The sequence below is a fragment of the Microcaecilia unicolor genome, chromosome 8 (assembly GCF_901765095.1).
Source record: "Microcaecilia unicolor chromosome 8, aMicUni1.1, whole genome shotgun sequence".
NCBI classification, from domain to species: Eukaryota; Metazoa; Chordata; class Amphibia; order Gymnophiona; family Siphonopidae; genus Microcaecilia; species Microcaecilia unicolor.
This window is the reverse complement of record NC_044038.1, coordinates 168,731,631-168,875,809: the sequence shown is the minus strand read 5'-3', so window position 1 is coordinate 168,875,809 and position 144,179 is coordinate 168,731,631. Positions and strand designations below refer to the sequence as shown.

At 43.5% G+C, this 144,179-nt stretch overlaps 1 protein-coding gene across 1 annotated transcript; it reads left to right on the top strand.

Annotated features, from left to right (window-relative positions):
• The first annotated feature begins 37,886 nt into the window (after positions 1-37,886).
• On the top strand, positions 37,887-113,302 carry TGFBI (transforming growth factor beta induced). The gene is made up of 17 exons (XM_030212169.1): positions 37,887-38,160; positions 38,844-38,942; positions 78,607-78,671; positions 80,229-80,386; positions 82,752-82,916; positions 84,125-84,271; positions 91,857-91,998; positions 93,055-93,267; positions 96,390-96,527; positions 102,416-102,552; positions 103,688-103,824; positions 105,046-105,176; positions 106,441-106,565; positions 108,365-108,467; positions 109,181-109,233; positions 111,059-111,080; positions 112,634-113,302. Exons 1-17 carry the CDS (start codon positions 38,042-38,044, stop codon positions 112,672-112,674), a joined length of 1,995 nt encoding a protein of 664 aa, XP_030068029.1. The 5' UTR covers positions 37,887-38,041; the 3' UTR covers positions 112,675-113,302.
• Positions 113,303-144,179: the final 30,877 nt, after the last annotated feature.

Below are 144,179 nucleotides of genomic sequence, written 5' to 3'. Positions count from 1 at the left end.
ACACTGTGTCTCACATACGCACTCGCACACATTCTGAAACACACACACTCACAGATACACAAACACCCAGTCTCAATCTCTGTTTGAACACAATCGCATAGTCACTCTCTCTCTCTCTCACACAGTCACTCTAACACACACACTCTCTCAAGCATACACGAGGAAAACCTGGCTAGCGCCCATTTCATTTGCTTCGGAAACGGGCCTTTTTTACTAGTTTATAAAGAAGATGCACTCTTTTGGAAGAATGCATACTTTTCACGAAAACTGTGCACTATTTGTAAAGATCGTGCACTATTTATAAAGTAGATGAACTCTTTTAGAAGAACACACACTTTTTCTGAGAGTTTGCACTCTTAGGGGCCCTTTTACAAAGCTGAAAAAAAAAAGTGGCCTTAGCTTGCCCTTACACAGGTCTTTCCTGCACTCTAAGGCCACTTTTTGCTGTGGCCGGATAACAGCAGACTTTCTATTTTTTGTCATTAATGGCCACGTGCTAATAATCTAAATAATACTTTTAGAGGGAGCAATACCCAAACACCCAATTAAGCACAACATACAATATAGACGGTTCTCTTTTACAACGCGAGCAAGCACAAGGAGTGTTGCAGGAGGAAAAGCTTCGAGAAGCTCCTGGACTTACTTAACAGTCAAACAGGAGCAGGACTTCATCATTATCGGCAAAAACCTCCTTTATTACCAAAACAGCACGCAAATCTTTTGAGAAGGTCTTTTTTCTTCCCTTCTCAAAATCTCTTCAAACCGACTGTGATCAAGGGTGGCCAGTGTTTCGAATAACTGCTTCAGGATCACAGGCCAGAAGAATTTCTGTACCGTTCAAACTAGCCGATGGAGGCTATATTGTATGTTGCACATGCTAATGTTGCCATTAGTGCATGGCCATTAGCATGTGGGCTCTTACTACCAGCTGTTTTGTAGGTGGTAAGGGTTCATGCACTAAGCAGTTAGCATGCAGCAATATGGCTGTGCTGATTAGTGCAAACATGCCCACTCTCCACCCCCCTGGCCAAAAAATAACATTTATTTCTTAGCATATGGGTGGCTGAAGAGACACTAGCCATTGAAGAGCTACTGTCCAACATGATATTATGTTTCAATCATCTACATCAGGGAATGTGATTGCCTGTAAATATTAATAAATTGTCATTAAGCCACAATCCTCATTCTGGCAATTCTAACTTGTCTACTGGCATATGCAAGCATGGTGGTAGCACCTTTCCTAACACTGAGCAACACGTGATAAGTACTTCTCCCAGTCGGTGAATAGACTTAAATTATCTTCCATCCATTCAAATTCCACACTCAGACCTTTTGGATTCAAATCTGAAACCTTTAATTCCCTGTATAACACTGCTGTGAACTGGAATCAGATTAAGGGAGATCTATCCACACGGACTAACAATTGCTCATATCCTGTAATCCATATCACCAGATAGGCCAATATTTTCTGAACCAGACAAATGACTTCCCCTTTTGCCCACCTCAATGACAAAAACTCCCCCACATTGAAAGGGAATGGAACTTGATACACCACCTTTCTGTGTTTTTTTGCAACTACATTCAAAGCGGTTTATATAGTATGTACAGGTACTTATTTGTACCTGCAGCAATGGAGGGTTAAGCGACTTGCCCAGAGTCACACAGAGCTGCAGTGGGAATCGAACCCAGCCCCCAATGATCAAAGTCTGCTGCACTAACCACTAGGCTACTCCTCCACTTCACTTTAAAAATCAGCGCTGTAAAACCATGTGGTTAGTGTGATTCTGTAAACTATGCCTAAAGTTATGCACATTTTATAGAATATGCTCATGCATTGTTCTTGTGACTAAAATTTAGGTGCACCCATTTAGGTCACCTAAAAACAGGCCTAAATACTTGCACCTCAGTTAGGTGCAGATCGGGTGTATTCCACAATAGTACAGGTCATTTTTTGAAATGCCCACAACCCGCCCATGGCCATGCCCCCTTTTTGACTGTGCGCATTAGAATTTATACACACCGCATTATAGAATACAACTAGAAAGTTGTGCACGTAAATTCTAATTACAACCAATTGGTTCTGCTAATTGATTGTTAAATACCAATTATCGGCATTGATTGGCTTGTTAATTAAGTTGTGCGTGCATATTGGACAAGTGGCCAAATTAGTGCATACAACTTAAAGCACCATATATAGAATTTTGGGGATAGCGTGTGGGAAAGTCCCACGTTAAGATGCGCTAAGCCCATTTCATAATGTGGTTTAGTAAAAGGCACCCTTTATGAAGAGATTCAACCAAATTAGTTTTAGCTCTGTAAAATATATTTTACATTAAAAAAAATTCCACCTAATGCAGCTAAAAACAGGAGTTTTACATATTTCTAAATCTATGTAAATGTATTGAAATAATATATTTATAAATTAGATAGATAGATATAGATATAATCTATAAGGGGCCCATTTACTAAGCTGCATAAGCATCTTTGCGCATCCAACACACGCCAAAATGGAGTTACCGAACGGCTACCGCATGGCTCTTATGGTAATTTCATTTTGGCGCGTGTCCGATAGGCATGGCCAAAAATAATTTTTATTTTTGGATGTGCATATTGGACATGCGCCAAGTGGCATTTGGTGTGCGTAGGTCATTAGAGCCTGGTTACCACTTGAGAATTTACTGCTAGGTCAATAACTGGCATAAGGTCACAGACCCCAAATGAATGTGCAGCAGTTTTGATTTTGGCAAAAATTTTAAAAAGGCCTTTTTTACAGGCGCACTGAAAAATGGATTAGTGCATGCCCAAAACCCGCGCCTATACTACCTTAGTAAAAGGACCCCTAAATGTATTATTCATAATACATGTGTAAACCACTCACATATTAACTTGGATGGGATGTATATCGCATCAAGACAAAGTATGAACTATGAACTATTTTGTCCTTAAACTTGAATGGTTTCCTTATTTCCAATGTATGTTGCAGCTATTATAGAAGTAAAACCACATCGCTTTGGCACTTATAGTGCATGACTCTGGGAAAGATATGTGTTCATGGACAAGTTACCATGTCAACAAGTTGTTTAGCAAACACTATAAAGTGGAAAACCACACTGTACAGCTTCCTTTCTGGCAAATTTTACTTCCTTACTAGTCTTTTGCAAAAAAAAAAAAATATTCCAAGAGGTGTTTCTACAATAAAATATGAATGTTGCATTTAGGGGGGAGATTCTATATATGTCGCCTAAAAAAATCAGTGCTGAAATCAGTGCTAACTAAGCGTATTCTATAATCGGTGCCTAGATTTAGGCGCTGATTATAAAATACGTTTTTAGTTGATATTTCAGTGCCTAAATCTATGTGCATCCTTTTACACCAACGAAAATGTGGCAAAAATCCCAGCATGTAGATTTAGGCACACTGGGCCATGTTCTATAACTAGGTGCCTATATTTTGGAAAACCCATGAAATGCCCATAACCATGCCCCTTTTCCCTGCACGATTTAGTTCAGCGCACATTGTTATAGAATACGCTTAGCAACTTGTGTGCCTAAATTCTAATCAGTGCCAATTAGTGCTCATTATTGCTTGTTAAGTGCTCTTATCAATGCTCATTAGCTTGTTAAGTTACACGCATTGTTATAGAATCCGCGCTGATTTTGTTACGGATCTCTAGGCATGCTTATAGAATCTGGGGATTAATGTGGAAGTTATCAAGCTGTGTTAGGGCCTTAAGTCATATTATTTTCCTTTTAATGCTACTTAAAGGGTTTTAGCAAAGCTTGTCTAAACCCACCATAGTGATATTTACTTCATCATGGGTAACATAAAAATGAGATGCAAACATGCATGTAAAGCAGCTCATTACTATATAGAAACCAGAACATGACCCCCAAAACTGAGGGTGTCAGAGTAATGTCCCAGCACCCCTGATCATATCCCTGCCTTCCCATGTAGCATACACACCACATAGCCAGGAAACCCCCTGATGAAAGCCCCCCTGAAAAGAGCTTCCATTACTTCCCCCCATCAGGAACCTCCCAATCAAAGCCAACTCCACATGATGGCACCCCCACCCCAATCAAAACATCTTCCTCCTAATGCAACTCCAACCTTCCAAAGGATCCCTCTCCTAACCCCAGGAGCATACTGGCCCATTCCAAGTGGTCCAGTGGGTTTGAGGGCAGGAGCAATCCCCAGCCACTCCTGCCTTTAAGATGCCTTACACAAAATAGCACCCCAAGTGGTAATCTCACCCATAGCAGTAAGTAACCCCTAGCTGAGGTTATTTTACCCTCCCGGGAGCACTGGGCCTCAAAGTGGCCATAGTGCTACCCCCCTCACCCCCATATGATTATGCCTTAGGACAATTAGGGGTGTTTGATTGTGGCCCCCAAATTACCCAGGAGTAATTATCACACGTATTCCCTTTTCTCGGGCCCAATAGCCCTCCCTGATATGCTGACAACAGAAATTGACACTCACCTCAGGATTATATATAGGTCACCAAAATTTGGGCACCCAAATCCGCATGCAAGCTAATTAGTTAATGAGCCAAAAATTGGTGTTAATTGGCTGTTATTTGGGTCTGTTCTGCATCCTATTCTATAAATCACGTTCCTAAATTTTATAGCATGCAACTCAAAAGGGGGCGTGGACATGGGAGGGGCATGGGTGGATCAGGAGCATTCCCAGAATATAGGTGCAATATTTTAGATTAGGGTCACTTATGTGTCCTACTTAATATGTTACACTTGAAATTCTACCCACTTCTCCAGCAATTAATATGTTAGACTTGCTGCCCACATTCGCCACGAATTAATATGTTGGAAGAAATGAGTTATTTTGGGGAAAATAGCTCTAGAGCAACTCGCCACTGCTTATAATTTAAGAGCAGGTGCTGTATTTATATTGATTTCTCCACCAATCACCAAAGGTGATAATTGCAATAAATTAAATAAATTAAGTATATATATATATTTAGAACACAAAGAGACCATATTTTTAGCTTCAAAAAGATTGATTTAATTTACAATTGCACACGAGAGGTAGGTTTTAAAAGGGATCTTTACAGGTAATCTGTGCTTAAAATAGAACAAAGTAGCAGGTAGATCAAAAGTTGTTACTCACAAGTCCTTGTTACACAGTATGAACAGCATTAGGTAAGCACATGTTTTAGGAGCAAGGCTTCAGCGGAGCGGACCCCAAAGAGAGCAGCAGTTTCCAAGAGAGGCAGGTTTCCAGAGGAGGCAGGTCCCAAGAGCGGCAGGTCCCAAGAGAACGAGCTGGGCTGTTTCCAGGCCTTTTATAATGTTAGCAGAGAAGCATGGTGTGTGCATGTCTTGGATATTTTGCAAGGCATTATGGTTAATGTAGTCTGTTCACATGACCACATTATAAGTCCTTCTTTCTGCAGATGTCCTGGCGTCCATTTGTCTGATAGATGATTGAGCTTCTTTTGTCTGATAGATGGGCTTCTGAGTCTGAGTAATAGGTGGAGTTTCACTGTCTTTTGTTGCTGTAGCCTCTGTGATTGATTCTTTGGATAGGTGTTGATGGGCTTAGGTAACCACCCAGGCTAGTAGTTTTCCAGTGGAGAGGGGGGAAGTAAAGTCTTTGCAGCTGTATATTTTATATGATTTGGATCTGATCCAGCAAAACCAATAACTCTGAGAATTAAACTTATATCATGCTACATATTTCAGTAATAAACTGATACCGTTACATTCCTTCTCTTGGCTCCGAGTGAAAATAAATTTTTAATATATTGGAATGAGGAGCCATAAAATGAACTATAAAAGCTAAAATTAAAAAAAAACAACTCTAACTTAGTACAGTAGCATAATTTCAAAAGAACAATAGCAAAGGTACTGAACTGTTTACATGGGCATGTGTATTGGGAGAGGTGAATCTTTTAATAATGGACATTGAACAGACTGGACCGTGCAGGTATTTTTCCTGCCGTCATCTACTATGTCACATCACTATGAATCTTGGAATATGTCCTTAGCTGGGATATGACTGTTATAAGCAAAAAGACTCATCATTATTACTTTGTTTGCTCATGACTTACATTTAGGTAGCTAGGGTTAAGTTTTCTGTGGTCAGTTTCATTAGACTTCCATTCAGTCAGGTGGCAGAGTATGGCTTTGCTCTGGTTTAAAATAGGATTGCAAGTACACTTTATATGACTTCAGCCACACAAGCGTCATTTTGCTCTATTTCCAGAGACCACCTCTTTTTGTGTCACCTGCTCAGGGGCATAGGCTGCTCCCAAGTTTATGCCACAGGATATCTTACCCAGTATGCTAGCCAAATCAATAGCATGAGAGTGCGCAATTGACCAATTTACCACCGCAATGGGGTGGAACAATCTATTCAGTCATATTTTCAGCGTTTGACATTCCAAGGAAAAATATTCTATGAATGTTTCCTAACACTGTGAATGTTTCCCTATATTCTCTATTTCAGAGGCTAACTGAGGTATTCACAGCAGTGATAAGCAAGAGTGTAAATGTGGAGCTATTATACTACTGTTTCATTAGAAACAAGAAAGACATATGTATGCAATTATAATAATTTCCTAGGCTACTATTACACACAAAACAATTATTCCTATCAATCCTATGCAATAATATTTACTTAATCATTGACCAAATTAAAAAAAAACAGAGTCATGGTATAGTGCCATGAACTACCTTTCAGAGAGAAACTTTTTATTTTTCAGAGAGAAACCTTTTATGGGTAATGAGTGTGGTAAAAGGTTGCCATATTTATCTGCTTTAGCAGTGTTTAATGTAGCACTTTAATAGACAATACTCGTGTGTTTAATGTTGTAAAGAATTTAGAAAAGATATGTTAATTGTGCTTTGCACACAGCCAATATTTCATTCCAGAGAGAGCATTTTGCACGTACTGGCTGTGTACACTAAAAAGGTCAGAAATATTCCCTGTACTGATTGTACCTGATAGATCATGTAAAGAGAAACCTTTGCTCATATTTTCAAATATACACCTGTGAATATATAACCTTAGATAGCAATTGTTAGAACTTAATATATGTCTGTAGCTTGTATGATAATCTTTTCTGTAGCTTTTCTGCCACTGAAAATGGTCTCTTTTTTTTTCTTTCTTGGACAATGTGAACTAATGGAGGGACTGTTAGTAGGGAGGGTCTATGAATGTCTGTGTATAATTTCTTGGTACCCCATAACATAAAACAAACATGTAACATGGAGACCACATGACAAACAAACAAAGAACTCTATTAGGCCTTTAGGTCTCCGATCGTCCATTCCAGATCCAGGATTGAGCTTAACCTGCAAATAAAGCACAAGAACACAAAAGCAACGTACGCGGCATCCATCTTGGATTTGCCAAAGCATTTTCATTCATTTAGAACTAAGCAACAATTAGCAAAATTAATAAAGCACCAAAAGCATCATCTGTGGCATCCATTTGGATTACCACAGCAGTTTCATTTACTATCTCATAAGTAGAACAGGATCGGATCTATTTATTTAGAAATATATCTGAGATAGCCATATATATATTAGTTACTAGCACCATTAAATCTTAGATTTAATCTTAGATTTACACTCGAACTCTGAAAAAGACAGAAAAACACATTATACATTAATTTAGCAGGTCACATGGCTCTCCGGTTCTGGTGGGGGGGGGGGGGGATCCCTCTCTTGTTCACAGTTCCTTCCCATAATCTTATATCATTGTATGCGAGCAGCAGCGTGCAGTGCAGACAGGCTTTACTTTCTTAAGCTTTAGTTTCTTTTCTATAAAAATAAGCATATCTTGTTAATTCACATTAAAGCACAATATTAAGTTTCAGCTCCAGCGGGAGTTACCTATTATAAGGAGGCATTTTTAAAACTTCTTACCCAGTATTTTAGTTTCAACTCCAGTGGGAGTCACTCATCAGAAAAAAAAACATTTCTGAATCCTTAGTCAATATTATATAGGTACATCTATTTCTCAAACATACTATAGTCACAATAGAAGCTACATCTTAAAATCTTACTTATTGCAGAGAAACATAATTAAATCTTACACACTCAAAAGGACAATAGCAGCTACATTTTTAATTAAAAGAACAATAGAAGCTACATTTTAAATTCTTTTCAGTGTTACAAAGGGTTAATAGCAAAACTTTTTCTATTTTCCGGTCCAACATATTTTAAAAATTAGCACCTGGATTTCCCTGCCATCTGCAGAGTGGGTCATGCTGTGGAGAAGTCCAGTCCAGGCTGGATGCATCTCCTCATGTTTCTAGGAATTAATCTGCAGGAAGGGCTGACAGAATGTCAGTTTCTGGTCCAGCAGGACCTGCAGTTATAAGTTTCTGTTTATCTGGTGGCAAATTTCTCTTTTTATTGTTAGCTATCTGCAATATCTGCAAGGCTACATGAGAGTTTAAAATGTCACATGCTTGCTGGCGGTTTTCAGTAACTACATACTGAGGAGCTGATTTCTTTATTAGAGGTTCCCTTCTATGGGAGCTTAGATCAGAATGCAGCCCAGGTGGTGCATCTGTGTGCTGAGGAGCTGAATCATGAGCATTTAAATTAGACTGCAGAACAGGTTGTGCATATATGTGCTGAGGTTTTGGATGCTGTGAGGGGGTCTGAGAACTAATGGTTCTAGTTAAACCTCCTGCTACAGGTGTGGACTGTGATACTGTTACCACAGCTGAAACATGCATGGCTGTAGCTGTATTTGGGTCTGGAGGAGCACATGGAAGACCCATAATGGTTGAGACCTGCATACGAGCATCCTGTAATTTTTGTCTTAAGGTTTCTATCTCCTTGTGACAATGTGCATGCTCTTCACCTAGAGTGGGAGTCTGCAGTGATAACTCTCTGACTAAATGCTTCAAACCAGGAACCTGGCTGGCTTGTATTTCTAAGGCTGAAATTTGGGTCTGCATCTGGTTTTCTTGGACTACCTGCTGTTGGACTTGCTGTTTAAGAGAATCTACTTGATAACTTAAGCAACTAGTCATTGTGATTAAGAACTCCTTTTCATTCTCTATCTGCATACATTCTCTCTCTTTGGCTAGTAACTTCTCATTCAATTCTGCATGCTCTTTTAAGGCTTTCTCACACATGGTCAACATTAACCAAGTGCATGCAGAAATTCTCTTGCTCCCTTCCTTAATTGAATATAAATCACATTTTGTTTCAGTTACATTATGGGTCCAAGGATTAGGGCCAGAGGATTCTACGCATTGCTTAGGCAAAGTGGGGTTATCTATGTCCTTCTCAAAAGAAACTGCAAAATTGTTTTTTATTTTATGCCAGAGCATGCCTAAAGATTTGATTATGCAATACATAAAATACATGAGTGCATAAGTACCTAAATAAGACCAAACATCCATCCAGCACAGCATTCTGAATACCTGAAAACCTTATCAGTTTATCAATCGGAAATTTAATTAATGAAACCTGATACTCAGTTCTCTATAAAGCAGCAAAATACAAAAATAAGTTTTAAGAACAGTGCTATCTCATTCTATTTGCACAGAATACCTGCCCCCGTTCTGCACCAATTAATATGTTACAAGAAATTCTACCCACATTCTCCACAAATTAATATGTTACACTTGAAATTCTACCCACTTCTCCAGCAATTAATATGTTAGACTTGCTGCCCACATTCGCCACGAATTAATATGTTGGAAGAAATGAGTTATTTTGGGGAAAATAGCTCTAGAGCAACTCGCCACTGCTTATAATTTAAGAGCAGGTGCTGTATTTATATTGATTTCTCCACCAATCACCAAAGGTGATAATTGCAATAAATTAAATAAATTAAGTATATATATATATTTAGAACACAAAGAGACCATATTTTTAGCTTCAAAAAGATTGATTTAATTTACAATTGCACACGAGAGGTAGGTTTTAAAAGGGATCTTTACAGGTAATCTGTGCTTAAAATAGAACAAAGTAGCAGGTAGATCAAAAGTTGTTACTCACAAGTCCTTGTTACACAGTATGAACAGCATTAGGTAAGCACATGTTTTAGGAGCAAGGCTTCAGCGGAGCGGACCCCAAAGAGAGCAGCAGTTTCCAAGAGAGGCAGGTTTCCAGAGGAGGCAGGTCCCAAGAGCGGCAGGTCCCAAGAGAACGAGCTGGGCTGTTTCCAGGCCTTTTATAATGTTAGCAGAGAAGCATGGTGTGTGCATGTCTTGGATATTTTGCAAGGCATTATGGTTAATGTAGTCTGTTCACATGACCACATTATAAGTCCTTCTTTCTGCAGATGTCCTGGCGTCCATTTGTCTGATAGATGATTGAGCTTCTTTTGTCTGATAGATGGGCTTCTGAGTCTGAGTAATAGGTGGAGTTTCACTGTCTTTTGTTGCTGTAGCCTCTGTGATTGATTCTTTGGATAGGTGTTGATGGGCTTAGGTAACCACCCAGGCTAGTAGTTTTCCAGTGGAGAGGGGGGAAGTAAAGTCTTTGCAGCTGTATATTTTATATGATTTGGATCTGATCCAGCAAAACCAATAACTCTGAGAATTAAACTTATATCATGCTACATATTTCAGTAATAAACTGATACCGTTACACTACTACCATTAGTTGTATGCCAGCATTTACAGCAGGTTTCAGCAGATGTAAGTGCTTTCTATAAAGAGTGCTCTGTGCAAAACGCCCTTTACAGAATACTAGTTTAAAAATACAATAGTAGTCAATTATCTTCACTAGTAAATGCTAATAACCATGCAGGCTCCTAAAAATGGTTCAATTATAAATCTTATTGCTAACGTCCATGTCATAGATAATCATCAAGAAAAATCCGAATAACAACTATCCTCTAAGTAAGCCCACACTTATGTGAAATCCGGCTGCACATTGCAGTTAGATTCAATTCTAGTTAAATGACAGAATCTCCCCCAGATCTGACACAAAAAATTTCAAGAAACCTCTGATAAACGTAGACCCAGCTTAAATGACATACTTTGAGTTTGACCTCAAAATTTTTGTTCAGCCTTACTGGGATCCTCTTACAGTAGATCAGTCTAAAATTGTAATTACCATACATACAACTTTATTTCAAATAAGTTTGAGATGCATTTTATCCCTTCTGAGTTATGAATTCATTCACTCAGACTCCTTTGTAGCAGCTGTGTCAGAATTTTCAAATGATGCAGGGGAAAGTGAGGAAGCGCTGTTGAAAACTTGAGAGGGTGGTTTCTTTAAATGTCAAAAGAGAAGGTGGTTTCTTTAAATGTCAGAAGCTCAGACCAGATGTGTACAGGCAATTGGTTGAAGATTTGTTACTAGTTCAGGAAAGTATTCTATGAATCCAGGGTTCTGTAAATTCTGACTCATGACAAGCCAGACTAGTGACACATTGTTTTTTCCCCCTAAAAGTCCAAAGATGAGGCTTGCTCCAGCCCTTAAACATGCCTTTTAGTTGCCACATTACTCCATGCATAAAGCATGTTCTAAACCTGCAATCAAACATGAATATTCAAATCCTCATGCAACATCTGTTCTGCATTTTCATTATATAGACCAACATGTAGCACAAAAAAGCAAACAGGATGCTAGGAACTGTTATGAAAGGGATAGAAAATAAGATTGAGAGTCCTACAATGCTTCTGTATTGCTCCATGGTGCGACCTCACCTTGAGTATTGTGTGCAATTCATCTTAAAAAAGATTTAGCGGAATTAGAAAAGGTTCAAAGAAGGGTGACCAAAATGATTAAGGGTATGGAACTCCTTTTGATATGAGGAAAGGCTAAAGAGGTTAGGACTCTTCGGCTTGGAAAAAGATGGCCGAGGGGGGATATGATAGAGGTCTACAAAATCCTGAGTGGTGTAGTATGGGTAAACGTAAATCGATTTTTTACTCTTTCAAAAAGTACAAAGACTAGGGGACACTCAAGGAAGTTATAAGGTACTACTTTTAAAAAGAACATGAGTATTTATTTTTTCACTCAACAAAGAGTTATAATCTGCTATTGAGATAGACATGAGGGAAAGCCACTGCTTGTCCTTGGGGTCAGTAGCATGAATCTTGCCACTATTTGGGATTCTGTCAGGTACTTGTGACCTGAATTGTCCACTGCTGGAATCGGGATACTAGGCTAGATGAACCATTGGTCTGACCCAGTATGGCTATTCTTATGTTCTTAAGTCTCTGTCTTTCTATATCTTATTTATTTATTTATGGGACCCATTCCTGAAAACTTGTGATATAATTTGGCATATGTAAGTTAAACATCTTAGCAGGAAAGTTATCAACCTGGGCCACAGTTAAGACAATTTATTTTACCACAAGTTGTGCTATTTTAGCACAGGTCCCATTTTATGCAATAAGACTCAGTTGAGCACTTTTCCAAAACTCGCTCAGTCCATTTTTTGTCAATTTTGAGCTATGTGATAAATTTAATTCATCAAGGCAAGATTTGTTTACTGGAGCTAATTCCTTTGCAAAAACTCATTTAAGTTCATGAGTTTTGGTACAGAAATAAGTTAAAGTAAACAAATCTTGCCTTGATGAATGAAATTGATTGCATAGCTCAAACCTGACAAAAAATGGATTGAGTGAATTTTGGAAAAGTGCTCTTCAATTACGAATAACTAGGGCTAGCAGTAAAATAATACATCTTAATGGTTGCCCTTGTTGATAATTACACCCTTTAATATGAAGAGTTTCAATTTCTGGTAAGTAACCAGAGCTGATATTGTGATGTCATAATACCTTGTTCCACCAATGCCGAAGACTAAGAGCCAGCCTCATCAGTGATGTCACAATGGCTTGATTGCCTATACTTGGCTCACTTTTATTACATATAGCAGCAAGGGTGTAGCCAGACTTTGGCGGGAGGGGGTCCAGAACCCGAGGTGAGGGGACACATTTTAGCCCCCCCCCCCCCAGCGCTGCCGACCCCCCGCCATTGCCGCCTTTGTCCCACTTTTGCTGGCGGGGGACCCCCACCAGCCGAGGTCCTCTTCTTCTCACAAAAGGCTTCCTTCTGTTTCTGAGATCCTGCACGTACAACAGGACGTCAGACTCACAGAACGAAGCCTTGTACATGCAGGATGTCAGAAACAGAAGGAAGCCTTTTGCGAGAAGAAGAGGACCTCGGCTGGCGGGGGTCCCCCGCCAGCAAAGGCAGGCGATGGCGGGTTGGCGGCAGGAGGGGGGTGGTCAGGCGGGTCGTCGGCAGGGGGGTCCAGGGCCAAATCTACGGGGGCCCAGGCCCCCTGGCCCCACGTAGCTACGCCACTGTATAGCAGTGATTTTGATTTCTAGAGACATTTCTCTTTTCTTTATTTAAAGGAGGAATCAACATGGGTTATGATTAAGATGTGCTGTTTTACTGTTAAACCAAGTTATTAGTAACTAGGTCTCATGCATAAAATGGGACCTGTGCTAAAGTAGCACCAGTTAGTTGTAAAATAACCCATCCTAACGGTAGACCATGTTGATAATTATGCCCCTTAGTGTGAAGAGCTTCAGTCTCTGTAACCTGAGCGTATATTGTGATGTCATAATACCTCATTCCACCAATGGCTAAGAGCCAACTTCATCAATGATGTCACAATGGCTTGATTCTATATAACAGGCATCTGCATTTACATGCCCCTTGCACAAGTAAAAGTCCTGAATACTAGCACTTATGTGTGTAAGTGTACACATACCCACAAAAGTGCCAGCAGGATACTGTAGTGCTATTCTGAAAATATCTACTTAACTTGCAAAGCATTATTTGCAAGAAAGGAGTAAACAGGGATGGGTGGGACATGGGTCGGGCTCCCTGTTAAGTACTTAGAACTAGATTTATTAAATGGTGCTATTTTAAAAACAATGCTCTGAGTTGCTCATCAATTATAGAATAACGCTTAGAGTCAATTTTTGCGCCCAACTTTGGGTATGAGGATGTGCACCAACTGAAACCTGGTTTAAATCCTGGAGCTTAAGCTAACTGCAGATCCCCGGTATTCAGTAATACTGCAGCATCTTTAGTGAATGTTCTCCCATGGACACACCCCCTTTTGAGTTGTGTGCCTAATGATTTGTGCACAGATCTTTCTAGAATAGCACATAGCAACATGCACATGCAAATCCAAATTGTTGCCAATTAAAACCAATAATTGATTGTTAGCACCCGATTATTGGTGCTAATTGACTCATTAGCCAACTTAGTTGTGCACGTATCTCAGGATCGTGTGCAATTTTGTGCACGGGAATTTGAGCACCATTTATAGAATCCATAGAAACCTATGCCTGGTTTTACTGTGGTCACATAAATGTTAGGCAGACCAATACCAGCTTAGGCTAGTAATTCTATAATGGAATCTGTATACCCCAATTCTGTTATAGAATAGGCTTCTACTGCTTATCCTCAGGGCATCTAAATGGTGTTGCCCAGTTGTAGAATTGTCCCTATCCCCTGAATTCTATAAAAAGCACTAAAAATTGCATGTGCAAATTTGGGCCTGCCCCCAATTTGCGCACACAATTTAACTGAATAATGAGCTAATTAGTTCTGATAATTAACTTTTTAACAAGAAATGATTAGCACTAATTAAATATAATTCAAATGTACACACGTAAATTTAGGCACAGGGTGTGGAAATGGGAGGGCCAGAGGTAGATCGGGGTGTTCCTTTAAGTTATGTGCATAGTTAGAGAATAAGGGCATCTGCACCTAAATTTATGTATGGGTATTTGCACCTTGTTTAAGTTGGTGCAAATGGTCACATATAAAGTTAGGTGCAATTCCGTGCATAAGTGCTTTTCTATAAACCAGGCCTAAATTTAAGTGTGTTTTTTAGAATAGTGCTTTTTTTTTTGCTCCGATTTTTATGGCATCATATATAGAATTTACCCCTATATCTGCAGTACTGCTTAATATGCCTGAGAAATTGGTGCTGATTAAAAACACACAGCATCATTTTATAAAGAGCGCACACAACTTAATTGAACAACAAGCTAATCAGCGCTGATAATTGGGTAATAATCTATTATCAGCACTAATTGGCAATAATTAGGATTTAGGCACATATCTGATTCTATAACAGATTGTGCCTAAATCCTATCGCCATAAAAATTTGGCGGCATGGTTAGGGGTGTTCTTGGATTTTATGCGCATTCATACAAAATCATGCCTAAGTGCGCCTAACTAAGGAGCCCTTTTACTAAGCCGCGTAAGCATCTACACGTACCCAGTGTGTGCCAAAATGGAGTTACAGCCTGGCTACCGTGTGGCTCTTGCGGTAATTTCATTTTTGGTGCGCGTCCACGCATATCGGATATGCACCAAGTGGCATTTGACACACATAGGTCATGACCGTCCAGTTACCGTGTGAGTCTTTACCACTAGGTCAATGGCTGGCTGTAAGGACTCAGACCAAAATGGAAGCGCGGCAATTTTGATTTTGTCGCACTTCCATTTTCAGCAAAACATTTTAAAAAAAGGCCTTTTTTACAGGCGCGCTGAAAAATGGATTGGCGTGTGCCCAAAACCTGTGCTTACACTACCATGAGCCATTTTTCAGCACACCTTAGTAAAAGGACCCCTTAGGCACTAGTATTTAGACCTGCTTATAGCAAGCAAATACAGTTTGGTGAAGCTTAGTGCTAACTGCAATTCTATAAAGGGTTTTGGGCAACTGAAAACAGAAGCATGCCTGCTGCACTAAAGATGAAGTTGGAGGGTTGAGAGGAACAGGTATACGAACAGACAGAATGTGGTCCAGGAGGGGGGGAACAGTGAGGGTTCAGGAGTGAACAGAGAGAGAGACGGGACCACGGAGAGGGGTAGGGATTCAGGAGAGCAGGAAAAATTGCTGGTAGAAGGAGGGCAGAGAGAGAGAGAGATTTGAGAGGGACAGATGCTGGAAATAGGGGATGAAAACAACAAGGAAGATTGTGGTCATGGAGTGAAATGGAGAAATGGTGAAAATGGAGGGCAGGGGAGAGCTGATGCCCATGGAGAGGAAGTAAAGGGAAAAGAGGAGAAAACAGGAGTTGCAACCACCACCCCCTCCAAATACAACCAGACAAATTTTAAAAAAACCACACCAAAACACAAGACTACAGGCAAAACCCACTCCACCACCCCCAAAAAATACTGACCACCCACCAAGCCCCCTGTCAGAACCTCTCAAGTCACCCTCACACCGCACTCCACCCTGTCATTGTGAGACACACACACAATATCACAAAACAATACACATCCGCCACCAAACAGACAGAGCGCCCAACCCTCTCTCACCTAAACACACCCACACACAATGGTGTGCTGGAGCAGGCTCTCACAGGCTCGCAAGAGCCGGTTGTTAAGTTTTTAAGAATTTTGGGAGCCGGTTGTTAAAGTAGGGCCCTCCATGGCTACTTTAACAACTGGCTCCCAAAATGTGGGCTTGGGCCCCCTGCTGAATTCTCTTTTACTTTGCTGGTGGGGATGCTGAGCCCTGCCAGCCAAGTAAATAGACTGCTGCTGTTCCCCACTCCTTGTTTCCAGCTCTGAGCAGCAGGCTGGGACTTCTGGAGCATGTGTGAGAAGTTCCAGAATGCTGCTCAGAGCAAGACGTTGGGAGTGGTGGCCTAGCGTGCCCGCACGAAGGGAGGGAGGAGAGAGAGGCAAGTGTTGCTCCCCCCCCCCACCCTCGGCCGCCCCTGGCCCTTCCAACTGCAGAGCTGGTTATGTCCGGAGAAAGAGCCTGTTGTTAAAAATTTACCAGCACACCCCTGCCCACACACTAAATCTCACTGTGAGACACACACAGACACACTCTCTCTCACACACAAACTCGAAGGGAGGGAGGGGGTCGACCCTGGAACTTGGAGGGAGGGAGGGAGGGAGTCGACCCTGGAACTCGGAGGGAGGGGGGTGACCCTGGAACTCGGAGGGAGGGAGGAGACACTGGAACTCGGAGGGAGGGAGGGGACCCTGGAACTCCGAGGGAGGGAGGGGGGACGATGACCCTGGAACTGTGAGGGAGGGGACGGCCCTGGAACTTGGAGGGAGGGAGGGGACTCTGGAACTCGGAGGGAGGGAGGGGGATGACCCTGGAACTCAGAGGGAGGGAGGGAGGGGGGGTGAAACTGGAACTCAGAAGGAGGGAGGGGGGCCCATGGCACACACTCTCATTCTCACACACACAGTGGCGTTCCTGGGGGGGCTGGCACCCGGGGTGGATCGCTGATGCGCCCCACCCCCCGGGTGCAGGGCCCCCCTCCCCTGATGCAGCGCGGACCCCCCCCCCAGCGAAAGGACACCCCGCATAGAAAACTCCCCCCCCTGCCGAGTACACGCCGCTGGGGGGGGCCGCGTGTGCCTGCCCTCTGTTGCTCCATGCTTCTTCTCTGCCCCGGAACAGGAAGTAACCTGTTCCCGGGCAGAGAAGAAGCATGGACCAAAGGAGGACAGGCGCACTCGGCACCCCCCCAGCGGCGTGCCCCCGTGGCGGACTGCCCCCACCGCCCCCCCTAGGAACGCCACTTCACACACACACTCTCTTTCACACAACCAGTCTCTCTGTCACACACTCACACTCACACATTCACTCTCTCTCTCTCACACAGTCAGTCTCACACATACTCTCTCAAACATACACACTCCCAGGACAACCTTGCTAGCTCCCGTTTCATTTGTGTCAGAAACGGGCCTGATTTACTAGTCAGTATATAATTCCCCCCAGCTGTGAGAAGGGGAGAGCAGATTTCCTGGAGGCTCTCAGTCACCAGGAGAGAGGGGAGATGAATGGAGAGAGAGATTCCATGGAGTATATGGAGGAAGGAAGTAGCCTGCCACTAGAGCTGCCAAAGGGAGAGGAGCCAGCTACCATGGAGTGGGAGAACTCAGCTGACCTAATTGTCAGGCCGCCCCTAGGCACTTATATTTGATGCAGTCATGGAATCAAATACTAAAACAGTATGCCAATGGTCTAAAGAGTTGTTTTATTATTGTGGCTACAGTATTGTTACATTAATTATCAATATATGATCAAACTCAACAATTCAACAATATTGCTAACTAATAACATATTACTCACTAATGTCAACCTTATGAAATTAGCAATTAAAATGTATATTAGCAATATTGGAGAAGGTGTCACCCTTAATAATGTCTTCTTTTGGAGTGAAACTTGACCATACAGGGTATTCCATTCTACAATAAGAGAAAACTCTTGAAAACATGGTTCAGTTCAGTGGTTTTTTCAACGCAGTCCTATATCCTTTCCTACCCATTGTTGAATATTTATTTATTTTATTTATTGTGAACATTTATATCCCACATAATCCCACCAAGGCAGGCTCTATGTGGCTTACAACGTTTGATGGAAAGTACAACATAATAATTCTAGTGATGCACTTAGGGTGTAGAAATCCACGGGAGACGTATGTGTTAAGCGGGGAGAGTCTGATAGATATGGATGGGGAGAGGGATCTTGGGGTGATAGTAGCTGAGGATCTGAAGGCGATGAAACAGTATGACAAGGCGGTGGCCATAGCTAGAAGGTTGCTAGGATGTATAGAGAGAGGTGTGACCAGCAGAAGAAAAGAGGTGTTGATGCCCCTGTACAAGTCATTGGTGAGGCCACACCTGGAGTATTGTGTTCAGTTTTGGAGGCCGTACCTTCCTAAGGATGTAAAAAAATTGAAGTGGTGCAAAGAAAAGCTACGAGAATGGTATGGGATTTGCATTACAAGACGTATGAGGAGAGACTTGCGCACCTGAACATGTATACCCTGGAGGAGAGGAGAAACAGAGGTGATATGATACAGAAGTTCAAATATTTGAAAGGTATAAATCCGCAAATGAACCTTTTCCGGAGAGGGGAAGGCAGTAAAATGAGAGGACATGAAATGAGATTGAAGGGGGGCAGACTCAAGAAAAATGTCAGGAAGTATTTTTTCACGGACAGAGTGGTGGATGCTTGGAATGCCCTCCCGCGGGAGGTGGTGGAGATGAAAATGGTAACGGAATTCAAAAATGCGTGGGATAAACATAAAGGAATCCTGTTCAGAAGGAATGGATCCTCAGAAGCAGAGCCGGTGGTGGGAGGCGGGGCTGGTGGTTGGGAGGTGGGCCTTGTTCTGGGCAGACTTCTACAGTCTGTGTCCTGAAAATGGCAGAAACAAATCAAGGTCAGGTATACACATAAAGTAGCACATATGAGTTTAAATTGTTGGGCAGACTAGATAGACCGTGCAGGTCTTTTTCTGCCGTCATCTACTATATTACTATGTTACTATGTAATTCAAAGGTTGATGCCCTGCCCAGCACATGAAGGCAGTGGAGGAGGCCACACCGGGCGTGGTGCTGAGAGGTAGGAGAAACTGCCAACCCTGCTCCTTACAGGGTTCCCTCCGTGCTGTGAAAAGCCAGGTGATTTGTGGTATTAATTTGATGTGCAAAGACTGTCCATGAAGATTTGTTCTGAACTGTTGTGCTATATTGGAAGTGTGCTGAACTCTTACTAAACCCTTCTGAAGGAGGGGGAAGGGAAAGTTAATGCCCTAATAGCAGACCTGAGCGTTTGCTGAGGGATTTTGGGACCTGGACTGTACCTTGTTTTTCTTTTGAAGATTATCTTATTACTACTACCACTACTATTTAGCATTTCTATAGCGCTACAAGGCGTACACAGCACTGCACAAACATAGAAGAAAGACAGTCCCTGCTCAAAGAGCTTACAATCTAATAGACAAAAAATAAAGTAAGCAAATCAAATCAATTAATGTGTACAGGAAGGAGGAGAGGAGGATAGGTGGAGGCGAGTGGTTACAAGTGGTTACGAGTCAAAAGCAATGTTAAAGAGATGGGCTTTCAGTCTAGATTTAAAGGTGGCCAAGGATGGGGCAAGACGTAGGGGCTCAGGAAGTTTATTCCAGGCTTAGGGTGCAGCGAGACAGAAGGCGTGAAGTCTGGAGTTGGCAGTAGTGGAGAAAGGAACACTACCTTTTTCTTTTGAATATTATATTAAGAGGGCTGTACCTTTTTGTTTTGAAGAATATAATTATGATTTTTGGTATGAAATTGCCTTGATAATAAAATACTTTGGCCCTGAGTCCCAGTATCAGCAGCATTCTGTCCTGGAACCCTGGGAGCCTCGCAGGCTTGCTGTCTCCACCCAAGAGGAAGAAGTGGACCCCCCCTTTACAGTGTGCAGTTGGGGACAAGCAGCTATTAGTTGTTATTTTTAGAGGGGAGTTATGTAAATGTTGTTGTATTTGTGATATATGTGTTTTGGTTTAAGCAGGGTGCAAGTTTTATATATAAATAAATACAAATGTCCATCTGCCACTTTGTGCTGCTCTTGGAATGTGTTTCTCTTTTGAAAATGTGTCATAGTGTCAAGAATTTATAATCCTTATAGCTAACCAAACTTTTCAAAACCATATCACAAATTTATAGCTAGATTTACTTAACTGATATTAATGTATTAAAGTGCATTATAGCAAAGCATTCTGTTAGTAAAGATACTCCATTGACAATAACAGGACCTACATTAAGGGGGGAAGTTACCAACTTGGGCTACTGTTCAGATGTGTTATTTTATCACTAAGTTCTGCTATTTTAACACAGATCCCATTTTATGCAATGAGACCTAGCTACTAATTACCTGGATTAACAGTAACATAACCCATTTTAAAGGTAGCCCACGTTGATAACTTTCCCCTTAAATAGCAATAACACATATTAATGCATTAATGCAAGTTAGTAAATCTAGTTTTTAGATTGTAGAAATGCACACAGCCATAAAAGGTTTGGCTTGTTTTGGATTTTTCCAAAATATTCATGATTTTCAAGGTGTTTTTTGTTTGTTTATTGTTTACTAGACTTGATATATCACTTAAGTTAAATCAAAGTGGTTTACAATATAAATGTTTCACGTTGGTTTTAAATGCACATTAGAACTTGCTATCACACTCTGTTTGATTGTATATGGGTTAATTTGTAGCTTTATGCACAAATCATTGATTAATCATGGCCACATTTCCTAAGATGCTCAGGATGAGCTGTTTTAGGTACTAGTCACCAGATGCACAGGAATGGATGCCCCTGGTACCAGCCTGTAGAGCATATTCCTTCCCTTCTTTCCCCAGTCTGCTCTATCTCTTTCCTATCAAATATTGTTGTTCCATTTCTGCTTCCCTACGCTTCCAAATTCTCTTTGTCTACCTTCTTACATTATTTTTAGATTATGTAATCTGCTCCAATGACCCCAATGGGCAATATATTGTCCCTAATAAATGTAAAACTTACTCAAATTTTGCATACACTAATGAGCATTTTTACTAAGCCACATAAGTGTCTACGCACACCCAACACGAGCCAAAATGGAGTCACTGCCAAACTACCATGTGGCTCTTGCGGTAATTTCATTTTTGGCACGCGTCTGATACGCGCATCTGAAATATAGTTTTTATTTTCAGACGCACGTAACAGATGCGCGCCAAGTGGCATTTGACATACATAGGTCATTACTGCCTGAATTCTTTACCGCTAGGTCAATGGCTGGTGGTAAGGTCTGAGACCCAAAATGGATGCACGGCAATTTTGATTTTGCCGCACGTCCTTTTTCGGCAAAAAAAGAGAGGCCTTTTTCACAGGCGCACTGAAAAATGGATTGGCGTGCACCCAAAACCCGTGCCTATACTACCGCAAGCCATTTTTCAGCGCCCCTTTGTAAAAGGACCCCTCAAATTTTTAAGACACCTCATGATCCAAACACACACTAATGAAAGCACATCCCTATCAGCTTGTAAGGGAATGTGTAGGCATGGGTGGGCCCACCTGCTTTGGCTTCTGGCCTATGCAAAATTGAGGCACTCCCTTCAGCCCCTCCCTTCCTGTTTTGCTGGAGGGAAGGGGCTGGAACAGTAAATTAATTGTTATTTTCTGCAGTAGTTTCTTGGTAGACTGGAGTATAGTCTGCCCCAGTGGGAGTTCCTGAGATGATAGGACAAAATAGGAGGCTCCAGCCCAATGTGGAACACATAGCTAGTGGCACAGTAGTTTTGGAAGTTTTTCCATAGACAGGAAAATTGTATCCTTTCAGTATTTTCTACATGTGTGAGCAATGACAGGGAAGCTTTGTTTTCATTTTAAACGCCCCAAGGAAACCAATCATGTAATTTTCAAACTGTCTGCTTTGATATTTTTAAACAATGGACTTTTCACCAAATTTCAAAGGGGAAAAACACATTTGGAAGTTACTAAGGAGACACCCTTTGTGTGTGTGTGTGTGGGGGGGGGGGGGGTAGAATTTTCATATAAAATACCAAACAAAAAAGCCTCTTCATGGACTGGTTCAAAGCTTTAACTTTAGCTCCCTGAAAAGCAACAGATAGGGAGTTATTTACGGTTCAGGAAACAGGTAAAAGCCTGAGGGTGTTTTTTAGTCTCTATGGAAACCCATTGCCCATGTCATAGTTATTGTAATGCTGGTTTTTTTTTTACTGTTTTATGTATTATTTATCAATTATTTTCATCTCTGTATGTTATCTATGTATTATGTTGCCTGTTACTCTTTTGTCAGTTTGAATGGTTTGTTAGGATTTGTGTTTTCCCCATATTTAAGGTGCCACTGGCACACATTAATGTACAGAATACCAGCACTTCTGTGGGTTTGTGTACACTTATGCTCATAAGCAGAAGCAAAGCAACTAAGCACTATTCTATAAATGCAAAAGAGGCATTCACATGGGTGGACCATGGGAGGGGCACAGGCACCGGGCTACATGACTGATCTGATCGACTTACTAATTAGAAACACAACTGAATCAGCAAGAACGTACCTAAACCTTCCCAAGATGCAAGGGACTGAAGTATAAACCAACATACGCATCCAGTTTCTCCTACATATGCACACAGCTCTGGAACGTATTACCAAAAGACCTGAAAACCATGGACAATTACCTAAACTTTCGAAAAAAAACCTAAAGACTCACCTTTTCAGAAAGGAATACCCCACAGAACCAACATAAACACCGAACAATGAAATACAACACCTAAACCAGGGGCGTAGTTAGGTGGGGCCACGGGGGCATGGGCCCCCACAGATTTAGCCCTGGCCCCCTCTACGTTCGACCCCCCCCCCCTGCTTTCAACCTCCCCTCCTGCCGTCGCCGACGACAACCCTCCCCTGCCGCTGCCGCCATGTGCCTTTGCTGGCAGGAGTCCCCAACCCCTGCCAGCCTTAGTCTTCAGCACCGGTCTCCAGCGTGTTCGCTGATCTGTGCTGTGAGTCCTGACTGACGTCCTGCATGCGTGGATAAACGTAAAGGAATCCTGTTCGGAAGGAATGGTTCTGTGGAATCTTAGCGGAGATTGGGTGGTGATGCCAGTAACTGGGAAACAAAACGGGAGCTGGGCAGACTTCTATGGTCTATGCCCTGATCGTGACTGAATAGAAAGGGATGGGCTGAAGTGTAAATTTTAGGGGGCTTCCATGTTAGCTTCAGAACTTAGTACAAGAACAGTACTGGGCAGACTTCTACGGTCTATGCCCTGAGAAAGGCAAGGACAAATCAAACTCGGGTATACATATAAAGTATCACATACCGTGTAAAATGAGTTTATCTTGTTGGGCAGATTGGATGGACCATACAGGTCTTTATCTGCCGTCATTTACTTTGTTACTGTGTTAAAATATGCCCCCCCCCCCCCACACTTTGGTCTCTGGACCCCCCTCCCACCGAGGTCTGGCTACGCCCCTGACCTAAACTAGGAAATGAACAATACTCAATCCCTTGCTGTACGATCCCACCCCTTGCAACCTGCTTGGGACGGACCACATCAGATCTATTTAATTATACTATGCACTCTGTATCTGTATTCACCCCGGAGTCTGTAACCAGCTCTCTGGAATCATGTAAACCACATTGAGCCTACAAATAGGTAGGAAAATGTGGGATACAAATGTAGCAAATAAATAAATAAATAGATAATACTGTAATTTACACACACCCTTACCGCATTTAAGCGCCTACATTTTTCCAGGTCTATGGTTGGTGTGACTGTGGTTGTGTAATGTAAGTTGCACTAATACCGGGTTATGCTACAATTCTGTAATGGAATTTGGACACCAAGATGCCATTGGAGAATAGGCTTTCACTGCACGGCATCGGGGCATCTGCTAGGAGGCACCCACTTATCGAATTGCCTCTTTGTTAACTTATTGGCAAACTGAATGGTTCTACAACAGTTTTACAGTTCTGTTGGGCAAAGATGCAACCTGGAATTATAAGGAGAGGGGGCTTATAATTAAAAGAAGGGAACAGCTTCTTACCGGATTGCATTAAAAGGTTGGAAAAAATTAGCATTAAACAGTATAAATTAGTTGCAATGAATGTTAGTCAAAACCTATTTTGGATGGTAGCCTGTATTGATTTGGCTTGCATTGATGTCTAGTTTTTGAGGTGTTACTTGGCTCTTATTTACTGTCTAGACATTCAAGTTTGACTAACGCCTTCCAAGCTGACACCTTTTCAGACATTTAAGGCATCAATTGTTAATTCTTAATGCAAGCAAGTTCAGATTTGCCCAACTGGCCTGGTGAGCAATAAGCAGAAAGATGGTTAAAGCAATTGACCCATTTAACCTTAGCAATTGTTCTTGCAAGGAGCTCAGGGCAGCCAGATGCTAGGACTGTACCTAAGACACAGGTTGCACCTGTCTAGACTTGAGAACCAAGCTACAAATGAAAACTAAGGGGATGTTTTACTAAATGGTGGTAAGCACTAATGCCTGCTTACCGTACGCTAAAAGACAGTACCATGGGACACGCTCAGGTGCCAATCCCATGCTAAAAATATATATATATTTTTTGCATGGGGGTGTGTTTGGTGGTGGAGAGTATGTGTGCCCTGTGCTCATTGGCAAATCACCAAATGCTGCCGATTAGTGTAGGTTTAGCATGGGAAATTAGGAAATTAGCATGTGGCCATTATTGGAAAAAGAATTGCAACCACGTGACCACCACACTGTGGGTCCTGTTTACTAAGGTGCACTAGCGTTTTTCATGCACACTAAAATTAGCACGCGGTAAATGCTAGAGATACCCATATATTCCTATGGATGTCTCTAGCATTAGTGTGTGCTAAGATTTAGCACGCGCTAAAAATTCTAATGTGCCTGTAGCGCAGCTTAATAAACAGGACCCTAAAAGTGGCCTCAGCTTGTGGGAAATCCATGCACTAAAAATATCGCGGTCCACATTTTAGGGCAGCTTTGTAAAAGGGCCCCTAAGAGATGAATCAAACTTTGGTAAATTGGAATGGTTCCGATCATGCAAAATAAACTGATGCTTCCCAGTTCTGAGGAATTTCATGTTAAGCCTGAATTTCTTCTATTTTATTGCTCTATAAATAGAAAATCCTAGCTACGAACATATGACTCGTTATCCCCCACCAAGACCAAATCAACTCCATTTGCTGTTCTTCATTGTTGCTACATGATGAGGTAAGTTAATTTAGTTGAAAGACAAAACTGTTCCATGAATCACTTCCTATGGCAGTTTATCATCCCAGTAACTATGGGGCTTATTCCTGAACCACAGCAAAATTTGCAGTTACTGCAGCTTAACATGGGATCTTAACACTCAGTAGTTACAAATATAATATGGAAGATATCATAGACGTTCCCACTATTTTTTTTCTTTCTTTTTTTTTTCCGCAGGTCATGATTTAGATTAACATACTGTACCTGCTCTTGGTTAATGCAGAAGCACATACCACCTCATATTAAAGAAGAGGTAAGTGATCCCACCTGTAAATGACCTCTTATAGAATACTAAAAAATAATTGACTCTGGGGTATGTTTACTAAGGCACTCTGTAGGCATGTTGGTGTTTTTAAAGCTCGTTAATAGTTGACATGTGCTAAACGCTAATACACCCATAGGAATGTATTAGCGCATTAGCATTTAATGTGCCTTAACTTTAAAGGCACGTTAAAAATGCTAACATGCCTTAGTAAACATACACCTATTTTTGGAACCATACCATAGTTTAAGATGCATTAAATTTCTTCTGCAGTGTAAAAGTGTGAAGAATTTCATTGCAGACCACTGTCTGATTCCACTCAGCTCCTGCATTTATGCTAAATAAAGCAACAATTGTCTTTGCCCTGCAGTTTATTATGACATAATAGCTGCTCAATTAAAAACAGATTAAAAACAAACAGTATGCTGTTCTATCATTGATGCATTCAAATCAGTCAAAGTCAGACATCCTTAATCCAGTAGATTCACCAAAAAAGCTTTCTATATATGAACTACATTTTAAAAAGCCGAAGTACAGAATGGTCCCACCATTTCCCTGAATGCTGTCCAGTGACCTCAATGCATTTTGATTATAAGGGAGGCAGGAGAAGCAGAAAAGCTTCTGTCCTACCCTTCTTAAAACCAAATCATCTCATTCTGCCAGGAAACAGTAGCTATCATTATGGAGCAAGCAGTAACTCCTCACTCAGCCTGTGACAGACTCTCCAATCCAGACATCTGGAAAGGATTTGGTGGAAGGAGGACTCCCTGAAGTCTACTTCTTGAAATAATGCAGATTTTTTTCACACTTTTTTTATTTCATGGTCCCAGGAGTGACTTTGATAACACATGTATCGTCCCTTGCTCATTCTTCCTTCTACAGAGGAAGGATGCATTGCTTTCCAATATGTTATGAATATGTTATATTATTCTATTGAAAAAGTATCAGCTGCAGCACAACCAACAAGCAACAGTTATGAAAGGGCCTTTGTAAGCAGTGAGATGCAAAATCAGTCAAATTCAGTTTGTGGAATTTCTTTTTGTTATAATTTTTCAGTACCTTTTGAATATATAGTACAGTAAAAAAAAAAGATCACCAACCTAAAAAGCTAGAAATTTATGTTGGTTCATAAAGAAGTGAAGCGGAAAGAAAAATCACAAACAGAAAAAAAATTATTTTAGGGCTCCTTTTATAAAGCTGTTCTACCATCAGCAGCACGCAGAATGCGAAGAAGCTCATGGGAATAGAATTGACTTGTTTGCATTTAGCGTGCCGCTAATCAGTAGCACAGCTTTGCAAAAGGAGTCTTTAATTTGCCTGAATGCATTTTTTTAAAATCAAACTACAGTAGGAAGGTTCCTGAGCCTCCCTTCTTTAAAGGGAGAAAGTACATAAGCACCGCCATACTGGGAAAAGACCAAGGGTCCATCAAGCCCAGCATCCTGTCTTCGACAGTGGCCACTGCAGGCCTCAAGAACCCGGCAAAATCCAAAAACAAAACAAAATTTTAAATTAATAATGTTCAATGGACTTTTCCTTCAGGAATCTGTCCAAACCCCCTTTAAACTCAGCAAGACCAACTGCTGTCACTACATTCTCTAGCAACGAGTTCCAGAGTCTAACTACGTCCTGAGTAAAGAAAATCTTTCTCCTATTTCTTTTAAATCTACCACATTCTAGCTTCATCTTATGTCCCCTGGTTCTATTATTGTTAGAAAGTGTAAACAAACACTTCACATCTGTCCGCTCCATTCCACTCATTATCTTGTAGACTTCTATCATATCACCCCTCAGCCGCCTCTTCTCCAAGCTGAAGAGCCCTAACCGTCTTAGCCTTTCCTCATAAGGAAGTCCTCCCATCCATTTTACCATTTTTGTCGCCCTTCTCTGCACCTTCTCCAATTCCTTTATATCTTTTTTGAGGTGCGGTGACCAGAACTGAACACAATACTCGAGGTGCGGTCTCACCATGGAGCGATACAATGGCATTATAACATCCTCGTGTTTGTTTTCTATCCCTTTCCTAATAATACTCAACATTATGTGAGCCTTCTTAGCCGCCGCAGCATACTGAGCAGTTTTCAACGTCTTATCCACGATGACTCCCAGATCCCTTTCTAGGTCTGTAACTCCTAACGCGGAACCTTGCATGACATAGCAGAGCGCTGTGTACTGAATCCCAGTCAGCCTAGCAATGAACCACTGGCAAAGGAGGAGGGTGAGAGAGGAGGTGATCACTTTTTCACACTTTCAACTTTTCCCTCATTTGTTTTGCTAGTAGTGGAGAAAGGAATAGAAGAGGCAGCACATCTTTTTTTCATCATTTTTTTTTCACTTTTTGGGAGATGTTGGCTATGCAAATGTGCTTGGATAGCAACAATATTTTTTCACGCATACTTCTCGGTGAATAAGGCAAAAGTACCTGTATACAATATGTAAGCCGCATTGAGCCTGCCATGAGTGGGAAAGCGCGGGGTACAAATGTAACAAAAAAAATACCCTCTAATCGAACATACAATGCATTTGACCACACAGGTGAAATATAGGACCAAACGTTTACCTCTTTTGTAAATTAATTTCTAAGAGGGCAATTCTATAATTGGCAATAAAAGTTAAGCGAAAAACATGAGGAGTGGGAACTGAATCAGGGTCTTCTGAAACAGACTCAGGACTCTCAATGTGAAATTAAGGGACCCTTTTACTAAGCCACGTAAGCGTCTATGTGCGCCCAAGGAGCGCCAAAATGGAGTTACCGCTCGGCTACCATGTGGCTCTTGTGGTAATTTTATTTTTGGCGTGCGTCCAAAAAATAATTTTTATTTTCAGACACGCGTATCAGGTAGTCCATGAGGTAGTGGCCATTTTTGTAAGCCAGTTTTAGATCCTTTTCACATGTTAGCCACGTTACAGAACTTAGTTCTTACCTTGAATGTGGCTGAAAGAGGGTATTGTACAGCATTCTGCCAGCTCTGACCTACTGCTCATCTCAGTACCAGGGAGACTCGTTGCCAGTGGGGCACAACCTCTGATCTACAGTTAACTGTGAGTAAGCGTGCTTATTCCAATAAAGGACGTTTTCGTAGAGATTAGTCTTCAGGTGGCATTTGATGTGCGTAAGTCATTACCATCCGGGTACCGTGTGAGACTTTACCGCTAGGTCAATGGCTGGTGGTAAGGTCTCAGACCCAAAATGGACGCGCTGCAATTTTCATTTTGCTGCACGTCCATTTTCGGCAAAACTTTTTAAAAAGGCATGTTTTGAAGGTGCGCTGAAAAATGGATCTGCACATGCCCAAAACACGCGCCTAATCTACCACAGGGCCATTTTTCAAAGCACCTTAGTAAAAGGACCCCTAAAGCTGTTCATTTACATATTTGTTTTGTTTATATATTTTTTAGATTTGTACAGACTCCTGAGGCAGGCATGTAAGTGCCGAAACATACATGTTGAGTCATTTTAAATAAACAGCTTTAACTTCACATTAAGAGTCCTGAGTCTGTTTCAGAAGAGCCTGATCCAGTTCCCGCTCCTTGTGTTTTTTGTTTTGCTCATTTTGTGGAACTTTTGTATTCTTTCCACTTTTTGTGGTATTTTTTTTTTACTAAAAGTTAGGCGCTAAAAAACTGGGCACTAAGCTGGTACTGTTATAGAATACTAGCCTGCATTTACGCACCAAGCGACCCTTCTACTAACACATGCCCAAAAGTGGCCTGCACTGATGTAGGCGCAGGGCCGTGCCTAGGGTCTCTGGCGCCCCCCTGCAGACTATCAGTTGGCGCCCCCCCCACCCGTGAAAATGATCACGCCCCCCCCCCCCCGATGAAAATGATCGCTCACCACTTGCCACACTGACAGGAATTGTCAGCAATATTCTTAGAAACAAATTGCTATACATTGCAAAATAAGATAGCAGATGTAAATTCTCAAAGTGGACATATTCCAAACGCTAAAATGAAAATAAAATGATTTTTTTTCTATCTTTGTTGTCTGGTGACTTCTTTTTCCGATCATGCTGGCCCAGTATCTGAGTCTGCTGCTATCTGTCCTCTTAACTCCATTTCCAGGGCTTCCTTTCCATTTATTTCTTTACTTTCCTCCTTTCTTCTTCATTTCTTGCTCTATATCCATTTCCAGCAATTTCTTCTCTCTCCCTGGGTCCTGACCTCCCATCCACGTCCATCCTTGTCCCTCTCTGCCCTTCCCTCCTCCATCCATAGCCAGCAATCCTCCTCCCCTCCCCTCCATTTCCAGCAATTTGTCCTCTCCCTGGGCCCCCATGTCCATCCTTGTCCGTCTCTGCCCTTCCCTCCTCCATCCATAGCCAGCAATCCTCCTCTCTCCCCTCCCCTCCATTTCCAGCAAATTGTCCTCTCCCTGGGCCCCCATGTCCATCCTTGTCCCTCTCTGCCCTTCCCTGCTGCATCCATAGCTAGCAATCCTCCTCTCTCCCCTCCCCTTTCAGCAATTTGTCCTCTCCCTGGGCCCTGCTGCTGCCCTCCCATCCATGCCTCTCTGCCCTCCCATCCATGTCCTCCCATCCATGGCTGTCTCTCTGCCCTCCCATCCATGCCTCTCTGCTCTTTCCTCCGTGCCCTGGGGCCTTTAAATCTTTTACTTCCGGTCGCAGCAGCGTCAGTGAAAGCGGAGCGCTGCCGACGTCTCCCTTCCCTTCGCGCTCTTGGTTCCCTCAGTATCCACCTTCTTCTGACGTCAGAAGAAGGCGGGACACTGAGGGAACCAATGAGTGCAAGGGAAGGGAGACGTCGGCAGCGCTTTCACTGATGCTGCTGCGACCGAGGTAAAAGATTTAAAGTCCTAGGCGGCGCGGGGCGAGGGTAAGCACCGCGGTGGTGCCCTCCAGAGGTGGGCGCCCCCTGCGGCGCTTACCCCGCTTACCGCATCGGCACGGCCCTGTGTAGGCATGTGTTTTGGATGTGTGCTGGTCCATTTCCCGAGTGCGCCTGGGAAAAAGGGATTTTTTTTAATGTGCCATAAAATGGATGCGCGGCAAAATGAAAACCAGCGCATCCATTTTCGGCCTAAGACCTTAACACTACCCATTGACTTAGCGGTAAGGTGCAGGCGGTAAGTGTCCAGTGTGTGCCAAATGCCGATTACTGCCAGGTAAGCGCTCCACGGTAGAAAATAGAAAATATTTTCTATCGCATCTTTTGGGTACATGTCAAAAATGGAATTACTAACTGGGGCATGCACCTTAGTAAAAGGGCCCCCAAATTTTAGTCCTGACCACTTATGTCTATGGCTAGCGTAAATGCTGGTGCCTAAAATCAGCAGTTGGGTGCGTAAATGCAATTATTCTATAAGGTGCATGCAGGAATAGTCAGAACGCTCCTGACCTGCCCATGTCCCTCCCACATTAATGTCCCCTTGCAGTTGTGCTATAGAACAAAGGCACTCAGTATATGGAATAGGGTCCTGTCAGTTACATGCACAGCTTATATGGTAGTTAAGCCCCACCCATTGCATGCCAGGATGCACCAGGTAAGGCAGGGCACCATCATTTTGAGGAGGTGCACAGAATTAAGAGGGAGGGAGCCCTAGTCCCTACTCCTTTCTCTTCAAGGTAGGAGGGAGGGACCATTGTTAGACCACCAGGGCTAGCCTTCAGGGGGGAGGTCGGGGTCCTGGCTAAGGGTCCCACTGGAACACCAGGGATTTATTGAATTTTTTGGGAGGTTACATGTTAGGGGACTGGGGGACCACTGGATCTCCAGACCCATGTTTGGAAGGTTGGGAGTTCTGGGGGTCCACTGGTTCACCAGGGCTTTTGAGAGGTAAAGGGTTTTCTAACGCAGGAGAAAATCCCAGACCCGTCGAACCCCTTCTGCGGGAGGATTGTGCTTGGTCATGCTCTTGAGCGCATGTCCAGGCACAATCCTCCTCTTAATGCTCCAAAAACTCCCTCACGATCAGTGCTATGACTATACTTATATTTGCATGTCATTAGCGTTGATTATTAAGGAGTTCATTCTCCACGCTGTTCCGGCGGTATTTTTCCCATGCTGTTTAGAACAGCATGGGGGTTCTGAGCATCGGGGCATGGCCGCAGAATTGCACACCTAAGTTTAGGTGCCATTATAGAATTTCGGGTAAGCGTGTAATAATGGCCCCCATGGAGGTTGCCGTGTCATAGGTAATGTGTATCCATAGGACACGCTCATTTTCAAAAGAAAACTACTCACAGTTTGCACTTGAAAACTCTACTGGCATACACTAAAGAGTTTTGTTGGCAGAGAAACTCCTGCACCTTTAAGGGGGCAGACAGGATTTTGATGCTTCAGCTAGGTTACTGCATGCAAATCACTCTCATGAATATTCATTGTGAATATACTAAAAATCTGACTGACTGGTGCCTCCAGGAACAGGTTTGGGGACCACTGAACTAGGTTGTCTTGGCTCTTTTGCACCAATCAGCTCTGCCACTTCTACCCTAGCAGGTGAGCAGCCTATCAGGAGATGCTGGTGGTACCCTTTATTTTGTTCACCCTATCCAAAATCTAGCACTTGTGGTGTGAAGGGGAAGAGGAATTAGAATAATAAGAAAGTGGCAGACAGGTATGAAATCATGTCTGATTGTAGGTTAGAATAAACCCAGGTCTCCATGAATTATTTTCATGTTAGTATTGAAGTGTTTGATCGTTTTATTCCAAATGTCTTACCTTCCTGGATGCTCTGAATTGCATTACTTTATCCATCTCTTGAAAAGAAAACAAGTCTTTATTTTATGACTACCAAGTGGTAGAGAACAGCTGTTTAATGTTCCTGGACCAACAAGGCTTATTTATTCTTTAAATCTTACAAAACATCTGGAAATGATATTCATGGATTACTCAGTAATGCACTTCCTTACCTATGTGAAAAACAATTTAAACATGTTTGCTACTTAAACAATTGATTCATTCTTTAAATGACTACCTAGGAAAAAAACACATTCCTTGCTAAAAATGTCTTGTGTTTCAATCACTAACTCCTCTTGGGATCAATTATTCCTCTGACTTTTTCTAGCGATGCTTCTGGTTTGGCCATTTTAATTTCTTTGGAAAATGCATAAAACACATGTAAGGAGGTAATTTTCACGTGGGTGTTTTGCATGTGCCTTTTGTGCAGGTAGAATGTTTATGGGAAATCACATACATAGGGGCTCTTTTAATAACATGCATTAAATATTTACCCTCTGATTCTATATAGTCTGCTTAGGCATCAATCTTGTTGGACAGACTCGATGGACTGTACTAGTCTTTATCTGCCACCATCTACTATGTTACTGTATATTAGGCACCTAACTTTAGGTGCTCAAAAGGAAGTTAGGCACCCAAATGGGGGTAAACAGCAGCTAGACACCTAACTGCATTAGGCACTATTCCATAAAGTAGTATGTAAGGGGCCATTTTACCAAAGTGGGGTAAAAAGTGGCCTTAGTTTGTGCTTACGTGGGCCATTCCCATACACTAAGGCTATTTTTACTGCATGGGATAAATGGCCGCATTTCTGAGTTTTTCTATTAATGGCCACTAACTAATTTTCAGCCAGTGCATGCTTAACTTCCAGGTCCTGCCCAAACGTGTTGCTAGCCACACTTCCTGGCAGCACACAGTCCCCCTTCCAATCCCCCTCCTTTGCAGTCCCCCCCAGGTACGCATCCAATCCCAACCCTCCCCCCCCTCTCGATAGGCCTTTCCTGGCCTACCTTAAGTCCCTGGGGATCCAGAGAGGGCAATGGTGGCAGGAGTGAACCTTACTCACTCCTGCTCCTAGCGGCTGCCTCTGGAAAATGGCTCCCACAATCCCTCACAGCAGCCTCATAGTATGGGGCAATTAGGAAGCCCTCCCCAGTGCTTGTGCATTGGCCCTCCCCTATAAAATTGTTGTTTGCCGATCAATACTATTATCACCTCTACTAATAATGATGAAGCTTTTTGATATATTGATGACTTTAGCGCTTCAGACTATTCTAGCCAACTGGAAGAACAATGCGGGCCTGGTGGGACGTGTGTGTTCGATTTAAATATGAAGAAATGGCAGCAGTGAAAGGAAGGATTTCAGACATTTTCCATTGAGTGAGGGCTTCTTTAGAGGCGTTTTGCACCTTATCCTACATAAGTACATAAGTATTGTCTTACTGGAACAGACCAAAGGTCCATCAAGCCCAGCATCTTGTTTCCAACAGTGGCCAATCCAGGTTACACATACCTGTCAAGATCCCAGAAAAACTCAATACATTTTATGCTGCTTATCCCAGAAATAAGCAGTAGATTTTCCCCAAGTCCATTTTAATAATGGTGTATGGACTTTTCCTTTAGGAAGCCGTCCAAACCTTTTTTAAACCCCGCTAAGCTAACTGCTTTTACCACATTCTCTGGCAACGAATTCCAGAGTTTAATTACATGTTGAGTGAAGAAAAAGTTTCTCTGATTAGTTTTAAATGTACTACTTTGTAGCTTCATGCTAACTATCTATAACATATTCTTAATAGTTCAAGCTCAGAAAAGTTATCTGTATGTGTTCAGTGAGATTTGTAAACCAGCTGGTGAACTTTGTAAAAAAAAATTGTGTTGTGCTATATTAATTTCCCAATAAAAACTAAAAAAAAAATAATCTAGCTCTCTGCACTATAGCAATAGGACAGCAGCACTCTGCTACTAAACTCTATAAGCATCTTTAAGACTAGAAATAAGACTACATATAAATTTGATGTTAGTATCTTGTGCATTGCACAATAGTTATTCCCAGTGGTTTGGGCAAATTTACTCCAGCAGAACATGACTACAGTCTTCCCTATGTCTATATGTGAATGCCCTGGTTCTTTTATTCTTTAGGTGAGATGTGGATTGAACAGTATGAAGCAAATGTTTGAATACCAGGCTCTGCAGTTCTCTCCAAGTCAGGGGTTCAGTTTTCCCCTTCCTGTGTACTATGACAGTGCAAGTTCAATAAGAGTCTTTACTGAAACTGTGTTGGGAAACCCAGTTCCTTTGTGAGGTCAGCTTTTTCCTGTAAAGAAAGCTCTGGAAGCTAAAACGCATTGGTAATATGAATGGTTACAGCAATTAGTTTGAAACCTTAGATGCTCTAAGAATAACTGAGCTCAAAATGTTGATCTTTTTCGTAACAAGGTGGGGATGGTAGCCAGATGTGAAATGGTAGGCTAGAATTCAATACTGGAGGAAAGGTTTGGGTTTTTTTCTTGACATTTCGGAATTGGAAAGACAGAGCCTGAGTAGATAGCCTCATTAATAGTGGATTTATTGAATCTGCTATCTTGTGATGATAGAAACATAGAAAATGACAGTAGATAAGGACCATATAATCCATTCATAGCAATTTCTAATCTCTGCTATCTCTTCCTCTCCTCTGTGCTTGCACCATGCTTTCTTCACTTCAGATAGCTGGATTGGGATTTTGAAATTAAGGGGTCTATATTCAGTCTTTGGCAGTAAGCGGCTGGCAAGTTGCTTCCAGCTGTGGGTTGAAACTAATCCTGGATATTCAATGCCAAGGCATGCCCAGCTCCCGGGACTGAATATCCAGGTATTACTGCTGACCTGGAAGTTAACCGGGCACAGGTTAATATTCAGACTAGTGCCCAGTTGACTTGTTCCATAAAGTTAAGACAGCTGTGTGACAGCTATTTTGCTTTCCCAATTTTATGTGGTTACTTAGCTGGTTAGCAGGACTGAAAACACCGCCAACTGGATAAGTTTCTGCTCCACTCTAAATCTGCCCCCCCCCCAGACCACCCACAAACTAGCTGGTTTCAGCCTAGGCAGTTATGTTCAGTGGCACTATCCGATTAACTGCCACTGAATATCCCCAGATAACCCTGCACAAGTAATTTAAATAGCCAAGAGCCTCTCCTGGATATTTACATCGTGTTGAAAATCAACCCTTACATTTCTTGCCTTTCCAAATCTGAGTCCAGAATAAGCTGCAAGTTCAGCCACACAGTTATTTCTCTGTCCAAATGCTCTCACTGGCACCTGAGACAGTAGAGGGTCAAGTGAATTGTCCAAGGTCCATCAGTGGGAAAATCAGGTTTTGAACCTAACTTCCCTGGTTGCGGCCTGCTTTTCTAGCCACTAGGCTAGTCCTCCAGTCCCCTTGGGGGTTAGCATGGAGGGCATTATAGTCAAAGAGAGAAGCAGGCATTATCTAGGTGCCTGGAATTTACTTAGGCACCTGCATTTTGGGCCAAAAAAATAAAATCACATAACTTTAGCTGCTTGAAACTGAAGCCCTTATACTTAGGCCTGCTATTTGTTCTCAGCTATTTAGGAACCTAAATTAAGAGCCTAGTGCGGAAAATCAACACTATCCTCCTTATTCTATAACAGTTCACAAAAATTTAAGCTCCTGTTGTATGCTTAAATGTATAGAATACTTCTATTCACGCAGTTAAATATACACTTATGCAAATATGGTAGTAGTGTACTTAACCTCTATTCTGTAATTATGTGTTAAAATGCTATAGTGCATAATTATCAGAGGATCATTCACATGGGTGGAGCATTTTGCGGGCCATAGGTGGAGCTCCCATTTTAGAGGGCCACTGAAATTGATTTTTTTGGTTTTGGCCAAAACCAAATCTGTGACTGAAATGTGCACTCATTTTGACTGAAACCAAAACCTAAACCCACCACTATGGCCCCTAATCAGGGCTATAGCACCATCCCTCCCTCCCCTTGGAGTATCCCCTCCTGGCCCCCTTCCTCCCACCCACCTGTAGGACCCCCCCTCCCCAGGCCTAGCTTACAATCGCTGTTGGTCTAGTGGTGTAGTTGGGGCAGGAGTGATCCCCATTCATTCCTGCTCAAGCTGGCTGTGTTGTCAAAATGGCTGCCACGACCTCTAGCAGGCTGGGGAAAAAGCACAGATGTTTTGGGATCTTGACAGGTACTTGTGACTTGAATTGATCACTGTTGGAAATAGGATACTTTAAATTTAGATGTGTCAAGTCTGACTTTTGCTAGTATTCTATAAGAACACTTATATAAGGGTAAAGGGTAATGCATTTGATATACCGCCTTTCTGGGTACAACCAAAGCTTTTTACCTATTATATATAGGTACAATTTCTATCCATAATGGACTTACATTCTAAGCTTTTTGTACCTGGGGCAATGGAGGGTTAAGTGACTGACTCACCCAGGGTCACAAGGAGCTGTAGTGGGACTTGAACCCAGGGTCAGCGTGACTACAGGGGGCTCCCAAACCCTGCCTCCAGCGAATGAAGGCATAGGCTGAATATCAGCTTTGCCCCTCCCTTCCCAGTTTTTGCCCTGGGCCCCTGAGTGTCTAACACTAACCCTGCTTGAACCTGATTTGCTTGGCTACTTCTCACTCTTCTTATAGAAGACACTCACTGCCCATAGAAATATGTCATCTAAATTCTGTTACTTAATTTGTGCCCCCAACGTGACCTCATCCCTAGCTCCACCCACTATTTGAGAACAAAATTAAGTGGCCTAAATCCTTAAATTATGTGCTTATATCATTGGAAAATTAACTGCAATAAGACTTTCCCATCTGAGATCCTATACAGATATTTCTTCAGTCCTAATTTCCCCAGGCTTGGTTTGAGTGGTTGCCAACTAGAATTAGCTAAGGAAAGAAAGCTATTCTCTTCAAACCCTCTTTAAAGAGTATATATAGAAAACAAGGGACCTGCTGGATGCCCATGGACTTTAGATGAATACATCACAAATAAGAGACACAGATTAAACATTGTTATGAGAGCAATGCTTCATTTCTGAGACAATCAAATTTAGGAACAAAGAGATTTTTCTTTATTTCCAGCATGAAAATCTTCCATCCTACAAAGAATAGAATGCAACAAATAAAACCAAATCTTGAAAAGTTTACTTTCCCAGATTTATTTTAAGTCTAGTTCACAGGTCATAAAGAACATGTTTGTATGAGAACTCCAGGGATGAGAACATTCAGAAATCACAAAACAGTCCTAACAACTTTTTTTTCTTTTGTGGAAGAAATGAGTGAGTGATAGGGAAAACATTGCATGTGTTCTAATAAACCATTTCTCTCTTTCTCATATTAGCTCCCCCAGGCTGGTTTAGGCTCATATCGTTGGGCTGTCTCTCTTCCAAAGGATCAGACTTTGAAGTTAGTTTCAGATTGCCTCCTTGTCTGTCCTCTCCGCCCCTTTCAGCCTCTGTCCCTATTTAACACAGCTCCAGCCTTTTTCACTACTTTGTTCCAAGAGGCTGTACAGAGTTCAGAATCTACACACCCTTCCAAACGTTCCCCCAAAATGAAAACTTTTCTGATATGCACTCTTGCAATTGCTGTTTTAGTGACTTTAACATCTACAGCAAGATCCCCTTACCAGCAGGTCCTGGATCACAGCAGAATTCGAGGCAGACAGCATGGGTAAGTGGCTTCTTTTGTGCATATCTGTGTGGCTTTGCTATCAAACAACTTAATCGACTATTATGCATGTGGATCTCTAACTTGGACAAGAAAATAAACAATAAATCCATTGTGAATTTTAGGCAAACAGGACTTGCCCAGTTCTGTTTAACAAAGGTATGCAGTTCTGTGCAGGTTTTGCTTAAAACCATCTGGTTTTCACAAGTAAACTTGCTACAGTATCCTGCTTGGCACTGTATATAGTTCCATCATTCTTTTAATCAAAGATATATAATTACATCATTCTTTTAATCAAAGGCAAAATGTAAAGGCTGATATTGCATCGATGAAAAAGTCCAAGGCAAAATTTGTTTGCAGGCTATTTTAATTCAGTTTTGAAGTGAAATAGAATACTCAGTACTTTTAAGCCATGGTTTCATTGTACCATGCATTGTTTCACATGTATGGACTCTTATCTATAGAGCACTGAGTCAATACATGGTAATTAATTCAAAGTGATTGAGAAGAACTATGCAGTAATATAACATAATAGCAACAGCATCGGCACTTCAAAGCTTTAAGAAATAGCTGTGAGTCATAATCACAGCAACACTTGTGCAGATGTCTGCACATATAATCAAAGGAAAATGTTTCAAGTGAAAACATGTCCTGTTTTTAATTAATTTTCTTTGGTTTACTCATAGTCCAAATGTATGTGCAGTGCAGAAACTCATTGGATCCAACAAGCAGTACTACACAAACTGTAAGCAGTGGTATCAAAGGAAAATTTGTGGCAAGTCAACGTAAGTACTTGAATGTTGAACAAAGGTGATACTATACTTCGAGAACATAGAGTGAACATGTGGGGGAAGGAGGGGACGACATCTTGCATGCAGATCTTACATAAGCCCCTTCTGGTGCTAGAATCAATAGGCAACGATATGTATTGAACACAAATTCTAGAATAGTCATCTTGAATCCAAAAGCATTTTCACTGTACAGTAACTGGAGTATTTAATGATGTTCAAATAATTATGTAACTCATGATTTTGGAAAAGTATTATTGATTACCTAGTTGCGTTGGGTTGTTTTTGGTTGTAGAGTCTGCTAAGTGTGAGGCTTAAAATGAAATTGTTATGAATTTAAGGAGGCACTTCGATAACTAGGTGTTGGGCTTATGTGTCACTTATTCTGAGAAAATGAGCACCAGTGCATGTACGTGCACTAAGCACTGTTCCATAAGCTTTCACATAACTTGCATTGTGCCTAAGTGCAAGGAGGCATAGAAACGGGTGGAGCATGGGTGGCCAAAAACACAAAACAGGTGGAAACCTCTATGTGTAGGCCAAAGTCCAGTGCAAGAGTAGAGGATTCCACAAAACACAACCAGCCAAAACTAGCACAGCCAAGTAACTCTCAATTGGATGTACGATAGTAAAGTGTCGTATTTTTTGGTAGGCTACAAAAATGTGCCAGCTCCAGCTAAATGATGAGTAAAATGTATGCAGAAGCGCAACAGCATAAGACAGTGTTTCACTTATCACTCGTGATAAAGCTCACGGCTATATAGCAGTGAGCTTCGTCACAAGTGATAAGTGAAATACTGTCATTTTTGTAGCCTACCGAAAATTACGACACTTACTATCGTACATCCAATTGAGATTTTCTTGGCTGTACTAGTGTTTTGCATCAGGTTTCTCTGTTTTTTTTAACCTTTGCTTGGCAAGTTGCATTGTGACCTCTGAAGCAGGTAGTTTTACCGCCGAAACACGGACCGTGTCGAGTCCAGTTACTGGTGCTTTGAATAATGGATTCTTTGACTTCATCCCATTGGCTGGTTGTGTTTTGTGGCATCCTCTACCAGAGCATGGGTGGGCCATGGGTGGGATGCACATTACTTACTATAAGTTACACCCGCCGTTGCTACATTCATGCGCCATCAGTTACACCTGGTTAATGGTAGGTATAACTGATGGCACATAAATGTTTGGCATGCCGATGGTGGATTACACTAGTATTCAACAATGGTATTCTGGTGCCAAGGTGCTATTGTACAACTGGTGCACCACCAGGGCACCTACCCCTGAATTCTATATATGTCACTTAATTTGGGTGCAGATCCTATTCTTTCTCAGAAAATCCAGAAGAGTTTTCAGTCATTTAAAATATTAACCTTGGCCAGAGGATTTTGCATTTAAAACAAACACAAGGGGGTCAAGTCCTCCATCCTCCAACTGCTGCATCCCAGATCTACTTGTAAACTAATTAGTTAATGAGCCATTAACAATCAGAAATTGGTGTTAATTAGCAGTCATTTCGGTTTATGCGTGGAACAGCTGTGCACCCTATTCTATAAAATGCATACCTAAATTTTATAGCGTGCAACTCAAAAGGGGGTGTGGCCATAGGAGGGTCAGTGACGTTCCCAGAAATTAGGCGCAATGTTATAGAATAGGGTCATTTATGCACCCAACTGGCATTAGTTGGGCACCAGCATTTATACCAGCTTTCAGCATGTGTAAATGCCGTTCCCAAAGTTAAGCATGAGATTCGTGCTCAGCTAGCATTTTATAAAGGCATCTGTTGCAGAATTCTAGTGGAGTGCAGATCTTCCTAGTGCCTAAATTTGGGTGCCATTTATAGGAGTTACCTGCTACCATATAACAACCAGTTACAGAATTTACCCCCCCCCCCCCCCTCACAACTGGAGCAGATCCGTAAAACACAGAAGAGCCTCATGTCAGAAACTCAACATGAACTTTAAAACCAAGTGACTCCCTTTCAGGCATGCTTCAGTTTATGCTTTACTTGGCAAGAGCAGCTCAGACTCTTGGAAGCAGCTGAAATAATTTCTGAAGTAAGAGTAAGCTCGTCTGAGGAAGTTATAGACTTCCACTCAACCATTCTCCTTTGGATTCAGACTTCCACCCAGAGATTCTTGTCTAGATTCAAAAATACTTCATAATAGAACATGATCAAGGAGAAAATCCAAAATTCATGTATTCTAGTTGGATATATTTATAGTTCAATTCTGTATAGCACATTCAGCATATTAACAAAAATAAAAAAGAAATACCAGCAAAACTATCATCAGAGCATGAAGAAATATATCTATAAATGGTTACATAAGGAAGTGCCCAAAGTACATGTTCTAAATATCCATGTATTTGATCAGCGGTTTTCTTGCAATTCAGCAAGAAAAATGAGCTTGCAGCATCATTCTTCCTTAAATCATACCAAAAGCTGCTTATAGTGGCTCTGTGCTTCTAAATATATGAGGAACAATTTGGAATTTGTCCTTTTCAATGCAAAAATAAGCAATCTTCAGTGCATACATTTTTTTTGCATGCATTGTTTTCTTTTCCAACTTCTCTACATTAAATCTGAATCTCCTCTCTCTATTGGTGCTAATCTACAGATGCTTGAGTTCTCCAATATCTGATCTTCCTCCTATGCCACCTTGCCAGTCTTCCAGACGTGCAGGAGCTCTCAGGAAGTTCTGAAGAGAAAATGAGAAGGCAGATCAGATATTGGGGATCCTGAAATATAGAAAGCCCTCATGGAACTACCTATTGCGCTCTCTCATTCACCATTGTACTGTGCCTATATGATTTTACTCTTTTCTCATATTGCTGTATTGATTTATTCTATACCGTGGTTCTCAACATTCTCTGAGGTCTACATTAGAACATAGTCATCATGGGAACACAAACAACATTGAAACATACAGTTCAAACCAGTTATTATTATTATTAGCATTTGTATAGCGCTACCAGACGCACGCAGCGCTGAACACCTGACATAAAGAGACAGTCCCTGCTCAAAAGAACTTACAATCTAAATAATACAGACAGACAAGACAGTTATGGATGAGGGAAGTAATGGGTGAGAAGGAAGGAAGGGACAAGGGGAGGGCAATTGAGTATTGGCTAGGAGCTAAAGGCAGCAGTGAAAAGGTGGGTTTTCAGCATAGATTTGAAAACAGGTAGAGATGGAGCTAGATGTATAGGTTCAGGAAGTTTATTCCAGGCATAAGGTGCCGCGAGAGAAAAGGAGCGAAGCCTGGAGTTAGCAGTGGAGGAGAAGGGGGACGACAAGAGAGATTTGTCCAGTGAACGGAATTCACGGGGAGGAATGTAGGGAGAGATGAAAGTGGAGAGGTAATGGGGGGCTGCAGAGTGGATGCATTTAAAGGTTAGTACAAGAAGTTTAAACTGTATGCGGAATCGGACAGGGAGCCAGTGAAGTGACCTGAGGAGTGGGTTAGTGTGGGTAAAACGATTCTGGCGGAAAATAAGTCGTGCCGCAGAATTTTGGACAGATTGGAGAGGAGAGAGATGGCTGAGTGGAAGACCAGTGAGAAGTAAATTGCAATAGTCCAAGCGAGAGGTGACAAAGGTGTGGACAAGGGTTCTGGTAGCGTATTCAGAAAGGAAGGGGCAAATGTTGCTAATGTTGTAGATAAAGAAATGACAGGTTTTGGCGATCTGTTGAATATATGTAGAGAAGGAGAGAGAAGAGTCAAAGATGACTCCAAGGTTACGGGCCGAGGAGACAGGGAGGATGTGAGAGCCATTAACAGAGATAGAGAAGGGGGGAAGAGGGGAGGAGGGTTTAGGGGGGAAAATGAGAAGTTCAGTGTTGGTCATGTTTAGTTTTAGATGGCTAAAGAGGATTCAGTGTCTACATTTGAAGCCAAAAAAATAATCTCCATTGAATCACTAGCTGGGGTAATGCTTTGTAAACAGCAATTTTAAGTTGGTTTCATTTAAAGCCCTGGCCAAAATAAACACTTTTTACACATCTATCCATGCCTTTGAGCTGCTGTAAAATCCAACATGGAAATGTTTGCCACTATATCCTTTATAGAATCAGGAATACATGTGTAGATTTTAGTCCTGCCCAAACCACACCCCCTTGAAACCACTGAGTAGTGTGGATTTCTGCATGTTAATAGTAGCTTTTTTAAATTTATATATATATATATATATATATATATATATATATATATATATATATACATACATGTATAGATTCCACTGTTTATACATGGATACATTTCTAAAATAATAGTCATGTTGCCTAAGACCGACAACAATACTTCGACTATCAATATCATCAGGAAACTGCATGCTTATGCTTGTCTTGGGTTTACTTTGGTATTAACAAGTTCTAAATCATGAAACTTTAGAAATCCATAGAAAGAGTGGCTCTGATCACAACTAAAGATGATTAGGCTCTGGCTTACATACTTTTCTACTCTATAGATTTCCAACTTTAACCTTTGTCATGTGGCATTGCTCATAGCCAGCTGCAAACACCTGTGGGATTGTCTGACATAACAGTCTAATCAAGCACTTGAGGAAACAATTTATGTATTTGTTTTTATTCTATTTCTTCATATTCAACAGCAGAGTTCTGTGCCCCTGATAGCAAGTATTTAAACATAAGTTTAAAGACTGTGGAACAACCTAACATCCTCCTCTGCTGGTTCTCGTCATAGCACATAGCAGCAGGTTCCTGATTCCTGTTATTGGGATAATGCCCGTCTTAGCCCATTACGGTCTCCACTGACTCACCTCTCAGCAGGCCTCTATTCCTTCTGGTAGGATTTCTACACCAAGCATGTCAACTTTCAACCAGTCGCAGTCCTCTCTGTTTTTCTGGAGGATTTCTTCCCCTTTGGCAGCCTCTCCACTTTAGGGATGGGCTGTCATTTGCAACAAATATTGTTCACCAATAATAGTACACATTCTTCTTAAAGAGTGCATACTCTTTCCCAATCTGCACCCTGGTTCACAAAATCATCTACGGCAAAGCCCCGGGATACATGACAGACTTAATTGACTTACCAACTAGAAACACATCCGAATCAACACGTACATTTCTAAATCTGCACTACCCAAGCTGCAAAGGACTTAAATACAAATCAACTTACGCATCCAGTTTCTCCTATATAAGCACACAACTGTGGAATGCACTACCAAAAGCCTTGAAAATGACATACAACCACCTAAACTTCCGGAAATCACTAAAAACTAACCTGTTTAAAAAGGCATATCTTACCGATCCAACTTAAATACCTGATCTCTGCAACACAACAAAACTAAAGTACGTAATGGACATAACTCAACTCTTCCGTTGCACGATTCCCTAATGTGGCTGTGCTATATGAACTTTATCTTACCACAACATCACTTTGTATTTGTTCACACCGGAGTCTGCAAACGCCTCTCCGGTACTATGTAAGCCACATTGAGCCTGCAGATAGGTGGGAAAATGTGGGATACAAATGTAACAAATACATAAATAAATAAATAAATAAAATAGTGTATAACTGTATGATGGTTTGCCAATATCAATATCAATGTAATACATATACCACTATATCGCCCCACGGGTTCACTGTGGTTTACAAGCAAGATTTATAATACAAACATTTAAGAAAAAGAATAGCAAAAATCCAAAAGACAGAAATACTATTGCTACTAATACTTATCATTTCTATAGTACTACTAGACGTATGTTGCACTGTACACTGAACATGTAAGAGACAGTCTTTGCTCGACAGAGCTTATGATCTAATCAAGACAGACAAATAGGACAAATAAAGGATAAGGACAAAGAGTAGCAAGATTCCAGAATCCCAAAGAGTAGCAAGATTCTGTGCAGAATCCCAAACAGTAGCAAGATTCCGGAATCCCAAAGACAACTACTACTATTATTATTATTATTTATTGCATTTGTATCCCACATTTTCCCAGCTATTTGCAGGCTCAATGTGGCTTACATAGTTTTGTTAACAATGTCATTCCAAGATATCAGAAGAAGGAAGGGAGTGATTAGGGTAGTTATAGAGGTGGATTTTCATAACTGAGTGGGTTGGTGAGGTGAATTAGTGAGGTTATCGGTTATCAGTTCTAATTGTAGGCTTTGTTGAAGAAGTATGTCTTCAGAGATTTGCGAAAGATACCGCTTATCATTTCTATACGTATGCAGCACTGTACACTGAACATGTAAGAGACAGTCCCTGCTAAACAGAGCTTACAATCTAATCAAGACAGACAAACAGGACAAACAAGGGATAAGGGAATTACTCATGGTGGGAATTATAAAACCGACATGGGTACTGAACAAGTGAATAGGAGTTAGGAGTTAAAAGCAGCCTCAAAAAGGTGGGCTTTTAGCCTAAATTTGAAGACAGCCAGATTTGGAGCTTGACATACTGATTCAAGAAGTCTATTCCAGGCATATGGTGGAGCAAGATAAAAGTCTTGAGTTGGCAGTGGAGGAGAAGGGTACAGATAAGAGAGATTTGCCCAATAAACGGGCGTTCCCGGGGAGGAGTATAGGGAGAGATAAGAGTGGAGAGGTACTGAGGAGCAACAGGGTGAATGCACTTGTAAGTCAATAGGAGGAGTTTGAACTGTATGTGGAAATAGATAGGAAGCCATTGAAGTGACTTGGGGAGAGGGATAATATGAGCATAGCATCACTGGCAGAATACAAGTCGTGCAGCAGAGTTTTGAATAGACTGAAGGTGAGAGAGGTGGCTTACTGGGAGACCTGTGAGAAGCAAGTTGCAGTAGTTTAAGTGAGAGGTGTGGATAAGGGTTTTGGTAGTGTGCTTGGAAAGGAAGGGACAAATTTTGGTGTTATAGAGAAAGAAACAACAGGTTTTAGCAGTCTGTTGGATATGTGCACAGAAAGAGAGAGAGGCGTCAAAGATGACTCCAAGGTTATGAGTTGAGTCAGGGAGGATGAGAGTGTTATCCACAGAGATAAAGAATGGGGGAAGAGGAGACAGACAAGGGGAAAGACAAGAAGCTCAGTCTTGGCCATGTTTAGTTTCAGATGGCGGTGAGACATCCAGGCAGCAATGTCAGACAGGCAGGCTAATACTTTGGCCTGGATTCCTGCTGAAATTTTTGGTGTGGAGAGGTAGATCTGGGAATCATCAGTATAAAGGTGATACTGAAAGCCATGGGATGAGATCAGAGCATCAAGAGAAGAAGTATAGATGGAGAAAAGAAGAGGTCCCAAGAAAAGAAGAGATCCCTGAGGTACAGCAACTGATAGTGGGATAGAAGTGGAGCTGGATCCACCGGAACATACACTAAAAGTGCGATGGGAGAAATAAGAAGAAAACCAAGAAAGAACAGAGCCCTGAAATCCAAGTGAAAAGATAGATAATTGGTTTCCAATCTAACCAATAAAGGTAGAGAATTCCAAAGGAAATTGCAGCAAAAGAAAAAAAATGAACTAAAACTTCTTAAAACATGGACATCTCTTGAATTTGAGAGTTAAAAAATTAGCGCTGAATGTAGACGAGAAAAATGGCCAAAAAAAGGAAATGCTAAACAGACTACATAATTCAGAGGTGAGACTATAAATCATTTGAAACAGTAAACAAACTGATTAAAAAAAATCTTTTACAAATTGGAAGCTAATGTAGCTCTGCCAGACATGGTGAAACACTATCAAATTGCTCGATCTTATAAATGACAAGCTGTGGTGTTCTGAATTAGTTGTAACTTATTCAGCAGCTTTGAAGATAAGCCCAAATACAACACATTGCAATAGTCTATATGAGACAAGATTAGCATCTGAACCAAGAGAGCGATTGAAACTTGATCAAAATAAGACCTTGTCAGGCGCAATTCTCTAAGCTTTGCCAAAGATGGTGCACTATGTGCATATACCCCAGATTCTATATACGGCACTGAGATTTTGGCGATGAAATATGCTTGTGGATCAAAGATCTGCATGCAAATTAATTGCCCTATTCTATAACCCTGTATGTCTAAATCCCCCAGAGGAGTGGCAGGGGTGTTCCTAAAAGTTGCACATGAGGTTATAGAATAGCCCCATTTCTGCACCAAAATGCCTGGAGATGGGCGTCAGCATTTACACAAGGTTTCAGCTGGCTTAAATATCGGCATCTAACATTTGGCATGGAAATGGGCTCTGTTCTTTAAATGGTGCTCAACCCAGAGTGCCATTTACAGAACAGAGTTTTGTGCTTTCCATAATGCACACTCGTTAAGAAGAGTGCACACTTTGTACCCATATCCCCAGATTCTATATAGGTCACCCAAGGTTGGGCATCCAAATTTGGGAGTGGATTCCAGAAATGCATGCAAGCTAATTAGTCAGGGGGTCTTTTACGAAGCGGTGGTATCCGAAACTATCGCTGGGCTACCGCAGCAGCCCAGCGGTAGTTCCCACTCCCAGCACACGCCACTTCCGTCGCTACAAAAATATTTTTGTTTTTAAAGAGCCAGTGTTTACCCAGCGGTAATTGGGCAGTGCCGCAGACATCCCAGTTGCTGCTGGGTTAACACGGGAGCCCTTACCATCACCTCAGTGGGTGGCGGTAAGTGCTCCCCTTGAAAGGGCCACGTGGCGAGTGTTTCACTCGCCACACGGCCATTTCTTTAAAAATAAAAAAAGACAGCCTTTTACCCACTGCGATAAAAGGGGGCCTCAACACTTGTCAAAAACACGTGCTGACACCAGCGCAGGCCCCCTTTTACCACTGCTTGGTAAAAGGACCCCTCAATTAGGCGCTAACAATCAATTATTGGTGGTAATTGGTGTTATTAGGAACTTAATTGACACCAATTTGGATTTGAGTGCGCATCTTCCCTAGTTGCTTTTCTATAACATCTGCATATAAATTTCATAACGCACAACAACAAAGGGGAAATAGCCATGGGAGGGGCATGGCCAGATCAAGGGCGTTCCCAGAAATTAGGCACAATGTTATAGAATACTTAGATTTGTGCGCCCAACTGCCATCAGCTGGGCGTAAGGATTTACACCAGGTTTTAGTAGGCATAAGTCCTTACACCCAAAGTTGGACACAGGAATCTGCTCTAAGCACTGTTCTATAAAGGTCACTTCGTGCAGTGACCTTTATTGAATTGACGCTTAGCGTGGATCTTAACAACACCTAACTGGGAGAGCCATTTAGTGAATCTAGCCCATAATGTGCACTTTTTAAGAAGAGAACTCACTCTTGACAACATATGTTCTAGGTCAGTGGCTTGCAAACCTGGTCCTGGAGGCACCCCGAACAGTCAGGTGTTCAGGATATCCACAATTAATATTCATGAGAGAGATTTGCATGCACTGCCTCCACTGCCTGCAAATCTCTCTCATGAATATTCATTGTGGATAGCCTGAAAACTTGACTGGCTGGGGTGCCTCCAGGACCAGGTTTGGGAACTACTGTTCTAGATGAAAAATCCTATTTGACAGTCTGCTAACCCAAGACTCTACTCTAAAAAGCCTTGCCTGAATTCCTCAATTGCTATCATGTTCGCCTACAATTAATGCTTTAAATTAAGACTTTCTGAGACGACAGCTCCAAACAGCTTCCAGGTCACTTGGGTTATTGTGAATAGAATTCTCCAGCATTTCCATATCTCTGTTCCTTTCTAAAAATGGCATTAACTGTTTGTGCTTCTTCTCAGTCTATTGGTAGGGGAGTAATACTGGACTTGGTGCTTGTAAACAGGGAGGGTTTTTCTGATGTCATACTTGGTGATCACAGAATGATGTGGTTCGGTATTTGAATACTGACCATGAGAGTTCATTGAAAGACCTCAGGAAAATGAAATCCAAAATGGTGGGGGAGTTGTTAGCTGGATTGGAAGATCTAGGGTACTAGAAGAGCACTGGGCAAAACTGAAAGAAGATATTCCAAGGGCAACAAACTTTCTTGTTAGGATTCGATATAGTGCGCCTAGCATTCCCCGCCAAAACTGAAGTGTATTCTATAACAACACGCGTAACTTAATTGCTTTAACAAGCCAATCAGCATTGTTAACAGCACTTAACAAGAAATAATGAGCACCGATTGGCAACAATTAGAATTTACACACACAACTCCCTATGCGTATGTATACACTGGAGGAAAGGAGAAATAGGGGTGATATGATACAGATGTTCAAATATTTGAAAGGTATTCATTATTATTATTATTATTTGTTGCATTTGTATCCCACATTTTCTCACCAATTTGCAGGCTCAATGTGGCTTACTTTATGCCGTAATGGCAATCGCCATTTCCGGATAGAGAATTACAAGTAGTATTGCATTAAGGCGCATAAATGGTTTAGTAAAATACAACGTGGTATTGCCTTGAAGTTCCTGAGTGAGAGAATGAATTATAAAATAAGTTAGATAATCAACTATCAAAACTTCATTTCTGGCAAGAGAAATAAGGTGGTAGTGCGCATTGCGTAAATTTCATTAGTAGCAACGAAGGTTATCAGTCTAGTGTAAAGAGTTCAGTTTTGTCTAGTTCATTTAAAGTCTAGTTGTCTAGTATTTAGGATGGATCATTATGGTATGCCTTCTTGAACAAGTTGATTTTCAGTAGTTTTCGGAAGATTGTTAGGTCGTGCACAGTTTTTATGGCCTTTGGTAGTGCGTTCCATAGTTGCGCACTTATGTAGGAGAAACTGGATGTATATGTGGATTTATATTTAAGTCCTTTGCAGCTGGGGTAGTGGAGATTCAAGAATGTGCGTGCTGATCTTTTTGTGTTCCTAGTTGGTAGGTCTATGAGGTCTGACATATAGGTCGGGGCTTCACCGTGAACGATTTTGTGGACCAGGGTGCAAACTTTGAACGCAATTCATTCTTTTAGTGGGAGCCAGTGTAGTTTTTCTCTTAGGGGTTTAGCACTTTCGTATTTTGTTTTTCTAAATATGAGTCTGGCTGCTGTGTTTTGGGCAGTTTGAAGTTTCTTAATGATTTGTTCTTTGCATCCGGCATAGATGGCATTGTAGTAGTGTAGGTGGCTTAGCACCATTGATTGTACCAAGCTGCAGAATATTTCCCTTGGGAAGAAAAGTTTTATTCTTTTGAGTTTCCACAGATGGGACATGAAATGAGATTGAAGGGGGGCAGACCAAAGAAAAATGTCAGGAAGTATTTTTTCACGGAGAGAGTGGTGGATACTTGGAATGCCCTCCTGCGGGAGGTGGTGGAGATGAAAACGGTAACGGAATTCAAAAATGGGTGGAATAAACATAAAGGAATCCTGTTCAGAAGGAATGGATCCTCAGAAGCTTAGCGGAGATTGGGTGGCAGAGCTGGTGGTGGGAGGCGGGGCTAGTGGTAGGGAGGCGGGGCTAGTGCTGGGCAGACTTCTACGGTCTGTGCCCTGAAAATGGCAGATGCAAATCAAGGTCAGGTATACACATAAAGTAGCACATATGATTTATCTTGTTGGGCAGACTGGATGGACCGTACAGGTCTTTCTCTGCTGTCATCTACTATGTTACTATCCACCTCATAATCGAAAGTGAAAGACGCCCATATTTCGACCTAAATCGGGAGATGGGCGTCTTTCTCGCATGGGTGCCCAAATCGGTATAATCGAAAGCCGATTTTGGGCGTCTTCAACTGCACTCCGTTGCGGGAACGAATAAAGTTGACGGGGGCGTGTCGGAGGCATGGTGAAGGAGGGACTGGGGTGTGGTTATCGGCCGAACAGAGATGGGCGCGCTCGGCCGATAATGTAAAACAGAAAGGCGTTTTTAGCGAGAATGTAGGTCACTTTTTTTGGACCCTTTTTTATCACGAACAGGTCCCCAAAAAGTGCCCTAAATGACCAGATGACCACCGGAGGGAATCGGGGATGACCTCCCCTGACTCCCCCAGTGGTCACTAACCTCCTCCCACCAAAAAAAAAAAGACGTTGAAAAACATTTTTTCCCAGCCTGTATACCAGCCTCAAATGTCATCCCCAGCTCCATCACAGCAGTATGCAGGTCCCTGGAGCAGTTTTTAGTGGGTGCAGTGGACTTCATGCAGGTGGACCCAGGCCCATCCCCCCACCTCTTACACTTGTGGTGGTAAATGGGAGCCCTCTAACCCCCCCCCCCCAAACCCACTGTACCCACATGTAGGTGCTCCCCTTCACCATTAAGTGCTATTGTAATGGTGTAGAGTTGTGGGGAGTGGGTTTTGGGGGGGATTTGGGGGGCTCAGCACCCAAGGGAAGGGAGCTATGCACCTGGGAGGTAATTTAATGTTTTTTTTCTATTTTTTAAAAGTGCCCCCTAGGGTGCCCGGTTGGTGTCCTGGCATGTGTGGGGGACCAGTGCACTACGAATACTGGCCCCTCCCATGACCCAAAGCCTTGGATTTGGTTGTTTTTGAGCTGGGCCATTTCGGTTTCAATTATCGCTGAAAAACAAAAACGCCCAGCTCAAAAAATGCCCACATCCAATGCATTTGCCTGGCACAAACCGTATTTTCGAAACTAAAGATAGACGCCCATCTTTTTCGAAAATACGGTTCGGCCCTCCCCTTCATGGACCCGTTCTCGGAGATGGACGTCCTTACACATGGGCGTTCGCGTTCGATTATGCCCCTCCACGTATTCTGTAACGCACTATGCCTAAATTTTAACGCATGCAAGCAAAAGGGGCATGGTTATAGGCAGGGAAATGGGTGCTTTGTGGGCATTTCAAAATTTATGCTTGTTGTTATAGAATATAGTCTTCTCCGCCTAAACCTACGCACTGCGATTTACGTCACATTTTCATTGGTGTAAATGGATATGAATAATTTTAGGCGCAAGGGTATCGACTAAGCATGTTTTATATACCACACCTAAATCTAGGTGCCAAGTATAGAAAATGGTTAGGCGGAAATGTTTTCCACACAGATTTTTAAGCACTATATATAGTGGAGGAGTGGCCTAGTGGTTAGGGTGGTGGACTTTGGTCTTCAGGAGCTGAGTTCAATTCCCACTTCAGGCACAGGCAGCTCCTTGTGACTCTGGGCAAGTCACTTAACCCTCCATTGCCCCAGGTACAAATAAGTACCTGTATACAATATGTAAGCCACATTGAGCCTGCCATGAGTGGGAAAGCTCCTTGAGCAGGGACTGTCCTTACATGTTAAATTGTACAGCGCTGTGTAACCCTAGTAGCGCTTTAGAAATGTTAAGTAGTAAATGTAACAAAAAAAAAGTGGCCCATGATGTTGATGTTTGTTTTAAGATTGGCTGTTTTATGTGCTTTATTGCAACCTACTTAGATTTTTTTAGATAATGTGAGCTATAAAATTTTAAATAAGGGAAATAAATAAATAAATAAACAAACAAACAAACAAACATTTAATAGCACCACATCACAAATGAGTAAAAATATTTTGCTGCAATTGCCCATAGCAGATAACATATTTTACAGAAATCTTGTTAATGGCCCAGCTGTTTCTACTTGAGTGACTCACCTCAGGCTGCAGGAAATTGTGGTCAGTGACTAGTTTGCAGTGTCTGAGAAACAAGCTTTGTATGTAGATGTTTTGAAGAAGTTAGTTAACCTGCACTCTGTAGCTAGCTGTTAAATGAGCTTATCCATTCATTCTGTAGCTGAGATCGTTTTCATGCACCTTTTCTGTAGCCATGTGCAATTTTTCCTTAAGTTATTCACTCTTATTTTGTAATTCCTGCTATTTTTTTTAATTTGTCCATTTGTTTGACCTCCATTTATACTCTTATGTTATCTATTAAGGTATTTCAGTATGTACTGTGTTTGTTGTTATGGTAATTCACATTGTCCTGCACGTTTGCAGCAATACTCTGATGTTCTTGTTATCATATGCATTGTAGCAACGGGTTTGTGCCATTTCTTTAAGAAACGATCTCTGAAGCAGGCACATTGTTGCCGAAACACGGGACCGTGTCGAGTCCATTGTATCTGTTTTTTGACAATAAAGATCTTATACTGATCCACCTCTGGAGTCCTACTCAATTAGTTGGCCTACATCCATTCCCTACTTTATTGGATGGACTTTAGTCTGTAGGGTATCCTTCCTTGTTTTTCAAGTCCCATACTATGCCATAATGGGGTAACTTCTATAAATGTCACTGAAATGTAGGCACCAGATGATGCGTGCTGTGCGCAAATTCTGTAATGGCAGTTCTACGTGGAACTGCTGTTATAGAACACTAGCATAAGTTTGGAGTTTCACAGTTAAGTTTAGGTACGAACACTTATGCCTTAACAAAGGCTGGCGTAAGTGCCCACGCCTAGCTGTTGGCAATTAGGTGCATAACCCCTAATATTCTATAACCTGTATGTGTAACTCATAGCCGGCCCCTCATTTGTCCATGTCCCTCTCAGGGCCACACCTTCTTAGGAATTGCATGCATACCCTCTAATTCTATAAAAGTCGCAAAAAATTGCATGCACAAATTAATTGGATAAAAAGCTAATTAGCACCAATAATTGGCCTTTTAACAAGCAATTATTAGCACTAATTAGTTTTAATTGGCATTTACACCTGTAAATTTAGATGTGGGATCCACGCTTAAAAATTTATGTGCAATTTGAAAAAAGAGGTGCGGAAATGGGAGGGTCATGGGTGTAATGGGAGCTAACAACCAATGATTGATTGATTGGGATTTATTAACTATGAAGAGATTCACCCAAGGCAGTGTACAGCAGGTACAGTTTAACATAAAACTTATAATTTTGTTAACAACATAACAATAGTAAAATAGCCAAGAATAAACATAAATAGAATAAATGAGGTAAACTTGAAAACAGCAACTTGAAACCTAATAGGACTACCATGAAACAGAATCAAAATATCAGCGACAGCTGTTTTAACAGTGATGCTGGAGGATACATGGAGCCATCTTGTGGATTCCTTTGTCATATGATTGCAGTCATATGAGTCACAACACATATGTGAAGAGGTATCCAGTTCTCAACATAATTTGCCCCTGAGGCAGGCCATGTGTGGGCGAAACACAGCCTGTGTCGGGCATTGTTGTTTGAATAAATTCATCTTCATATAGATTTCTTCATCTGGTCAGCTTTTTGTGTCGCTGTCTTGGATCTTGCAGATAGACTGCCCTGTTGTTTGACAGGATCAAAAATATACACATTTAACAGCACTGGAATTCAAATAACAGAGATAATATGATCTTATTGATGTTAATTGGCAGTCTTAAAATTTTGTGCACGCAGATTGCTGCATGTTATTCCATAAAGCACAGCATCTAACGTCAGCGTCGGGGCATTCCAATAAGTTGCACCTGGATTTATAGAATTTGCCCGAAATGCACCTAAGTTGGTTGCCGGCATTCACACCTGCTTTTAGCAGGCATAAGTACGATGCTAATTAACTCCAATTATTAGAAACATAAAAAACAGAGAAACATGACAGCAGGTAAGGGCCAAGTGGCCCATCCAGTCTGTCCATCTTCAGTAACCGCTAACTCTTCCTTTTCCTAATGGATCCCACATGCCTGTCTCACGCTTTCTTAAATTCTGACACAGTCTTCATCTCCATGACCTCCACCAGGAGGCCATTCAACGCATCCACCACCCTTTCCATGAACGAGTATTTTCTTAGATTCCTCCTAAGCCTATTTCCTCTTAATTTCATCCTATGACCTCTCATTCCACAGTTTTCCTTCATTTGAAAAAGGCTCACCTCCTGTACATTAAAATCATTGTTAATGGCTCATTAATAAGTTTTTGTGTGGATCTGGGATCTGCGCCCAAATTTGTGTGCTCAACTTTGGATGACCTATGTAGAATCCAGGGGTGAATGAGTAATACAACTTGCAATGAACCTTGCAAGCTGTGTTATTCTGTTCCCCAGGAGGCTTCTTAAAGGGGCAGAACTGAATCAATAATGACAATCTTTACTTACATAATTAGGTAACCTCGCCTGATATTATAGTGTGACCTTTCTTTCCACACATTTCTTTTGAAATCCTGTGAAAAAAAATTGACCCACAGACATGCATTTGATTCAGAAGTTATTTCATTATTAATCTCTATTTACAAAATACAAAATTTTGGCTGAAAGGAAGGCTCTGTTTCTCTGCTTAGATCAGAAGTGGAGATAGCCACAGAAAGGGTGACTGCAGGGTGCTGAGCTGCTTTATTCATGCAGTTTCTCATGTGTAATATGTGATGTCTAGACTGCATCAGTCTGGGTTTGTTTTGTAGGTTTTGTTAGGAAGCCTTGACAGGGAATTTATTTACCTCAGTCACAGCAACACAGCTATTCATTATTCTCCCTTGCTTCCAATTACCCCAAAAGCTGTGCTTTGTTAACCTGAGGCATTTAAAGTGTGACTAAGCAGCATTAAAACATAGATAAATATCTACCTTGTTTCTGCTCTAATCTGTTGCACACAGCAGCTCCCAGTAAGTATTGAAGGTTAAAACTCATAATAAGCTCATTCTTCAGCTGCAGAGGGAAACACATTTCTCTTTGAAACAAAAGAAAGCAGTGGGCAATAGCTTTACATCTGTATGGTTTGAGTTCTAACTAAAAGGAAAAGCTGTAAAAATTAATTAGCAGTTTCTCAATAAAGGTAGAGATAACTGTCCGTTTCTGTTTTGCGCGCTAATACACAGGAGCATTTGCTTATGACAGTGACAGAGGAAGGCTTTTGAGACTGATTTCTTGCTTGTCCAAGTTCCCAGGTAGTTCATGCTTTGTTTTAATTTTAGGGCAACAGGATACCGCTACTCAATGAGTCTGTTCTGTCCCTTAGAATTCCACAGACCATCTCTTCAGGAGAGATGCTTGGGAGTCAGCTATCCATGGCATTTCCTGGGGTTGTCATGGGAACCCACTACAGGAAGGAAGGGGAAGTGAGAAGGGGGAGGGGTTTGTCGACTTCAGCTGAGGGATGCAACAATGGAAGCTTACACAAGTATTCTGTGTTACAAGGTGTGCTAACGTGACTTACAGTTGGCTACAGGACCTCACACAGGCAGATTGAAGGGTAAAGTCAAAGGAAAAGCTTCATTGCTGAGCAAGCAATCAAGCAATACAGTCTATTCCCCTCTGTTCAACCCTAGGCAACAACCACAGTAACAATTACTTCATTCTGTCTCTAGCAGTTCTACCTTCTTCAGCACAATTCCAATTACTCAAACTTAAGTCCAGGCTTGGCTGCAACTAGGACACTCAGGACCTGCGTTGTCACAGATTCATAAAGGCACTCTTACCATTTGCAGTCTTCTGTTCCTTCCCATACAATCCCTGAGCTTCTATAGGGTGCAGACCTCAGAGCTAGGCCACTCCTTACTTCCCTGGGACTACCCCACAGGTACTGCAGCCCAGCCAACATTTTAGGGAGGATTCTTTTACTTGGAGCCTCCCTCCAGGAGATCTCTGCACTTGGAATCTCTCTCCTGGAAACCTCTTGCCTCAGGGCTCTCTGATCCACTCTGCTCCAGGGCATTTAACCACCGGGCCTGAGCCCCATTCCTCTGACTCAACCTCTGACATGTCAGGTTAGTGTCACCTGCCGTAAGGTGGCTATGCTGCAACCTCAGTGAGGGAGTGTTCCTAATGGCGCTATATTACTCACTTCCTCACATGAAAGAAAAGCAGAGCTGGGCCTGGCTTGAACCCAATTGCATCTATGGACTTGAAGGGCTGCTTTTCCTTGAAATTGGCTGTACTACATCAATGCAATGGGTTAAAACTAGGATTGGCTCAAGTTGTCCCTTCTGACATCGTCCCTTGGTTCTCAGACTCCTGTACTAACCATTAGGATATTCAACTCTGTCCTCTATGAATAGGACTTTTAGGTAACCCTGAACATTTTATAATCTGTGATCAGTTTTGTATTACTTATAAATACAGTAACTATACAAGTGAAAAACCAGGAAAAAATCACAGAGATTATTATTTTGTAAATTTGAGCTATACTTAAACTTGCTTTATTTTCCTGGGGTCTGGAGAAGGGATTCCAGGTCTTGGCTCTCATTCTCTCTGCACATGTGACCTGAGCAAGGGATCTCTTGTGTCCCATTGAGCATATGAGAGAGGGACGTGTGGGCCTCTTAAATCAATCATTTTTATAGTGACTTCTGTAGTAACCACCACATGGACTGTTCGGCCCTCATAATTCCATAAGCATATTCACATTTATGTATTTATTTATTAACTGCCTTTATGAAGAGATTCATCCAAGGCGGTGTACAACAGGTACAGTTTAACATAAACTTACAATTTGTTTGTTTTAACAATTGCAGTTCCAGCATGTTCCTTAAGCTAGCTGTCACTTTGCGCTCTGATAATTCAGACCCTCTCCCTCCGATCACAGGAGTCTTGGCAAATGCTTGCTTCAGTGCCCTTAATGACATATTGAGGGGCATAATCAAACGGGGACAACCATCTCTAAGGGCGTCCATCTCTAAGGACATTCCGGCGAAGGGGCGGGGAAACCTGTATTATCGAAACAAGATGGACATCCATCTTTTGTTTCGATAATACGAGCGAGGACGCCCAAATCTCAACATTTAGGTCGACCTTAGAGATGGTCGACCTAAATGTTGAGATGGTCGACCTTAGAGATGGTCATCCCCGGTTTTCGGCCATAATGGAAACCGAGGACACCCATCTCAAAAACGACCAAATCCAAGCCCTTTGGTCGTGGGAGGAGCCAGCATTCGTAGTGCACTGGTGCTCCTCATATGCCAGGACACCAACCAGGCACCATAGGGGGCACTGCAGTGGACTTCAGAAATTGCTCCCAGGTGCATAGCTCCCTTACCTTGAGTGCTGAGCCCCACAACCCCCCCCCCCCAAACCCACTACCCACAATTGTACAACACTACCATAGCCCTTAGGGATGAAGGGGGGCACCTAGATGTAGGTACAATGGGTTTCAGGTGGGTTTTGGAGGGCTCACATTTACCACCACAAGTGTAACAGGTGGGGGGGGGGGATGGGCCTGGATCCGCCTGCCTGAAGTGCTCTGCACCCACTCAAAACTGCTCCAGGGACCTGCATACTGCTGTGATGGAGCTGGGTATGACATTTGAGGCTGGCATAGAGGCTGGGAAAATATTTTAAAAAAAATTTTTTTAGGGTGGGAGGGGGTTGGTGACCACTGGGGAAATAAGGGGAGGTCATCCTCGATTCCCTCCGGTGGTCATCTGGTCAGTTTGGGCACCTTTTCGAGGCTTGGTCATGAAACAAAAGGGACCAAGTAAAGTCAACCAAATGCTCATGAGGGACGCCCTTCTTTTTTCCACTATTGTCCGAGGATGCCCATCTCTTAACCACGCCCCCGTCCCGCCTTCGGTACACTGCCAACATGCCCCCGTGAACTTTGGTCTTCCCTGTGACGGAAAGCAGTTGAGGACGCAAAAAATTGGCTTTTGATTATGCCGATTTGAACAACCTCAGGCGTCCTTCCCTTTCAAAAATAAGCTAGATAGTTTGCCCTTATCTCAGGCACTCAATCACATCCTATTAGCCCTTTTCCTTGCCCGCCAGCCTTGTGGGTCTTCTTGCTCATACCTCCCCTGCAAAGTAGAACTCTCCATTTTGGCTCAGAGCATGCGGCACTGCTCTGTCTTTTTCTCCTCCCTTGGAAAACAGACTCTCTTTTACCAATACCCTTTATGCCTAATTTACATAAGAACATAAGAGTAGCCATGTACTTGGTCAGACAAATGGTCCATCTAGCCCAGCATCCTGATTTCCAAACAGTGGCCAAGCTATGGCAGAAACCCAAATTGTGGCAACATTCCATGTAGAACCCCAAAGAATAGCAAGATTCTGGAATCTTAAAGAGTGACAAGATTCTATGCAGAATCTCAAAGAGTAGCAACATTCTATGTAGAACCCCAAAGAATAGCAAGATTCTGGACTCCTAAAGAGTGACAAGATTCCATGCAGAATCTCAGAGTAGCAACATTCCATGTAGAACCCCAAAGAATAGCAAGATTCTGGAATCCTAAAGAGTGACAAGATTCCATGCGGAATCTCAAAGAGTGGCAACATTCCATGTAGAACCCCAAAGAATAGCAAGATTCTGGAATCCTAAAGAGTGACAAGATTCCATGCAGAATCTCAGAGTAGTAACATTCCATACTACAATAGAAGATTATGGACGTTTCCTCCAGGAATTTGTCCAAACCTTTTTTAAACCCAGATACACTAACCTAATTTCCCAGTTTTATTTTCTACATCTGTAATAAACCCATTCTTTCAAGACACTCCAGATCTACCTCTCTGCAATATTGGAGATAGCCACAGAAAGGGTGACTGCAGGGTGCTGAGCTGCTTTATTCATGCAGTTTCTCATGTGTAATATGTGATGTCTAGACTGCATCAGTCTGGGTTTGTTTTGTAGGTTTTGTTAGGAAGCCTTGACAGGGAATTTATTTACCTCAGTCACAGCAACACAGCTATTCATTATTCTCCCTTGCTTCCAATTACCCCAAAAGCTGTGCTTTGTTAACCTGAGGCATTTAAAGTGTGACTAAGCAGCATTAAAACATAGATAAATATCTACCTTGTTTCTGCTCTAATCTGTTGCACACAGCAGCTCCCAGTAAGTATTGAAGGTTAAAACTCATAATAAGCTCATTCTTCAGCTGCAGAGGGAAACACATTTCTCTTTGAAACAAAAGAAAGCAGTGGGCAATAGCTTTACATCTGTATGGTTTGAGTTCTAACTAAAAGGAAAAGCTGTAAAAATTAATTAGCAGTTTCTCAATAAAGGTAGAGATAACTGTCCGTTTCTGTTTTGCGCGCTAATACACAGGAGCATTTGCTTATGACAGTGACAGAGGAAGGCTTTTGAGACTGATTTCTTGCTTGTCCAAGTTCCCAGGTAGTTCATGCTTTGTTTTAATTTTAGGGCAACAGGATACCGCTACTCAATGAGTCTGTTCTGTCCCTTAGAATTCCACAGACCATCTCTTCAGGAGAGATGCTTGGGAGTCAGCTATCCATGGCATTTCCTGGGGTTGTCATGGGAACCCACTACAGGAAGGAAGGGGAAGTGAGAAGGGGGAGGGGTTTGTCGACTTCAGCTGAGGGATGCAACAATGGAAGCTTACACAAGTATTCTGTGTTACAAGGTGTGCTAACGTGACTTACAGTTGGCTACAGGACCTCACACAGGCAGATTGAAGGGTAAAGTCAAAGGAAAAGCTTCATTGCTGAGCAAGCAATCAAGCAATACAGTCTATTCCCCTCTGTTCAACCCTAGGCAACAACCACAGTAACAATTACTTCATTCTGTCTCTAGCAGTTCTACCTTCTTCAGCACAATTCCAATTACTCAAACTTAAGTCCAGGCTTGGCTGCAACTAGGACACTCAGGACCTGCGTTGTCACAGATTCATAAAGACACTCTTACCATTTGCAGTCTTCTGTTCCTTCCCATACAATCCCTGAGCTTCTATAGGGTGCAGACCTCAGAGCTAGGCCACTCCTTACTTCCCTGGGACTACCCCACAGGTACTGCAGCCCAGCCAACATTTTAGGGAGGATTCTTTTACTTGGAGCCTCCCTCCAGGAGATCTCTGCACTTGGAATCTCTCTCCTGGAAACCTCTTGCCTCAGGGCTCTCTGATCCACTCTGCTCCAGGGCATTTAACCACCGGGCCTGAGCCCCATTCCTCTGACTCAACCTCTGACATGTCAGGTTAGTGTCACCTGCCGTAAGGTGGCTATGCTGCAACCTCAGTGAGGGAGTGTTCCTAATGGCGCTATATTACTCACTTCCTCACATGAAAGAAAAGCAGAGCTGGGCCTGGCTTGAACCCAATTGCATCTATGGACTTGAAGGGCTGCTTTTCCTTGAAATTGGCTGTACTACATCAATGCAATGGGTTAAAACTAGGATTGGCTCAAGTTGTCCCTTCTGACATCGTCCCTTGGTTCTCAGACTCCTGTACTAACCATTAGGATATTCAACTCTGTCCTCTATGAATAGGACTTTTAGGTAACCCTGAACATTTTATAATCTGTGATCAGTTTTGTATTACTTATAAATACAGTAACTATACAAGTGAAAAACCAGGAAAAAATCACAGAGATTATTATTTTGTAAATTTGAGCTATACTTAAACTTGCTTTATTTTCCTGGGGTCTGGAGAAGGGATTCCAGGTCTTGGCTCTCATTCTCTCTGCACATGTGACCTGAGCAAGGGATCTCTTGTGTCCCATTGAGCATATGAGAGAGGGACGTGTGGGCCTCTTAAATCAATCATTTTTATAGTGACTTCTGTAGTAACCACCACATGGACTGTTCGGCCCTCATAATTCCATAAGCATATTCACATTTATGTATTTATTTATTAACTGCCTTTATGAAGAGATTCATCCAAGGCGGTGTACAACAGGTACAGTTTAACATAAAACTTACAATTTGTTTGTTTTAACAATTGCAGTTCCAGCATGTTCCTTAAGCTAGCTGTCACTTTGCGCTCTGATAATTCAGACCCTCTCCCTCCGATCACAGGAGTCTTGGCAAATGCTTGCTTCAGTGCCCTTAATGACATATTGAGGGGCATAATCAAACGGGGACAACCATCTCTAAGGGCGTCCATCTCTAAGGACATTCCGGCGAAGGGGCGGGGAAACCTGTATTATCGAAACAAGATGGACATCCATCTTTTGTTTCGATAATACGATCGAGGACGCCCAAATCTCAACATTTAGGTCGACCTTAGAGATGGTCGACCTAAATGTTGAGATGGTCGACCTTAGAGATGGTCATCCCCGGTTTTCGGCCATAATGGAAACCGAGGACACCCATCTCAAAAACGACCAAATCCAAGCCCTTTGGTCGTGGGAGGAGCCAGCATTCGTAGTGCACTGGTGCTCCTCATATGCCAGGACACCAACCAGGCACCATAGGGGGCACTGCAGTGGACTTCAGAAATTGCTCCCAGGTGCATAGCTCCCTTACCTTGAGTGCTGAGCCCCACAACCCCCCCCCCCAAACCCACTACCCACAATTGTACAACACTACCATAGCCCTTAGGGATGAAGGGGGGCACCTAGATGTAGGTACAATGGGTTTCAGGTGGGTTTTGGAGGGCTCACATTTACCACCACAAGTGTAACAGGTGGGGGGGGGGGATGGGCCTGGATCCGCCTGCCTGAAGTGCTCTGCACCCACTCAAAACTGCTCCAGGGACCTGCATACTGCTGTGATGGAGCTGGGTATGACATTTGAGGCTGGCATAGAGGCTGGGAAAATATTTTAAAAAAAATTTTTTTAGGGTGGGAGGGGGTTGGTGACCACTGGGGAAATAAGGGGAGGTCATCCTCGATTCCCTCCGGTGGTCATCTGGTCAGTTTGGGCACCTTTTCGAGGCTTGGTCATGAAACAAAAGGGACCAAGTAAAGTCAACCAAATGCTCATGAGGGACGCCCTTCTTTTTTCCACTATTGTCCGAGGATGCCCATCTCTTAACCACGCCCCCGTCCCGCCTTCGGTACACTGCCAACATGCCCCCGTGAACTTTGGTCTTCCCTGTGACGGAAAGCAGTTGAGGACGCAAAAAATTGGCTTTTGATTATGCCGATTTGAACAACCTCAGGCGTCCTTCCCTTTCAAAAATAAGCTAGATAGTTTGCCCTTATCTCAGGCACTCAATCACATCCTATTAGCCCTTTTCCTTGCCCGCCAGCCTTGTGGGTCTTCTTGCTCATACCTCCCCTGCAAAGTAGAACTCTCCATTTTGGCTCAGAGCATGCGGCACTGCTCTGTCTTTTTCTCCTCCCTTGGAAAACAGACTCTCTTTTTACCAATACCCTTTATGCCTAATTTACATAAGAACATAAGAGTAGCCATGTACTTGGTCAGACAAATGGTCCATCTAGCCCAGCATCCTGATTTCCAAACAGTGGCCAAGCTATGGCAGAAACCCAAATTGTGGCAACATTCCATGTAGAACCCCAAAGAATAGCAAGATTCTGGAATCTTAAAGAGTGACAAGATTCTATGCAGAATCTCAAAGAGTAGCAACATTCTATGTAGAACCCCAAAGAATAGCAAGATTCTGGACTCCTAAAGAGTGACAAGATTCCATGCAGAATCTCAGAGTAGCAACATTCCATGTAGAACCCCAAAGAATAGCAAGATTCTGGAATCCTAAAGAGTGACAAGATTCCATGCGGAATCTCAAAGAGTGGCAACATTCCATGTAGAACCCCAAAGAATAGCAAGATTCTGGAATCCTAAAGAGTGACAAGATTCCATGCAGAATCTCAGAGTAGTAACATTCCATACTACAATAGAAGATTATGGACGTTTCCTCCAGGAATTTGTCCAAACCTTTTTTAAACCCAGATACACTAACCTAATTTCCCAGTTTTATTTTCTACATCTGTAATAAACCCATTCTTTCAAGACACTCCAGATCTACCTCTCTGCAATATTGTCAGCTTGTCAGCAAATGTTCTGTATCCAGTTCAAAGTTCTTGTCCTGTTTCAGCTTCTGTATGCATTTAGGCCTGATGCTCAGAGGTAAACGCGAGTGCTAGAGGTCATTATTTATTTATTAGGATTGATTTACCGCCTTTTTGAAGGAATTCATTCACGGTGGTGTACAATAAGAATAAATCAAACATGAGCAATAGACAATTACAGCAGTAAAAATATTCGATAACAATACAAAATATGGCATACTAGTACACTACTTACAATGTCAACACAATACGTAATAGAACGTTTTAATTGGTAGTGAAGGGTAAAGCAAAGATGGAACATATAGATAGGTAAGAGAGTAAGAAGAGTTAGAAAGTAAGGTAACTAATTTAAAGAAAGTTGCATCCGCCAGACTAGCACCCACATTTTCCTGCGCTTAATGTTCAAAGCCACAGAATGTGGGAACGAATGAGCATGCAACCTAACAACACAAGTAACATGCTGCATGTATGCTGATGTGCTCTTTTCCCAAAGCTGCCCCGTGCTCAGAATAACAGTGCTCTGTACAAAAGTGCCCTACTGCCTTAAACCCTATGCCAGCTTGAAGTTGGCGTTAGGGCAGGAGGGAAAGCGGACTAGACTGGTGGAACATGTTCCCTAACAGGGAACTTTTGGTTGTGGTTGTATCGAAGCAGGGACGGAGCAGCTGTGCGAGTCTGATCTGTAAAGTGGCAACATAATAAAAAATTGTGCCATGTTAGACTCCCTTGGCTCTGTGAAATCTCAAGAGAAGTGCAGTTTGTTGGGACCATTGGCATTGGTAGTACTGTGCCCACCTCTGAACTCCTGTGAACACTGTTGGCACTTCTTCCTCCTCCTTCCCCCCTCCTCCGGCATTCTGGGCATGTGCTGAAGAGCTGCGCTTGGCACTCATTTCTTCAACGCATGCACCAGGCATCATCCTCCTGCTTTACTTCATCATTCTTGAAGCTAATAGCGTGCATTACATCGAGCAGGAAGAAATAATTCCTCGGTGCTGTTGTGGCAGTAAACCTTGTACAGCGCCAGAGTTTGAAGCATCTGGCTTTAGGTGAATTGTTTAAACTCATTCTTGCAATAAGCAGTTGAAGTTCGAGAAAAACAGTCTTGCATGCAAATAGATCACAACCGATTCATTTTGAAAACTCTGAAAAACAGGCTGGGTTGTGGTCCTGGAGGACTGGATTTGAGGACCCCTGACATAAGGGATCTGTAGGTTTAATCCATGACACCTCCAGCTAGTAATGCGATTTGTTTTAGTATTTCAGATGTTGCCTAGTCATTCATGACTCACACAACTGTGTTTGAAGTTCTTATAAATATTTATGGATTTGAATCACCTCTAAATATACCTCCTTTCCTCAGATATTGAACAATCTACTTCCCTCTCATGGAGTATCATTCATGATACTATATTTATTTTTCCTCTAAAATATTTCCTCCTGATATTTAGCTTATGGTGATTGGTATTTAAAAAAAAAATCCATACACTGTCAAGGAAATTCTATATATGGTGCTGAATGTTAGGCCCTACTTTTGTGCAGAAATTTTGTTGCGGAAAAGTGTTCCAAAGGATATAAAGCACCAAAATGAGGCAGAAACAGCAGATGTGCATGAATATACACTTACATGCCAATTTATAGAACAGCGCCTAAGTGTTTTCAGGCCATGGGAGGGGTGTTCCCTTAAAATACGTGTGGTGTTATAGAATAGCGTGGATCTGTATGTACTCCTGGTTTCAGTTGGGGTAACTCCTAGCGCCCAAAGTTGAACACAGATCCCCGCACTATGCCCTATTCTATAAAGGGTGCTGATTTGGAACGCACGTTATAAAATACCGGTCAACACCAATTTTGTTTTGTGCGGAATTTTGAGCACTCTTGAATCCAGCTTGTGAGTTTTGCCCAGATATTCAGCACTAGGCTGCACCTGGATACCGGCTCTGAATATCCAGATTTAAAGTGGCTGTGGGCAGGGGCAGCCCAAGGCAAGATGCTACCTGAGGCAGGGCCGAGATGCCGCCTCCCCCCAGGTCAAGTTTTGGCATCTTCCCCCTTCCTTCCTCCACTCCGTTCCCTGAGTTTACTTTCTTTCTTCATGTTCCAAAAGCCAGCAGTGGCAGCGATTTCCATACACTGCCTGCTGCCGGCGCCAGCCTCTTTTCTACTGTGGCCGACTCTGAGGAAACAGGAAGTTACATCAGAGAGGCAAGCGGGCCTCAGTAAAGAGAAGAGGTGGGTGCTGGCAGGGCAGCGTATGGGAATCACACCTGCTAACTTTTGGAACATGAAGAAAGAAGGTAAACTCGGAACGGGGGTGGAGGAAGGAAGGGGGAGATTCCAATCCTACTACTACTACTACTATTTAACATTTCTAGAGCGCTACAAAGTGTACGCAGCGCTGTACAAACACAGAAGAAAGACAGTCCCTGCTCAAAGAGCTTACAATCTAATAGACAAAAAGTAAAGCATTTAAATTTAAAATATTTAAGCAGTCAAGCACAAGAGAACAGTCACAGAAGGACAGAAGATGTTGAAGGGTGGTCAGTGTGATTAGGTGTAACTCTGGTTTCACCTAATCCCGGAAGTGTGCTGCTTGAGGCCCCACCTCAGGTGGCCTAATGGTCAGCCTCCTCTGGCTGTGGGTATGAATCCAGATACCAGTGATATTCAGACCAGTACCTGGATATAGGGGTATGTGTACTAAAGGGTGTTAAGCCCTAACGCATTCTTAGCACATGTGAAAATGCTTACTGCAATGCACATTAAGGCATTTTGCAGTAAGTAACTCTTTGTGTGTACTATGCATGCAATACTTTTTTTTTTGTATTTATTTTCTGGAGGCAGCATGTTGGGGTGGCGAATGGGCATGGTCGTGCTATCCAGCTAGCGCGTTCCAAATACCATGTGCTAACTGGTTAGCACATCCATAATGCAGCAGCATAAACAGATGGTGGTAAATACTTCCCCATCAATTTTTTTCAGGTTATGCATGACCTGAAAAAGAAATATTGGAAATTGCCGTATTTTCTGGGTGCACTAAAAACGGGCTTAGTGGAAGTCCCATGTTAGCTCACGTTAAGCCCATTTATTAGCACATATTCCATAGTTAGGGCAGTCTTTTTGCTGTCCTAACTTATCTGGATAGTTACTTGGGGCCCTGTTTACTAGGCCGAGCTAGAGGCGCGTTAGCATTTTTAGCTCGCACTAAGCATGAGCTTGCGCTAACCGTGTAGATGCCCACAATATTCCCATGGGCATCTACACAGTTAGCATAAGCTAAAAACATTAGTGCACCTTAGTAAACAGGGATCTTTTTTTTTATTATTATTTGTACCCCGTGCTTTCCCACTCATGGCAGGCTCAATGTGGCTTAGGTACTTGTTTGTACTTGGGGCAATGGAGGGTTAAGTGACTTGCCCAGAGTCACAAGGAGCTGCCTGTACCTACAGTGGGAATCAAACCCAGTTCCCCAGGACCAAAGTCCACCACTCTAACCACTAGGTCACTCCTCCACTCCTTTCTTTGTTAGCAGACTGAGTATCACCGCTAACCGAGCTACTCTCAGCTTTGCCTTATCTCTTTCCCTGTTAGAGTGGTCAGTTGAGGTTTTCAGCAGTACTTCTACCCCAATAAATGCTGCTGAATATCATTTCATTTTATGCTTTTAATAGAATATATCTATTTCATAAAATGGCAATTATATGAGTATTGAAAAAGTCTTCTCCCTTGGGATCACTTTTCAACTATGTACGGAATATTTCTAATTTCATTTCAGCTAAGTATGATGTTTTTATAATTTGGGACATAGAATAATGATACATAGAAATGTAGAACATGACAGCAGAGAAAGACCATTTGGCCTGTCTCATTTACTCATTCACACCAGCTGCTAAGCTCGACTATTCATTACTTCCAAGACATAGAAGAAAGCCCCACTCTCCTTGCTGTTGGTTATACATTCTTTTTCTGTGTATTAAGTGCTACCCACCTCTCTCTAGCTTGGGCCAGAAAAGTGTGACATCTAGATATTTATTTATTGCATTTTTATCCCACAGTTTCCCACCCTTTGGTAGGTTCAATGTGGCTTACCTATTACAATAGAGATGGTTACAGAATTTTGGTTAGTTGATGAGTATCACTTAATACAAATGATCAGTAGTGGCGTAGAATGCATTTAACTATCGTGTGGGAGGAATAATATTATTAGTGGTTTGCATTGTTATTTTCTGTTTTTTTAGGCTTTTTTACGATATTTTTGTGATTGAAAGGTTATGAAGAGGCAGAGGGGATGAACTTCCTGAAAAGGTGTATTTTTAGGTTTTTCCGTAAGTTTAGGTAGTTGTTCAAGAGTTTCAGGTTTTTTGGTAGAGCGTTCCAGAGTTGGGTACCTATGAAGGAGAAGCTGGAGGCATATGCCGATTTGTATTTGTATTTTATAATATTGTATAAATTAAATGTATGTGAGCAGCATAGGCGTAGACTGGGGGGGGCGAGGGGGGGCAATGCCCCCCCAAACGACGATGACGTGGACTGGCGCTAGAATGAAAAAAAAAAAAAAACCAAGCAGGCACGCGCTCGTCTCCGTCCGCTTCGCTGCTTCCCTGCCCTCTCTGTCTGCGTCCCGCCCGAAAGGAAATGACATCAGAGGAAGGCGGGACGCAGACAGAGAGGGCAGGGAAGCAGCGAAGCAGACGGAGACGAGCGTGTCTATCTACCCCCTCTCTTCCTACCCTCCGGCGCAGGCAGCACCAATCTTCTCTAAGCCTTTCTTGTTCCTGGCAGCGGTAGCGACGTACACGCTGCCTTCAGCTCTGCCCCGAAGCCTTCTCTTCAAGTTCCTGTTCCCACATAGGTGGGAACAGGAACTTGAAGAGAAGGCTTCCGGGGCAGACCGAAGGCAGCGTGTACGTCGCTACCGCTGCCAGGAACACAGAAAGGCTGAAGAAGACTGCTGCCTGCACCGGAGGGAGGGAGGAAGAGAGGGGGTAAACGGAGTCACGATCCTGGACCTCACGGGGGGCAGCAGAGGGAAGATGAATGGGACTGGGAGGGTGGAGAGCAGAGGGAAGGAGTAAGAGATGGATGGGACTGGGAGGGGTGGGTGGGGAGCAGAGGGAAGGACCAGGAATTGGATTGGACTGGACTGGGAAAGGAGGTCAGAGGGAAGGAGCAGGAGATGGATGGGACTGGGAGGGGTGGGAAGGAGCAAGAGATGGATGGGACTGGGAGGGGGGGGGAGCGGAGGGAAGGAGCAGGAGATGGATGGGACGGGGAGGGTGGGAAGCAGAGGGAAGGAGCAGGAGATGGATGGGACTGGGAGGGGTGGTGAGCAGAGGGAAGGAGCAGGAGATGGATGGGACTGGGAGGGTGGGAAGCAGAGGGAAGGAGCAGCAGATGGATGGGACTGGGAGGGTGGGAAGCAGTGGGAAGGAGCAGGAGATGGATGGGACTGGGAGGGGTGGGTGGGGAGCAGAGGGAAGGACCAGGAATTGGATTGGACTGGACTGGGAAAGGAGGTCAGAGGGAAGGAGCAAGAGATGGATGGGACTGGGAGGGGTGGGTGGGGAGCAGAGGGAAGGACCAGGAATTGGATTGGACTGGACTGGACTGGGAAAGGAGGTCAGAGGGAAGGAGCAGGAGATGGATGGGACTGGGAGGGGTGGGAAGCAGAGGGAAGGAGCAAGAGATGGATGGGACTGGGAGGGTGGGAAGCAGAGGGAAGGAGCAGGAGATGGATGGGACGGGGAGGGTGGGAAGGAGCAGGAGATGGATGGGACTGGGAGGGGTGGGTGGGGAGCAGAGGGAAGGACCAGGAATTGGATTGGACTGGACTGGGAAAGGAGGTCAGAGGGAAGGAGCAGGAGATGGATGGGACTGGGAGGGGTGGGAAGCAGAGGGAAGGAGCAAGAGATGGATGGGACTGGGAGGGGTGGGTGGGTGGGTGGGGAGCAGAGGGAAGGAGTAAGAGATGGATGGGACTGGGAGGGGTGGGGGGGGAGCAGAGGGAAGGACCAGGAATTGGATGGGACTGGGAGGGGTGGGAAGCAGAGGGAAGGAGCAAGAGATGAATGGGACTGGGAGGGGTGGGTGGGGAGCAGAGGGAAGGACCAGGAATTGGATTGGACTGGACTGGGAAAGGAGGTCAGAGGGAAGGAGCAGGAGATGGATGGGACTGGGAGGGGTGGGAAGCAGAGGGAAGGAGCAAGAGATGGATGGGACTGGGAGGGGTGGGGGGGGGGGAGGGGAGCAGAGGGAAGGAGCAGGAGATGGATGGGACTGGGAGGGGTGGGAAGCAGAGGGAAGGAGCAAGAGATGGATGGGACTGGGAGGGGTGGGTGGGTGGGTGGGGAGCAGAGGGAAGGAGTAAGAGATGGATGGGACTGCGAGGGGTGGGGAGCAGAGGGATGGACCAGGAGATGGATGGGATTTGGAGAGGTCAGGCACAGCAGAGGGAAGGAGCAAGAGATGGATGGGACGGAGGGATGGTGAGCAGAGGGAAGGAACAGAAGATGGATGGGACTGCGAGGGGTGGGGAGCAGAGGGATGGACCAGGAGATGGATGGGATTTGGAGAGGTCAGGCACAGCAGAGGGAAGGAGCAAGAGATGGATGGGACGGAGGGATGGTGAGCAGAGGGAAGGAACAGAAGATGGATGGGACTGGGAGGGGTGGGGAGCAGCCGGAAGGAGCAAGAGATGGTTGGGACTGGGAGGGGTGGGGAGCAGAGGGAAGGAGCAAGAGATGGATGGGACTGGGAGGGTGGGGAGCAGAGGGAAGCCTAATGGAAAGAAGACACTGCATAAAACAGAAGACACTGGGATCAAAGTGAATAGAAAAACTAAATGATCAGACAAGGGGGCGAGGGGGGGCAATGCCCCCCCAAACGACGATGACGTGGACCGGCGCTAGAATGAAAAAAAAAAAAAACCAAGCAGGCACGCGCTCGTCTCCGTCCGCTTCGCTGCTTCCCTGCCCTCTCTGTCTGCGTCCCGCCCGAAAGGAAATGACATCAGAGGAAGGCGGGACGCAGACAGAGAGGGCAGGGAAGCAGCGAAGCAGACGGAGACGAGCGTGTCTATCTACCCCCTCTCTTCCTACCCTCCGGCGCAGGCAGCACCAATCTTCTCTAAGCCTTTCTTGTTCCTGGCAGCGGTAGCGACGTACACGCTGCCTTCAGCTCTGCCCCGAAGCCTTCTCTTCAAGTTCCTGTTCCCGCATAGGTGGGAACAGGAACTTGAAGAGAAGGCTTCCGGGGCAGACCGAAGGCAGCGTGTACGTCACTACCGCTGCCAGGAACACAGAAAGGCTGAAGAAGACTGCTGCCTGCACCGGAGGGAGGGAGGAAGAGAGGGGGTAACGGAGTCACGATCCTGGACCTCACGGGGGGCAGCAGAGGGAAGATGAATGGGACTGGGAGGGTGGAGAGCAGAGGGAAGGAGTAAGAGATGGATGGGACTGGGAGGGGTGGGTGGGGAGCAGAGGGAAGGACCAGGAATTGGATTGGACTGGACTGGGAAAGGAGGTCAGAGGGAAGGAGCAGGAGATGGATGGGACTGGGAGGGGTGGGAAGGAGCAAGAGATGGATGGGACTGGGAGGGGTGGTGAGCAGAGGGAAGGAGCAGGAGATGGATGGGACTGGGAGGGTGGGAAGCAGAGGGAAGGAGCAGGAGATGGATGGGACTGGGAGGGGTGGTGAGCAGAGGGAAGGAGCAGGAGATGGATGGGACTGGGAGGGTGGGAAGCAGAGGGAAGGAGCAGCAGATGGATGGGACTGGGAGGGTGGGAAGCAGTGGGAAGGAGCAGGAGATGGATGGGACTGGGAGGGGTGGGTGGGGAGCAGAGGGAAGGACCAGGAATTGGATTGGACTGGACTGGGAAAGGAGGTCAGAGGGAAGGAGCAAGAGATGGATGGGACTGGGAGGGGTGGGTGGGGAGCAGAGGGAAGGACCAGGAATTGGATTGGACTGGACTGGACTGGGAAAGGAGGTCAGAGGGAAGGAGCAGGAGATGGATGGGACTGGGAGGGGTGGGAAGCAGAGGGAAGGAGCAAGAGATGGATGGGACTGGGAGGGTGGGAAGCAGAGGGAAGGAGCAGGAGATGGATGGGACTGGGAGGGTGGGAAGGAGCAGGAGATGGATGGGACTGGGAGGGGTGGGTGGGGAGCAGAGGGAAGGACCAGGAATTGGATTGGACTGGACTGGGAAAGGAGGTCAGAGGGAAGGAGCAGGAGATGGATGGGACTGGGAGGGGTGGGAAGCAGAGGGAAGGAGCAAGAGATGGATGGGACTGGGAGGGGTGGGTGGGTGGGTGGGGAGCAGAGGGAAGGAGTAAGAGATGGATGGGACTGGGAGGGGTGGGTGGGGAGCAGAGGGAAGGACCAGGAATTGGATGGGACTGGGAGGGGTGGGAAGCAGAGGGAAGGAGCAAGAGATGAATGGGACTGGGAGGGGTGGGTGGGGAGCAGAGGGAAGGACCAGGAATTGGATTGGACTGGACTGGGAAAGGAGGTCAGAGGGAAGGAGCAGGAGATGGATGGGACTGGGAGGGGTGGGAAGCAGAGGGAAGGAGCAAGAGATGGATGGGACTGGGAGGGGTGGGTGGGTGGGTGGGGAGCAGAGGGAAGGAGCAGGAGATGGATGGGACTGGGAGGGGTGGGAAGCAGAGGGAAGGAGCAAGAGATGGATGGGACTGGGAGGGGTGGGGGGGTGGGTGGGGAGCAGAGGGAAGGAGTAAGAGATGGATGGGACTGCGAGGGGTGGGGAGCAGAGGGATGGACCAGGAGATGGATGGGATTTGGAGAGGTCAGGCACAGCAGAGGGAAGGAGCAAGAGATGGATGGGACGGAGGGATGGTGAGCAGAGGGAAGGAACAGAAGATGGATGGGACTGCGAGGGGTGGGGAGCAGAGGGATGGACCAGGAGATGGATGGGATTTGGAGAGGTCAGGCACAGCAGAGGGAAGGAGCAAGAGATGGATGGGACGGAGGGATGGTGAGCAGAGGGAAGGAACAGAAGATGGATGGGACTGGGAGGGGTGGGGAGCAGCCGGAAGGAGCAAGAGATGGTTGGGACTGGGAGGGGTGGGGAGCAGAGGGAAGGAGCAAGAGATGGATGGGACTGGGAGGGTGGGGAGCAGAGGGAAGCCTAATGGAAAGAAGACACTGCATAAAACAGAAGACACTGGGATCAAAGTGAATAGAAAAACTAAATGATCAGACAACAAAGGTAAATAAAAGTTTATTTTATTCATAATTTATTAATTGAAATGTGTCAGCTTTTTGAAATGTGCATCTGTGATATTTTGCCTGTAAATTTCATTTCCTTCCTCCATATTAGCATATTCATTTGCATATGTATATATGCAAATGATATGCTAATATGCTCCGCCCATTCTTTGCCCCCCCCCAAATGAAACAGTCAAACTACGCCTATGGTGAGCAGATAGTGATTTCTTTGCAAAACTTGGCCCTCTGAAACTCACCTTCCCTTAATGCAGTTAAAGTTTTGTCATTGTGAAGAAAAAAAAAAAAAAAACACTTCTTTTTGATTGAATTTAGAGGACATTTTCCCAGGGGAGAATATTTAGATTGGGGAAAGAAAGTAATAGGGATGGGCAGTCAGAAAATGTTTTGTGTTATTTCCAATGTCATTTAGGGGAATGTTTGTTTGGTTCTTTTTTTTTTTTGGGGGGCGGGGGGGTCCTTCCCTTGTGTCTTCACTGGAGATTAAACAAAATGAAAATTTTCTGGCTCCCCTCCCCCCCCCCACAATCTAAGCTCCTCCTACCCCCATCCAACCCCAGCCTATTTCTTTGGTGGTTTACCAGGGTCCATTGGAGCAGGAGCAATGCTGATTCACTTCTCCCCATGGCCACAGCCGCAGTGTCTGCAACATTTCTCCATAGTCTTGTAGTTAAATAATTTGTCTTCATTTAGCCACCCATCTCTTTGTCCTCATGACTTTGTACTACCCATCTTGTCCCATCTATATATCTCAGCTGCACTTGCCTCCTCGGCTGCCTGTTAACATGTTTCATTGTATTGTACAAACAGTGTTAGCATTGGGTCTCTGTTATTTGTTCTAATGCGTGCATATTAAGGTAATTCATTTGCATTCTGCTGACACTGTGAGTATCATATCTATGTTATAGGAATGTTGATAGCATTCTTAATCTGCTGACATTTATAATGTTACTGTTATATTATTGTGCTATTAAAGCATTATGGATTAGGTATATCACCTTTCTGTGGTACAACCAACGCAGTTTACATATGTCATTTTTGTGACCCTAGTGGGCTTACAATCTAAGGGGCCTTTTTATTAAGGCGCATAGGCACCTACGCGCGTACGACACATGTCATATTGGAACTACCGCCCAGCTACCGCGTGCCATGGGTGGTAATTCCATTTTTGACACACATCCAAAACATGAAATAGAAATATTATACTGTGTGGCGCTTACCCAGCGGTAATCGGCAGAGTACGCAGGCTGACAATTACTGCCCGGTTAACGTGTGAGACCTTACTGCTAAGTCAATGGGTGGCGGTAAAGTCTCATGCCAAAAATGGATACGCGCTGGTTTTAATTTTGCCGCACGTCCATTTTTGGCCACAATAAAAAAAGGCCGTTTTTGCAGGCGTGCTGAAAAATGGACCTGTGCGCGTTCAAAAGATGCGCCTACACCAGCACAGGCCATTTTTCAGCACGCCTTAATAAAAGGGCCCTTAAGTTGTGTTGTTTGGTTTTTTTTTGTACCTGGGGCAATGAGAGGTTAAGTGATCTGCCCAGGGTCACTGCAGTGGGAATTAAACCCAGTTCCCCAGGGTATCAGCCCACTGCACTAACGATTAGGTTACTACTCCACTAATACTGATACTGTGTTATGTTAGTCCTATTAACTAGGATTCAATTTACCATTTCCAAATTGACCTCATTGGCGGTATTTATATTTGGTCATGTTATTAAATTGTGAGTTTTGTACCTGCTGTACACCACCACGGGTAAATCTCTTTATAAAGGTGGTTAATAAATCCCCGCAAAATAAACAAACAAACAAACAAATAAATAAATAAATAGCATAAATAAATAGTGGAGGAGTGTCCTAGTGGTTAAAGTGGTGGACTTGGGGAACTGGGTTCAATTCCCACTGCAGGCACAGGCAGCTCCTTGTGACTCTGGGCAAGTCACTTAACCCTCCATCGCCCCAGGTACAAATAAGTACCTGTATATAATATATAAGCCGCATTGAGCCTGCCATGAGTGGGAAAGTGCGGGGTACAAATGTAAGAAAAAAAATATATACATACACATTGTTTGAAAAAATTGTGCATGTAACCAAAACTCCATGTGCAAGTATCTAGACATCTCCATGGGTAAGAAATTTTATATCACTGAAGTTATTATTGCCCGTCCTACACTGGATACAAAAATTTGTGTTTCTGATTGCAACTCGCCTTGTGCTAGGATTTGAAAAAGGAGAGAAATTAAATCTAAAATCCAAATATATTGATCCCTTTGAGATATTTAAGGCCCTTGTTTAATACCTTACTTGGAACTGTTCATTCAGAGCTCCTTCCTCTCTGGGAGCCCCTGATGAGCTGCAGTTGATATTGGAAGGGTTGTAAAGATGTCTGAGTTAAATAAAACAGAGCATCAGCTGGCCAGTGCTAAGATCATTTTTTTCAGCTTGTGACAGCGCAGTTGCTTGAAAAACTAAACACCGCATGTTCTAATTATAGTTGTGATTTCATCTTATAAGTTATGAACTGCTTTGAGTGAGTCTTGCAATCCATTAGACGAATATATAAAGCAATTGTCATGTAGATTACTTGCCAAAAAAAACCTGTTGCATGAGCTCAGTCATGAATTTATTTTTGTTGAAGAAACCTCTTAACTCTTGAAAATGAAAATGTGTCACTATTCCAAGTGGTTGAACTGGACAAGAGAGGCACCTACCCAGTTAAATCGCTTGTGCAGGGTTATCCACTGATGTTCAGTGGCATTTAACCAGTTAGTGCTACAGTAACCGCTACAGTTGCAGCTGACTATTTTGTGGGTGGTCTGGGGTCAGAGTTGGCACTTACGAGGTTAAGTAAACCTTCACCACCCAAGCTGCAAAGGTCTCAAATACAAATCAACCTATGCATCCAGTTTCTCCTATATAAGCACGCAACTTTGGAACGCACTACCAATCGCCGCAAAAACAACGTCTGACCTACCAAACTTCTGGAAATCACTAAAGACTATCTTGTTCAAAAAGGCATACCCTAACGACCCGACTTAAACACCTACATCCTGCAACATAACGATACTAATACTCGAACTGGACTTAACATAACGCTTCCTCCTTTCTATTCCCTTATGTGTCTGTCACACATGCACTCTATTATACCATAATATCACTCTGTATTTGTCATACCGGAAGGGCGATCGCCTCACGGTACTATGTAAGCCACATTGAGCCTGCAAATAGGTGGGGAAATGTGGGATACAAATGAAACAAATAAAATAAATAAGTGTCGATATTCAGCACCTAACTACTTAAGGAGGTCTTTCATTAAGCCATGGTAGCGTTTTTAGCTCACTGAAGAAATCAGCTGGCAGTAAATGCCGAGATGCTCATAGGAATATACCGTTGGAATGAGTATGCACCAAATCTAAATTTACCACCAAGGGTTGCACTAGCCTGGCAGTAGTCTCCGCCCTACCCGCAGCTTAGTAAATACACATTTGTAGGGGTGGGAAGTACTGCCAGGCCTGTCTCGGTAGCCCGGTGGTATTTAGTGAGCGGTAAGCCCGCGTTGGGCTTACCGCCACTTAGTAAAAGGAGCCCTATATGAATTGTAACTTAGCCTATGAGTTTACTTAGAAAAGTTTGCCTAATTGAATGGACAGGAGCATCTCTTTGTTAGTTAAACCCTGCTGAGCTAGCTGGCTGCTGATATTTAGTGACACTTAACTGGGTAGTGGTACGGAATATTTCTGCTAACCTGCCATTCCCTAACTGGTTAGGTTAGGGGCGGTCCAGGGCAGGGCTTGGTTGGAGCCAGCACTTAGCAGGTTAGTGCAAATATTCAGTCTGCTAATCAGCTAAGCAACCATATACTCTCGACAGTTTTATCATGTTACCCCTTTATTCATAAAGGGCCCTTTTACAAAGGCGTGTATGGGACTATGCGCGTGCAGTGTGCGTCAAACCTGCATTATTGCCTGGCTAGCATGTGCACTTGGCAGTAATTTCAAGTTTGTTGCACACCAAAAACATGTGGTAGAAAATAATTTTCTACTGTGGGGGCATTCCCGGCGGTAATCGGCAGTTGGCGCACTCTGGATGGTTACTTCGTGGATAACGCATGAGCCCTTACCGCTAAGTCAATGGGTGGCATTAAGAGTTCAGGCCATAAATAGATGCATGCTGGTTTTCATTTTGCCGCAAGTCCATTCCTGGCCCAACCCCCTCCCCATTTCCCAGACACGCTGGAGAAATGGTCCAACGTGCGTCCAGTACACTCGGCCACACTACCGCAGGCCACTTTTTAGTGTGCCTTTGTAAAAGGGCCCCAAAGTTTCACTGATTACCTATTCTTTACAGAATAAAATTTTTAATTCTTTATATAGCACACAGATCATTACACGAACAACAGCCTCACTATTTGAGACATTTGACAGTTCCGTGTACTTCCATTAGACATCTTAGATTCTTGCAACATCATAGAGCCCCTGATTCTATAAAGGTCACCAAAAATTGCATGCGCAAATTTAGATGTGGCCCAATTGAGATACACAATTCAATAGAATAGCGAGCCAATTAGTGCCAATAGCTTGCATTTTAACAAGCTATTATTGGCACTAATTAGATTTATTTGGGGATTATATGCATAAAGTTAGGTGTGGGATCTGTGCCTAAAATTTACGCATGGAAATGGAGGGTCATGGGCATTGTGAGGCAAACTGAGGGAGTGGTTCTGAGCTATGTGCGTAATTATAGAATAATGGTGCTACACGTATAAATTTAGGCATGGACATTTGCACCACTTTTTCATTAGTGCAAATGGCAGCACCTAAATTTACGCACAACCTGTCCGCTTAAGCGTTTATTTTATAAACTGCACCGATCTTTAGGTGCGGCTTATAGAATATTGCTTCAGCGGGAGGGTTTTTGGTGCCATACATAAAATCTAGCCCAGAATGTCTTTTACCACACCATTCTAGGGCTCACTGGGAATCCACGAGGGAAACTTTCAGTTCCCTTCTCCACCACTGCCAACTCCAGGCTCCGCTCATTCTGCCTTGCCTCACCCTATGCCTGGAACAATCTTCCTCAACCCCTACGCCAAGCTCCCTCCCTACCCATCTTCAAATCTCTGCTTAAAGCTCACCTCTTCAATGCTGCTTTCGGCACCTAACCTTCCGTGAAATATAGCATGCCCTATTAGTCGGACTCTACACTTGTCTTTGACTGGACACTTGTCTCTAGATTGTACACCTGTCTTTTAGATTGTAAGCTCCTTGAGCAGGGACTGTCCTTCTATGTTTGAATGGTACAGCGCTGCGTAACCCTGGTAGCGCTTTAGAAATGTTAAATAGTAGTAGTAGTAGTAGTAGTAGTAGTAGAAAGAGAATTTTTTTGGCTTGCACATTCACTTTGGAATGGCTTACTCAAGGAAAGTAGATCTGAATTATAAGAAATTCAAGACCCAGCTAAAAGCTTATTATTTAAACAAGCCTTTGATGTAACATAGTAGTATACACTATAGATGGGATATAGATTGTTCATAACCGGAATTGGCGAACACCTTTACGGTACTATGTAAGCCACATTGAGCCTGCAAATAACAAATAAATAAATAAATAAATAAATAAATAAATAAATAAATAAATAAATAAAATATGGTGACTTACTGGGGACCTTCTTTGAAATAGTATTATAAACATGTTTGTATGTTATCAAAATAGGATTGGGTTCTTTAGTGTGATTGTAATAGGTCTGTCCTTTTTATTTTTGTAGTTCCTTTTTTAATACTTTTTTTTAATGTTTGATTTTATATTGAGAACCACTTTGATCTAAAAAAGATAAGTGGTATATTAAGCTTTTAAATAAAGATAAACACTAATTTCATGGTAGAGCCATGTACCAAGCTGGCTGTATCATGAGGTACTCTACATCGGCCCCCTTAGGTTAATGTTGTGCTTAATTATACTGTAACTGAAATTGCATTAATTTTTCTGCAGTGTGATCTCCTATGAATGCTGCCCCGGATATGAAAGAGTGCCAGGAGAAAAAGGATGCCCAGCTGGTAATCTCGATATATTCATAACTTTTGCATTCAAAATTAACTAAATAGTAAATGGGATTTGGACATCCATGCAATACAACCATCTAAATGCCAGTTTTTAGATGTCAAAGTTTCAAGGTTGCTTTTATTTGATTTTCACTTAAGGCTGAATCATCAAAGTGGGTTACAATAAAAATAATCAATAGGAACTCCATTCCGTTACAGTAATAGGAGAATGTACAGAGGAAAAGGGGGGGGGGTAGAGAGAGAGAGGGGGAAGAGAAAGTTACCGTGTTCCATAGACCCCAGGATTGAAAATCTTCCAAATCCAAAAACCAAGTCATAGACTGAAGGCCTAGCGAAGCAAATAGGTTTTCAGCGTAGCTTTAAACTTAGGGAGCATATCCTCCATGTGGAATGATAGCAAAGAGCATTCCACAAAGAAGGCCCTGTTACACTGAACATCAATTTCTAGAATGTACTCCAGGGCACCTCCCGGACTGAAGGCACATTCAACAAGTGATATTGACTAGAGCATTATGCCCTAGAAAGAATATACGGTGTCAAATGAGAGAGCAAAAAGGTAGGGGAACCCAAATGTAAAATATCAACAACAAAATTTTAAACATAAGCTAATATTCCACTGTTCGGCACATAGCAATGGGGTCACATGGTCAAACTTAGTAGCATTGGAAAGCAGCTTAACTGTAATATTTTGAATCAACTGTAACAAGTTGATCTCCCTCTGGCCAGTGCCCCTCAAGAGTGTATTGCAATAGTAATAACAAAAGCATGAAGAATGATGTGAAGCACATCCTGATTGGGCAGATGTTTAATTGGTGTCCAAAACAAGAATAGATCTTCTAAAATAACCATCATAGTTTCCCATCTCCCTCTTTCCTTTCACCTTCAGGCTACTTGAATGTGCCTTTTAACCCATTAGTGCCAAGTGTTCCCATATGGGAACAAATCAGTTTGTTCCCATATGGCTTATTTTGGGAACATTGGGCACTAATGGGTTAAACTGCACCACAAGCTCTATTGACAGAGCCTGTAGAGAGGCCCTTAATAGATATGCACAGGGCAATATTTGATTGGTTGGTTTGGACTTTATTTTTCTGATTTTCAGGAGAGCTAACTGGCTATCTCACACTGAATATTAGTGGCTAGACAGCTAAGCACTATTTAACTGGCCAGGATCTGTTCCTGTGACCATTTCCGGTGACTGACACTGAATATCTCGGTTTATTTTTGGCCAGTTTAAAGATAACTAGCTAAGTCTGTATTCAGACGTAGCCAGTTCTCTTTAAACCGGTCAAATATATACCAGAATTTTACGAAACCGGTTTAAAAATCAGCAGATAGCCGGTTATATTGGCCAATATAATTGGTTACCCCCACTGAATATCGGCGGATAGCTGGTTAAGCACTATTTAACCAGTCGGCAGCCGTTCTGACCAGTTAAATAGCACTGAATGTCGTGGGGAAAGAACTTTAGTTTCATCTATTCTGCTGAGTCTTTATCTTTATACTATATTACTGCATTCCTTTTAACTACGATAATTCTGTCTTTTATAGCACTACCTCTCGTAAACATTTACGAAACCCTGGGGATGGTTGGTGCAACCACTACTCAAATGTATTCTGATCGAGCAATCCTGAGACCAGAAATTGAAGGGCATGGAAGTTATACCATTTTTGCACCTAGTAATGAGGCCTGGGCTGCCTTGCCTAAAGTAAGATCAATTGCACTGTTTGCAAGACTTATTTAATATTAGGATTTATTTACTGCCTTTTTGAAGAAATAGTCAAAAAGTATTTTGAGCTTTGGTTTATTTATTTTAACCTACTGACTGCGTAGATTTGTTATATTAGCAACATTTAGGGCCCCTTTTACTTAAGTCAGCATGGGCATAGGAAAACTGGACACCAGCAGGAAGGTGAGCAAGGGGCTGAGGGAAGAATTTGGGCTACAGTGATTAGGAGTAGAAGGGAAAAGGGATATCACCTATGTTGCGGAACCATCAACATTCAATCCTCCCCATCCAGCCAATTTGGAAGCAAAGTAAGGCCATACAGCCTGTTCCTAGACTCCCACCAAACAGCTGTGCCAAGAATACCCATCCCTCAATCCCTAACTACTCATTAGGTTTACCACATTCAAACTAATCCTCCGGGGGTGGGCAAATGCTACTGGGCCTCAGTGGCACTTGCTGCTGAAAACCCTGTCATCAAAAGGTAACTCAAACCCACTCACCTGCCCCTTCTGTTCTGTTTGCCCAAACCTTTCCTCCAATCCCATTTCCCTTTTCCATCCTGCCTCTCTCCCATTCTGTTGAGAATATGCTCGGCTCAGCCTAGCAATGTGCCTCCACTAACTTACTCTCATGGGGGGTAGGAGGCCATAACATATATCTAACACAGTTTAAAATTTAAAGTATGATGCATTCATGTTCAATTGCTTGCCATCTCCTATGAGATTGTGGGTTGCTGGCACTTTCTGCATTGTGTTTCCTAAGTTTTTACACAACGGTTCATTTTTACAGTGCAAGTGATTTATTGCTGATTTGTAAGGACCCCCGATGAAGGCTGGATTGACGAAATATGGCCTGTGTTGGGTCAGTTTGTCAGCATATTTCTGCATTTTTGGACAATAAACTTTTGTCTTGCTCCAGTTGACATTGGTGTGTGTGTCATCTTCCACCTTTGTGTTGTTGCAATTACTTGCATTTACTGGACTGTTCTGAAAGGGGTGGTATAGGGGTGATCATGAGTCTGATGAGCAAAATCTCAGCAAACAGTGCATATTCTGAATGATAATGGGGGGTGTGTGTGGGAGAAACAAGTCTGAAAGTTCATTTAGGGCATGTGGAGGGGCATAATCGAACGGGGCGCCCAAGGTTTCCTGGGGCTGTCCTCGCAGGACGGCTCCGTGAAGGGGCGGGTAAACCCGTATTATTGAAACAAGATGGGCGTCCATCTTTCCTTTCGATAATATGGTCGGGGATGCCCAATTTAGGTTGACCTTAGAGATGGTCATCCCCAGCAGAGATGGTCGTCCCCAGGACTTGGTCATTTCTGATTTTCGGCGATAATGGAAAGCGAGGACACCCATCTCAGAAGCAACGAAATCCAAGCCATTTGGTCATGGGAGGAGCTAGCATTCATAGTGCACTGGTCCCACTAAGTGAACGGAAAAAGCCCTTCCCTTACCAATCCCTTAGCGATTCGGAAAGGAATGGGCATGCATGAAGGAAATTACATGCAAATGAGTTGTTCGCTGTTACCTCATTTGCACACGATTTCCTTCTTAAGGAGGGGAAGCCAGTGCAGAGCAGCCAAGCATTATGCGTGGCTGCTCTGTGCACGCCAAAGATGGCTTCATACATGCAGACAAGCTGCGTGTATAATAGCCTTCTACAACCTTAGAAAAACACAAGTCCAGGTGAAAAAGTCCAAGTGCTTGTCAGGGATGTCTTTTTTTTAATGAGTATGGGTGAAGGACGTCCTTCACTATGCCTCCGTCCCTGCGATGGCAGTTGAGGATGTCCAAAATGTGGATGTTCCTGTGAGGAGGATGTCCATGCCTTTGCTATGCCTCTGAAACCCCCTTTATTTATTTGGATTTTGGATCACAAAATCCAAATAAATAAAGGGGGTGTCAGAGGCATAGCAAAGGCATGGATGTCCTTCTTACAGAAACATCCACATTTTGAATGTCCTCAACTGCCGTCGTAGGGATGGAGGCATAGGAAGGACATCCTCAACTGCATCTGTTAGGCACGCCCCAGTCCCGCCTTCGCTATGCCTCCAACACACCCCCCGGGAACCTTGGTCATCCCCGCGACGGGAAGCAGTTGGGGATGCCCAAAATCTGCTTTCAATTGTGCCGATTTGGGCGACCCTGAGAGAAGAACGCCCATCTCCCAATTTGTGTCGAAAGATGGGCGCCCTTCTCTTTCAAAAATAAGCCTGTTAGTACCCTTACGCTGGACCTGACTAGGTCCTCAATTACAAGGATATTCAACAGGGTCAACATTTTTCTACCAATCCAGTATCTCCTATCTTTATTGTTTTAACTGTATTTTCTTGCATTCACAGGAAATTTTGGATGCGTTGGTTAGTAATGTTAACATTGAGCTGCTCAATGCCCTTCACTACCATATGGTTGATAGACGTCTCCTGACAGACGAACTTAAACACGGAATCACAATCCCCTCAATGTACCAAAACCTGAATATTCAAGTCCATCACTATCCCAACGGAGTAAGAGACCTTTTCTACAATGACTTTTCGTATATTAAAAATCAATTTTGAAATTATCTTGTAAAAATAATTACAGTGAAGGCAACATTCAGCTGGATGCAGTCAGATTTTTCTTACATGTTGGCTGCTGCAGGCTTAATTAGTGTTGGATATTCAGTGCCCGCCTGTATCTGGGTGCCAGCATTAAATATCCAGGTCATGGGTGGCCATCGTTGTTACCCAGGGGCCCTTGTACTAAGCCACCTAAGTGCCTACTCATGCCCAATGCGCATCAATTTGGAGTTACCGCCGAGCTACCACGTGGCCCGGGCAATAATTTTGTTTTTTACGCATGTCCGCTATGCGTGCCTGAAACCAGGCGGTAGTCATCATTCTATGTGCGTAGACCATTACTGCCCGGTTAACGCATGAAACCTTACTGCTAAGTCAACGGGTGGTGGTAAGGTCTCAGGCCCAAAAGGGACATGCGCCAATTTTTATTTTGTCGCACGTCCATTTTCAGCAAAAAAAAAGAGGCCTTTTTTGCAGGTGCACTGAAAGTGGACCTGTGCATATCAAATGCATGCGTCTACACCAGCGCAGGCCATTTTTCAGCGCACCTTAGTAAAAGGACCCCACAAATACTATTGATAGTCAACCTTTTTGCTGTTCTGAGTGAACCCGGAAGCCTTCTGGGCATTATAATATAACATATCAATGGGAACTCAAATATTCTTTAAATCAAAATACCATAACATTTACCATATATTTTAAAATAGTTGTGTCTTGTGCTCAGTTATTCCACCTTCCTAGCAAAGGAGAGGTTAGATGTCACCATTATTGCACCAGACTGGCTGCAGTGTCTATATTTACTATTATTTTCTTTTTAATTTGCTAATTTGAAGATTTAAAAAAATTGTTGTTACTTTTTTGCTTAAAACAACTTTGCCATTGGCCAGCTGGACTGTAGCCAGTCTGGCACAATGATGGTGGCATCTAACCTCTTTGCTTGGAAGGTGGAATAACGGAACAGTAAAAACAATATGCAAAACATTATTGTGATTCTTTAATCTTTTAAATATATTTTTTTAAATGACACATTAATTTATAGATTATATTTAAACATTATGATCTAAATAAATGAGTCTGCCAAGTTAATTCAATGACAGTGCGTGTTGCTTTCATTTTTATTATAAAAACTATGTGCTCATACCCTTTATTTTCTACAGATTGTGACGGTAAACTGTGCCAGACTCATGAAAGCGGATCACCATGCCACCAACGGTGTGGTTCACATCATAGACAAAGTGATTACAGCCACCACTAATAGCATCCAGCAACATGTTGAGAATGAGGAGAACCTTGAAACCCTTAAAGTAAGCACAGCTGATTCGGAGCTGTTTATTTTGTGCTTTGCATTAACATGCAATTCAGGAGACCTCTAATAATTAGTGTGGAGATTATTGCTATACACTATTTTCATCTTATCTCAGACACTCTATCATATTAAATTCACAGAAGGCCAGTGCTATCACTAATCTAACTACAATGTACCTTCATTCATAGTTCAACATTATTTGATAAACAGGGATCCTCAGAATTTCGTTTGACAACAGACACCTTCCAGGGAACTTATTCTAGCATTTTAGTGGTGTTGTTCACATCGTCATTGATCCACCCGTTTGCTTTTTTTTTATAACGATCTATTTTTTTCAAGAATTTAAAGTTCACTTTTTTATAAAACTCTCTTCATAAATCAGCATCTTCCAATAAGTCTTCCTTAAATCTTAACATCGAAATGTATTATAATCATAGCACTTAGCTTTAGGCAGTTTTAAGCAGCGATTTTTCTCCCGAGTCAAACCCCTGCCAACATGGCCAGGTTTCGAATTTCTTCATCAGGGAAGAGGTTTGCATCTGTGTACTTGCTTCCGCATGTAGAAAAAAATGGCTGTATTAACATGCTGCATGTTAGCGATGCTAAATCTTTAATAGGCATTTATAGAGGGTGCGGCAAATGAGAGGAAGCCCATTCAACTTCTATGGGCTTCCTCTCATTTGCTGCGCGGGAATCACCAGTGCAGTTTTGTAAAAGAAGCCCAGAGTAACCAAATGGGTGAAGTGAATTAATGTTGGATATACTTTGCATTCTATCTTAATATTGTCCTTCCACTGAAGCTTCCAGAAAGGATTTCAAGAATTTTGAAGTACTAAGGGGCCCTTTTACTAAACATTAGTGCACGACCTGAAAAACGTTTGAAAAATGGGCTTATTGTATGTGAAAGTCCCACATTAAAACTTGTTAGCCCATATTCTAACACAGCTTAGTAAAATGGCCCCTAAGTTAATTATCTCCTCAGATGGAAGGGATATGGGAAATAAGGTTAAGATGGGTTAAGCCCCTCTCATGGTCTAACCATTTTTTTTCTAGGATTTTGTGTGGAGGGGACGAGGGAGAATAGTAAATTGATAAGATGGTTTCATGGATTTGGGCAGCCATTACATGAGTACATAAGTATTGCCACACTGGGACAGACCAAAGGTCCATCAAGCCCAGCATCCTGTTTCCAACAGTGGCTAATCCAGGTCACAAATACCTGGCAAAATCCCAGAAAAGTACTAAACATTTTATACTGCTTATCCCAGATTTAGTGGATTTTCCCCAAGTCCATTTAATAATGGTCTATGGACTTTTTCTTTAGGAAGCCGTCCAAACCTTTTTTTTTTAATTAATTTATTAACAATCAATTCTTACAAGCACAATACTTCACCGAGGAGGATTTGGGGGGGACACCGGTGCCGGAAAGAATATTTGAAGCGGGGGAGTCGGAGAAACTAAACAAATTCTCTGTAACCTTGGAGGATGTAATGGGTCAGTTCAGCAAGCTGAAGAGTAGTAAATCACCGGGACCTGATGGTATTCATCCCAGAGTATTAATAGAACTAAAAAATGAACTTGCGGAGCTACTGTTAGAAATATGCAATCTGTCCCTAAAATCGAGTGTAATACCGGAAGACTGGAGGGTAGCCAATGTTACTCCGATTTTTAAGAAAGGTTCCAGAGGAGATCCGGGAAATTATAGACCGGTGAGTCTGACGTCGGTGCCGGGCAAGATGGTGGAGGCTATTATTAAGAATAAAATTGCAGAGCATATACAAAAACATGGACTGATGAGACAAAGTCAGCACGGATTTAGTGAAGGGAAGTCTTGCCTCACCAATCTAATGCATTTTTTTGAGGGGGTAAGCAAACATGTGGACAATGGGGAGCCGGTTGATATTGTATATCTGGATTTTCAGAAGGCGTTTGACAAAGTGCCGCACGAAAGACTCCTGAAGAAATTGCAGAGTCATGGAATCGGAGGTAGGGTATTATTATGGATTAAGAACTGGTTGAAAGATAGGAAGCAGAGAGTAGGATTGCGTGGCCAGTATTCTCAGTGGAGGAGGGTAGTTAGTGGGGTCCCGCAGGGGTCTGTGCTGGGTCCGTTGCTTTTTAATGTATTTATAAATGACCTAGAGATGGGAATAACTAGTGAGGTAATTAAATTCGCCGATGACACAAAATTATTCAGGGTCGTCAAGTCGCAGGAGGAATGTGAACGATTACAGGAGGACCTTGCGAGACTGGGAGAATGGGCGTGCAAGTGGCAGATGAAGTTCAATGTTGACAAGTGCAAAGTGATGCATGTGGGTAAGAGGAACCCGAATTATAGCTACGTCTTGCAAGGTTCCGCGTTAGGAGTTACGGATCAAGAAAGGGATCTGGGTGTCGTCGTCGATGATACGCTGAAACCTTCTGCTCAGTGTGCTGCTGCGGCTAGGAAAGCGAATAGAATGTTGGGTGTTATTAGGAAGGGTATGGAGTCCAGGTGTGCGGATGTTATAATGCCGTTGTATCGCTCCATGGTGCGACCGCACCTGGAGTATTGTGTTCAGTACTGGTCTCCGTATCTCAAAAAAGATATAGTAGAATTGGAAAAGGTACAGCGAAGGGCGACGAAAATGATAGTGGGGATGGGACGACTTTCCTATGAAGAGAGGCTGAGAAGGCTAGGGCTTTTCAGCTTGGAGAAGAGACGGCTGAGGGGAGATATGATAGAAGTGTATAAAATAATGAGTGGAATGGATCGGGTGGATGTGAAGCGACTGTTCACGCTATCCAAAAATACTAGGACTAGAGGGCATGAGTTGAAGCTACAGTGTGGTAAATTTAAAACGAATCGGAGAAAATTTTTCTTCACCCAACGTGTAATTAGACTCTGGAATTCATTGCCGGAGAACGTGGTACGGGCGGTTAGCTTGACGGAGTTTAAAAAGGGGTTAGATAGATTCCTAAAGGACAAGTCCATAGACCGCTATTAAATGGACTGGAAAAATTCCTCATTTTTAGGTATAACTTGTCTGGAATGTTTTTACGTTTGGGGAGCGTGCCAGGTGCCCTTGACCTGGATTGGCCACTGTCGGTGACAGGATGCTGGGCTAGATGGACCTTTGGTCTTTCCCAGTATGGCACTACTTATGTACTTATGTACTTATGTACTTGAATAGGCAATACAGGCTAACAAATATGTCTACTGAATTAGTTCACATATTAATATGAAACAAAAGAAGAAAAGTTATAAGCCCTCTTTAGACCACAATTTAAAGGGAAGGAGTCATGTTATCAGGAGATATATAGAAGAATAATAGCAAAGTATTACATATAGTTTAGCACACCTTAAGCCTGACTATTTATATTATACTAGCCGTTGAGCCTGTTAAAACGAGCTAGTATGGGGTTTTGGCAAGCCCCTCCCCTCACCGCTGCCCCATCCCCCCGGAGTCGCCGCCACCACCCCTGCACCTGGCCCGGGCCCTCTCTTCGGTATTGAACTAACATCGGCGAAACCCAGGCAGCACCCAGATCAGCTGAGCTACCGTCGGCCTTCCTTCTCTGCCTGTGTCCCGCCGTCGTGTGACGTAACGTCGGCGAGGGCGGGACACAGGCAGGGAAGAAAGGGCGACGGGAGCTCATCTCTCAGCTGTTCTGCATGCTGCGTTTCACCAATGTAAGTTCAATACCGAAGAGAGTGCTTGGGCCGGGTGGAGGGGGGGCGGCGGTGACCTCGGGGGGGGGGGAGCGGTAGCGACGTTGGCGGCTTCGCGCAGTTTCCCTCTCTGTCCCGCCCCCCATCATCACATATTGACATGGGGACGGGACAGAGAGGGAAATCTCTACTGCGCATTTGCGAGTGAGTACGGTCACTCACCATTTATATGTTTGATTATCAATCAAACTTGGATAGATATCAAGCTGATCCCAACTTTTTAACGCTAACAAAAGCTTTTAATTGTTCTGGTTGAAAGAAAATATATTTAAGCCCTAAGTACTTGATCACACATTTACAGGGATAGTTTAAATAGAAGGAAGCTCCTATTGCCAATGTTTCTTTGCTTAGGGCTAGAAAAGCTTTCTTCTTTCTTGCGTTTGCCTAGTAACGTCTGGATACATCCATATCTTTTTCCTATAGAATAAGGTCTTTGATTTCCTAAAGAAAAGACGTTTTATTGCTTCTACATCCTGATCAAACACTAATGAGACTAGTAAAGTCTTTCTTTCGGAGTTTTCCGATATGGATGATTCTAAAATCTCTGACAAATTGCTTTGTTGTAGTTGTTGAGATTCTATTACCAAGTCTCCATCTGGGATCTTTTTAGCAGGAGCATAAAAAATGCGATTAATTGGAGGTATAAGAACAGGAGAATATCCCAAAACTTCTATAAGGTATTTTTTAAAGGCATCCAGTGGAGTAATTCCAAATGTATAAGGAAAATTCAAGAAGAGAAGATTTAATCTGCGATTAATCTGCGATTAAAATTTTCTACTTGCTCAATTCTCCTATCAGTCAAATTTTTATCTTTAATAGTCATAGTAGAAAAATCTTGAAGTTTTTTCACCTCTTCATTTATAACTTTCATTTGGTTAGTAGAGTCTGTTTTAAAGGTTTCAAGAGATTTAGAAAGAGTTTCAACAGTACTTACTAATGTTGTTATTTCTGCCATAGAGTTGGTCAGCTTGGCGTCTAACTTTTGGAGAGCTTCCCATGTGCTCTCCAAAGTCACCGACTCTGATCTTGTTGTTAAAGCTTTTCTTTCAGTCTGCAGGCCTAAAGGCCTCAGACCTCCGTTGGCTTTATGCTCCTCCGGGCCTCTAATCCAGGACTGTTTTTCACTGACTTGCGGTTCTAGCGATCCTGGCGGGGGAAAAGAACTTTCGGGCGGAGGCGGTGGATTACGCTCCGGGGGAGATAAGGTGGTATCAAGCCCCAAGTCACAGGGTTCTCCTCCTCCTGAAACAGCGGGGCTCCCTCCGGATTCTTGGTCTGGCTTCCTCACGGTGAACTTCTCTATGCTGAGCTGGGAAGGTGAGGAGGTTTTGGTCGCTGAGGCTCCAGCTTTGACCAAACCTTTCCGTTTAGTATGGGGCATAGTGCTTAAGGAATATTGGCTTACTCTCAGATCAGCTCGAGATGCCTCTGCCACAGAGTCAGCGTGCTGCCATCTTGACTCCTCCCCCAACCCAAACCTTTTTTAAACTCCACTAAGCTAACCGCCTTTACCACATTCTCTGGCAACAAATTCCAGAGTTTATTTGGCCAAATTTGAGTTTGCTGCTTGAGCAGTGGCAAATAGGCCCGAGAAGGTCTTTCAACTTATATAGAGGAAATTGGATTGGAGAGCTTTGTGCCTAGGGAGGGCTCTTGGACCAAGGGAAGAGGAGAGTGGGGGGGGGGGGGGGGGGGGGGGGGGGGAGAGGGATGCTTTTTGTAATAGCTGTGCTGTTGGATTGCTGGTGAGACAGTAAGACGGTTGATTTTGAAGTCGCCTCTTGAGGTGGCTTAAAGAGCAGTCATGACAGCTAATGCATGGCACAGCCTCACAAGCTAGCTGCCATAGTCAGCCCCTCCTGCGCTCCTCCGCTATCACACACATGACCTGCCCTTATTAACTGCTTAATATAGCTTAGTAAAAGGGCCTCTATGGAAGGCTCAGATCAGTTATAGAAGGCTAGTTTTTCTCTCTCTCTTGGCTGTGAGAAATAAATTGATGGACCATAGCTTAACCATTGGACCAGATGAGGCTCTGGCCAAGGGTGTTGGTGATTTAAGGGCACCAAAATACCCAGCCTCTGACTTCACCTGGTCTACAGGTTAATCCTTTTCTCCTTCTCTCCCTGCCCCTCCCCTTCCCCTCCCTGCAGGTCCGGTACTGCTCCCTCACCTTTCTCATTCTCCCACAGTCCTGTAAAGTTCATGTCAGTTGCCGGCAGCAGCATCAGTATGACAGGCTGCTTTTGACCAGCCCCTGAGGGGGATAGAAGAAGGGGAAAGAGAGACTGGACTGGGGGGGTGGTTGGAAGGAGAGAGATGCTGAACCCACAGCAGGGGAGGGAGGGAGGGGATGCTGGTGGCAATGCAATTGGGGGTGGGGGCACGCAACCAAAACAAGTTGGCTCAGGGCACCACTATCCCTTGAGTCAGCTCTGTTGATGGGTATCACGTTGATATACTGTAAGTACATAAGTAATGCCACACTGGGAAAAGACCAAGGGTCCATCTAGCCCAGCATCCTGTCCACGACAGCGGCCAATCCAGGCCAAGGGCACCTGGCAAGCTTCCCAAACGTACAAACATTCTATACATGTTATTCCTGGAATTGTGGATTTTTCCCAAGTCCATTTAGTAGCGGTTTATGGACTTGTCCTTTAGGAAACTGTCTAACCCCTTTTTAAACTCTGCCAAGCTAACCGCATTCACCACGTTCTCCGGCAACGAATTCCAGAGTTTAATTACGCATTGGGTGAAGAAGAATTTCTCCGATTTGTTTTAAATTTACTACACTGTAGTTTCATCGCATGCCCCCTAGTCCTAGTATTTTTGGAAAGCATGAACAGACGCTTCACATCCACCTGTTCCACTCCACTCATTATTTTATATACCTTTATCATGTCTCCCCTCAGCCGTCTCTTCTCCAAGCTGAAAAGTCCTAGCCTTCTTAGTCTTTCTTCATAGGGAAGTCGTCCCATCCCCGCTATCATTTTCGTCGCCCTTCGCTGCACCTTTTCCAATTCCACTATATCTTTCTTGAGATGCGGTGACCAGAATTGCACACAATACTCAAGGTGCAGTCGCACCATGGAGCAATATAACGGCATTATAACATCCTCACACCTGTTTTCCATACCTTTCCTAATAATACCCAACATTCTATTCGCTTTCCTAACCGCAGCAGCACACTGAGCAGAAGGTTTCAATGTATTATGGACAACGACACCCAGATCCCTTTCTTGGTCCGTAACTCCTAACGTGGAACCTTGCATGACGTAGCTATAATTCGGGTTCTTTTTTCCCACATGCATCACCTTGCACTTGCTCACATTAAACGTCATCTGCCATCTAGCCGCCCAGTCTCCCAGTCTCGTAAGGTCCTTCTGTAATTTTTCACAATCCTGTCGCGAGTTAACGACTTTGAATAACTTTGTGTCATCAGCAAATTTAATTACCTCACTAGTTACTCCCATCTCTAAATAATTTATAAATATATTAAAAAGCAGCGGTCCTAGCACAGACCCCTGAGGAACCCCACTAACTACCCTTCTCCACTGTGAATACTGCCCATTTAACCCCACTCTCTGTTTCCTATCCTTCAACCAGTTTTTAATCCACAATAGGACTTTTCCTCCTATCCCATGACCCTCCAATTTCCTCTGTAGCCTTTCATGAGGTACCTTGTCAAACGCCTTTTGAAAATCCAGATACACAATATCAACTGGTTCCCTTTTGTCCACATGTTTGTTTACTCCTTCAAAGAATTGAAGTAAATTGGTCAGGCATCAATGAAGGATAAAACATTTTTGTAACCTGCTTGAGCTCTCTGTGAATATGGGTCAATACAGTACGTCTTTTCCTGTGTTTCAAGACTGCTCTAGCTGCTTCGGATCTCAGTACATTATTGGAGGGTGATGAAGAGTACACACTTTTAGCTCCTACCAATGAAGCCTTTGCGAAGATCCCTGAAGCAACACTGAAACGAATCCTGGGAGACCCAGAAGCTCTGAAAGGTGAATAAATATATATGAACTACTTTAATTAAAATTGAACAAAATTGCCTTCCCTGCCTCTTTGCAATGTGGTTAACTTGTACTGGTTCTTTTGCCTGCAAACAAATCTGCCTGGGTAACTGCTTAGTAAACCAAATAAATTTGTATAAAAATTGCCCTCCAGCTCTTACCAAAAAACTGTTGCTATGAAAATAAAGTGAAAATCTTTTGGTTAGTAAGGACAGGAAAATTATCCAGTCAATATTCAGCCAGTAGTGGTCAGTATGAGAATATGATTTAAAGTGCTGACCACTACCGGCTGAATATTGACTGGATGATCTTTACTGTCCTTACTAACCAAAAGATTTTCACTGTATTTTATTTTAAGCAGTCCTAAATTAACCTGCTTAACTATGTGGGTCCCAGCACTGAATACTGCTGCCACCCGCATAACTCTAGGTTCCTCCTTAATGCCGCCCCCAGTACCCCCCCTGACCTGCCCACTTTTTCTGGGGCCAGTCAGAGGTGATTTTCAGCAGCACTGCCCGGTTGAGTGCCACTGAATATTGGGCATTAGTTGCAGTGGCGTAGCCAAGAGTGAGCCTGGGTGGCCCAGGCCCACCCACTTTGGGCTCAGGACCACCCAGTAGCAGCACATCTATGATGTGCCTGGCAAGGAACCCGAAGCCCCACCAGCTGAAAACTCCCAACAACTGTCCCTCAGAGGAAGGGCTGTGGGTTCAACATGCAGTGTGTATTAGTTGATGCTTGCTGCTGGTGAAAATCTGCTATTTAAAAGGTATGCGGGGGAGGAGGGATGTTTGAGAGACCATATGGCATGCAGGCGAGAGAGGGAGAGACCGAATCACTTGTGGGACAAGGTGGAGTTCTGCCCACCCATCTTAGATCCAGGCCCACCGAAAATTGGGTATCTAGCTACACCCCTGGTCCACAGTGATTTAAGGGGGATCACTTTGAACATAAGGGGGTACATGGTTTTTAGTACTTTGCTCCAATCCATGTAGTCTTTTATGTATCATCCAAATGGGTTTTACTGTCACACTTTTTGCCTTGCAGACTTATTAAGCCACCACATACTGAGAAAAGCTCAGTGTTCTGAAGCCATTATTTCCGGGGTTTCTGTGGAGACTCTGGAAGGTTCACCGTTGGAAGTGGGCTGCAGTGGCGAGGAGCTGACCCTCAATGGAAAGGCTATTATTTCCAAAAAGGATGTCTTGGCTACCAACGGTGTTGTTCATTTTATCGATGAGTTGTTGATCCCGGATGCAGGTGAGAGTAACATTATATTCTCATATAGTGTTGCACAACTTTGAGGGGGAACTGAGGTGGAAAAAGTGACTATTATTTTCTACGGCTTCATGTTTCTAGACTTTTCCTGTCCAGTTTCTCTCTTTTATTCAGCTAGTTATTACAGTGAGTGGTAGGAAGAGTGATTTGGAACATGAGCTAAATATGTTCACCTGGCAGAAAATCTCTGGTACAGTATTATGTTCAAGCAGTGGCTTAGACAATCAAATTACATAGGTATGTACGGTGCCCAGGTCTTAAAGCATAATCAGATAACATACTGGTACTGTTCATCATATTAATCAATGAACAAGCATCCTACATCTGCTGCAAATGACTGAACGTCTATAATTCGTTTGGATTTAGCTCACACTTTTCTGTAGCAGCTCAAGGCAAGTTACAGGTACAGTAGGTATTTTGTTGTCCCTGGAGGGCTTAAAATCTAAGGGGCCTTTTTACTAAACTACATTAGCCCCCAGATTCTATACAGCATGCTTAGAGCTCCGCGCTGAAATCTAAGCATATTCCATAACAGCGCATGTAACTTAATTGGCTTAATAAGCTAATCAGCATTGTTAACAGCACTTAACAAGCAATAATGAGCACTAGTTGGCAATAATTAGAATTTACGCTAATGAATTGCGCCTAAATTCTAAAGCATTCAGTTCTAAAGGAACGTGGCCATGGGCATGGAATGGGTGGGGAAATGGACATTTCATGGGCATTCCCAAATTTACACATGCTGTTATAGAATATAGCCCAGTCTGCGTAAATCTATTTGCAGGGATAAACACCACGTTTTCATTGGTGTAAATGGAGGTGCGTAGTTTTAGGCACTGGGATATCAACTAAGCATATTCTATATACCACACTTAAATCTTCTAGAATGCACTTGGGCAAAAATGATTTCCGTGCGGATTTTCCAGATGCCATATATAGAATTTGGCCCTAGGCCTAAGGGGGGGGGGGGGGGGGGGGGGGGTATTTTACTAAAGATTAGCTTGAGTTATCTGCAGCAGGGCCCATTTTATTCCTATGGGCCCTGCTGCAGATAACTTGAGTTAATCTTTAGTAAAAGACCCCCTTAATGTGTGGTTAGTGCACGCGAACAGGCTACCGCAAATGCATTAAAGCATTTTTCAAAAATATTTTTTGGAGGGGGTATGTCATAGGCGGAGAGTGGACATTTAAGCTTTAACTAACTAGCACACTAGAATTATTGCACACTAACTGGTTAGTACAGGAGCGCTTAATGCCTCCTAAACAGGAGGTGGTAAGTGGTCCTGCATTAACTTTTGCAAATACCATGCACTAATGGCAACAGAGGGGGGATTCTATATATGACACCTAAAAGATCCATGCGGAAAACATTTCTGCCTAAGCGTATTCTATAAGCAGCGCCTAGATTTAGGTGCAGTATATAGAATACGCTTAGTTGATATCCCAGAACCTAAAACTACTCGCATCCATTTACGCCAACAAAAACATGGCATAAATCCTGGCACATAGATTTAGGCACACTGGGCCATATACTACAATTATGCACGCAAATTTCAGAATGGCAATGAAATGCCTATTTCCCCGCCCATAACCATGGTCCTTTTTGCCTGCACATGTTAGAAGTTAGGCGCACCATGTTACAGAATATGCTTATCATCTTGGTTTAGGGGTCAAGTGGTTGAGCGTTGGGAATTTAAAGAAGGCATTGGGAGGGAGGAAGGCCTCAATTATTGTTAAGTGCCAGTGGGAGGGGATCAGTAGAAGTTCTAATGCCCTTTTTTTATGATTGAGTGAGAGGGAAGAGGTCACTAATTGCTGATTAGGGTGAATCTATGACAAGACCTAGGGACCCTTTTACAAGGCGGTGGTAAGGCCAACACAGGCTTACCGCATGCTAACATAGAACTACTACTGGCCCAATGGGGTTGCCGGTGGTAGTTCCAGTTCTAGCGTCTGCTATTTCTGGCGTGCCAGAAAAAAAATCTTTTTTATAGCATGGCGCTAACCTGGCTGTAATCGGGCATTGCTGCGCACTGCCTGGTTACCGCCGGGTTACTGCAGCAACCCTTACCGCCACCTCAATGGGTGGCGGTAAGTGCTTTGCACTGCATGGCCATGCGGTAAGAGTTATCTTACTGCATGGCCATTTTTTGGGAAGCATTTTACTCGCTGTGGTAAAAATGGCCCTGGCGCATGGGAAAAATGGCCCCCCATAGCTACCACAGGGCTGTTTTTCCCGCAGCTTAGTAAAAGGACCCCTTAGCTGGCTAAGACTAATTTTCAGTGCTAGCCGGTCACATACCAAACACCTTACAATAATTCCAGCTGACTAAATTTTAATCACCTAGATTTTGGATGAATTTCAGCCCAAATTCTAGTTGGGTAGATTCTACTGAAAATCATTCAGGCAATTTTAAGTAGAGAGGTGTGGTAAAAAAAAACTGTCCTATTCAACACCAGGGGCGTATCTGCGTGGGGCCTCAGGGGCCTGGGCCCCCGCAGATTTCGCCCTGGACCCCCCTACCGCTGCCAACCCTCCCCCTCCGTTGCTCGCCTACCTTCGCTGGCGGGGGACCCCAACCCCCGCCAGCCGAGGTCCGCGTCCTCCTGCCGCTGCCGGCTGCCTTTGGTGCTTTCATTTGTCCATTGAAGCTGGCGCCGATGAAAGTTTCTTTTGAGTCTGACGTCGCTGCACGTTGTACGTGCAGGACGTCAGACTCAGAAACATTTTCTGAGTCTGACGTCCTGCACGTACAACGTGCAGCGACGTCAGAGTCAAAAGAAACTTTAGTTGGCGCCAGCTTCAATGGACAAATGAAAGCACCAAAGGCAGCCGGCAGCGGCAGCGGCAGCGGCAGGAGGACGCGGACCTCGGCTGGCGGGGGTTGGGGTCCCCCGCCAGCGAAGGTAAGCGAGCAATGGAGGGGGAGGGTTGGCAATGGTAGCGGCTGGGGGGAGGGGGATCGGCAATGGCGGCGGCGGCGGCGGCGGCGGGGGGGGGGGGCTATAATGTGCCCCCTCACTCTGGCCCTGGCCCCCCCTACCGCCGCAGTTCAGATACGCCCCTGTTCAACACTTACCATTCTTCTTCTTCTTTTTCTTAGCTAAGACTGTCTTTGAGTTATCGAGTGCTTCAGATGTTTCAACGGCTCTAGACCTGTTTAGACAAGCTGGCCTTAGTAGTCATCTCGTTGGAAATGAGCGTGTGACTGTCCTTGCACCACAGAATAGCGTGTTCAAAGGTAAATGTTTTAAGAAACATGTCTGTTGTGTCATGATTTGCCTTAATCACAAAGGGGCCCCTTTTACTAAGCCACGTAGGCACATACATGCGTCAATTTTGAATTCCTACCCGGCTACTGCATGGCCCAGGTGGTAATTTCATTTTTTACACAGTGCTAACCGGGCGGTAATCGACATTATACACACGCTGATGATTACTGCCCTGTTAACGCGTGAGACCTTAAAGCTAACTCAATAGGTGGCGGCAAGATTTCAGGCCCAAAATGGATATGCGCCAATTTTCATTTTGCCACACGTCCATTTTCGGCCCCCAAAAAAGCCTTTATTGCAGGTGTGCTGAAAAATGGACCTGCGCACGTCCAATACACCTGTCTACACCAGCGTAGGCCATTTTTCGGCACACCTTAGTAAAACTATCCTTACAATAAGTCATTCATAGTTTAAAAAAAAAAGACCTGAATATTATAGCACACTCAGACAAAATAGAATTTTTTTTTTTGCAAGTAATAACTGTAATTTACTTGCAGAAGTTTAATAATACTTGCATTATCACACTTATCCAGCTAGGGTTTCAGGACTGCCACAGTAAATACAGTGGTGGAAATAAGTATTTGATCCCTTGCTGATTTTGTAAGTTTGCCCACTGACAAAGACATGAGCAGCCCATAATTGAAGGGTAGGTTATTGGTAACAGTGAGAGATAGCACATCACAAATTAAATCCGGAAAATCACATTGTGGAAAGTATATGAATTTATTTGCATTCTGCAGAGGGAAATAAGTATTTGATCCCCCACCAACCAGTAAGAGATCTGGCCCCTACAGACCAGGTAGATGCTCCAAATCAACTCGTTACCTGCATGACAGACAGCTGTCGGCAATGGTCACCTGTATGAAAGACACCTGTCCACAGACTCAGTGAATCAGTCAGACTCTAACCTCTACAAAATGGCCAAGAGCAAGGAGCTGTCTAAGGATGTCAGGGACAAGATCATACACCTGCACAAGGCTGGAATGGGCTACAAAACCATCAGTAAGACGCTGGGCGAGAAGGAGACAACTGTTGGTGCCATAGTAAGAAAATGGAAGAAGTACAAAATGACTGTCAATCGACAAAGATCTGGGGCTCCACGCAAAATCTCACCTCGTGGGGTATCCTTGATCATGAGGAAGGTTAGAAATCAGCTTACAACTACAAGGGGGGAACTTGTCAATGATCTCAAGGCAGCTGGGACCACTGTCACCACGAAAACCATTGGTAACACATTACGACATAACGGATTGCAATCCTGCAGTGCCCGCAAGGTCCCCCTGCTCCGGAAGGCACATGTGACGGCCCGTCTGAAGTTTGCCAGTGAACACCTGGATGATGCCGAGAGTGATTGGGAGAAGGTGCTGTGGTCAGATGAGACAAAAATTGAGCTCTTTGGCATGAACTCAACTCGCCGTGTTTGGAGGAAGAGAAATGCTGCCTATGACCCAAAGAACACCGTCCCCACTGTCAAGCATGGAGGTGGAAATGTTATGTTTTGGGGGTGTTTCTCTGCTAAGGGCACAGGACTACTTCACCGCATCAATGGGAGAATGGATGGGGCCATGTACCGTACAATTCTGAGTGACAACCTCCTTCCCTCCGCCAGGGCCTTAAAAATGGGTCGTGGCTGGGTCTTCCAGCACGACAATGACCCAAAACATACAGCCAAGGCAACAAAGGAGTGGCTCAGGAAGAAGCACATTAGGGTCATGGAGTGGCCTAGCCAGTCACCAGACCTTAATCCCATTGAAAACTTATGGAGGGAGCTGAAGCTGCGAGTTGCCAAGCGACAGCCCAGAACTCTTAATGATTTAGAGATGATCTGCAAAGAGGAGTGGACCAAAATTCCTCCTGACATGTGTGCAAACCTCATCATCAACTACAGAAGACGTCTGACCGCTGTGCTTGCCAACAAGGGTTTTGCCACCAAGTATTAGGTCTTGTTTGCCAGAGGGATTAAATACTTATTTCCCTCTGCAGAATGCAAATAAATTCATATACTTTCCACAATGTGATTTTCCGGATTTAATTTGTGATGTGCTATCTCTCACTGTTACCAATAACCTACCCTTCAATTATGGGCTGCTCATGTCTTTGTCAGTGGGCAAACTTACAAAATCAGCAAGGGATCAAATACTTATTTCCACCACTGTATGTAGGAGATAGTTTTTTTTATACATTGGAGACTCAGAATATGCAACCATATCTCATGCATATTCGTCTTGGCAATGCTGAAAACTTGAAGGCTCCATGATCAGGTTGGAAGATACCGTTTTATAATACCACTGAGACCACATTTGCTCTATAAGCACCATTACTTACACTATCTATCATCAACTTATTCTCAACATCAAGTATAAGTTCCTATGAACTCTGAAGGAATCCAGTGAAGATTTCCAAACAGTGAATTTCCCCAGACCCAGAGACTCATCCAATGAGAATGATGTCATTGGCTAGTAATTTCTTTTTTGTTAATAACATTCTCCAAAGAGGATAAGATATCCAAATGTCACAATGGGTTTGTGGAAGTGCCAAGTCCACTCTGGCTGCAAATGTTATATTTCTTCATAGAATTTCTGCAATAAAGATAGAAAACTCACCAATGATTACAGGAAGATTTTCTAGTTGTTTATTGTATTTTGCATTCTTGCATTACTGGCAGACGGTTAAAAGTAATTCCATAATTCACCAACAGAACACAGCACTGATGCACTACACATGTTCATTTGTTCTTTGAAATCTCTTCCTTCACCTCAGTTGGTGAGAAGTGTCTGTGTGAAGAGGTTGTTTTGCTATTGCTTGTGAAATGGAAGCACGCAGGCTTTTAGGGGCCTTTTTACTAAGCTGTGTGGGTACCTACGTGAGCCCAACGTGCGCCAATTTGGAACTATCACCCGGCTACCGTGTCCAGTAGGTACGCAGGAAATTTTCCAGGATGCGGCACTAACCAGGCGGTAATCTGTACTGTATGCAGGCTGACGATTACCACCCGGTTAACTTCTGAGACCTTACTGCTAAGTCAATGGGTGGCGGTAAGGTCTCAGGCCCAAAATGGCTGCGCACCAATTTTCATTCTGCCACATGACCTTTTTTGCAGGTGCGCTGAAAAATGAACCTGCGTGCGTCCACTTTTTGGCGCACCTTAGTAAAAGGACCCCTTAGTGCCATGTGATTTCCGTCTTTTTCCAAAATTGAAGGAATACCTTTAGGGGCATCTCTTCGACATGAATAAAAAGATGGAAAGGACTGTGAGCAACTGGTTGAAGAGACAAGATGTGCAATTCTTTAATGATGGCTTTGAATCAGTAGTAAAAACGTGTGGCGAATAGTGGCAACTATACAGAATAGTAAATACATGTAATTAAAGGGCAAGTTCAAAGCATTATTTTTGTTTTTTTTATTCATTAGAATATCTTCATTTAAACAAATTTAAGGAGGCGGAGGCACTGCTTTTTATTCAACCCTCGTATGTATCTTCTACCGATGTTTGAGCCAGCATGTCATTCCCTGCCAAATGAATTCTTTTTGCTGTCATCATCAGTAGCCGTTCTTATTATCAAGAAAGATGAAGAATATGGAAAGTTTTTCTTTTTCCAATTCTTCCCTTTAAATAGTATGCCAAACTAAACAAGAGAGTTGGGGGGGGGGGGGGGGGAATACACTCAAAAAAACTCCTGCGGACACTTCATGCAGAGAGTCTAAACTAAGGCTTCTTTTTATGTTTTTTTTCCTATATTTTTTCTTTTATAATGGAAAAAGGAGGAAAAAAGGCCTCAGCAGTCAGGCTTGCATCAATGGCTGGCACTTTGAACTCCATGCGATTATTTCACCTTTTGATTAGAAACTGCAGCTCCTTAGAATTTAAACCAATCGTTGGCCAAAAGCCTCCCAATTTTTAATTATTATATCCTCACACTTTTTTTCAAAATAACCACTTTGGACAAAAAGTTTAATACTGCCTTTAAATTAACATGCAGCGGGAAAATAGAAGCATTTAGTTTCCACTTAACTTTGTAGAAGATCCCAACCGGGACCTGTTTCACCACAGGACAATTAGCAGCACAAACAATTGTGTAAGGTGAAGCCCCTAGATTGTCAAAAAATACCAAACAGAGAAACAGATTATAAAAGCACTATCCACTAAATCAGTGGCGTACCTAGCTTGGTTACCACCCGGGGAGGTTGGTGCTGTACCCCCTCGGCTCATCACACCCCCTCCCCCCAAAGCACATCACCCTTCCTCCTAGCAGGGGGTTGCATGGAGCAGATATGCAGCTGTCAGCCGTGTTGGTCTCCTGCCCCGGAACAGGAAGTAATGTCAGAGGGGGCAGGAGACCGGTGGAGCCGATGGCCCGTGTGACTGCTCCATGCAACCACTTGCTGCCTGCACCTTTGTATGCTGCTGCACTGAATGGTTTCATTCAATATTTTTGTTCCATAGACTGCAATCCATATATCCAATGCTGTTCATACTGTAACAGCCTCCTATCCCAGTCACCACCTCTGATGTTTGGGAAGATCTGATCGACACTGATTTCCCACTTTCTTGTTTAGTTTGGTTTACTTTTTATGTGGGGAATAGTTCTTTTAAGTTGGTAAGCTTCAAATAGAATGTCCATTCCTTAGCTGCCCCTATTTTCCTTACTGCTCCAGGATTCTGCGGCTTCTCAAACTCAGTAGTATCTGACGACTGCTTCTCAACCCTATGGGAGCAATTCTATAACTTGGAGCCTCTAGTTAAGTGTGCTGATATCAAGCACTGAGAGCCAGTTCTACAATGGCATCTGTGCATCAAGATGCCATTATAGAACATAGTAACATAGTAGATGACAGCAGATAAAGAACTGTATGGTCCATCCAGTCTGCCCCAACAAGATAAACTCATAGCATCAGGTATGATGTAATGCTAAGCTTAAAACTGAATTGGAACATTTGCGCCAAATCAATGGGATGCCCGAGTGTGCCATGCAACACACATAACATAGTATTCTGTAAGTTACATATGTAAATCTGAGACACGCCCATGCTCCTCTTGAAGTAATGAGCTAAGGTACTTAATGCACTATCTTACAGAATAGTGTATAATGCATTTACGCATAAAAGTGTCAATTTTCTTGGCACTTACACTTGCAAGACACAAGCAACTGCAGGTGCCCAATTATAGAATTGTCATTTATGACTTTTGGCATTAAGTGTGAGGGGAAGGGAAAGGGTCATGCATTTGATATACTGCTTAAAGAATGCCTATATCTACGTATTTGGAGTACATAAAAAACATACACCAACAATAATCAGTTAACAATGCCCAAACCAAATATTACAAAACACAGCAAACAATATTCCATCTACAAATTTCAAAAGTCCCAGCATTTGTTTGCATATTATATACAGGTAAATTCTCAGCCCTTAGCAAGCTCACAATCTAAGTTTTGTATCTAGGGCAAAGGATAGTTAAGTGACTTGCTCTTGGTTACAAAGATATGCAAATTTATCTCATGCATATCCATTGTGGACTTCCCAGCAACCCGACCAGCCATGGGGTCCCCAGGATAGGGTCAGCAAGCTCCCCAGTGCCAAATTCTTTGGACAAGAAAGATAGGCTTCCTGGGACAGTTGGTAGTAGTATTGGTAGTGAGGCTACAATGACTGCAAAGGAATCTATCCTGGCAACAGCTTCTTTAAAAGGAAAGTGGACGCTAGACTGGGCAGGCTCAGAATTGCCATGAAAAATTGCCAAACACTGTTCCACAATATTTCAGTGAGAACCACAAATTAAAAGAATCTGCTGGATCCTATGATCCACTTTTTCTGTATAGGTCTGTATTTTGATGAATTCATTAGCTTTGTTCTACAGCTGGATCTCCTTCTGTGAACAGAGAATTGTTTCGGAATCACATTGTTAAAGACCAGCTTTCTTCCAAATACCTTTACCATGGACAAACCCTGGAGACCATGGGTGGCAAGAAACTGAGAGTATTTGCATACCGCAATGTAAGTTTACATTTAATTATACCTTTAAAATTAATTCCTGTGGTTTAATAGCAATCTCTCCCATAGTAACACAGAACCAGAGAAAATAACAACAGATAAAAACCATACAGCCAATCTAGTCTGTCTTTCCATACTAACTATTTAAGGTCTACAATCTCAGAGATTCTCTTTGCAGGTCCCATTTTTTCTTTGACTTAAAGACACAGTGATCGTCTCCACTATCACCACTAGGAGACTATTCCATGCATCCACCACCCTTTCTGTAAAGAAGTATTTCTTTAGATTACTCCTGAGTCTGTCCCCTTTCACCTTCATCCCATGGCCTCTCATTCCAGAGCCCCCCCTTCAATTGAATGAGACTTGCTTCTTGTGCATTTATGTCATGGAGGTATTTAAGGGGGAATTCTGTATAGGACATCCCAAGTTAGGTGCCGGGTTGATGTGTGCTACCCCCCCCGGATTCTACAAATCATGCCGAGATTTATGCATGGAAATTGAAGCACATTCCATAACAATGCACTTAGCCTAATTGATTAACAAGCCAGTTAGTGCTAATTGCCAATTAACAAGCAATTATTGATACTAATTGGCATTAATTAGAATTTACGTGCAGAACTGTCTAAGCCTATTCTATAATGTGATGCGCATAAATTCTAAGTCATATAGTTGAAAAGGGGTGTGGCCACAGGCATAGAATAGGCGGGTCATTATAGAATACACCCGATCCACGCCTAATTTAGGCGCCAGCATTTACACCAGGTTTTATTTGGCGTAACTGCCAGTGACTAAATTTAGTCATGCAGACCGGTACTCGGTGGAGTCTATAAACTGCATGGAAATTTAAGCTTATCCTATAAAAGTATGCCTAAATTTCGGTGCCAAATTTATAGGTGTGATATATAGAATCTAGTCCTAAGTGTGGAACTGTCTTTATAGAATACTAACATAAGTCATTTTCCCGCGTAACTTTAGGCATATTTATGCCTGCCAGAAGCTGGTGTAAATACTAACTACTTCAGCCTTATTTAAAATAGCCAACACAAAAGACTTGCAATTAATGGATATCATATCAATAGTTGCATATCTGACAGAACTTTCCCTAGACAGTTTTTGACATGTCGTCTTCATTTTATAGTCTCTCTGCATTGAAAACAGCTGTATTGCTGCCCACGACAAAAAAGGAAGGTTTGGTACCCTATTTATAATGGACAAAATGTTGACTCTCCCTACGGGAACAGTTATGGATGCACTAAAAGCTGATAATCGCTTCAGGTAACAGGTCACATACCACTTTGCTGTGATTACCACTGTATAAAATATTTGGAACATTCAAAATAAAATAAATTGACTGATTTAACCAGTCTCGTACTGCAACTACATTACAGTGCGTGTATTTAGGACAGTCAAAATGACGTTGTATCATATTCTTTTTTTCTCTATAATTGCAAAAGAAGTATAAAGGAAGACACAACATAAATCTGTCAACATAGTTGTGAAACAATATGAGCCCTTCATTGGGCATAAATGTCAGCCTCTGTCTATTACGAATCTCAATGCTAAAGACAACCTCTTTCCATTTAAGTATCTTGGTAATAGCACAAAGAAAATAAAAAGAAAGTTAAGAAAAAAAAAATAGCTAAAACAAATGTAAACAGAAATGGGGTAGATTGTCCTTATCTGAACATTTTTGTCCTTATTTTAATCCTTGATGATACTTAGGGCCAATTTTAGGAAGCTGCTACAAAAGGGGGCCTGCACTTGCGTCGGCGTGTGTTTTTGACGTGCACCGAGGGCCCCTTTTACCACAGTGGGTAAAAGATAGGTCTTTCTTTTTTTCAGGAAATGGCCGTGCGGCAAGTGAAGCACTTGCCACGTGGCCATTTCGGGGGGGGGGGGCGGTAACCAGGCAGCACGTGGCACTGTCCGATTACCACCAGGTACACACCAGCGTTACAAAAATTAAAATATTTTTGTAGCACTGGATATGACAACGCGCTGGGCTGCTGTGGTAGCCTGGCGGTACTTCCTTTTTACTGAGCAGTGAGCCTGTGTTGGGCTTACAGCCGCTTTGTAAAAGGGGCCCTTAGGAATTTAAACCCTGTGAAAGGTAAGAGCTGGCAGTTCAGAAAGCATGTAACTCACCTTGAGCTACTACTGAAAAAGGTGTGAGCAAAAATCTAAATTAATAATAAACATAGGACTGATTATTATGCAGTTAAGGGCCAAATATTGGCCGCTAACCTCATAAGGCCAAACCAACCACAAATATTCAGTGCCGTTGAATATTCATGGTTAGCCATGGACGAGCAATTTGAATGGCCAGGAGCCTCTCCAGGCCATTTAAATCACTCTGAATAGTAGGTTCTATTATTATCATTGCTATTATTGCGACTACCTTAGTGATTATTTTTAAGTTCTGCCAGGTTCTATCACTCACAGAGAGAGATTTGTGTCCTTCTGTCCCTTTTAATGTACCTTGTATTTCCTTTCTAGCATGTTGGTGACGGCCATCCAAAATGCAGGACTCACAGAGACATTAAACAGAGACGCCGCCTTTACAATTTTTGCTCCAACGAATGAAGCTTTCCGAGCCATGCCACAGGAAAAGCGGAATAAACTAATGGGTAAAAATATCATAGTTGTTAACAAACCATAGTGTAGAATTGAAAAACGTCTATGAAATGTATTTAGGCATCTTCAGATCTGACTGGTCAGAGTGTTCCAACCTTGTGGTGAGCATGAACACCTTGGAGGTGATTTTATAAAGAGTTGTCCACATGAAAACCATGTTTTGCACATGAAAAATGGCTTATAAAGCTGCACATAGGTACATATATGTAAGAAGTACATGCATATGTATGTTTATGCAATCTGTGTGTGGGCATTCCTGGGTGTGTCATTTGGGCAGAGCAGGGGCAGTATGGTGATACACATGGGTACTTTACTAACTATACACATACATGCAGAAGGTAATTCCCTAACAAGGCATCTATCAATTATATACCTTCATATCTATCTATCTATCTATCTATCTATCTATCTATCTATCTAAGTGCTGACTCCACCCCCGGACACCCCCAAAATCAGTTGGCACTGATAGTCAGTGGCACTAACTGGTTAAGTACTGTTGAATATCAGCGGATCGCCCCACGCAGGCAATTTAATCGGGCAGGAACTTCTGTTGGTTAAATCACTTTGAATATCAATCCCTAAGATTCTGACCCATTCCTGCAACCAGTCCTGTATGGAAGGGGAAATAATGCATGAGATTTTTCTTTCAAAATAAACTTGCAGATCTACAGATACAACATTCCCATGGACAGGCGTGGCTCAAGGCAAGATGCCGCCTGAGGTAGGGCTGAGATGCCACCAGCCCCCCCCCCCCCTCCAGGCTGAGATACCGCTCCCCCCCCCCCTTTAGGCCAAGTTTACTTTCTTCATGTTTCAAAAGCCAGTGCCGGCAGCGATTACAAGACGCTGCCCTGCCGCTAGTAACGGCCTTTTCTCTACTGTGGCCACCTTTGATGAAACAGGAAGTTACATCAGAGAGATGGCCACAGTAAAGAGAAGAGGCGGGTGCCAGCGGCAGGGTAATGTATCAGAATCACAGCCACCGCTGGCTTTTGGAACATGAAGAAAGAATCTAAAACTCGGGGAATGAGGTGGAGGAAGGAAGGGGGAGATTACGCTCCCCGAAGAGTGCCACCTGAGGCCTGCATCTCAGGTGGCCTAATGATTGGGCCACCCCTGCCCATGGGACTGTTAGCCCTATGTGAAAATTTCCCTCTTGTAGGCTGTGCATATCCTGAAAATCAGGTTGCCTAGAGGTCCTGCAAATCAGCATAAGAAACATTGCCTTAATTAATACATTTTCTTTTACTGTATTAGGTAATGCTAAAGAACTGGCCAATATACTCAAATACCACATTGGAGAGGAAATCCTAGTAAGTGGAGCAGTTGGACATCTTATACGGTTAAAATCACTCCAGGGAGAAAAGCTTGAAGTCAGCGTTGTAAGTATTTTTCATTCAGTTTTAATGTTTCATTCTTTTCAGCACACATTTATGTTACTTTCACTTTCACATTTATTGGCTTTTGACTCAAACTATTTGCTACTCTGGGGGCACTACGACATGCCATAATTCAGGGGCAGTGAGCAAATCACAAGGTCATAAAGACATTCTTTAGGAACACAAGCATCAAGAATCGCTCTATGGCTACCAGAATGTTAACTTGAGACACGCAAATATTTTGTTTTATTTTTTTTAATAAATGCATAAGCCTCCCTTGTTAAGAAAACAAATATCTGTTAATGATGAAATGTATGTTCGTAAGACATTTCCACATATAACTATTAATAAGCTCCAATTAGCACTTGTTAAGGCCACTTAACAGACCTTTAGCACCAATGGAGTTCCAATTGATCAATTAAGTTTTATGTGGAAATGCAGACTGTGCACAAAATTCCACGTCTAACTTTAGGCACCATTTATAGAATCTGGGAGTAAGAATCTTCCAAGTGGTGTACCAATAAAACAAGAAAGGAATTACTTCATTTTTGAGAAGGTAAAAGACAGCAGAAAAATAGAATTAGGGAAAAAAAGAAAAAGAAGAAAGAAATGAACAACCTGCTATATAAATGTAAGAGGCATAGTGAAATTAACCAAATAATAGTTGAAAGAACCAGGTCTTGAGTAATATTTTGAATTTCTTGAATGAGGGTTCACAATGGATATTATCCAGAAGAAAGTTCCTTATAAGTGCACTTATGTAGCCAAAGTGCTAGGGAATATGTAGTATCATTATTCATGAGAGTCAGCAACAAAGTGCGGAGGAACGCTCGATCCCTACGACCGTAGTACACACGGACCAAAGAGTAGCGTGGGTAGACTCTTTCAAAGGACACCAAAGGACTCGACACAGCAGCTGTGTTTTGGCACTTAGGTGCCTGCCTCAGGAATCTAAGAGTATGATGTATGTTAATGTGTATTATTCATCCGATCCTGCACAAGGAAAAAAGGTAAACACAGAAAATGACCCTCGGACTAGCCTTTCTTTTCACTTTGTATATTGTTGTTTCGGAACACCATCTTTTTTACCTTGTGCAGGATTGGATGAACAATATACATTAGCATACATCATACTCTCAAACTCCTGAGGGAGGCGCCTATGTGCCGAAACACAGCTGCTGTGTTGAGTCTTTTGGTGTATTTTAATAAATATCACGTATGAGAATCATTGTGTCTCCCTCATGTCCTTTGGAAGAGCCTACCCACCCTACTCTTTGATCTGTGTGAATCATCATTCATGACGTTATGAAGGTGCCAATTACACATTCAGTGGAAGGAAGGTATCAATTTTTAACCTATTTTTATAAAAGTAATTTCTTACACATGGTATGCACAGATTCAGAGGGGGCATGTTCTAAATGTGGTTTGGGCAGATCTTTGAAGTACACAGGTATTCCCAATTTTGGTATGGACTTACATGTACAGTTCATAAGATTGTCCCATTGATATTTACACCTGCTTGTTTGGATCTGTGGTTTGGAGGAGGGATTGTAGGAGTAAATTTGCTCGCTTCTCATGTTCTTTAACTTGATCGGAAACAAATTTCATATCCTACAGACGTGATCTTTCAATGTTTGGGCAACTTAAGGGACTAGGCACATTTTGTATTGGATGTTCCTTTTACATTAGACCACAGAAAACAATTTTCAGTAAATATAGCATGGTTATTGTTGCATCTGTTTTATAATTTTATGAGCATTGTTATCTTTTTAGTGATCAGTATTTTTATTTATATTTTACAGAGGAACAATACAGTAAATGTTAACAAAAACCCTCTTGTTCAAGCTGATATTATGGCCACAAATGGTGTGGTTCATGTTGTCAACACTATCTTAGAACCCCCAGGTAAATGTGAATGTTTATGAAGACATTCTAGCTTCACAAACGATACTAGCAAAACTAAGCAATATGATGCTATTTGAGTGGAATGAAAACATTTATTTTGCTCTTATTTGGAAGCTTGACCTCTAGCAGTAATACTTCAAGACTACCATTAGAGTTCAAAGGTGACATTTTGAATCTGGGAGCAAAAAGGAGGAGTAGTGATTGGAGGAATCACTTATGTTCCCCTCTTAGACCCCCCATAGCTGCTAGGGGTGGGATTAAGGAATGTGGGGGTCTTGATTCTGGGTTGGGGAGGTTTAACTGCTTTGTGTAAGTTAGGGGGCTCTTACATACTTCTGGGGGAAGGATTGGAAGGGTGTCTTATACACTTTGTCAGTGCTCAGGGAGGTCTGGACTAGCACAGGGTGATCAGATGGTGAAGAGGGTACATGAATGTTGGGGAGCTATGATTTTAAAAAGTTGTCCCCATACACAATTTGAGAGAAAGCAGGACACTCTTTCTTTTCTGTGTACAGCTTTTTAAAATCAATATTCCCTCTGGACATGCCAGCAAATACCTTTGTGTTTGCCGATGCACATCTAAATATTTTACCAAAGGCTCCGCGTTTGGCACAGCTTTTATAAAATACATGGGAAATTGTTCTTGTTACAACTTAGACGTCTCAATTGTCCCCTCTATGACATATCTAAAATGGGCCTTTTTTATTTTTCAGTTATTAAATATGACATATCTTTAGATTCTGGACTGGCTGCTGCATTCTCTAAGGTAAAGGTATTTCACATATGTCAACTTACATTTAGAAATAAGCCAAATTTGTATTAATCCAAGCATCTTTCAAGTAGAAGAGACTGAATTAACTTAATACATATATGATTTTGGTCAGCATTGTGGTTAAATGCAGGCCATAAATGCATTGTTAGGCTAGCTCATATTCTCTAAGATCTATGGACTCCCCTGCTTGTTGGTTAGGAGAGAATTAGGCTTATTTTCGAAAGAGAAGGGCGCCCATCTTTTGACATAAATTGGAAGATGGGCGTCCTTCTCACAGGGTCGCCCAAATTGAAAGCCGATTTTGGGCATCTTCAACTGCTTTCAGTTGCGGGAACGACCAAAGTTCACGGGGGGGGGGGGGGGGGTGTCGGAAGCATAGCGAAGGCGGGACTGAGGCGTGCTTAACACATGGGCGTCCTCGGCCGATAATGGAAAAAAAAAGGGCGTCCCTGACAAACACTTGGACGACTTTACTTGGTCCTTTTTTTATTTACGACCAAGCCACAAAAATGTGCCCTAAATGACCAGATGACCACCGGAGGGAATCGGGGATGACCTCCCCTTACTCCCCCAGTAGTCACTAACCCCCTCCCATCCTAAAAAAAATTTAAAATATTTTTTTCCAGTCTCTATGCCAGCCTCAAATATCATACCCAGCTCCATGACAGCAGTATGCAGGTTCCTGGAGCAGTTTTAGTGGGTACTGCTGTGCACTTCAGGCAGGCGGACCCAGGCCCATCCCCCCCCTACCTGTTACATTTGTGGTAGTAAATGTGAGCCCTCCAAAACCCACCACAAACCCACTGTACCCATATCTAGGTGTCCCCCTTCATCCCTAAGGGCTATGGTACTGGTGTACAGTTGTGGGGAGTGGGTTTTGGGGGGGGGGGTTGGGGAGCTCAGCACACGAGGTAAGGGAGCTATGCACCTGGGAGCTTTTCCTGAAGTCCACTGCAGTGCCCCTTAGGGTGCCCGGTTGGTGTCCTGGCATGTGAGGGGAAGCAGTGCACTATGAATGCTGACTCCTCCCACAACCAAATGGCTTGGATTTGGTCGTTTCTGAGATGGGTGTCCTCGGTTTCCATTATGGCCGAAAATCGGGGACGACCATCTCTAAGGTCGACCTAAATTTTACGATTTGGGCGTCCCCGACCGTATTATCGAAACGAAAGATGGACGCCCATCTTGTTTCGATAATACAGGTTTCCCCGCCCCTTCGTGGGGACATCCTGCAAGGACGTCCTCAGGAAAACTTGGGCGCCCCGTTCGATTATGCCCCTCAATGTCTACTTATTCTAATTACGGAGGGGTTCTCTGAGTCCTCATACAATCAGACAGGTTTTTCTCAACCTGATACACTGTTGGCCTTCCCCCATATCATGGAATCTAACTTCTCAGATTCACTAGTTCAGGAACTAGTAGTCACAAATGTTGGTTTGACTCAATATTTTTTGGCGAATTTTGCTCTAGCAATGGTGCCTATTGGGGAGAGTCCGTCCATCTGTCTGCTGATGTATATGCATAGATTTCTTTGAAAAAGTGTAAGTTCAGGTGCCCAGAGACCTGTGCTTACGTGTAGGACCCAGAGATAGTTCTAGATGCAGCTTAGTAAAAGGAACCTTAAGTAACTTGCCCAATATCTCAAAGAACTGCAGTGGGATTTGAACTGGGCTTCCCTTGTTGTCAGCCCAATGCTGTAACCATTAGGCCATTCCTCCACTGTGAATTAGACAAACTAATAGGAAATACTGCCGAACAATTTCTTGTTTAAGTATTGATTATAAAGCAAAAATAAAATGTGTGTTTCTTTGTTTTTTAGGTTTACCAACGACATTTTCGAGGTAAACAAAATTTTATGTTCTCTTGCATTTTGTAATTAGAAGTATCATTGAGCTGGTATTAGAAACCCCAATCCTTGTGCTGAGTTTCTTCAGTAAAGCAAAGTTAACACTTATTGATACTAATATCATGGTGCATTATGGTAATCCTGTTTTATGGTAGTAAGGCATTTGGATTTCCTTCAGGTTTTCTTAATTCGTTTCTCTACAGTTCTCTTCATGAACTGCCACATGTGGTGGGTGAAATAGTGTGTGTGTGTGTGTGTGTGTGTGTGTGTGTGTGTGTGATAGGATATACTGTTATTGCTCTTCATCCCCACCCCAGTGCCTTGCTTCCTATTTCTACCATATACTCCTTCATTTTCCTTCCATTGTCCAGTATCACCTCCGTTCTCCATTACATTTTTTTTTTGCATTTCTGGTTTGATTTATTCTCCATATTTGGTTCTTCATTTCTTAATCTTCTCCATTTTGTCTCATTTATGCTTCTCCTTTAGAAACTCATCTGTTCATTGAGTCCTTTGTTTCTTCTACTCCTTAACCTCAGGTCCCCTCCCTCATACATAGCAACAGAAAAATGTAGGCAGATAAAGACCACATGGCCTATCCTGTCTGCCCATCTACTTTCCATATCACTCCTTTAGAAATCCTATGTACTTGTCCTAAGCTCTCTTGAATTCAGATACTGTGTTCATCTTCACCACTTCCACCCTTTCAGTGAAGAAGTATTTCCTTAGGTTACTTCTGAGTCTATCCCCTTTCATCTTCATCCTATGCCCCCTTTTCCAGATCTTCCTATCACTTGAAAGAGACTCACCCTCTGTGCATTTTTGCTGAATAGATATCTAAATGTCTCTATCATATCTCCTGCCTTTCTTCCAAAGTATACATATTGAAATCCTGGCACCAAATGCTATTCTATGAAGGGCGCCTAACTCTGAGCACTATTTATAGAATAACACTTAGCATGCTATTTTATTGGTGCTGATTTTTCGGTGCCATATAGAATTGTGGCCTATTTGTGCACGTGCAATTGTGTAAACGTACAGTACGCACACTTTTCCCGAGATTCTATAAAGGTCACCCAAATTTGGGTGCCCAAAATTGGGCACTGATCCCAGATCCATACACAAAATAATTAGTTAATGAGCTCCAGTGATATAATTATTGGAGTTAACAACCACTTAATTTGCACTAATTATGATTTGCATGCAGATCTGGCTACATGCTATTCTATAACAATGGGAACCTAAATTGGAATGCGTGCAACTCAAAAGTTGGAGTGACCATGGGAGGAGCATGTGCAAGTCAGGGATGTTCACAAGATTTAGGCGCAGTGTTATAAAATAATGGAGATCCGTGTCCAACTTGAGCGCCAGGATGTACACCAGGTTTCAGCAGGCATAAGTTCTCACGCCCAAAGCTGGACGCAGAAATCCGCGCTCAATACTATTCAATAAAGGGCGCTCCAGGAAGCAAAAAGACATATTTGTATATTTCCGATACTACATATTCTGATTTCAGGCTCCATATTGATTGATTCGTTTCCATTTCAGTTCCTCAAGCGCTCAAAGAGTTAAGAAGACTGAAGCACTAAAAGGAATGCAATTTTGGTACAAACATAAAGCAGTTTTCAGCATTGGTTTGTTGTGGTTTTGTTTTTAAGACCAAATATCATACTTCAGTTCATTAATTTTGGTTTTGTAAATGTACGAAAGCTATACAATAATACCCTTGTCATTTGTGATTGTTGTATAAAACATAAGAACATAAGATTAGCCATACTGGGTCAGACCAATGGTCCATCTAGCCCAATATCCTGCTTCCAACATTGGTCAATACAGGTCACAAGTGCCTGGCAGAATGTATTTTAGTGCATAAGTTCAGAAAAAGTTATTACACTTCGGTGAACATATACAGCACATTGCCTAAAAATAGGCTCCAAAATTTGGTGGATTCATTGAACTTCATTGGAGAGGTATTTCACATAGAGCAAAATGTTAATTTTCCTCTTGGATTTAAAAAATCACATTGTTCTGAGTTTAGCCTGTTGTTCTAAACTTGTATGATATAAGCTATGCAGAACACTGTCTTGTTTTATTGTATTGTTGGCATGTGGTTTTCATGTTCTGTTGACCATGAGACTAAAATGGATTAGTATCTATAAAATGGTTGAATGTTCTTCCCAGAAAAGGTGTGTGCAAAATAAATGATTAATTTCTTAATAGGTCTTGTCTCTTCTTTCATGTTCTAGAGCTCTTCTTTTGGATTAGAGGGGGTCAATATTCAACCAGCAGTGGTTATCGTTTTTTAGCTGCCACTGGCATTATTCCTGGATATCCAATACCAGGCCATGTCTGGGCACCAGCTTTGAATATCCAGGTTTATGTGGCCAGATATCTTTATGCGGTTAAGTATAATATTCAGCACTTAGAACATGACCATAAGAGTAGCCATACTGGGTCAGACCAATGGTCCATCTAGCCCAGTTTCCTGTTTTCCAAACAGTGGCCAAGCCAGGTCACAAGTACCTGGCAGAAACCCAAATTGTGGCAACATTCCATGTAGATCCCCAAAGAATAGCAAGATTCTGGAATCCTAAAGAGTGACATGATTCAATGCAGAATCTCAGAGTAGCGACATTCCATACTATGAATCACAGGGCAAGCAGTTGCTTCCCGTGTCTGCCTCAATAGCAGACTATGGACTTTTCCTCCAGGAATTTGGCCAAACTTAACTGCCTAAGAAACATCACATAAAGATAGGACTGACTTTTATGCGGTCTGATTTAACCATTAAGTTTAGGCAGTGAAGTGCTGAATATCGACACTTAATATCATAAGTGCTAACTCTACCCCCAGACCAGCCACAAAATAGCTGGCTTTAAGTTTAGTGGTTTGTGGTGACATTCAGTGGTACTAACTAGTCAAGTGTCACTAAATATCAGGAGAGAGCGCCGAACAAGTGATTTAACTGGGCAGGAGCTGTTTCTGGCAAGTTGAATCGCTTTAAATATCGACCCCAGAGTTTTTGTACCTTAGCATTAACAGGATAATTCTATAACCTTGTTGCTCACATTTATGCTCTTTCCGAAAGATAACACTGTCTTAACAACATTGCTCCTGTGCAGTGGCAGCCCTACCATTAGGCCAACTGAGGCGGGAGCCTCAGGCGGCACTCTTCAGGGAGTGGGTTATCTTCCCACGCAAGCCATGGTCTGACATCTCCCCCTTCCTTCTTCAATCCCCTTTCCCGAGCCTACCTTTGTTTACTAAAAGTCAGCAGCAGCAATTCTCATAGGCTGCCCTGCCACTGGCACCGGCCTCTTCTCTCTATTGTGACCTGCCTCTCTGATGTAACTTCCTGTTTCTTCAGAGGTGGGCCGCAGGAGAGAAAAGAGGCCAGTGCCAACAGCAAGGCGGCCTATGGGAATTGCTGCCACCACTTGCCTTTTCAAAACTAAAGTTAGGCTCAGGAAAGAGGGTTGAAGGAAGGGGAAGATGCCAGACTGTGGCTGGGGGAGGGCAGGGGAGGGCTGCATCTCAGCACTCACCTCAGGCAGCAGATTGCCTGGGTTGACCTTGCTCCTGTGACAACAGAATTTTTAAAGAAAAGAACATTCCTGGAAACAACAGGAAATGAAAATTATTCCGGTTGCACAAACCCATATATGCTTCTTCAGTCTAAGCCCAGAGACCCAGGATTCACTCATGGATGAACCTGTAGCCTGTTTCCATAATAAAAGCAAGAAAACAGGTTTATGCATGAAATAGGGGAAAATAAGGACCAGATTCCTGAAATGAAAATGAAACCATTTGGCAAGTTTGCTCTTTCTCTGGGTCAGGTCAAAACTCTTTCTCAAACAAAGCCCAAAGTCTTTGTAGAGGAAACTGTTAAATTAAGCAGAACAAATTAGATTTCTCTGAACATCTGCAACTTGCACAAATCCTTTCCGGAGCTGATTACAAAGAATTTGCCTTTGAATTTGTTTACTAAGAACAGCAGTTAGAATCATAAACTGGTGTCTAAGCTAAAAAGCATAGATAATTTTTTTAAGGAATGAGCATGTAGAACATGCTTAAGTGGTTCATTTGAAATTTTCCAGAGGTAATACATGTGTACGAAGTAAACAGGCAGACATATTGTGGTTATTCTATAATGAACTGCCCGGTGTTTGGTGGCAGCAATGTACATAAATGCTGGTATTGTGTAAGTACATGCCTAGATATCATGGCAGGTATTTTGCAGGTGGAACTTAGGGGTGGAACTTAGATGAAGCAAAGGGGAGGGGCACACATCTATGAACATACTGGCCGATATTCAAAGTGATGGGCAGGCTCAAATCGTTTGCCACTGCCTAACCCCCAATAGTTTACAGCATTAAAAAGTAGGCAGTGCCACTGAATATTGCCTCTGACTGGCCCCAGAAAATGTGGGCAGTCAGGGGCGGCGTTGGGGATGGGACGACGTGGGTTACACAGATGCCGGCAATATTCAATGCTGGCAACCACATAGCTAAGCAGATAATTTAGGACAGCTCAAAAGTTGTGCCCCAGCACTAAATATCAGCCATGGCCCATATAACTTTTGTTTTTAAATTCACCCCTCCCTGAAGCCCCCCAAAGCTGCTCGCTATCTTCCCTCCCCCTCCCCTTGGCTGCTGCCATTTAAAGCCCCCAACCTCCCCCCCCCCCCAAAAAAAAAACCCCCAAAAGCATAAAGACACTTAGGCACAGTGATGGAGCGAGTGATATAAACCAAGACTTTGTTAAGTGCACTCCCTCACTGAACTACTTTAGAAGAGCAGAGTTAGCTGGTTTAGCTAGGAGAGCAGAGCCCAGTCAAAGAAAGTTAAAGTCTCACAGCCAGATGCACTAACTCCACAGAAAGAGCCCTTCCCTTACCGATCCCTTAGCAAATCGGTAAAAAATGGGCATGCATGAAGGAAATAGCATGCAAATGAGGAAACAGGACATGGAGTCCTCAAGTAATGACTAAAGGATCCTTCAAGGGTGTTTGAAACTGGGCTACAGTGTGTGATTACAGGCCCAGGAAAAGCAGGAGCCACCTTCCTCTTGCGCCTCCACAACTTTGTGTAAGATAACAGAAGGGTACTGAGCAGGGGCTTAGCCAGACTTCGGCGGGAGAGGAGTCCAGAGCCCGAGGTGAGGGGGCACATTTTAGCCCCCCCCACCACCACCCCCACTGCCAACTTTGCCCTCCCCCCCGCCGACGACCCTCTCGACCCCTCCTCCCGCCGCCAACCCGTGCAGGACGTCAGAAACAGAAGGAAGCCTTTTGCGAGAAGAAGAGGGCCTCGGCTGACGGGGGTTTGGGTCCCCGCCAGCAAAGGTAGGCGATGGTGGGTTGGTGGCGGGAGGGGGGGGTCGAGAGGGTTGTCGGCAGGGGGGTCCAGGGTCAAATCTATGGGGGTCCAGGCCCCCCCCTGGCCCCACGTGGCTACGCCACTGGTACTGAGGTAGGGATTTTTCCCCTTGGTCTTGTGAGAATCATACTACTACTACTACAAATCATTTCTACAGCGCTACCAGTCGTACGCAGCGCTTCATAATTGAACATGAAGAAAAGACAGTCCCTGCCCAAAAGAGCTTACAATCTAAATCAGGACAGACAGATAGGACACATAGGGAAAAGGGGATTATTGAAGAGAGGAAGACAAGATAAAGGTTACAAGTAAGTGACAAGTTAGGAATCAAAAGCAGCATCAAACAGGTAGGCCTTTAGCCCAGATTTGAAGGCGGCCAGGGATAGAGCTTGAATCCTGTTTCTTAAGGCCTGGCTGGAGCAAGACCAGGGTAGGTGTAACCCTGCAGTTAGGATGTGTGCACATAGTGACATTTGGACTTGTCTTCAGTAGGCCTATTTAAAGAATGCACCTGAATCCCAAGAGACGTCACCCTTTTACTAAGATGTGCTGACATGAACATAGAATACCAAAAAATGCACTAAACTGCCCTTCAGTAATTTTCCTGTTTACACATGGTAGTTACATGGTAATAATTATTTTCTATTTATTTTTAGGAGGGGGTGTGGTATGGGCAAGTAATGGGCTGAGAGTGAACATGGACATGTTACTCAGATAGCGCACTGACATTTACTACACACTAACTGGTTAACATGGACAACGCAGGAGCCCTTAGGAGCCCTTTTACTAAGCCACGTAGGCATGAACGCGCGTCCTACCACATCAGTTTTGAGCTACCACCCGGCTCGGGTGGTAATTTCATTTTGTATGCGCGTCCACTAGGTGCACCAGAAAATTTCCGGTGTGTGGTGCTAACCGGGCGGTAATCGGCATTGTACGCGCATAGACCATTACCGCCTGGTTAACGCGTGAGACTTTACCACTAGGTCAATGGGTAGCGGGAAGGTCTCAGGCCCAAAATGGACACATGGCAATTTTTATTCTGCCACACGTGCATGTTTGCGCTGAAAAATGGACCTGCGTGCGTCCAATACACGAGTCTATACCAGCGAGGCCATTTTTCGATGCACCTTAGTAAAAGGACCCCTTAGTGTCTCTTAAAAGGAGGAAGTAAGAGCTCCCACATTATTTTTTTTTCATATAGCCATGTGCTAATGCTTACAGTAGCCCATAGCCAGCAATGAAACCAATAGAAAAATGGCTATTTTACTGCTGTACTAGAAAAGGTGAGAAAGACCTGCATTCAGCTGCGCTAAGCCCATTTACTAGTGCATCTTAGTAAAAGGGCCCCTTCGTTTCTAAAGTACTGCACCTGTAAAGTAACAGGCTTCAGTATAATTATTTTAATAAACAGCTTTTGTTTCATTTTCATATGCTGCTCTGGCAGCACTTGTGAAGGCCCAAGCCCATCTCCCTGTTATCACAGGCATCAATGTGTTTTTATAAAATACTAGAGACAAAATGTTATTTTAATTGTGTGGTGTTCTTGTATGTATGTTTATAAGTACATAAGTATTGCCATACTGGGACAGGCCAAAGGTCCATCAAGCCTAGCATCCTGTTTCCAACAGTGGCCAATTCAGGTCGCAAATACCTGCCAAGATCCCGAAAAAGTTCAATACATTTTATGCTGCTTATCCCAGAAATAAGCAGTGGATTTTCCACAAGTCAATTTAATAATGGTCTATGGATTTTCTTTTAGGAAGCCATCCAGACCTTTTTTAAACCCCACTAAGCTAACCACACTTACCACATTCTCTGGCAATGAATTCCAGAGTTTAATTACACATTGAGTGAAGAAAAAATTTCTCAGATTCGTATTAAATTTACTACTTTGTAGCTTCATCACATGCCCCCTAGTCCTAGTATTTTTGGAAAGAATAAACGAACGGTTCATGTCTACCCATTCCACTCCACTCATTATTTTATAGACCTCTATCATATCTCCCCTCAGCCGTCTCTTCTCCGAGCTGAAGAGCCCTAGATGCTTCAGCCTTTCCTCATAGGGAAGCTGTCCCATCCCCTTTAACATTTCTATCGCCCTTCTCTGTACCTTTTCTAATTCCACTATATCTTTTTTGAGATGCAGTGACCAGAATTGAAAACAGTGTTCGAGTTGCACCATGGACCAATACAAACGCATTATAACGTCCTCACTTTTGTTTTCCATTCCTTTCTTAATAATACCTAACATTCTATTTGCTTTCTTAGCTGCAGCAGCACAATGTCTTGTTGATTAAAGTAGCTCTTTTCTATGCTTTTTACTTTTTGTTTGTAAACCACTTTGATCTCTCAGTTAAAGCAGTATATGAAGTCAGGAATACATAAATAAAATGACAAAAAAATTGCAGCTAGAACGGAACTGTGAATATTTATGTCTGCTCTGGAGCAGCCCTAAGTGTTGGTGTATATTTTGCAAGCAATGTGCGTTAATCATGATTTTGCCCTTAGACACGACCACATACAGGCCATAAAAAATAGCCTTATTGTTACCTCACAAGCCTTTAAGGGCCAGATGCACTAAACTAAATAAGCCTTTAACGACCCTTTAACAAACAAGTTTTTAACCCTGGCATGTATTAAAGCCCAATTTCCGATGACGGTAGCAGCAAACGAAAACGGAATGCAGATGAGCAAATTGTGTAGAAACTCTATTGAAATAAGATGCATCAAAGTTTACCGCTTGCCCTAACGCTGGAAAACTCCAGGAAACCTAACGAGAGGTCTGTACCTCTCGTTAGGGCTGCCCGGCTTAAAAAAGTAAAATGTTTAAAAAAAAACAAATCGCGGGGGGACAAAAACATTCGTCAGGAGTGTCCTTTATGGACGGCCTTGCCCCTCCGCCCCGCCCGAGGTCGCCGCTGCTCCCCGCTCCCCCCTGCATTAAAAAATCAAAACTTTAGGCAGCACCGGCCCCCCTCCCTTCCTCTCTTTCTCCTCAGCTCCGCCTCCCTCCGCCTCCCACCATCCTCCGCCCCTGACGTAAGTAACCTACGTAGGTTACTTATGTCAGATGAGGGCGGGACCAGGTGGAATGGAGGGATATCCGAAGATGCGATGCGATGCGATCAGCTGTTCTTCCCCGTCCTGTGCAGCGCCTTCACACAGAGGTGAGAGGCGCTGTGAGGGCCCGGTAAGACAGCGGGGGGCCCGGTGGAGGGGGTAGCGGCGGCGACGACCTCAGGGGGGGTGGCAGGGGCGGGGCAAGGGGCATGGGGGCGGAGCATGGTGGGAGGCGGAGCTGAGAGGAAGAGAGGAAGGGAGGGGGGCTGGGGCTGCCTACAGTTTTGATTTTTTAATGCAGGGGGGAGCGGGGAGCAGCGGCGACCTCGGGGGGGGGGCAAGCCCGTCCATAAAGGAAGTGTTTGTTTTTTGTTTTTTTGACGTTTGTGGCATGCGCAGAGCAGCCAGCATAACGCTTGGCTGCTCTGCGCATGCTTTACGGGCCGATTACCGACGGTTTTAATGAAGGGTTAGTGAATGCAAGTGAGCTGCAATGAGCATCTCATTTGCATTCCCTTTCCTTCGTGCATAGCCATTCCGTACTGATTCGTTATGGAATTTGGTACAGAATGGCTCTAACGAGGACTTTTGTGCATCTTGCCCTCAGTTATGTAAATTTATAAAAGCCCTTTTACAAACAAAAATCCATCATAAAATTACCCTCGGGGGGGGCAAGCTTTTATGCGTTCTGTGTAGGCATTCCTAGGGATGGAGAATAGACAGAGTGGGCGGTTGATTAGTACTTATAGAAATATTTTATACAATGTCCACATATGCATCTAATCTTTCAGCACATACATGCACAAAATTACATTTGCCTGTGAGTAGTCATAAATAGATGTTCCTACTTTCCCGTGGGTAGTTTTTGCTGTATGAGGCACATAGGCACAAAATATACTCCTACATTTGTAGCCTCGGCACTAGAGAATGACACGGGGACGGGGACCCGCAGTAACCGCGGGGATGGGAACGGGGCCAGAGCTTGTGTGGACAGGGCGGGGACAGGGACAGATCCCACGGGGATGGGGAGGGGATGGGGATAGAGCCCACAGGGACAAGGACAAACTTTGTCTCCGTGTCATTTTCTACTTTGAAGCCTGTTAATGAACTGGACTGTTATTTATGTTTGAGAGATGCCGAGAACGATATTTTGATTTTTTGGAAAAACAAGCAAACATGCTGGCCACAACTAGCAAAATTTCCATGGGGGATCCTGTACATTCCTGTTACCAGCACATCTTGTAAGAGGACATTTTCTATTGCAGGAAGAACTGTGGAAGACAGGAGAGCTAGACTGAATCCTGAGATTGTTGATGACTTCTTATTCATCCACAGATTAAACAATCATAACAGTGCTTCATAGGGTATATTTCTCCCCTCTAGGGCATACAGAACGGGTTGTATTTTGTACCCCTGGACATTTTAACAGAGTGGATTAGGATTTCTTGGGGTAGTAGAAATCAGCTATTGTTGGGGTTGGAAGGGTAGAGAGGGTAGTGGTGAGGAGGGTTATTATAGCTGCTCATTTGTTATTATTGTTATTTTCATATTGTTCCTTTTTATACTTTAATAAAAAGATTTAAAATCATAATTGTTCAAGGCTTCTGCAAATGAGGACAGAGCCCACAGGGACAGGGTGAAGATGGGGTGGGGATGGAGACAGAACCCACGGAGACGGGGCGGAGATGGGGACAAATTTTGTCCCCATGTCATTCTCTACTTAGCACCCAAGTTTATTAAGGTTGATATACTGCCCAATAAAGAGTCTTTCAGAGCAGTTTACAATAATACAACCAGAATCCAATAGAAAATGGAAAGAAAATACAACTGGTGATAGGAACGATAGATAAAGGGCAGCTCAGCAAGCTGATATCTGAATCCAGTCACCAAGTAGTCGATGAAATGTGTTAAGGATATCATGGTCTTCAGTTCCTAAGGTAAAAGTTATGTGGAGCCCCGTGTGATTATGTGAGCCGAGTTGGTGTGGGAGGCCTTCAAACAATACAGCCAGACAAAGGAGAAATGAACAAAAAGCCCTTTATTAACCAAGCACTGAATCCTGCTACCTTGTAGGTACAACAAAGTGAAAAATAATGTCTCTTAGGTTCAGAGGCACACTTCACACAGGCTTGTAGCTGATGGCCTTAACACTGCACATAGGTACTTGCAGGGTTTCACAACACTGGTCTGCCTCCAGCCAGACCTCAAGGACAGCAGTCTTGTAAAACTCAAACCAAAGATTAACCTACCTCAGTCAGGTTCTGGTAGATTACACACTAGCAGTGGAAACCTACACTCCATGGTGGCTTCTCTCCTCCCTAGGCCTCCCTGTTCTGTTCTGCCTGAGGGCTTTTCTTCCTGCTCCCTGTTGAGCCCCACTCTCCTGGCCAGGCACTCTTAACAACCCTATGCTAAGCTAATTTTCTCATTGTTCAATTAAATTGCATACGCAAATTGAGCGTGTGCCCAAATTTGTGCGTGCAATTTTGAGAGCTCTGTATAGAACTTCAGGGTAAGTGCTGACACACACGTAAGTTGGTATGGGGCACATTTTAGAAAGAAAGTGTATGTGGTCAAATAAACATTTAAACAAAAATGTGCGTGTCCAGGTCATTCTTTCAGTTCTGCGTGTGTATAGCTGAGCTGAAATTGGCATAAATTTGTCCCCTGGAAAAAAATGTGGAAAAAATCAGATGGACAAACGACAGATACATGTTCATCAATCTAAAATATGGTGCCATACATATGCAATAGACATTTGTCCCCACAGTGGTGGCAAAATACAGCTACATGTATGTCCCCATCAGGAGGTACTAGAAATGTCCGTGTTGAAGGAATTGCTTGTGAGATGCACTTGTTTGTCCATCAGTAAAGGACCCTGTGCAACAGAAAATATTGGCCATGTAGTCACATGCACTGGGATGGCACTTTACCATATGCACTGTGTCCATTTACGGTGGAAAGCTGTTCAAAAGAGTACAATCCAATACAATTGAGGAGTGGAGCTTATCAAAGCAATACCAGAAAGCAAACTTCTACTATATAAAATGTTTCAAAAACCCACCTTATTCAGTTAATGTGTAGAATGGCCAGAAGGAAAAGCCTCAGACTCCAATCCAACACATCAAGGTGCTCACATAATGCAGTAAAACCTTCTGTTCATCATAAAATTTGTGAAAAAACATATGAGGTATAAATATAGTCCTAAGACTCTCTCTTTATGAATTATTGAAAACTTAACGGCAGTATTAGGGTCTTCTTGACATTGGCCAGCATTCTGCAGTAAGACTACGGCTGCATCAAGGAAACGGTTGGACCTCTGCACAGCTCTGCAAAACACAAAATATCCTCAGTATCATTGTTGTCACTTACTTCATGCATTTACTCCTCTAGTTTGTTTCTGTGAATTCTCAAAATGGTGGCTTGGTGTTTTCAAAGCTTTAAATAAACACTGTGAGCCAATCAGCTGGCTCTATATTTCTGATTGGCTGCCTAACAATTTTCTTAGAATAATGTTGACACACACACACACACACACACACACACACACCACACACACACACACACACACACACACACACACACACACACACACACACACACACACACACACACACACACACACACACACACACACACACACACACACACACACACACACACACACACACACACACACACACACACACACACACACACCACACACACACACACATATATATATATATATACAGTGGTGGAAATAAGTATTTGATCCCTTGCTGATTTTGTAAGTTTGCCCACTGACAAAGACATGAGCAGCCCATAATTGAAGGGTAGGTTATTGGTAACAGTGAGAGATAGCACATCACAAATTAAATCCGGAAAATCACATTGTGGAAAGTATATGAATTTATTTGCATTCTGCAGAGGGAAATAAGTATTAATCCCCCACCAACCAGTAAGAGATCTGGCCCCTACAGACCAGGTAGATGCTCCAAATCAACTCGTTACCTGCATGACAGACAGCTGTCGGCAATGGTCACCTGTATGAAAGACACCTGTCCACAGACTCAGTGAATCAGTCAGACTCTAACCTCTACAAAATGGCCAAGAGCAAGGAGCTGTCTAAGGATGTCAGGGACAAGATCATACACCTGCACAAGGCTGGAATGGGCTACAAAACCATCAGTAAGACGCTGGGCGAGAAGGAGACAACTGTTGGTGCCATAGTAAGAAAATGGAAGAAGTACAAAATGACTGTCAATCGACAAAGATCTGGGGCTTCACGCAAAATCTCACCTCGTGGGGTATCCTTGATCATGAGGAAGGTTAGAAATCAGCCTACAACTACAAGGGGGGAACTTGTCAATGATCTCAAGGCAGCTGGGACCACTGTCACCACGAAAACCATTGGTAACACATTACGACATAACGGATTGCAATCCTGCAGTGCCCGCAAGGTCCCCCTGCTCCGGAAGGCACATGTGACGGCCCGTCTGAAGTTTGCCAGTGAACACCTGGATGATGCCGAGAGTGATTGGGAGAAGGTGCTGTGTCAGATGAGACAAAAATTGAGCTCTTTGGCATGAACTCAACTCGCCGTGTTTGGAGGAAGAGAAATGCTGCCTATGACCCAAAGAACACCATCCCCACTGTCAAGCATGGAGGTGGAAATGTTATGTTTTGGGGGTGTTTCTCTGCTAAGGGCACAGGACTACTTCACCGCATCAATGGGAGAATGGATGGGGCCATGTACCATACAATTCTGAGTGACAACCTCCTTCCCTCCGCCAGGGCCTTAAAAATGGGTCGTGGCTGGGTCTTCCAGCACGACAATGACCCAAAACATACAGCCAAGGCAACAAAGGAGTGGCTCAGGAAGAAGCACATTAGGGTCATGGAGTGGCCTAGCCAGTCACCAGACCTTAATCCCATTGAAAACTTATGGAGGGAGCTGAAGCTGCGAGTTGCCAAGCGACAGCCCAGAACTCTTAATGATTTAGAGATGATCTGCAAAGAGGAGTGGACCAAAATTCCTCCTGACATGTGTGCAAACCTCATCATCAACTACAGAAGACGTCTGACCGCTGAGCTTGCCAACAAGGGTTTTGCCACCAAGTATTAGGTCTTGTTTGCCAGAGGGATTAAATACTTATTTCCCTCTGCAGAATGCAAATAAATTCATATACTTTCCACAATGTGATTTCCGGATTTAATTTGTGATGTGCTATCTCTCACTGTTACCAATAACCTACCCTTCAATTATGGGCTGCTCATGTCTTTGTCAGTGGGCAAACTTACAAAATCAGCAAGGGATCAAATACTTATTTCCACCACTGTATATATATATATATATATATATATATATATATATATATATAATATATATATATATATATATATATATATATATATAGTATATATATATATAAACACATTCATCAAAAACACTTATCGTTCAGAAGGAGTAGGAGGGCCAGGAACCCAAGGACATGCCTCAAGAGGAGATCCATAGTGATGGGATGAAGGGGGCTCAAGCCTCACCCAGTCAGTGACTAGTAGATGCAGAGGGCAGTGAGGAGGAGTCCAGGCTCTCCCTAGCCATGGTGGCCAAGTGGCACACAGGCTGCCTGAAATCCTGCTGCATCTCTGATCAATGTGATTAAAGATGCAGCGGGGATTCAGAGGCAGGCCTCATGCTCTGGCCATCATGAGGGCAGATGCCGTCAGACAACTTGGAGCAGGCAGCTCTACCCCAAATGGTCTTACAGCATAGGGTATCTTGCATCATGCTCCTATGAGTTCCAGGCTTTGGTTTAATGGGAAAAGGGTTGGGGGAGATAGGAACGGGAAGGAAGAGAGGGATGGGAGGAGGGGAGATGGTAAAGGGGAGGAGGATAGAGAGGAGGGGATGTGGGGGAAGGAGGAGAGGGAGAGGGTGAAGGGGGAGGGAGAGAGAGGGATTGAAGGGAGGAGGAGGTGGGAGGGGGAAGGAGAAGAGGGTAGAAGGGAGCTTTATATATGTCACAGTGCTATGAAGTGGTGTCTGTGAATAAATTTCTTACACTTTAAGAAATCTCTCTCTTGGTTCTTGTGAGTATCACAGGTACATTGTACCCACAAAGTATTCCAGGTACCACATTCAGACCACCAGTCAGACTGTGAGGAGCCTGTACATGCAAATCTACCTCATGTATATTCATTATGGATAGCTTGAAAACCTGACTGGCTGGGGGTATCCTGAGGACTGGAATGAAAGCTACTGCTTTAATTGGATAGCACTGAATGCCTGCACTCTCTCATTAAGGGGCCCTTTTACTAAGCCACATAGGCGCCTATGCACGCCCAATGCATGCCAAATTGGAGTTACCGCCAGGTTACCACGTGGCCCTTACAGTAATTTCAATTTTGGCGCTTGTCCGCTACACGCATCTGAAAAATATTTTTTATTTTCTGACATGCGGCAGCTATGCGCATCAAGTGGCATTTGATGCACATAGACCATTACCGCCCAGTTACCGCATGAGACCTTACCGCTAGGTCAATGGCTTGCGGTAAGATCTCAGACCCAAAATGGATACGCGGCAATTTTCATTTTGCCGCACATCCATTTTTGGCAAAAATTTTAAAAAGGCATTTTTTGTAGGTGCGCTGAATTATAATTCTGTGCGCGTACAAAACATGCGTCTACACTACTGCAGGCCCTCTAGCATGCTTCTTGCCTCTCCCATGCTTTGTGGTTAACTTTTGGATGGGCTATGAAATTAGCCAGACAAAAATTAACCAGTCAGAGAAATAGTAAATTTGAAAGTTATGATTTGTCTGGTTGACCGTTGAAGTTAACTTTTCAGCTCTTTTCAATTTAAACCCACTGGTTTTAAATGAAGGACACAAGTTTGCATGGAAAAATAGCATTTTATACACATATTTTCATTGTTTTCAAAGTATATCAATAAGATGTGACGGTCTGAGGAATGAGGTGTTTGGTCAGCTGCACAGCAGAAGTTAAAATACAGATAATGACATTTTCCACCGACAAATCCAAGGTCAGTAGTGAGCTACAGATCCACATGACAGGGCTGTAAGAATTATTTTCTTTAGCTTGGCATGCTGAGCTTTAGCTACGGGGAAGAGCCCCAGTCATTGGGGTAATTTGGTTAGTGCCTGTAAATTCAAGAGAGAAAATGATGGTAAGTCATTTTTCCTCTTGTCAGTTGCTGATTTATCTGTCTGTGCTATGAAAGCTCTTCAATTGTATACTTTACAAGCCAAATGCCTGTGTATGTAATTCAGGATCAAAACACGCCTTTACTCTCTGTTGGAATAAAAGTAGTTTGCAAAACAGAAACAGTGAAACATACAGCAACAAACAATGAGACCCAGCTAATACATATTGGTGTAGCTACATGGGGCCATGGAGGCCTGGGCCCCCCAAAGTTTCTCTGGGCCCCTGGATTTGCTGGTGGAGGTCCCCAAACTCTGTCAGCTGAAGCATTGTCCAGCGCTGGTTTCTAGCGCTGCTGCATCGCCTGCCCTGCTCTGTCTTCCCTTCACGTCCAGCACGCTCCTTTTAGTGAAACTGAGCATAGGCTTAGGAGAAATCTAAGAAAATACTCTTTCACGGAAAGGGTGATGGAGGCATGGAATGGCCTCCCGGTGGAGGTCATGGAGATGAGGACTGTGTCAGAAATTAAGAAAGTGTGGAAGAGGAATGTGGGATTCCTTAGAAAAAGGAGGATTTAGTGGTTACTGAGGAAGGGCAGACTGGATGGGCAATTTGGCCCTTATCTGCCGTCATGTTTCTATGTTTCTGAGTTCATTGTTGTACTCTCCCTTCTTTCTGGAGCAGTCAGCAGTGATCAAAGAGGACATTTAGGGGTCCTTTTACACAGCTGCGGTATAAAGTGGCCTGTGGTATTGTGGGTACGTCTTTTTGGTGGGCGTTGGGCCACTTTTTACCAAGGCTGGGAAAAAGGCCATTTTTTAATGGGCTGGAAGATGGGTCTGTGCTAATATTGAAACTAGCATGCGCCTATTTTCGGTCTGAGCCCTTACCGCCAGCCACTGACCTAGTGGTAAGCGCGTGGTAACCATGCAGCATAAGCCAACGTGGCTGTGCTGCCGATTATCACCGGGAATGCTCCCCACGATGGAAAATAGAAAAAGATTTTCTACTGTGGGATTTGCTACCCATGAGTTAGCCCTCCCATGGCTTTGTAAAAGGGCCCCTAAGAGTGCAATGCCTGTGTAAAGGTTTAGCTCTTATGACCCCCCTGTGTTAGACAACTAGTGGTTCAGTCCAGCTTGTAGGTTTCCAGTGTATGGATAGACTTGGGAGAGATTGGCCAGGACAAGCAGAGATAGTCAGAATACCAGTTTACTGCGGATATTTTCGGTGCCCAACCTTGTGAACCATATACTGAATCCAGCTCAGGGTGCCTAATACCATGTTCAAGGATCATAACTCTAAAAAGCAAGCCACGAGATGCATTTGGCTCAGCAAAGTATCACTTGCAACTCAGTCGCCAAATATTGCCTCGATTTACAGAAGCTGAATAGAAAAGCAGTATTTTATCTCCTTTGTGAAGTAAACAGGTCTTTTATTCTCTCCACATTTCATAACTTATAACAACATCTTCAGATTCTTCCAGCTGTATAGATATGAAATGGAAAAATACAGCTGGAAACCCTTAGGAAGATCTCTTGAAACATTTATAAAATGAACAGCTGTTTCTTGCTCAGATAGCTTATTATGCATATTATATTTGAGACAGGAATTAAAGGTCAAACGTGATAGCCTATTTTGAAAATACTTTCCCATAGTCCCGGAATGAGTGAAATCCTCATTTCAATAATAATAATGCATTAAAAATAGCTAATGCATTTTGTAGAACTGTCGGTCCAAACTGAAATCCAATTGCATTTATATCCAGAGCCATCGAGACATATGAAACCACTGATGAGACATAGCAGATGGTTGTATATACTAGAAGACAGGTCCTGAGAAGAAAGAGCCAAAACCAAGGATCCTACGTGGCTAGGGCTCTTCAGCTTGGAGAAAAGACAGCTGAGGGGAGATATGATAGAGGTCCATAAAATAATGCATGGAGTGGAACGGGTAGTAGACATGAATTGTTTGTTTACTCTTTCCAAAAATACTAGGACTAGGGGGCATGCGATGAAGCTACAAAGTAGTAAATTTAAAACAAATCAGAGAAAAAGTTTCTTCACTCAACGTGTAATTAAACTCTGGAATTCGTTGCCAGAGAATGTGGTAAAGGTAGTTAGCTTAGCGGGGTTTAAAAAAGGTGTGGACGGCTTCCGAAAGGAAAAGTCCATAGACCATTATTAAATTGACTTGGGGAAAATCCACTGCTTATTTCTGGGATAAGCAGCATAAAATGTATTAAACTTTTTGAGGATCTTGCCAGGTATTTGTGACCTGGATTGGTCAGTGTCGGAAACAGGATGCTGGACTAAATGGACCTTTCGTCTGTCCCAGTGTGGCAATACTTCTGTAAGTTTAGCCTATACACTGGGGCCATTTCACATAAACAAAAATGAACAAGTATGTGCATTGATCATAAAATAATAATTTATTCATGCTTTTCCAAAAGGTAGGCACATGCATTTACATCAGCTCCAGGGCTAGTGTAAGAGATTGCACCTTAAATAAAAGCATGTATTTGGCCATTTGTACTAGTATTTTATAAATAATACAGTCCAGAGTGAAGATACAAAGGGCCCAGTTTACTAAGGACTGCTAGCATTTTTATCATGTGCTAAAAATTAGCACATGCTGTGTAGGTGCCCATAGGAATATTATGGGCATCTACACGGTGAGCACATGCTAATGCTTAGAGCATGCTAAAAATGCTAACAAGCCTCTAGCATGGCTTAGTAAACAGGGTCCAATGGAAGGAAATAAATATGTGCTACATTAAACTTATTAGAAGTCATACAACAGGCTATACAAATGCTAATGCTAATAATAATAATAATAAAAACACCCAACAGTGGCTGTGTTTCGGCTATAGACCTGTAGCAAGGGTCATAGTGATTTGACCTGCCTGTGAGTTTGACACAGTTTGAAAAATTTTGGTCTAAATAAGGGGAACCTTATCACATTTATCTTTCCATTGCACTACACTGTCATTGGCATAGTCGTCTATTTATGACCCCTGAGACAGGTTTATAGTCGAAATACAGCTGCTGTTGGCTTTTTTGTCCCCTTGTATGACCTCAGGGCCGGTCTTAGCAAGTGCGGGGCCCTGTGCAGACCAAGTTGGTGGGGCCCCATCCTAGCCCCACCCCATTGATAAGATTATTCAATTTTTATAAAATTTTTATTTATGAAATTTCAAATAAAGACAAATGAAGCTAAACTTGTACAGAAAAACTGATTGAAATAATGAGCACAATGCTATCATGAAACCCCCCCCCCCCCAAGAAATTATTCAGTTGAAGTCCACTACAATTAATGTAGTTCCAATTCTCATAACAAAGGAGAATAAATGAAAAATATTAAGAAAAGATTCAGCACTTTCAAATTCCCCTATTACTCTGTAACTCATCAAACCAGAGAGGCAACACAGAGATCCCCAACCCCAAGTAGCCAAAAAAGGTGTAAGTGCATAGGTTCCCATTAAAAAAAAAAACACAACACATTTACAGTACCAAATCTCTCTATATAAAACGCACCTCCAACGTTCTAATGAAGCCTCTGTTAGCCAACATTCTAAAGTGAAGGGGGTGAGATCGCATTGTGTCTGCCCCGCCCACGCGTCAAACGTGATGACGTCGAGGGCGGAGCAATGACACTCAACCAATCGCAACGCTCGGCAGCGAAGCGTCAGGGAAGGAGGCGGCGCTCTCGACGTCTAGCCTTCCTTCGCTGTGTTCCGCCTTCTTCTGACGTCAAGGATGACGTCAAAAGAAGGCGGAACACAGCGAAGGGAAACCTAGACGTCGGGAGCGCCGCCTCCTTCCTGACGCTTCGCTGCCGGAACCGGCACGGAGGTAAATTTAAAAACAAGAAAAAAAAAAAAAAAACCAACCATGTTGGGGGGAGAGAAGAGGGTGGCCACTAAAGAACAACAATGGGAGCGGGAGGGCAGGGGAGAAACGACAGCATGGATGCGAAGGGGGGGGGGGGGAGAAGAGGGCGGCCCAGGCTGGGACATGGGAGAGAGAGGAGCATGGATGCAAGGGGGGTCATGAAAGGGAGACAGGGGACTTGCTGCAAAAGGATGAATGGAGGCGGCAGGGGACAGAGGAGCATGGATGGGCATGGATTGGGAGGGCAGGACTCAGGGAGACGGGAATTGCTGGATAAGAATGAATGGAGGGGACAGATGGCCATGGATGGATAGGGATTGCAGGGCAGGCCTCAGGCAGAGAGGGGAAATGCTGGATAGGGAAAAATGGAGGGGCCAGGTGACAGATGAGCATGGATGGGCATGGATTGGAAGGGCAGGACTCAGGGAGAGGGGAATTGCTGGATAGGGATGAATGGAGGGCACAGATGGCCATGGATGCATATGGATTGCAGGGCAGGCCTTAGGCAGAGAGGGGAATTGCTGGATAGGGATGAATGGAGGGGCCAGGTGACAGAGGAGCATGGATTGGAAGGGCAGGACTCAGGGAGAGGGGAATTGCTGGATAGGGATGAATGGAGGAGACAGATGGCCATGGATGGATATGGATTGCAGGACAGGCCTCAGGCAGAGAGGGGAAATGCTGGATAGGGAAAAATGGAGGGGCCAGGTGACAGATGAGCATGGATGGGCATGGATTGGAAGGGCAGGACTCAGGGAGAGGGGAATTGCTGGATAGGGATGAATGGAGGGCACAGATGGCCATGGATGCATATGGATTGCAGGGCAGGCCTCAGGCAGAGAGGGGAATTGCTGGATAGGGATGAATGGAGGGGCCAGGTGACAGAGGAGCATGGATTGGAAGGGCAGGACTCAGGGAGAGGGGAATTGCTGGATAGGGATGAATGGAGGAGACAGATGGCCATGGATGGATATGGATTGCAGGACAGGCCTCAGGCAGAGAGGGGAAATGCTGGATATGGAAAAATGGAGGGGCCAGGTGACAGATGAGCATGGATGGGCATGGATTGGAAGGGCAGGACTCAGGGAGAAGGGAATTGCTGGATAGGGATGAATGGAGGGGACAGATGGGCATGGATGGATATGGATTGCAGAGCAGGCCTCAGGCAGAGAGGGGAAATGCTGGATAGGGAAAAATGGAGGGGCCAGGTGACAGAGGAGCATGGATGGGCATGGATTGGAAGGGCAGGACTCAGGGAGAGGGGAATTGCTGGATAGGGATGAATGGAGGGGACAGATGGGCATGGATGGATATGGATTGCAGAGCAGGCCTCAGGCAGAGAGGGGAAATGCTGGATAGGGAAAATTGGAGGGGCCAGGTGACAGATGAACATGGATGGGCATGGATTGGAAGGGCAGGACTCAGGGAGAGGGGAATTGCTGGATAGGGATGAATGGAGGGGACAGATGGGCATGGATGGATATGGATTGCAGGGCAGGCCTCAGGCAGAGAGGGAAAATGCTGGATAGGGATGAATGGAGGGGGCAGGGGACAGAGGAGCATGGATGGGCACACACACACACACTCTCTATCACACTGTGTCTCACATACACACTTGCACACACTCTCATTCTCACACACACACTCTCTCACAAACACACTCACACTTTCACTCTGACTCTCAAACAGTCACTCTCACATACACTCTCCCAAACATACACACTCTGAGGAAAACCTTGCTAGCGCCCGTTTCATTTGTGTCAGAAACGGGCCTTTTTTACTAGTATCTAATATCTAAATTTAATTAAAAGTATATCTCTAATATAGCTGATTTATGGAAACACTAGTAAAAAAGGCCCGTTTCTGACACAAATGAAACGGGCGCTAGCAAGGTTTTCCTTGGAGTGTGTATGTTTGGGAGAGTGTATGTGAGAGTGACTGTTTGAGAGTTAGAGTGAAAGTGTGAGTGTGTGAGAGAGAGAGTGAGTCTGGGTGTGAGTGTGTTTGTGAGAGAGTGTGTGTGTGAGAATGAGAGTGTGTGCAAGTGTGTATGTGAGACACAGTGTGAGAGAGAGTGTGTGTGTGTGGGCGAGAGAGAGAGTGTGTGTGAGACACAGATTCTCTGTGAGAGTGAGTGTATGAGACCAAGCGAGTGTGTGAGTGACTGTGTGGCACATAGAGAGTGAATGTGATACAGTGTGAGACAAAGTGTGTGAGAGGGAGAGTCAGAAAGACATTGTATATGAGAGAGAGAGTGTGAGCCGTGCCCTCCCAATCCATGGCCATCTGTCCCCTGCCCCCTCCATTCATCCTTTTCCAGCAATTCCCCTATCTCCCTGAGCCCTGCCCTCCCAATCCATGGCCATCCATGTTTCTCTGTCACCTACCCCCTCCATTCATCCCTATCCAGCATTTCCCCTCTCTGCCTGAGGCCTGCCCTGCAATCCATATCCATCCATGCCCATCTGTCCCCTCCATTCATCCCTATCCAGCAATTCCCCTCTCCCTGAGTCCTGCCCTTCCAATCCATGCCCATCCATGCTCATCTGTCACCTGGCTCCTCCATTTTCCCTATCCAGCAATTGCCCTCTCTCCCTGAGGCCTGCCCTCCCAATCCATATCCATCCATGCCCATCTGTCCCCTCCATTCATCCCTATCCAGCATTTCCCCTCTCTGCCTGAGGCCTGTCCTGCAATCCATATCCATCCATGCCCATCTGTCCCCTCCATTTTTCCCTATCCAGCATTTCCCCTCTCTGCCTGAGGCCTGTCCTGCAATCCATATCCATCCATGCCCATCTGTCCCCTCCATTCATCCCTATCCAGCAATTCCCCTCTCCCTGAGTCCTGCCCTTCCAATCCATGCCCATCCATGCTCATCTGTCACCTGGCTCCTCCATTTTCCCTATCCAGCAATTGCCCTCTCTCCCTGAGGCCTGCCCTCCCAATCCATATCCATCCATGCCCATCTGTCCCCTCCATTCATCCCTATCCAGCATTTCCCCTCTCTGCCTGAGGCCTGTCCTGCAATCCATATCCATCCATGCCCATCTGTCCCCTCCATTTTTCCCTATCCAGCATTTCCCCTCTCTGCCTGAGGCCTGTCTGCAATCCATATCCATCCATGCCCATCTGTCCCCTCCATTCATCCCTATCCAGCAATTCCCCTCTCCCTGAGTCCTGCCCTTCCAATCCATGTCCATCCATGCTCCTCTGTCACCTGGCCCCTCCATTTTTCCCTTTCCAGCAATTTCCCTCTCTCCCTGAGCTCTGCCCTCCCAATCTATGCCCATCCATGCTCCTCTGTCCCCTGCCCCCTCCATTCTTCCTTTTCATGTAATTCCCCTCTCTTCCTTCCATGACCCCTCCTCGCATCCATGCTCCTCTCTGTCCCATGTCCCAGCCTGGCCCGCCCTCTTCTTCCCCCCCCCCCCTCCTCTTCGCATCCATGCTGTCGTTTTTCCCCTGCCCTCCTGCTCCCAGTGTTCAACTTTGCTGCCCACCCTCTTCTATCCCCTCAACATCCCTTTTCTTTTTTTTTTTATTTACCTCCGTGGTGGCGGTTCCGGCAGCGCAGCGTCAGGGAAGGAGGCAGCGCTCCCGACGTCTAGCCTTCCCTTCGCTGTGTTCCGCCTTCTTCTGACGTCATCATTGACGTCAGAAGAAGGCGGAACACAGCGAAGGGAAGGCTAGACGTCGGGAGCGCCGCCTCCTTCCCTGACGCTGCGCTGCCGGAACCGCCACCACAGAGGTAAATGTAATATAGTAAAACGCACCGTGCGTGGGTGCGATCCGTTTGTTTTTTTTTCTGCCCTCGCGATCCGTGTGTTTTGCCCCGCCCTCGACGTCATGACGTTTGACGCGAGGGCGGGGCAGAGACGGCTGGGTGGCTTCACACCACGAACGCCACGAACTCCACGAACCCCACGAACCCTTCAGGGAGTGTTTTTTAGTGACTTCAGAACGTTGTCCTCATTAGAACGTTCACGGTGCGTTTTATTATATTAGATGTATCATATGACAAAGAATAAAGTGGTTGCTCAAAGCATATACTAACCACAATCGCTCAACTGCAAAACACTATGCACAAATTTGTGCAAAAACACACTCAGAACCTTACTGTACCATAAATATTACACTGGGCAGACCCTAATACACCAATATACCACCCATACGGAAAATGCAGACCGTCAACAATATGAAGCAAGGGATCATAATACCACAAGTCTCATGTAGAGCCACAAAACACCCTTTTAGGGTGGATAGTGTTCACAATGAGCTCCTTTTATTAACAACCATATGTAGATCCTTCAAGAGGTAGTGTGTCATGATTTAGGCTCTACACCCTTTCTGATGTTTTGGTGCCACCTTAGTAAGGCCAACACACAATCTCTCCACTGCAAAACACTATACACAAACTTGTGCAAAAACACACTCATAACCTTACCAAACCCTAACATCACTAATTCCAAGGACAGGACGAGCTACAACCTTATGCATGGAAAGGCAGCACTGTAATTACACCGGGCTTTAAAACACCAGTACACAACCTAGTGAAACAAAAAACAAAACAAAACAAAAAGGGCTGCAAATACTACACGCATCTTGATCACACATGAAAAACACATGACACATGACACAACAGATATGAAGGCAAAATACTGAACTGGAAAGTTACCTCAAGAAGTCAGACTCAGCATGCAGCAATACTAGAAAAATTGAAACTCACATGCAAAATATCAGATACACATTTCCAAAAGCTAACATATTCCAATTAATAAATTCTGAATAAAATCTTTTTTCTACCTTTGTTGTCTGAGCATTTATTCTATTCGCTTTGGTCCCAGTGTCTTCTGTTTTATGCAGTGTTTTCTTTCCATTTGATATTTATCTCTCACCATGTCCACCATCTTCTTGTGTCCTTATGTGTCCTGTCTACCACTTGTAGCCCTGTCCCTATCCTTCCTCCAGTTTCAGCATCTGCCCTTAAATTCAGCAGTTTCCCATCTATATCTTTGTCTTGCCTTGGCCTGCATTTCCCTATCCCCCTGTGATCAGTATTGCCCCTCTCTGTGTCACTAACCCCCCCCCCCCCCCCCCCCCCCCCGTCCAGTGGTGCACCTTTGTGTTCTTATCCCTTTCCCTCCATATCTCACATCTCTTGTTTCCCTGTCACTCTCCTCTCTCTTCCCTTCTTCCCCCACCCTGAGGCCAGGATGTCTCCCTCTTTCATCCCCCTCCCCTCCCCCACAGCAGTATGTCTCCCTCCTGGTCTCCAGGATCTTTCCCCCCCCCCTTTCTTTACCTAGTCAATCAGTCTTTCCCTTGCCCCCCACCCTCCAAGCTGATCCTACTAGCTCATAACCAAGATAGCACCCAGTCTTTACCACATGGATGTCTGTTTTCTGTTTCTTTTACAGCATTGGGTGATAAATGTGACCCCACCTCCCTAGTAGAAAAACCTACAGGCAGCCTAGGTGTTGGCCTATGAGTCACCACCTAGAATGAAAAGTAGCACTTATTCCCTACCAGTCCATTTCACTTAATCAAAGTGTCCCCCCCCCCCCCCAACTTAAAATTAACACTACAGTCCCCTCTCACTCAGTTTTCTGAGTCAAAGACCCCCCTCCCCCTATTTTAGAGCCACAGATACAGAACCCTTCTCCTTTCAAGCACAACTACATACCCACATATGCAGCCAGAGACAGAGGTATGGGAAGAGTCAAGGCTGAACTCACCACACACCAAGATCAGGAGCCCAAAGAACTCGCAACTCGTCGTGTCTACCCCGGACCCCATCACTGCGCTCTCTCTTCTTCTGATCCTTCCTTCCTACCTGTGTACAGCCTTTCCCTTCTCGCTCAGTGTCCCGCCCTCGAGGAAACAGAAATACCTCATCAGGAAGGCGGGACACTGAGTGAAAACGGAAAGGCTGGAGCGGAGGTGAGCCGTCGTTAGTAGTAATAGTAGATTAGTAGTAATAGAAAGGCAAGGCACCGGCTGTGTTTTGACTGCCGCGTCTGCTTTAAGAGAATAGCAGGTGGCAGGGTGCGGCAGAGGAGGTGGGACTAGAAGGAAAAGGACAAAGCATTTCAAGTGGGGAGCCTGCCCTGCCCTGGTCACACTCCAATTTTTGAAACCGAAAGCAGCAGCAGCAGCAACCCTGAGCCATGGCAGGAATGCAAAGGACCGAGAGTGGGCTCAGCGGGGGGTGGGCGGCGCCAGTGTGGGAGCAGAGTAGGATGGAGCGGAGGAGGCAGAGCCGAGACGCGCCGCGCGGGGCCCCCCTAAGCGCGAGGCCCTATGCGGCCGCCTCGGTCGCCTCGGCCTAAGACCGGCCCTGTATGACCTCTAATAAATTTTATGTAATACATGCCCCTTCTCATTCTTTGTGTCTTTGCTGTGGACTATGGGCTCCTTTTACCAAGCACGGCAAAAGGGGGCCTGCGCTGGCATCGGTGCTTGCTTTTCACATGCGCCAAGGCCCCCTTTTACCACAGCGGGTAAAAGGGAAGTCTCTCTTTCCTGCAGGAAATGGCCGTGCAGCAAGTAAAGCACTTGCCGCACAGCCATTTCAGGGGGGGGGGGAGAAGCCCTTACCGCCACCCATTGATGTGACAGTAAGGGCTCCCACACTAACCGAGGAGTGGCCTAGTGGTTAGAGCACCGGTCTTGCAATCCAGAGGTGGCTGGTTCAAATCCCACTACTGCTCCTTGTGACCTTGGGCAAGTCACTTAACCCTCCATTGCCTCTGGTACAAACTTAGATTGTGAGCCCTCCTGGGACAGAGAAATATCCAGACTACCTGAATGTAACTCACCTTGACCTACTGCTGAAAAAGGTGTGAGCAAAATCCAAATAAATAACTGGGCCATGCATTGCACTGCCTGATTACCACCAGATACACTCCAGTGCTACAAAAATAAATATATTTTTGCAGCACCAGGTATGACAGTGCAATAGGGGTGGGAAGTACCATCGGGCTGCTGCAGTAGCCCGGCAGTACTTCCTGTTTACTGCCGCTTAGTAAAAGGGGCCTTATATTGGTTATCTGCTGCGGAGAGTCATCCTGGAGAATTGTCCTCTTCACCATTATGTTAGGCTTTTACAAAGAAAAGTAGATGCCTATATTTTTTTTTATTAAATAGGGTTCAATAGGTGTATTTGGCCACCTCAAGCTAAAATTACCCTCCACATGAGCATTTAGGAACTATCTGTGCATTAGCTACATGGGAATGTGCTTAAAACCTCCCTAACACATGTAACATACATGAATGGGTCCAAAAGTCTACCTCACTTTGGGACCCTTTTACTAAAGGGTTGCCGTGTGGCAACCTGGAACTACCACTGGCCCAACGCAGGTGCCAGCAGCAGTTCCACCCCCAGCATGTGCCACGTCCAGTGCTAGCAGAAATATTGAAAAAATATTTCCACAGGGGGTCACCTGGTGGTAATTGGGCAGCGTTGCAGGCTGCCCCATTATTGCCAGGTTAGTATGGGATCCCTTATCACCACCTCAATGAGTGGCGGTAAGTGCTCCCTCTGATATGGCCACATGGCAAGTGCAAACTTACCGCATGGCCATTTCATTTTTGGTTATTTTCACCCACTGCGGCAAAAAGGGGCCCTGGTGCGTGGCTAAAATGGCTGCCGCCGCTAGCACACAGCTCCTTTTACTGCAGCTTATAAAAGTGCTCCTTAGTGCACTCTAAGGGGTCCTTTTACAAAGCTGCGACAAAAGGAGGCCTGTGCTGGTGTCGGCGCATGTTTTTGTTTTGCGCTGAGGCCCCTTTTTAACGCAGAGGCTAAAAGGCAGATCTTTGTTTTTTTTTTTTCAAGAAATGGCCATGCGGCAAGTGAAGCACTTACCGCATGGCCATTTTGGGAGGGCACTCCCTCGCTAACCTGCTGGTAACCAGGCAGTGTGCGGCACTGCCTGTTTACCACCAGGTACACATCAGCGCTACAAAAATGGAAATATTTTTGCAGTGCAGGAAATGGCATGCGCTGGAGGAGGGAACTACTGCTGGGCTGCTGCGGTAGCCTGATGGTACTTCCCTTTTAGCGAGCGGTAAGCCTGCATTGGGCTTACTGCTGCTTCGTATAAGGACCCCTAACAGAATTAGCACATGCTAAAGGCTGAGGTTCCTATTTAATACCTATGAGTCATTGGCACTTACAATGTGCTAATGTTTGTTAATGCAAACTAAGCTTTAGTAAATAGGCCCCTATTTGATTAAAGGAGCATTAATAAAAGTAATATATGCTAATAAATGCACACGCCTAGTTAGCTATAGGGTAGATTGAAGAGATAATTAATATTACATAAGTACATAAGTAATGCCACACTGGGAAAAGACCAAGGGTCCATCGAGCCCAGCATCCTGTCCACGACAGCGGCCAATCCTGGCCAAGGGCACCTGGCAAGCTTCCAAAACGTACAAACATTCTATACATGTTATTCCTGGAATTGTGGATTTTTCCCAAGTCCATTTAGTAGTGGTTTATGGACTTGTCCTTTAGGAAACCGTCTAATCCCTTTTTAAACTCTGCCAAGCTAACCACCTTCACCACGTTCTCCGGCAACGGATTCCAGAGTTTAATTATGCGTTGGGTGAAGAAAGATTTTCTCCGATTTGTTTTAAATTTACTACACTGTAGTTTCATCGCATGCCCCCTAGTCCTAGTATTTTTGGAAAGCGTGAACAAACACTTCACATCCACCTGTTCCACTCCACCCATTATTTTATATACCTCTATCATGTCTCCCCTCAGCCGTCTCTTCTCCAAGCTGAAAAGCCCTAGCCTCCTTAGTCTTTCTTCATAGGGAAGTCGTCCCATCCCTGCTATCATTTTAGTCGCCCTTCGCTGCACCTTTTCCAATTCTAATATATCTTTCTTGAGATGCAGCGACCAGAATTGAACACAGTACCCAAGGTGCGGTCACACCATGGAGCAATACAACGAAATTATAACATCCTCACACCTGTTTTCCATACCTTTCCTAATAATACCCAACATTCTATTCGCTTTCCTAGCCGCAGCAGCACACTGAGCAGAAGGTTTCAATGTATTATGGACAATGACACCCAGATCCCTTTCTTGGTCCGTAACTCCTAACGTGGAACCTTGCATGACGTAGCTATAATTCGGGTTCTTTTTTCCCACATGTATTACCTTGCACTTGCTCACATTAAACGTCATCTGCCATTTAGCCGCCCAGTCTCCCAGTCTTGTAAGGTCCTTCTGTAATTTTTCTCAATCCTGTCGCGAGTTAACGACTTTGAATAACTTTGTGTCATCAGCAAATTTAATTACCTCACTAGTTACTCCCATCTCTAAATCATTTATAAATATATTAAAAAGCAGCGGTCCTAGCACAGGCCCCTGAGGAACCCCACCAACTACCCTTCTCCATTGTGAATACTGCCCATTTAACCCCACTCTCTGTTTCCTATCCTTCAACCAGTTTTTAATCCACAATAGGACTTTTCCTCCTATCCCATGACCCTCCAATTTCCTCTGTAGCCTTTCATGAGGTACCATGTCAAACACCTTTTGAAAATCCAGATACACAATATCAACCGGCTCCCCTTTGTCCACATGTTTGTTTACTCCTTCAAAGAATTGAAGTAAATTGGTCAGGCAAGGTTTTCCCACACAAAAGCCGTGCTGACTTGGAGTAATTCATGTCCTTGGATGTGCTCTGTAATTTTGTTTTTGATAATAGCCTCTACCATTTTCCCCGGCACCGATGTCAGACTCACCCGTCTATAATTTCCCAGATCTCCCCTGGAACCTTTTTTAAAAATCGGCGTTACATTGGCCACCCTCCAATCTTCTGGTACCACGCTGGATTTTAAGGATAAATTGCATATCACTAACAATAGCTCCGCAAGCTCATTTTTCAGTTCTATCAGTACTCTAGGATGAATACCATCTGGTCCAGGAGATTTGCTACTCTTCAGTTTGCTGAACTGCCCCATTACATCCTCCAGGTTTACTGTGAAGTCAGTAAGTTTCTCCGACTCGCCCGCTTGAAATACCATTTCCGACACCGGTATCCCACCCAAATCTTCCTCTGGTGATCCACTGACCTTTTTCATGTTTGGTGGTTTTCTCTTCCACACATTCAAATGCAATTCAGCTGATAACTCGTCTTTTTTTCGTATTTTATTTTGTCACCCCTTGCATAAGTATAATCATTGTAAAGCTCTGATTTTATTATTTATTTATATCAATATGGTTCAGGTGAAAGCGTGGAACATCCATTAACAGTTATAACAGGACCAACAGAAATGCTGCACACAAGCTATTCAAACCACACAGGCCTCACCTTTAGTTACAATAATAATAATTAATTCGTTCACTGAGGTGATTTTGAATATTGTTCTGACGTGACTTGCCGCTTTAATATGTTTCTTGTGAGGATCATTATTGACTGACATTGCAGCAAACGGTAATATTTTCCATGGTTATATTGCATTTAGCATTTATTTATATGGGGTGTTAATGTTTTTAATGTGTTAATAGAAAACTTAATAGAAAGAAGTGGAAAAGAAATTAAAACCAAAAACATTTCAGGGACAGGATGACTCAGTAACTGGCAGAGGGAAACAGCCTTTCCCTCCTTGATGGCCACCTCTGCTGACGGATTGCAGACTGACAGATACTCACTCCGCCAGTGAAATGAGTCAGTGATTTCAGATAAGTTTCCAGCTGACACATTGTCTCCATCATTATAAAAGGCTAATAATTTGTACCCTTCTTAGCTGTTTTAATTTCTTTTTTTTCTTTTTTATATGTCCTTTTTTGGGGGGTGGGGGAAGCTTTTTTATCCATTATCCCCTAGATTCTATATAGTGTGCCTAGATATTTGCCCCCAAATCCAAGCATATTCTATAACAACACGCATAACTTAATTGGCTTAACAAGTTAATCAGCATTGATAAGAGCTCTTAACAAGCACTAATGAGCACTAATTGACAATGATTATAATTTATGCACACAACTCACTAAGCGCGTTCTGTAATGCAGTGTGACTAACTTCTAGCACATGCAGGCAAAAAGGGGCAGGGGAAATGGCTGTTTCATGGGCATTCCGAAAATTACACGCGTAGTTATAGAATATGGTCAGTGCACTTAAATCTACGTGCTAGGATTTACACCACATTTTTGTTGGTGTAAATGGAGGTGCGTAGTTTTAGGCACTGTGATATCAACTAAACGTATTCTATATACCGCGCCTAAATCTAGGCACCACTTATAGAATATGCTTAGTTGGCACCGATTTCCGTGTCGATTTTTTAGGCGACATATATAGAATCTCCTATATGTGCTAACAGTGCAACAGGGGTAGTTAATAAGCTGCAGTTTACTGCAACAAAATTTATCACATGGTGCTGCAAGTTAGTAACTCTTGCCGTAAATTGTATTTTGTGTTGCTGCCCTGGAAACATCATGCATTCCTGTCTGCAGCAGTGCAAAAATAATAGGCCCAAAGTCAAGCTTGCTATCCTTTAAAGAAACAGAACCCGAAACCCTGCTCAGATCCCAATCTGCCTACCTACACACCTGATCCCCTTTCTGGGGGTCTTTAGTCCCACCCACTTGACACCACAGAGACCCCTCTAGGTGACAGAAGGATAGGGAAGTGTGTGTGTGTGGGGGGGGGGGGGGGGGTCTTGTCAGGTGGGAGATCTTAAAATATAAGAACATAAGAATAGGCATACTGGGTCAGATCAGTGGTCCATCTAGCCCAGTATCCTGCTTCCAGCAGTGGCCGATCAAGTCACAAGTACTTGGCAGAATCCCAAACAATAGCAAGATTCATGCCAGTGATCCCAGGGAAAAGCAGTGGCTTTCCCCACATGTTGGGTGGGAAAATTGGGGGAGGGGGAGAGGGGGTAGGAGGGTTCATTCCTATACCGCTGGCTTTTTCAAAAGATAGTGGCCTGACTTTGAGCTTTGTATCTTTGTGTTACTGTGGGCCAGGTGTACAGGATGCTCCAAAATGCAGCAATGCAAAACAGTGCAAATTACTACTCTGCTGTCCTGAGGCACCACAGATTACTGACTGAGGCAGTACATTTTGCTGCAGAAAAAAAATGCAATATTAACCCCCTCCTAGTAATTAAGGGGTCCTTTTACTAAGCTGAGTTAGGTGCTAATACTTACTTAATGCAGCAAAATTGGCCTAATGCAGAACACACTTATGCCTATGGTTACTAAGCAACACTATGGGCGCATTAGTATTTTTAACATGCCTAAATGGTGTACGCGCGTTAAACGCTAAAGCGCCCATAGGAATGTATTGGCGCATTAGTGTTTAACACACCTTAACTTTTAAGGCGCGTTAAAAATGCTAACGCACCTTAGTACACATACCCCTAAAGTGGTCCAAGTTATTTATTTATTTGATACTTGTATCCCACATTATCCTAATACAATTATTTAGCTCTATGTGGTTTACATAAATTAGTGTATAATACATGTTATGAAAACTGTAAGAGGTATGTGTACTAAGGTGCGTTAGGATTTTTAACGCACCTTAAAAGTTAAGGTGTGTTAAACACTAATGCGCCCATACATTCCTATGGGCACTTTAGCATTTAACGCGTATCAACCATTAGCGCACATTAAAAACGCTAAAGCGCCAATAGCGCGCCTTAGTAAACATACCCCTAAGAGTTAAAGGAACATTCTTGAAAAATTAGCAGCAAGGTGAAAGATCTTGGCTATAACCGATGTCAACTTCTAGTAAAGAAATTTATTGAAAAGAAAAGCATTCAAGAAGTTTTTGGTTAGTTTCCCCATATGCACACACTAACCATCCACTAAATATTTTTAGTATTTTTTGAGGGGACATGTCAGGGGTGGAGAGTTGGCATTCCTGTGCTATTAACATTGCCTTGTGCTAACTGGTTAGCACACGGTTAACATGGGCACCCTTATCACCTACAAAATAGCTGGCTGTGAGTGCTCCTGTGGAAATTTAAAGAAAAATGGCTGCATGCTAATGGCTTCACTTGAAAAGAACCCTAAAGGAGGAATAGTATACTGTACAAAATCTGTAAAAAAAAAAAAAAAAACAACCAAAAACAAACCTCACTCACTAATAATTACTGTGTCAAAAAAGAAATGTGAAAAAAGTCTGGACAGACCGTCAGTATATAACAACCTGGTGTCTAATAATAAAATGCCTAAAGTAGGCATATTGAACATCCAGCTGACCGAACCTGGAATAACTTTGACACCCTCTCGGATGATACCATCTTTCGAACAATTAAAAGATTCGCCAAATCCCACTGCAAACTAGACATATGTCCAAATTACCTTATAAAATCTGCCCCTCAACAATTTATATCAGAACTTACAATAAATCTAAATTTTATGCTGCAAAATGGACTGTTCCCTAAGGATAAAGGAAATATATTACTCACCCCCATGCCTAAGGACTCAAAGAAAAACATCAATGACCTAACCAATTACCGCCCAGTGGCATCTATTCCTCTTGTAAACAAACTAATGGAAGGCATTGTTACCAACAACTAACTGATTACTTAAATAAATTCTCTATTCTCCATGACTCGCAATCGGGATTCTGGTCCAA

What these genes read in the sequence shown, in the direction of transcription:
- TGFBI (XM_030212169.1), top strand. Translation starts at nt 38,042, where the DNA reads ATGAAAACTTTTCTGATATGCACTCTTGCAATTGCTGTTTTAGTGACT. An exon ending in AAAGCTGATAATCGCTTCAG is followed by an intron (nt 103,825 to 105,045) that starts GTAACAGGTCAC and finishes TTTCCTTTCTAG; the next exon opens with CATGTTGGTGACGGCCATCC. An exon ending in CACTATCTTAGAACCCCCAG is followed by an intron (nt 108,468 to 109,180) that starts GTAAATGTGAAT and finishes TTTATTTTTCAG; the next exon opens with TTATTAAATATGACATATCT.